This window comes from Antennarius striatus, chromosome 19 (assembly GCF_040054535.1).
Source record: "Antennarius striatus isolate MH-2024 chromosome 19, ASM4005453v1, whole genome shotgun sequence".
NCBI classification, from domain to species: Eukaryota; Metazoa; Chordata; class Actinopteri; order Lophiiformes; family Antennariidae; genus Antennarius; species Antennarius striatus.
The window spans coordinates 6,641,686-6,777,280 of record NC_090794.1 but is presented as its reverse complement, the minus strand read 5'-3'; the positions used below and the strand labels follow the sequence as shown (position 1 = coordinate 6,777,280).

General features: G+C 42.0%; 5 protein-coding genes across 15 annotated transcripts; 2 read left to right on the top strand and 3 right to left on the bottom strand.

The window, feature by feature from the left end:
- Positions 1-531: 531 nt before the first annotated feature.
- Positions 532-68,143, bottom strand: disp1 (dispatched homolog 1 (Drosophila)). Of its 3 annotated transcripts, none has more exons than XM_068342810.1 (11): positions 67,953-68,143; positions 66,336-66,422; positions 20,212-20,908; positions 8,603-8,632; positions 7,710-7,833; positions 7,453-7,580; positions 5,628-5,722; positions 5,235-5,332; positions 3,563-5,152; positions 3,142-3,405; positions 532-2,916 (listed from the first exon to the last, which is right to left on the bottom strand). In XM_068342810.1, exons 3-11 carry the CDS (start codon positions 20,865-20,867, stop codon positions 1,081-1,083), a joined length of 4,821 nt encoding a protein of 1,606 aa, XP_068198911.1. In that variant the 5' UTR covers positions 20,868-20,908; positions 66,336-66,422; positions 67,953-68,143; the 3' UTR covers positions 532-1,080. The 3 variants fall into 3 exon arrangements, with proteins under 3 accessions (XP_068198911.1, XP_068198912.1, XP_068198910.1); XM_068342811.1 differs by lacking the exons at positions 66,336-66,422; positions 67,953-68,143 and adding an exon at positions 25,862-26,065 and having other exon boundaries at positions 532-872; positions 1,260-2,916; XM_068342809.1 differs by lacking the exons at positions 66,336-66,422; positions 67,953-68,143 and adding an exon at positions 25,862-26,065.
- Positions 68,144-70,420: 2,277 nt separating this feature from the next.
- Positions 70,421-88,623, top strand: LOC137613285 (homeobox-containing protein 1-like). Of its 3 annotated transcripts, none has more exons than XM_068342371.1 (10): positions 70,421-70,598; positions 72,831-73,493; positions 76,467-76,552; positions 77,022-77,132; positions 78,729-78,882; positions 79,123-79,205; positions 79,752-79,847; positions 81,572-81,666; positions 82,404-82,487; positions 83,734-88,623. In XM_068342371.1, the coding sequence occupies exons 2-10, from the start codon at positions 72,835-72,837 to the stop codon at positions 83,875-83,877; spliced, it is 1,512 nt and encodes a 503-aa protein (XP_068198472.1). In that variant the 5' UTR covers positions 70,421-70,598; positions 72,831-72,834; the 3' UTR covers positions 83,878-88,623. The 3 variants fall into 3 exon arrangements, with proteins under 3 accessions (XP_068198472.1, XP_068198473.1, XP_068198471.1); XM_068342372.1 differs by having other exon boundaries at positions 72,828-73,493; positions 81,575-81,666; XM_068342370.1 differs by having other exon boundaries at positions 72,828-73,493.
- An 83-nt stretch (positions 88,624-88,706) lies between these two features.
- On the bottom strand, positions 88,707-114,937 carry LOC137613283 (kinesin-like protein KIF13B). Of its 5 annotated transcripts, none has more exons than XM_068342362.1 (42): positions 114,650-114,937; positions 114,444-114,520; positions 114,066-114,148; positions 113,249-113,342; positions 109,193-109,205; positions 109,021-109,081; positions 108,500-108,592; positions 107,486-107,666; positions 106,954-107,041; positions 106,698-106,832; positions 106,364-106,476; positions 106,133-106,244; positions 105,282-105,494; positions 105,088-105,198; positions 104,662-104,796; positions 104,437-104,567; positions 103,912-103,998; positions 103,555-103,745; positions 102,938-103,169; positions 102,702-102,864; positions 101,904-102,050; positions 101,544-101,693; positions 101,280-101,408; positions 100,312-100,485; positions 99,997-100,154; positions 99,699-99,831; positions 99,453-99,599; positions 99,283-99,312; positions 99,042-99,141; positions 98,542-98,668; positions 98,230-98,285; positions 98,030-98,148; positions 97,758-97,934; positions 97,558-97,650; positions 96,771-96,923; positions 96,017-96,094; positions 95,749-95,805; positions 95,009-95,102; positions 94,621-94,739; positions 92,056-92,121; positions 89,937-91,248; positions 88,707-89,830 (listed from the first exon to the last, which is right to left on the bottom strand). In XM_068342362.1, the coding sequence occupies exons 3-42, from the start codon at positions 114,133-114,135 to the stop codon at positions 89,586-89,588; spliced, it is 6,087 nt and encodes a 2,028-aa protein (XP_068198463.1). In that variant the 5' UTR covers positions 114,136-114,148; positions 114,444-114,520; positions 114,650-114,937; the 3' UTR covers positions 88,707-89,585. The 5 variants fall into 5 exon arrangements, with proteins under 5 accessions (XP_068198463.1, XP_068198464.1, XP_068198466.1 ...); XM_068342363.1 differs by having other exon boundaries at positions 114,066-114,143; XM_068342364.1 differs by having other exon boundaries at positions 88,717-89,830; positions 94,621-94,703.
- Positions 114,938-115,026: 89 nt separating this feature from the next.
- elp3 (elongator acetyltransferase complex subunit 3) lies at positions 115,027-128,990 on the top strand. Of its 2 annotated transcripts, none has more exons than XM_068342368.1 (15): positions 115,027-115,169; positions 115,402-115,501; positions 116,040-116,178; positions 116,280-116,350; positions 116,592-116,655; positions 116,860-116,928; positions 117,436-117,590; positions 120,205-120,366; positions 120,472-120,598; positions 123,616-123,809; positions 125,153-125,243; positions 126,085-126,150; positions 126,229-126,456; positions 126,607-126,688; positions 126,915-128,989. In XM_068342368.1, exons 1-15 carry the CDS (start codon positions 115,148-115,150, stop codon positions 127,004-127,006), a joined length of 1,662 nt encoding a protein of 553 aa, XP_068198469.1. In that variant the 5' UTR covers positions 115,027-115,147; the 3' UTR covers positions 127,007-128,989. The 2 variants fall into 2 exon arrangements, with proteins under 2 accessions (XP_068198469.1, XP_068198470.1); XM_068342369.1 differs by having other exon boundaries at positions 115,031-115,169; positions 115,364-115,501; positions 126,915-128,990.
- A 176-nt stretch (positions 128,991-129,166) lies between these two features.
- si:ch211-63o20.7 (Serine/threonine-protein kinase pdik1l-B-like) lies at positions 129,167-135,235 on the bottom strand. Of its 2 annotated transcripts, XM_068342374.1 has the most exons (4): positions 135,103-135,235; positions 133,939-134,709; positions 132,872-133,097; positions 129,167-130,184 (listed from the first exon to the last, which is right to left on the bottom strand). In XM_068342374.1, exons 2-4 carry the CDS (start codon positions 134,677-134,679, stop codon positions 129,940-129,942), a joined length of 1,212 nt encoding a protein of 403 aa, XP_068198475.1. In that variant the 5' UTR covers positions 134,680-134,709; positions 135,103-135,235; the 3' UTR covers positions 129,167-129,939. The 2 variants fall into 2 exon arrangements, with proteins under 2 accessions (XP_068198475.1, XP_068198474.1); XM_068342373.1 differs by lacking the exon at positions 135,103-135,235 and having other exon boundaries at positions 133,939-134,891.
- Positions 135,236-135,595: the final 360 nt, after the last annotated feature.

Here is a 135,595-nt window from a genome sequence, read left to right as displayed (position 1 = left end):
ATTTTCATCTCAAGTACAGCTCAAGTGCAGGACGTTACACAAGTCAGTATTACTAAATCCTGACTTTAACCTAGGTATTTCTAAGACAAATGTGATTTTCTTTGTGATCCTTTAGAAGCATTCCGGTTCCGGACATATTTTTGTTAGATTTGTGAATATATCAGCTAGCTTGATTTTTTAAATTTATTTATTTTTTGCTCCCTGACATTTACTGACCTTATATAAAGGAGAATTTAAGAGGCAGCAACAGATGGCACTCTTAAAATCTGTTTAGGTATTTAATACTCTGCATCTTTTCCAAATCAAATGAATGTGTGCCACTCACAACCGTCTGAAGCTGGAGTATAAATCTACAATCGTTTTATAAATGAGGCCCCAGATGTAACAGACGGCACTGAAGGCTCCAGCCGCTGAGACAATAAAACAGGTGTCCAGTTACGACTGAAAGATAAACCCTCTACTTTGAGCCACATCTCATTTCACAGCCAGAACATGTGTATGAAGACAAAAGAGAAGCAGACGGCAGGAAACTGCAGGACAATCATGATAAAAAAAACTTTAATCGTACAGTAAAACTGAGGGATGGGGCAGCTTGACCAGGAGAGCACATACAATTCAAACGTTGTGCCCACAAATAAAAATAAAAAAAAGCCAGACAACGGCATCAGGTGATAAAATGTGGCACTTTTTTTTAATGTTTGGTAAAGTATCTGAAAACAAATGACTACACACAATTTCAGATACTGTAAGATTTCAGGTCAGTGCAAATGGCTGCTGCGTAACACTTTCACGGCAAAACGTCATGGTGGCATCGTTGTGAAGGACTGTCCATCTCCATTAATAGCTGAATGTTAATTATAGTGAATGTGTCGCTGTAAAAAATCAAAAAAAATCAAACACAATCTGACACATGGAGACCTGGTGATAAACAAACATGTAAACAAATATATTTAATGAGTCTGTGCTGTTTTATGGAACACATTGAGGCACTTGGTCAACAACTACGACGCAATCCTTGTCTGATTGATCCACAGTACACCCCCCCCCCCTGCCTGTGTTATTATGAAAAGAACTGTGTCATCAGCATAAGCTTTCAGAAGAGTGATTGGCGTTTACTGTGATCGGAGGCACGCTGGTTTCAGATTTTGGCATGTTAAACTCAGAAGCTGAATTGCACTTCACTTTCAAAGTCCTGTTAAAACAGTAGAGTTTCTTTGGGGAGGCGGACGACGCCCGCTGTCTTTTGGAGTTCTGCTTACACGTTTTGATGTTTTCCTCCCGTGTGACGGGAACACATTCGGGATTCTCCTGGCTGCCAGGGATTTTACAACAAGAGCCCATTTGCATTGTTGCATCTGCAGTCATCACAGAGACGTGGTTCTCGCCACAGAAGTGGTCGCTGTTCTTTGCTCGCTGCCTGTCGTGACTGGTAGTGTGTGGTGAGCCTGGTGAGGGGGCGGGGTACCGAGTCTGGGGTTGCGTTGGGGATGGTGTGCTGATGTCTTGGCTGCTGTCGGGGGTCGCTGGCCTCGTTTCGTGGCTGTGATCGCCATCTTGGACTAAAGGCTGTGACCTGGCGAGCGAAGCGGGGGCTGGATCTTGGTTCAGGTCGGTGGTCGAGGGTCTCTGCTCTCTGGCTGACCCGGCCAGCAGGCTCGCAGTGTGGACACAATACTTCCTGAGATGGCAGTTGTGGGGGGGACCTTGTCTGGGGGCCACCACTCTTCCCTGGGGGCAGTGGTGGAAGTGGGCAGGGGGACAGTGGACATAGTGCATGTGGCACTCCATGTGTGTGTACATCGAGTCCAGGTTTGTGGGTAACAGGGCTGTGTTCTGCTTGCTTGGGCTGTTTCCTGAGTGGGGGAAGAGCTGAGGGATGGGAGGGCAGGACGGGGAGTCCTGGGGAGGCTGGGTACTGGAGTGGGGGGTCCACTGCTGATGCAGGTGAGGAGGAGGAGGGTCCCCACACGTGCAGGTAGCGTTCTGGCACCTGGATTGTGTGTTCAGTGTGGCTAAACGTCCATTCTCAGGACCGATTCTGCCAGAGTCTGCTTTGCTTTTATAATGGATGTGAGAGTACGAGGTGGGGTGGGGGTGTTGGTGGGGGGGAACCCCATTAAAAAGCTGAGCACAGACCTCTTGTTCCTCTTTGGGTTTATCTTCTGCTTTTTGAGCAGATGCCAGGGGCTCTAACTCGTAATGTTCCACCTCCCCGCCCCTGCTGTCCAACTGGTACTTCCCCAGGCCTGACCCTTTCCCTTGAGAGGGGGGGGCTGTGGCTGTGACCTCTGAGAACACCTGACACTGCAGCTTTTTGGGCAGGGGAATTTGGCCGCAAGTCCCCTGGGGTCCCAGGCAGCGACACATACACTGAAAGAAGAAGGTGGCGAAGGCCCAGCTGATGCACATGATCAGCATCATGAAGGTGCCCAGCTGGGTGTACGCCAACACGGTGGAGGGCATCATCATCGCCCCGGCAACAAAGGTGGTCAGTGCTGCCATGGCGATAGCAGAGCCCATACGACTGAGGGAGAAAATCACCTTTCCTTCGCGGTCGGGCTCCGGGGCCAGCCGATAGGCCACGCCGTAGTGGACGGCGAAGTCCACCGACAGGCCGACGGCGACCGAAATGGTGACGGACTCCAAAACGTTCAGCTCCCAGCCCAGAAGCACCAGGGAGCCCACCGTGACAAAGATGGTCCCGGCAATGGACAGGATGGCGTACAGACTGATGATGACGTTCCAGGTCGTCAGGAGCATGACGCTGAAAGCCACGGCGACCGACAGCGCCATGGCAACCAGGGTTCCGTCCGACAAACTGTCCTGCAGGTCGTAAAACTCCAGGTTGCTGATGAACCAGCCGTGGCTGAGACCCACCGGGGCGTAACGCAGCTCCTCGGTGATCCAGGCGTCCACCTGCAACCCAAACACAACTCGTGTCAGGAGAATCAAAGCAGAAACGAAGACGACTTCTATAAAGCCACACAAAAATTCACATCAAAACATTCCCGATGACAATAAAACATAAAAAAATCCAGAAACTTACAGTTCTAACTGTATCTATAAAAAGAATGATGCAAAAGTAAAAGCTGAATATTCATGAAGTATTTTATATTTGTAAGTGGATGTTAAGACACCTACCTCCCGGTAGAACTGGAACATCTTCTCATAGGCCAGCGTGAAGAGGTAGGTGCTCTGGAACTCTAAGACTATCGCTCTGATGGTGTCATTGATGTCAAATCGAGGTCCAGGCGTCTTGCTGTCTAAATAGTAGTTGGTGCTCCGGTCCAGCTCCATGATGGCTCTCTTGATACACAACTCAAAGACCTCCTGCTTGTAGGGGAAGGTGGACTGACTGCAGCAGGGGTAGACGGATGCCTCTTCACAGTCCTGGTTCTCCATCCACTGTTGAGATAAGGTGATGATTGAGGTTTGATTCCATTCATTGACGTTTTCACATATTTCTTGTATTGAATTGGGTAACACTCTCTTTGTTTTACACTCAGTGGCATCAGTAAGATACTATAAACACGCCATTAGTTTAGTGTTTAGAGGTTCTGACCTGTTTGAATGTCTCGATGAAGCAGCTGGTGAAGTCCTGCTCCTCCGACTGAAACACGAAGCTCTGATTTCTGAGCTTCTGGCAGAAGTTGAGGATCCACAGCTGAGATGCTGGACTAGCAATGTTGAAACTGCTGTCAAGAATCAGTTTCCCTTTGTTTTTAGGGTTGAGGGAGTCCCCATTATCCGCTGGCATCACCCCCCAGATGATAGTGATGGGCATGTGGAGTTCTTCGCCGTGATGCACCCTTTCAAACATGAACAGTTTTTTGTACTCGGAGTCGTAGCGCTCGAAAGGGTGGGACGATCGGAACACCTGAAACTCAGCCAGCTCCAGAGACGGCAGCTTCATCTTCGGGTTGATGCACACCACATAGGCTCCGCCCACTGTCATGGCAAGGAACCAAAAAAGCCAGAGGTATCTCAGTTTGATGACGATGCAGGGCAGCACCTTCTCAAAGAAGATCCTCGATGCTTCAGAGACGGTAAACAGGCATTTGTTGGCCTTCTGGCACAGACCTGCCCAGAATACTCGGCTGCAGAAACCTCCGTCCTGGTGTGGCGGCTTGGAGCAGGAGAACACGATTGGTAGGTAGCGTTCATGTAGCACCACCACAGCTGGAAGCCAAGTCACCATGAGAATGTAGTTCACCAATATGGCGGTGCCGGCGTAGACGCCGAAACAGCGTATGGCGGTGATGTTGCTGACGTAATTGGCGTAAAAGGCAGCGGCGGTGGTGAAGCTGGTGACAAACATCGACAGGGCGGCGTGTTGGAGGGTCACACTGACCGTCTCTGCCAGCTCGGCGTGGGGTTTATCAAACTTTGTGTAGTTCCACACGTCGCAAAGCACAAAGGCATCATCCGCGCCGATGCCGACTAGGATGATGAGGGCCGTCAGGTTCATGAAGGGGAAGAACTCAAAGTCGAAAACCATTCGGTAAAGAAAGTAGGACACGATCAGTGAGCTGATGATGGCAATTATGGTCATTAGAGTGATGAAAACTGAGCGGGTGTACACACACATGACCAGCAGGACAATCACTATGGCTATGGCGGGATACACAGTGTCTGTGAGCAGGTAGTCCTGAAAGAGGTCGTGTTTGATGCCAAACTCAATCCCTGTGACGGTGGTGACGCCGTCTGTGGAATTCCAGTTCTCAAAATTGTCCAAGTAAATGTTCATCATAGACTCTCCTTTCTCTGTGGGGGAGAACAGCATGCTGTATTTGAGCACAGGTGGAGGGAACTCTAAGCTCTTGGGACTAAGGAAGTCTTTGTCCACCAGGAAGTGAAGGATCTGGTAGACGGCGTTGTACTTGGTGCATTTCCGCGGAACACTGACGCACTTCAGTTGGTCCTTTCGCCGCAGGGCCATGTCCCAACAGTCGGGCCCCAGGGTGCCGTTATGGTAGTACTTGGCACACGAGCGTAGGACCTTTAGCGTGTGTGATACGTCACGCTCTGTGATCTTCTGGCAGGATGACCTGTTGGTGAGGACGGCAATGTAGTTACCAAGTGTCCAGCTGGGACAACAGGAGGCATCATTAGTACGCTGACAGAGACTCCAGTAGTCACGATGGGAACGCACCTGAGAACCGAGACAAACAGTCAGAAAGAGACACGAAAGGAACACGTGATGACAACAACTGCTGTGCGTCCCGTATACCTACCCTTGTGTTGTCCAGATTGCACATAGATTTGATGGCCTGAATGCTCCACAGGTTCTTTCCTTCAGCTGACGTAAACACAAGTCTAGAGTAACTTTCTCCTGCGTAAGGAAAAGGAGTTCATTACATGAAATGAAAACAACATCCATCCAGATGTCATGCTAGTTAAAAACAATTCTACCATCTGGCTGACGATACCCCTGGTTTAGAAAAGATCTCCATAAAAAATATGCAGCTATACCATCTGCTTATCTGGATAAACACGGTATACTGACTTGACTTTTAATTCTACTAGAAATAAATTCCTGTTTAAGTAAAACATTGCAGAATCTAAAAATAATCTTAAATTCTTTGAGGGCTTTTGTGAGTTTTAATTTCCATATTGTTCAATCTTACCAGGAACATCACAGAAAAACTCTTTACTGAAGTCCCACTCTGCTTGTCGCTTATCTCTATCGAAATGGTCCTCGGGCCACCTGGGCTCCTGGTGACTATAAAATGATAAATAAATGATTAGTCCAGCCTGTTAAGATGTTTTATTTCATCAGTCACAATGCCAACTTCCATATGATGATAGTGTATATCCTCCAAAAAGCTATAAGCTTCTCCTATAGGTTGATGTAACCTGTTCTCTGGTCTTATTTTCTTCCAGGTTTAGAGCACTCTAAGTTTGCTGGTGAACAATGACTGAATTCATGTTTAAAGGGAGTAGAGGGTACATTACTGTTCCTGGAAATGGAAAAAAAGGTCATCTTTGCTAATCAGTCCGATCCGAGAAACAACAAAAACAAAAATGGGTGACTGTTAGACTAATCTTTTAAATGTATAAATCAGTGAACAGTGGTCACAGATGCCGTTGTGTCTGAGGCTGCAAAGACAGCGTGATACAGAGTAAAGGAAGCAGATCTGATGCTTGGTAATGTTATAAGGAGCTGTAATTGCTATTTCCCGCAAAAAAAAATCAGACGGATGACTCACTATGGCACGAGCAGACTGGTGTCATTATTATAATAATCATAATGGTGGCTCTGATTGAAAGGGGGCCTGAGGGGGCTGACGTGCAAGCGTATGGATGGTGTGTTTTCTGTGCAGCGGTAAGTGAACAAGTAATCAGGTGGCTGTCAGAGACACGGGGGTTGACAGATAGAGGGGATGAGGCAAGCGAGCCTGTTGACAGCAGCGGAGGCCTCTCGCTACAACCATACGCATACAAGTACATAAATACGTCTGCAGACAGACGGATGGAGAGAGACAGACAGGAAGACAAAGGCGGCCACAGACGCAGCAGGAGACAGGAGGAAGAGACAGGATCCATTTTCTAATCAGCAGAGTGGAGCCGCAATTTGAACAAATTCTAATCTCAACCACATGGTCACAGGATACAAATGTGAGCCGGAATTGTTGTGACCTAACGGCAACGTCGATGACATTCATCAAAGACAATGGTCATCTGGTGTTCATCAACAATAGTACGTTTCCGGTTCAGCCGGCGCAGGAGCTTAAACCAGTCTAACTCCATCAGAACCTGCTGGTAGAATAAGGATATTAATCCAGAAGCCCCGATAGCCGATTGGCTCGGCTATAATTTGATGATTCCTAGGAAGCTCACATCATTTCCCTACACCAAAAGATATGGATGTTTTTGTGTAAATCAAAATAGGATTTACACATGTAAATAGGACTGTGACTCATGGGGAGGAGGGACATTTGGCATGGACTGATCAGCCTCGATGAAGGGTTTCAGCTTCTGATACTGATGGCTACAATCCCATTAATGACAGTGGTACAGGATTGACACCTTGTGGTAAAAGTCTGTACAGTGGGCTTATCCCAGTATCAGAGTAATAGAGGACGCCTGTTTAACTTCTAGAAATCATGGCTCTGCTCATAGAGACAGAGTAGGAGACCTTAACATTGAGTAGTCAGAGATATAGATGATTGATTAGTGAAAAGACTTACAATAACAGAACCCAATGGATGACCTTCAGTCTATTGAGAAGGTCATCCATTGGCTCTCCTTTTCTTTCAAGAGGGGATTCAGAGTTTTCAGCAGGTCTGTCAACAGTATCGTTCTCCCACCCACCTTAAGCCTCACAACACTACCACTCCCAAACCCCCCAATCACAGGAATAACAATTAGACAGCAAGCTGTATTTTTTAGCAATTTAACTGTTTTTCTTTGTTTTACGCTTCTTTAATGCTGCTAATAAGACTGACATACTTTTTGGCCTGCTCGTCGGCGTATTTGAAGGGGTAGTTGGCCAGCGTAGCTTTGTAGCCAGTGTTCTTCACCATGTTGTTCCATGTGACCAGGCGCTGGCCAATGGCAGTCCCCCGTGGCTCAAAACCCTTTAGTGAAAACAAAATGATATAATGAATATGTAATGAAGAAGAACACTTGTAAATGAACTGTTTTCTTTTTGTTGCGGTTGTTTGTTCTCCTTGACAGGAATCGGGGGGGGTACATGTGGGCCTTACCAGAAGTGGGTCGGAGAAATCAGGGAGGTCGGGCACCAGGATTCCCACCAGAGCACACACCACAATGAGCACAGTGCACACACCCAGCACCACTACCGGCCAATCAGCTATCAGCTCAGCATAGCTGCAAATAAGACGGATGATCGTTAGTTCACACGAGGATGACACGTTATCACACGTGACAAAACAACAAACTGGATCACTCATTCTTCACAAACCCCCCTTTGATCATTGAAAATGAGGTCAGGCCATCCTTCAGTGGACTCTGTTCTAAATTTGAAAAATATTCCTTAAAAGTCATTCTTGAAATATCAGATTTAAATTGGAGTCACTGACAGACATCCTAAAAGCATGAAGCCTCAGCATGAAGGAAGAAAGAAGAGACACGAGAATGTAGAATATGGGAATAAGAAAATACAAGTTGTAACCTACTCCACATTGGCTTTGCTTGAGGAATTTGCTTGATTAGCTTTAACAACTGTATTGGATCGTGCTTCACATCCTGAAAGAATCTATCCCTACACAAAGCAGAGAGCACTCCTGATTTTACCTCTAAACCTTTCTGAAAGCTCTGAAAAAGCCTTAATCCTCTATTAAACAGTCTTCTGGATTAAGGCTGAGACAGCAGAGTAATGGAGAGATGAGGAGATCCAAGCTGCTGGTTACAGAGGTCAGGTACAGAGAGAGAGACAGACAGACAGAGAAAGAGACAGGGAGAGAGAGAGAGAGAGAGACGCCCATCAATAATTCTCATGACTCACTCCTGAGGAATGACGGCTCCATGGGAGCAGTGATGGATGGATGACAGAAATAAAGGAGGAGGAAGAGGAGGAGGAGAAAGCGTTGCAATCCAAAGCATCAACTGTGTATAAACTGTTTTTGGCAGGTCTTACCTTTTGGGGAATCGAAAGGGCCTTACAGGGCTGAAAAACAGAAAGAGGGAGATAAATCAGGCTTACAATTTGAAGTCAAAGCAACAGTCAATCAAAAACAGATTTGCACAGACTTGAGAGCAAGAGTGGACATCTTTTCTTCATAATCCTCTGTCTTTTTTTTCTCCACACCTTTGGTCCTGGACCACTGCAAACATTACAACTGATGACGCTGTCAAAAGCACTTTCTAGTGAACTTTAATGTTCTTTGAAATATCTTTAAGATGTGACAGACATGCAGACATGATTGTCTTTATCACACACATGTGCCACACACAGACAACCCAGATTATTCAGAAGATACACACATCAAAGCAGAAGACAAGGATCTGAAACTCCTGTCAGGTTTAAACAGAGCCAGAAGGATTTCTACCTGAACAGTTTCAACCAAAATGAGGCCTAAATGTTCCTCATAACTGTTTAACAACCTCATAAAACCTGTTCAATCTGATCAGATCAATCAATAAAGGACTTTTACACACGCTAGCTACTAGTTATCTCTGCACACACACACACTAAACTTTATTTTCCCCATAATGCAGCACTCTATTATTGGGCTGTTTGACTCAAACACACACCAACAACACACACTCCCGAGTTGATCTGGACTTCTCGTCAGCTCCTCTTGGGAGCGGTGGGGAAACCTCCAGTTTGCTGGGAGCAGCGTGGAAGGGAAGAGGAGGAAGTGGAGCAATCAGATAGGGCCATCTGATCACAGCATGGCCACAGGAGATTAATGATATGGGCTGAAGGGTTGGGGGTTGGGGGGGTGGGGGTGGGGATGCAGGAACAATTGCATGGGAAGAGAACAGGAGGTAAGAGAGGGATAAGCTTCACACAGATACTCTCATGTTCTCACATCTGGGCAAAACTTGTAGCTCCATTTCTTTCCCAGATTAAAACTGGACACTGCATCTCAAAATGAATAAGTTTCCAAGTTGACAAGATACAGAAGTAGTTTTTATGTCATTAGTAACCATGACAACGACCCTCTCTCAGGTGAAGGCCAGAGACAGCAGAGAGACGGCTTGAATTCGACCCTTTTAGACAAACGCCGCCAAGAAAGACATTTGTAGGAGCAAATGGTCGACATTAATAGACTGAACTAATGGATCAGCACACCTCCCAGTGCATCAGATTGTAATCACCCCCCATTGGATAAAAAGCCCTTCTAATTCACTCCAAAAATGGAATGTAGAAACAGGAGAGTGTTCTAAACTTGCCCTTTAGAGTGGTCAGTCAGGTTATTGGCACTCAGGACATGAGGGCTGTGATTTAAGTCAACGGATCAAGGTTGTCGTACAGTTTTCTTTAAAATATTGTATTTAGTGGTAAACGACGTTATTGAAAAATATTTTTATTATGCAGGGACGGCTTATATTCTACAGAAAGCTTTACCCAACAAAGAATGAATTATTCTCAATAAAAATTCTGACTTCTTCCACGAGGTGGACTTCTCCTTCAAACGACAAAGTGACCCTTAACCTGGTTTAAACCGACAATGCATAATGCAAACCACATTTCCCTTCTTCCCTTCTTTGAACCACTAGCCAAAGGAAAGGTCTGTATTGCTAATGCGATTCCTTTCACTGTGCTTCATTTCTTAGCTCCCCATGTATGGCCTAGAACTGCAGACTTCAGGACACAAATATGGCCCAAAATGGAGGGGACATGTTATTGGAGATAGTTGGAATGGATTCATAAAAAGCTTTCAAGCATATCTATTTGTCTACTGAAGGTCTGTTTTGAATTTTGTTCTGCGGCGCTTCAAAACCGAATCCATTTCAGGCAATTTCAGGAAGGATGTGCATACTCCAGGCCGGCCATTTGGCTCAAAGAATTTGAAACGATGAAGATGAGATGGATCAGGAATCTATCAAGTAAACGGCAACGATATATCTTCTCTACAAAACACAGGTGTACTTCGCAGGAGACAAAGTCAGGATTTGGCAACTTTTTGGACTGTATTCTGGGTTCGACCCGTCTATGTTCCATAAAACAACTCAACCATCAGATGTAAAGACAGCACCTGAGGGGGTGGTTGGTTAGCAACAGTGAGTGTGCATTGATCAGGAGGATGGATCTGTGTCCTCTACAAATTGGATCAGAGACTCGTGGCACCTATGAAACAATCTCAACATGTGGACCCTGCCTCGTCTTCCACGATCCCATCTTCTATCCAATCATTCACTCTCCACTTCATGTCCTTGGCTTGTATTTTCATCCCTGATCCCCCCGGCCCAGAGAAACCTTCTAGTGTTACTCTATTGACCAGAGGGAGAGTGTTTCTGGATCACTGGTCTAATTAACACGGTAAACACAGACCGCTGGTCGCTCACTCAGCACAGCGCTGACAGAAAGGGGAAACAGAAGCAGACCGTGTGTGTGTGTGTGTGTGCGAAGGTAAGCTGAGGAAATGTGTGTGTGTGTTTTTATTCACCTGCAGGACTTACACACATCCCTAACTTAGGAGGACGATGGGGAGGGAAATGTAGCAAGGAGGTGATCCAAAATAGCAGTTCTAGATTGTACTTAAAGATACACACCGCTGTGACCGATTTACTGACCAGAGGTGGGACGGTTTGTGACCTCTCTGGAGCAAACTGAGAAAGACATAAAAACACTGATGTGGCTCTAAGTTTTATCACACTTTCAACACGACTCAGTTTCTACATCTCTGATTGGCTGATCTGTTAAACTGAACGGCGTCCAATTAGCTTCCTATTTGACAGTGATTCAGATTCTGTGACTACATTTGTTCTCTCGTTTTTGTATAACTACCTTGACTGGTGAATGAGACTAAATTGAAATTAAATAGATGCACAAATGTCACACCCTCTTTCTTTATTGATCGAATATTTTAATGAGATCTATATATTCTTTTGATTTGAGTAAAAATGACTATATATGTCCATGTGCATGAGGTGTGTCCGTGCCGGAGGCGGTTCGGGGAGGTTAACTGTCAACAGACGGCCAGTAAGTATTTCATGAACAAGGCCTTCGAGTCGGAGCAAGAGCAATTAGTGTCAACCGTCATGCTGCTGGGCCCGCCTCGCCCCGATTAGTGCCTCACTGGAACGCTGCACCCAATTAGAGACTCGACCTAGCCGTGTAATGGGTCCGGGCGACCAACGCTGCCATCTATGACATCATGAGACTAGTTAGGCAGAAAAACACTACACTGTTCCTGATAAGTAGGTCTGTGTGGGTATATTTACACGAAGACTCTCAGGACTGCGGCGGAATACTTAGGGGAATATTAACAATCCCATAAAGTGAGACTCAGTGTACGTTAGGATGATATTAATAAGACTCATAGGGAATAAAACTATCAGTGTTAATGGTTTGTGATGTAGAAACGCTTAAATAAACCACTCTGATTAACAGTTTGCCTATATTCACATCATGACAATGAGCTCTAGATGGAGCCTTTCAAGTAATAAATGACACGAGGGTTTAGTCAACACGAGCTGAAAATAACACAGAACCCTGTTTCTGCAAACAAGTAATAAAACCCTACAGTGTTTAAACACATTAACTCCATACATTAGAGAAATACCCAATGAAAAGGTCAGAGAAAGCATTAGAAGGGACGACACATGTCCAAATGTTTGCAATATTTCCTTTCACAGTTTGTAGACGTAACAACAAATTAGAAAAGAAATCATTAAAGTCTGATTTCATAGAGGAAACAGTTAAATGTTGGAGTTGTATGGAAGAAGCAGAGATGAAATGTTACAGGACAGCGAAAACAGTGTGACTCACAGGGCATCATATTTCTAAGCGGCTTCATGTAAACACTGGGACAGGCTGGCGCTGGTTGAACACAGTTTAAGTAAAGGTCAGCTGGGGACACTGCTCTAATGACCACAAAGACTAATCAGAACTAAATCATAAAGGGGTATAAAAAATAATAAGTCCAAGAAGAATCTTTGCATGTGTGTATGCTGTGATGCACTGAAAATGAAAGTTGCTGTGTTTTCAAGTGTGTGTATCCATCGATAGCATTCCGGCTCCACCTGCCATTCCCCGGAGCTCCTGGAGGTGAAATACAGCCGTGCACGCATTCCTGGCATATGAGAGGGATTTCAGCACTGTAGCCAATAGTTACAAGCTGCCAGTCAGTGTGACGTCTTTATTATGGCTGCCGCTCACTTCATCTTCATGAATTCTTAAGCTCACAAAGCCAATGTGGTGCAGCTGGTCTAAAATCGTCCTGAAAAGAGGAGCCTGTGTAATTAAAATTGTAGCCATTCATGTGATTTGTTTCCCTTCTACTACTGGGCAAAATGTAATCTATAATTAGTGAGGGAAAGTAGGGATGAATAAATGTCCCAGGAAGAAATCACTCTCAACCTGCAGTGCTGAGTCAAACTGCAACCAAGCTGGTGGTCAAGCGTTTCCTAGAAGACCTCTGGGGGTGGAACCCAATGAGACCGTTCCACTTCCTCCCACTGGCGTTGGCTAAAATGCCTTCTTAAAAACAGAATTGCTACAAACACATGGGGCTGGACTCAGGAATTATAGTTAAACACCAGAGGACATGACACAGGAGGGTTTGAACTCAGAACGCTTCCAGAGACGCACAAGGTGAGTCTTTAAAGCACCAAGCTGTATAACAAATAGTTTTGTACAAACACTATGTATTTAAAAGATATGCATGTCTCAACTGAGGCACAATTAAAAAATGTAATGATTATGATAGAGGTGTAGATCAAGATTTATTAGAAGGCACCGTGATGGTGAAATAGCAGAATAACAAGCAAAGTAACACTGCCTGTAGCCTGACCACGCCTGCTGCTGATCTCATTCATCAGCCTCAAAGGTAGAGGAGACCCGATGGGGAGATAATTCTGTAGAAAGGTAATGTTGCACTCCTTTTTGTCTGACTGGGACATCTGAGGACATGATAGCTGGGGGGTCATCACAATTGTTCCCCCTCCTTTTCAAAGGCAATTCCTCTCTCTGTTATCCTTTGGTGCAGGGGTGCTCAATACGTTGATGGTGTTTTGCTCACTATGACATTTTCAAAGTGCATTTGCGTCACGTGCAGAGCTACTATCTCAATACCAAAGAACAGAAATGTGGGGTGGCATTTTCAGAATGTTCATAGAAACTATGGCACCGATTTCCAACCAAAAAGTGAGCTGAGAAAGACAAAGGTGAAGGAAAGTTGTCCAGACAGCAGTCATTTTTCTCAAAAGCAAAAGCCGCAGATTGCAAATGTTTCTCACTGCACTGAGATGTAAAGACTGGTGATGTAAAGACACTCTGCTGAGCTGATGGTGATTGCAATTTAAAGGGAACAGCACAAAGATGTGGTAAGATACTGTTTTGACCAACGCAGATTTTAGAAGCCGGGCCCCAGCCGAGGCCCTGAGGCCAGAAGCCGTAATGATGATGGCTGAGTCAAAACCTGTCCTCCCTCCTCTCTCAGAGAGAAGCTGTCTGTGTCTGAGTGATAGGATGGGTGAGTGCTGGGGGTGGAGGCAGCTGGAAAATTCCAAGTCTAGGTTCAAAAAGTGCAGGAGAGGAAATTGAAAGAAGTGCTTCATAAGAAAAGAGTAGTTTATCTGAAAGAGGGCCTCTGGTCAGTTCACTGTAAACATGTCAAGATCTATTAATGACTCTAAAATACCACAAGTTATAGAAAATATTGATTGACTGCACACACTGTATTATTAATATTCATCAACATGTATGTGAAGCAGCCTGAAGGCAGCCCTTTCACACCTAGATGGAACATTACGTATGTCTTTACTGATTTTTACACCCATGACACATTTTAAAATCATTTTCTTATTTAGAACGTCAAACTTCAAAAAAATAATTGGTCTGTTGTCAAAATTTTGGTTTATATATTTGACTTCATCATATTTTATACACTCAATTAAATGTAAGGAATATAAAGAACATATAAATTAATGATTAAGTAAAACATTTCATACAATATGAATGAGAAGCAAAGAAAACCCAAAAAGCGTCATGTAATTTTTGGTCCAGGACAGTAGAAGTAGCAGCATGAATAAGACTAATATGAATATAGATGGAACATATTCAGAACTATGCACGCATTTCTTGTCGAATCAGCAAAATTGTTGCGTTTCATTAAAATGTTAAATCCCAATACAGTCAACACGATTACTAAATTAAACATACTAACGGTTTTGTTTGCACTTCCCCATCTCCTAAGTTTATATTAGATGTATTTATACCACAGAAAAATAAACAAATAAATGAATTACCTTAGAAGGACAAATCCATTTATCACCCTCAATTGGAGTAATTTACTGACTGACTGTAGGACTGTTGCTGTGACTCATGTGGTACAGCTGGTTAGCTTATTTTAGTCTAGTCGAATGCGGTCGGGTCATATGGATGGAGAGTAAAGGCTTGTTCAGTCACTTTATTAATCTTTACGAAGCCTTGCTGCCAAAACCTCCTGTTTTTGGAAAACCTCTGTCGGTTTTCGTGACTGCAAAGTTCTATTACCAAAGAAAAAAACTTTGGTTCTGTCGTTATAAGTCAGTCAACAGAACATTTATTTCACTGCGTCTATAAAGTAATCTCCAAGTGGATCAAAGAAAATAAAGCCAGGAACAATTTGCCTCAGTTTGGACCTGTGTAGTAGTCCACCACCCCTCCTCCAGCGCTAGGATAATCATAACCAGCCAGCAGCAGACAGTCGTCTTTATCCAGGCAAGGACCAGCGAGCTGCTCCCTCAACTTATGAAAAGTTATGACAGAATGGTGCTCACACATCAGGACTTCATCTGGCTTTATGGAACAGCGTGGGCCTTTGATCAGGAATAACTGGTTTTATGGGCTTTCCTTCGAAGCAGGAATCACACTGTAGGTCTGAGGGGGGGGTACGGGGGGGAAATGAGAACAGCTACAAGAACGAATGAGAGCAGGATCAGTACAATGACGAGAAGTGGAGCAGAGAGCTCCTCAAGTTTGGACTTAGAGACAGAGCGGTAAATAACACAGCACTGCATGATATTAGAAAAAAATGACATTAGAATATCGCCAGGATATAAAAAAAAAAGTCAAGGAATTTTTTCCAGATGGGAGAAAAAAAATACTCTCACAGGAAGGAATGCGTGACCGTGAGTCTTTTAAAAAAAAATTTTAGCAGGGTTATCAATTTTAAATAACAATGACTGCCCGTCTGAGTCATGTTGGATTATTCAAAATCATAAAGCATCAACAGTTCAATTCTAATCCAATCCATAAGGATAAGGAATACACTGAAGACAGAACGCCGGCAGAAAACTGGATCTCATCAATATTCAATGCGCAAAAAAGAGAACACAATCACACAGTACAGTACATTAAACACACACCGTACATTTATCCTTTGCTAACATCATGGATCCATGTGTTCTGATCCACAGAGGATTACACGTTTAGGATGATAGAAAATCTCATCCATCCACCACATAGCTCTCCCACAAACCCCAGGAGTCACAAAACACACACACATAAAACACACTTTGGATGCAAACGCTTCACTTTGGTTTGGTTAACATGTTGCATGGGTCATTACCTGCATGTCTTCAGTGTAGAAAAGAACAGAAACAACTGAACCTGCAGGATTTGAACTGACCCAGATTATTGAACACTCTTGTTGCAAACCAACTATGAAAATAAATGGCCCCTGAGGGCCACTTAACATTTAAAGTCAGTAGAGTTATCTATTAAAAATAACCACCTCCATGTCCAATCACATCTATTGAATCAGTGAAATAATACTTGCTCTTTCTCACCATCTTTTCTGCAGATACACACTGTCTCTGTCCTCTCACTGCACTTCAGAATTTGTTCTGACGCTGAGCTAAATGAGCTAAATGCTTACAATGCGAGTGTGAAAGGTATTTGTAGGTGTCAGAGCAGGTGATGAACTGTTTGTGCCTGAGGGAAGGAAAGCCCTTCTTTGACCTGCTTCTTGACAGTCCTGTGTGGAGGTATGCACGAGGCGAAAACACCGTTTGACACAGCCAGAGGGAGGCTTGGGTGTTTGACTCGGTCCCGGTGGTGGATGAGGTAGAAAAAAGGTCTTGTTTGTCAATTAGATCTGCAAATTTGGGTGTTCACATCATGATGGGAATTTAGTTTGATGGTAAATGGTTGTTGTTGATGATGGGTAAAGCCTTGTCAAGCAGATGCAGTAACAGACAGAGCACACAGATCCCTTTCAGACAAACCCTTACTGGTCGAGGCTTGCAGCTGTCTGACGGATAGCAAGAGAGAAGGAGAAAAAAGAAAGGAAGAAATAAAAAAAATACACAACTTGGCAGCTAAGCCACTTCTGACAAAGCTCAGAACTGTGAAGATGAGCACTTTATCGTCCACCAAAAAGATTTTCAGACTCTTGCTGCAGATAAAAAGCTGCAAAATTACCCCTTGATGAACCATCCTTCACTTTTAGTCATTGTGTTTTCATCCAGTTTTTCCACACATCCCCTAGCAACCAAACCACCCAGCGCCTACAAATACTACAAAATTCTACCCTGCGATATTATAAAAGGCTGACCTTTCATGAGCCGCTGATGGAGGGGAGGGAGAAACAGGAATTCTTGCCATCTGACAAGGCATGAATCTAAACCAAACTTGTGGTTGCCATAAACAACAAGAGCTGCTGCGAGAGGCATGTGTGGAGAGAGCAGAAACGTTTAGCCTGAAGTGAACAGAAGTGCGTTTGCGTGTGTGTGCGTGTGTGTGTGTGACCTCCAGATGGTTGAGTGTCAGGGAGGTGTTTGGTAACTGTTGAAGGGCTATCAGTTAGTGGTGAGCTGAACCATCATGTGCCCTGAAGCAACACCCTACTTTGTGTGACGTTCGTTCTCTCCTGACAGGGTCGTCCACCAGCGCTGCTTCCAGTGCACTCTTATGGTTTTCAAATTGCAGCTGTGGTTCACATCAACACTCCTGGGTTGTTCGCTTGGATAGTAAATTAACATTCTATCACAAAACAGATAAGATAAAATCCCTTCTTACTAACTCCACAGCAGCTGGGAAAATGAAGCGGGAAAACATTCATCAGAAAAAAAAGTCACGTCTTGAAGGTTGTCACCTGAAGCACTTTGCACTGACACACACACACACACACACACGCACACACATTATTGGGAATAAACAGGATCCTGTTTTGAGTTAATTTATGTGAAACCTAGAAAAACAACAGCAGCTTTAGGTTTGAAGAAGAAAAGGAAAAGCCTGGGTTTATGGTAATACTACATCTGAGGCAGGTATATGGCTTCCCATGTCTAATCTCAGGAACAGGGGGAGTCCTGTAATTCAAACCTGTCAACGCTGAGCAAGAGGGACCCGTTTGGTACATAACAGTGGTTTAACATTAACATTTAAATGCTTTGGCATTAGAGAGGAATACGTCCCATACCACATCTGCTCTTCATTCCAACATGGAACAAGAGACAGAAGGAGACCAAGAACAGGGAGATAAAGAAAGAGAGTGTTAATAGACTGAGAGGGGAAAAAATCATAGAATGAGTTCAAAGTCGTGGAGAGCAGGGTGGAGGAAATAAAACCGCAGATGTTGGTTTAAATGCATTGAAATGCCTGCAACACAATGGCCTCTGTGCCCACCCAGGGATTCGTTTGTTTACAGCGGGGTCCGTGTGTTTTCACCGCGTCTACACAAACGTCATCTTTCAACGCCACCCACAACGTCTCCCGCTTGAAAGAAAGTTATGAGGAAAGATCGAGCTTCATTTGGAAAATTCCACGTCGAGAGGTCCCATGCAAATCAGATTCCCGCTGCTGCAAACAGGAGCCGACATGAGTAAATAATTACTTGCGCAGAGTTTTCATCTCCTTCCTATCCTTCACAGCGGAGATGGTAAATATAGGATTATGCAAATGATCGTGTGAGGCATTAAATAGTTCCCGTCTCAAATGCGGTGGTAAGCCTTGTGGTTGTGGAGTGAAAGGGAAAGAACCCACTCACTATAAATGGACCAGTAGAGCAAAGAAAAAGGAGTTTGGCAACAAATTAGCTCAATGCTAACATTCTGTTTTGATTTGAGAAGGCATGGCCGCCATCCGTGTGCACGCACACACACATATGGTTGTGTGGATCTTTCATGGTAGCTGAAGAAAAAACTTTTCGCCAAACATCTTGTGGATAAACTTTGTTTTGGCTGTTTGCATCCTGACAGCCGGGAGGGTATAGCAACACCGGCCTTACAAAACAGTTTCAAAACAAAAAAAACTGCTACAGAAAGAAGAACATAAATACAGACGAACAGTCAGCTTCATTTAGCCTGTTTGCAGCTTTCATTTCACAGCTCATTATTGCACTTAATTACTCAAACAGGAAACTTTTTCTCTGAATTTTGTCAACATCTTCTGCCTGAACACGTGCCTGTGTGTTCCTCGTGCGCTACACCTGCTAAAGATTGTCTATTAGTAAAATAGTAGGGGTCAGAGCCGGGTACTAATTAAAGCTCCATGACACACAGACTGAAATGTTGGTACACACAGCTGGTAAACCTGCTTGGTTAGACTGTTTGTTTAGTTCCTGACAAAAATTAATACTTGACTGTATTTTATGAAAGCTAACAGTGATGCATTTGTGGACAGGAAAGCTGACGCACCATTGGGACCATTAACCCTGGAAAGATATCACTAATGGGGAGGGTTGTGTATTCACAAAACACTTCAGTGTTATGTTGGAATGGAAGAGTCAATTGGATTAAATCAATACAACACCATCAGTGTCAACGTATAATCACAACCACAAATGAACCACAGCCTAAAGGAAACTTAATTATAAATCAATACGGAGTTACTGAGATTCAATACGATGTCAAAGTAACTAATATCAGACTAAGTGAACTGTTCGCTCTGATGTCAGAGTTTTATTACTGACAGGGTTGTCCCCCATTACAAGCCAAATGATGTATTGGACAAGAATGAATGTTTGACAGGTTACGTTTCTGCCCGGAAGCATTAACCATTTTTTGTCCACTGACCTCAGAATGTTTTACTATTTGATGTTAACTGCTGATTTACTTAACTGAGAAACTTAATGGAAATAAAACAGAGTAATCAAGCATAAAGTGGCACTTTGGACTTTTGATCACCAGGAAGAGCATCAGCGCATCATTCACGTAAGTGCGGTGGAATACCTCAGTGGTTTAAAGCTTAGCCTCCACAACCCCAAAGATAAAATTAATTCAACAGAGGTAGAGATGTTAAAGTTACACTACTGTATTTTATTTCATTTATGCATTGCTTTTATGTCCTGTAATTGTTTCTTGTAAGTCTTAGGGAATACTCTTTTATATTTAGAGTAGTAATAGCATTTAGATGACCTCAACAACGATTATAAATTGAAATATAATAATAATGATTGAGGAACAATTCATCTTACAAACAGCCTCTCAGAACCAGTTGTGTCTGTAGGTTGAGGACTACCTGTACTTATGAATCCTTACCGACAAGAATTGCGTCTTAAACAAGACATAACATTTCAGACCAGGGCTATCACAGAATGCTAACATTCTAAACAGATACTGAATAATTCTTTTTAATAAATCTTTTACCTGATTCTGGGCGTCTGGTTCTGGAGGTGCTCTTGCCAGTGCTGGTGATGGTGGTGATGGAGACAGAGCGGGGAGGTCGGGTGAGGAGTGTGGGGATGTGGGTGAGCGTATGTGCAAGAGGAGAGGCAGCATGAGCAGGATGGAGCGGCCCCTGGATGCGGGACAGAGCTGAGCCCTGGGCCTGAGCCTTGGTTCTGTAGGAGGGGACATTCCTGTTGTCCACAGGGGCAAAACAGGGTGGACTGGAAGTGACAGTGCTGGCAGCAGAGTGGCATTGACTGGGGAGGGGGCGAGGCAGAAGATTGTGACAGGGCTGGAGGGAGGTGGCGTTTGGATGGCCTCTGGGAGTCTGCGACGGCTGGGGAGGAGGACGCCGTGGAGGTTGGGAGAAGGTTCCTCAGGGAGCCGTTCTGTTTGACCACACTGCCGTTTTGGCCCAGCCTGTCCGATCTCTGGCGAGATCTCTGCAGCTTTTGCTGAACTATACACTCCGCATCCTTCACTGTGACATCATCATCTCCATCTGTTGGAGAGCAGTCACCACTAGAGGCAGCAGTGAGCGGATCCTGACAATCGCAGACTGGTGTGCTGGTGTTTGAAGAGACGGCTCCGTTGCTGAGGGCCAGGGTGTCTCCGCTCGCATCACTCAGGGCCATGGTCCTCTTCCAGGGGTCCTGGCAAGGACACCGTCACTCCTCTGAAGACAAGCGATACAAAAGGCGATGTTTAGTCTTTAAAGAACTCAAACAGTTGCTTAAAGAAACAATTAACATAGCTCGCTTTAGCTTACGAGACAGGCTGGGTGTAGTGGAAACGGCTAACCTTTCCCTGCATCAAGGTAAAAGACAACCCTCTTATTTATTTCAGTCACAGAGTAAAAGGTTTCTTGCTGCACAAGTGGCGTTATGAGCTGGCTTATGGCTTGGCAGCAAGCATCAACTTTCTGGAGTCTCTTCGTCACGGTGAGGTCGCCAGGCTACCGTCAGAAACTCCAGGAAATTACTGCTTCTGGGCTCCAAACAGTCCGCAAATAACAACCACATACTGTTGTTTCTTGGACAGAATGAGCAAAGTAGATATAATATGTAAATGAAGAGGTTTTTGTGCTGTACTTGGATTTTATTGACCTTAGAAGAGAACCAGGCCTGCTGCTGAGCTGAGTAAAGCATCCTCTGGCTCCTTCTTTGTATTGATGTGATTCTGATCCTTTAATCATAATGTGAATAAACACAATTCTTAAACTGTTCTAGCATTCCTTCAAAAATGTGACTGAACATTTTCACAGTACACAATCTATTTTTTTTTCAGCTCTGTGGGTTGTCAGAACAAATAAGGCCTGATCCTCTCCCCACAGAGTTGGACAGGACTCTGGGAGGATGACTGGACTGCATCCAGGTACAATGTTGGGAAGCTGCTGTGTGTGTGCATGTGTGTTCTGTTCATTTAGTATCCGAGTTAAATAAACAGCGGAGATTCAATCCAATACTGCAGGGACGTCTGGTCTTTCAGACTGGACAGTCTCAGAAAAGCCCCAAACAAAACGTCCTCAGAAACAGAGCAGGAGTAGCGATTCCATTCAGGGCAGCGACGGGGAAAGACAAATGATGAGAACAAGCAGCACACCAAACATTACAGATGCAAAGTCTGTATACACAGAACACAGCCTTCTTAAATTCAACAACAACTCTTTGTTCGATTTGAAATTTTGATTTGAAGGGTCCACCTGACACAAGGATTTAAAGTACGCTAACAAAAATTCCAAAATTCATCTGTCAACTAAGGTTAACATGTTTTCCTTTTTAGGTTTTAATACAAATTTTAACAGGTTTAATGTTAAGGACGGGTATGTGATTTAAATGTAAACACAATCCAAAGCAGACAAAGAAAAAAAAAAGTCTAGCTTGTCATTCAAAAACCAAGAAAACCCTACAAAACCAAGTGAAGTCAGACGGGCAGGGATTTGTTTCTGCAATGATGAACTGAATCACCACTGAAATATTTGGCAAACTGAACCAATGTTCTGTCATCGAGTCAAACATTATTATTATACATTATTAAATAAGGGCAGTTTCAGATCAATACGATCCCCGGAGCATGAAAGCAGCCTGGAATCAATCTTCATTGATTGCGTAGATTACAAAGCATGAGAAACTACTGTATAATAAGGCTGGAAATACTGTATGTTTCCAACCAAGTGAGAAACCATAACAGAAGACACCAGCTATGCTACAGTTTGACCCCCCTATAAATGCTTTATCTTAAATTACAAAACACACAGGAGAAGACAATGTGAAAACGGGCCTCTGATTTCTTAGCCAAGAGAAGAAGCACACATCTGATTGGCTTGAACAGACTTCAAAAGCATCCGACTTGTGTTTCACAGGTGAGGTGGGCGATACACTATGTATGTGTTTATTTTATTATTCCTAAATTATTAATTATTCCTAAATTATTAATTATTATTATAATTATTCCTAAATTATTCCTAAATTTCCCAGTTTGGGATAAATGAAGTATATCTATCTATCTATATATCTATCCATCTATCCATCTATCTATTTGGCAAAACAAACGAAGTGATGTATCTGAAAGGCCAAATAACTAAACTAAGTATTAATTTTGATGATTAATGTAAACTTTATTGAAGACGTGCAAAAAATGTCCACTCAATATTTTCAGATTGAATTATGTCTTATTTTTTATCTCAATTCTTAACTTTGCTTTCAAAATAGCCTCAAAAAAACTCAAAAATAATTTCATACGGGCAGAACGATAGCGGTTCCAGGTTCAAGTCCCGCTCTGTGTGGAGTTTACATGTACTCCCAGTGTCTGCCTGGGTTCTCCGGCTTCCTCACAGTGTCCGTACGTATGAGTGTGTGCGTGTGTCTTTGTCTGTGTATATAGCTACAAAAGAAATACAATAAAATAGATATTTTGATGTTTCACATTTATGACAATAACGACCATCTTACTGTATCAGCATCGCTTTGAATTTAAATGTGTGTTTGGGCAGCACACACTGTGACTATGAACTGAAACAAAGACGTTGCACAAACTAAAATGATGACGGAAGGCTTTTAATAATGCATCTTTTTCATTTGAAATATGATTCTTTTTTACTGTCGTAACACACGGCTACAGAAGTAACCTTCAAAATGACCTCAGAAAAGTCACTTTAAAGCAAAAGCTTTCTAAAATCCAAGCCTTAACATTTTATCTACCCTCCAGAGAAATAAACCAATGCGCACAGGTTTTCATCCCACCCAAACCACGATGATAGAAACATATTTTACCACAGAACGGACGGGTTTGTATTTGAGAACCATGCGATTCATCACGCCTGATTTTCCCGTCCGACGCCCAGCCAAAGACTCGGAGCGTATTTGACCATGGCGCTCTGTTCCACCTCAACATGAGGGAGCGGTGAATGAAACCTGAGCACGACAAACCCGCTGGGTCAGGGGTGGCTGGGAGGACAGGGTTGAGAGGAGGGGAGGGAGAGGAAGAATAACTTGGAAGCCTGAAGAGCTCAGAATAACAGAGTAGTGAGGGAAACCCAAATGAAGTCATTAGTCTGGCTCCCACAGCTGTCAGGAGCCGCCACGGCTTCAAGGAGGCGAGATGGAAATGCCGACATTTAATGGAAATCAAGTATGAAATAAACACACGACGAATAGAGGATATAATGTGACCGAGTGTGCCTTCTGTTTGCGTCTGGAGGAATTTAGGGTGAGCTTTGTGTATGTGTGTGTGTATGTGTGTGTAACGGTGTGTTGACAGGCAGGTGAGACATCTAGGGCAGGCTGAGCAGACAAAAGCAGGGTCTTGTGTCTCTCTTCAAAATAAAAGCTGACAGCTGGACCAGGCTGTAGCACAAACCGCTGCAGATAAGGCTTAAAAAAAGGCTTCCATCTGTTTAAGAAAAACATTTAGCTGGCGCTCCTATCACAGCCCCTACAGGACTACTGGGTTAAAGTATGTTAGCACTGTAGCAGTTAGCAACAAAGTGGGGGATACTGAAGTACAAGTTAGGACTTACTCCTAATTTTTTTTTCCATGCCTCACCTGCTTGTGTCAAAAGAATTATCTCTGGTTTTACCTTCAGTAAGCGGATACGATCAGAAAAGGCGTGAGGGAAAGGGGAAGTTATATCAGTGGTTTAAAACCACCACAGAAAAAAGACCCAACGTCAGAATTTAACCTCACATTATAATGAAAGTGACTGTATAGTCTTTAATTTACTTTTTGATCAACAAACGCAAAAACAAAGACAAAATTCAAACCTATTTCAACAGGTCAAACGAAGCAAATTGATGGCGTGTCATTTCACCCAATAACACCTACAGTTTAAGGGAATGTCTGCCCTCCCACCCCCTCCCCAAAATGCTGCAGGTCATCGTAAAAAAACAACAACAACTATTTGGTGTGATTAGCTTTTAAATAACCCAGAAGGTCCTGAGTCTGAAAGTCGAGTAGAAACCAACAAAAACCACGATTCCCAGGGCAAGTGGTTTGGAATAACGCAGGTGATGACGAAGCGCTTCGTCTGCCATCTTTCATGTGAAGATCCTAATTATGGGGTGTGAGAGAAATGGGCGACAGACAGCTACACAACACAAGGCAAGGCATCCTGCATCCCTTTCATTAAAGCTAATAGGCAGCAATTACCAGGAATCAGTCAAGAGACAGTTAATAGCCACATTGCTTCTAATAATAATAATGCCATCAACAGGCAGGTCTGTCTCTGTTGGGTGCCTGCATGCTACATGTGGCTTTCAGACACATTCTGACAGGTTTCTGGTTGTCAGGAGAGATTTGGGACATATTTGAAGCCCTCAGGCTACTTTTCACAGCTGGGCTGTTAAACATACCCGTCTGACAGTGCTGGCTCCAGGCTGCAGCGCTGGTTCTCAAGGTAAATCTAGGTGAAAACAGCGAGTCGACCTGCCATTTTTAATCATTCCATCCATTCAGGTGTCCAAGGCAATCAATCCGCCTAAAATGTACTTTACATTAAATATACCTCTGAATGAAAAAGATTGTCTCTGTCATAGCAAGGTCGGTGAACTGATGAAAAACACAAGTCAACATCTAAGGAGTTGACATGATGAAGGGATGTAGAGGAGAGCAACATCAAATAGTTTGGCTGCTCTTTAAGGCTGCTATAAACCTCAATGATCACACCTAACAGTATGTAAACTAAAGTAAGTTATGCTGGAGTTGGACCGATATGAAGTGTTTAATGAAGGGAGATGGTCAGGAAAAAAAAGCTAAGAATAATTATGCGAATAATATATATTATAAAATGAATTTTTTTTTCTTGGTGCAGCTGATCCAAATCACGGTTTAACACATTCACCAGTTTAAAAGTGGTGGCTGAAACATTAATGGTTCTTTGCAGGAAAGCAGCATCTGATGAGTCCAGATTTCATCCACAAATCGTTTTGACCTCCGTGTGCCCAGCTTTCAGCCGCTCGGACAGACACTCAACCCGCAGACGCGTGGACTCCAACTACCCACAACTCCCTCACCCGAGTTTTCTCCTCTCTGCGACTCTAACTCACACTTTCTCGCCAGAAAGGCCACCGTAGTTCAAAAAAGACACTACAACCAACAGTGTGGAGGGCTGCGATCGTTCGTAGCGTCTTACCGTGTTTTGGGTGTCCCCGTGCTTTGCGCTCCTTATCGCCGGTGGGATCTGCGGCACACGGCGCTTCGTAACCAGCGACAAAAACAAAGAGTCCTCCGGTCCGGGCTGAAACAGTCGCGACCACTCTCACGTACCGAGAAGGCAGCGCGGCTGAGGGGGAGCGGGGTGTTTCTCGTGGGAGTGGGTCCTGCCAGAATGACAAACAGCCACACATTCACAAGCCCCGGCTCTCCGCTTTCTCCGGAGGGACGGCGGGAGGAGGCCGGAGCGAGTGGGCTGGGACCGCGCCGGAGAGCACTGATAGGACGGTCGCGCTGTCGGCTTTAACCCGCTCGCTGCCGCAAAGGCAGAGCGCGTCAAGAATTAAAAAGTAGATGTCCGACCTGAGAAGAAGCGACTTCCGGCTATAGCAATATTACATTTATTACAAGAAATACACCGGATCCCAATAGAGGAACACATTAAAAATAAAAATAATAAAATGAAGCGTAGAATTCTAATAATGTGAAGCGCACCTTGGAGTTTACATAAAGTTTACTTAGTTATTCTCCAAAAAACATCTCGAAATCAGATGAGACAAATCCAATTCACAGAATAAGGATAAGTCTATTTTCTTTCAATAGACATGTAAAAACCAAACTAAAAATCTCTCTAAAAACTGCACTTCTGTACTTGGTTACTTTATCCCATTAAATTTACTACAGACATGACTGATGGATGTAACCAGCTCCAATCACTCCTCACTTAATAATTATAGTTAACCACATCATGTAGATTCCTACATGTAGTAATCATGTGTAGTACATTAAAACATGTAGATTAAAATATGTAGTAGATTAAAACAGATACCCCCCCCCCCCCCAAAAAAAAAGAGTACTGAAAACATTCCGCAGCAGTAAAACTTCCTCCGTTCCTTTCCTGAGCTGAGAGTAGAAGATAGTTTGGGATATCATCAAAACATAAAAAATGAAATGTCTAACAATGTAATGAGTTTAACTGACATGTGACAGTGAAACAAGATTGTGAGATATGCTCCAAACAAAGGAGGATTACGGATAGATGACGACTGTCCACCTCTGTCATGTCAAGGGGATTAAATGAAAGACAAAACAACCATTTAAGAAGTTATTTTTGCCACCCTTCTATCAGTCTGAATTTCTACATAATCCTATAACAAGACAGTTTATTTAAATGATAGATTACTCATCAAATGTGCTGACTGCTATTATGGGTTTAGTTTAGTAACTACTTTTCTTCATGCACCTCCCCACCAGCAGAAACAAAAGCCCTGTGGTTTCATTCATACCTCAGTGGGGGTAGATCTGTCCAAACCAATACATCCTCAACTCAGTATTTTCATTTTAGAGCTTATTACTACAACTCCTATCCAGACCAGGAAGGCAGTGTACGTCAAACATGTTAAATCTCATTACTAATTAAAAAAAAGTTTCAGAGAATTAGTTTAACCCATCAGTCAAAAGGAAAAAAATTTTTTTTTTGCTTGTTTCATGATTCTTGGTGTCTTAAGGACAAAAATGGGTAACTAAAAAAGCCACTATTTTATATTGGATATATTGTATATTAAATTTACCCATTATATAAATAGTAGTTTATAGAATTAGGGTTTAATGACTAATAAATAGATGTAGGGGTGTCTGCAAGTCAAAAAACAAGTTTCTGATTTGAATCACTATTAAATACAAAAATAGTTACATCATACTAGGCAGAGCTGAGATCATTCACAATGAATCACAGAATGTCATTTAGTTTGTAAAATTTCACATGTTTGGTGAACTTGCTATTAGAAATGTGCAATCTTTACAGACTGGAGACTTGGATGTACAAACAACTGATTCTTCTCAGCAGGGGAGGAAGTTTATCACAGGGAATGCTGGGAAGGCAGTACCTGGCTTTAATTTCAGCTGTCCACTAAGATTAGGACACAGTTCATATAGCAAGCTGTAATCATCTGCAGTAGAGAGGCACTCTTTCACAGCTGGCCCCCGGGGCCACGCAAAGCCTTAGCTTTGTAGTTGTCTCTAATAATAATAACCTGGTACTAATAAGTTGTATAGCATTCATTCTCTTCTACTTGCTTCTCAGTTTTTTTTTCTGATAAGCAATCAGTTTCAGTTTATATTTGCTCATTTTACCTTGCAACATGTACATTTCCTCACATGTATTCATACATGCTGTTTCATGTCAATACCATTGTTCCATAATTGTTCAACAAACAAAGGACATTTGTCTTCTGACTTCATCTCTTGCTGCTATTGTTTTAAGGACCCAAACCATGTTGATGACATGCTACTGGGGTTCTGGGGCCAGTTCTCTGTTGGTGCAGCAGTACTAAAGATGCCTGTGAGTCATTACATGAGCCTGTTGGCAGACTTCTGGTTGATGTTATGTAGCCCATTCTGCTCAGGACAATCATGTCTTCCACTGAAATGATGACACAAAGGGCTCACAGCAGTAGCACAACTGCCCGGCTTCTCACCTCAACCGAGATCAACATATGGTGTTAAAATAGAATCGAGACGTGGAGATTTAGCTAGAGCCAGAATCAGGGTCTGCCCGCATGGAGCTGAAGGAGGAACCACATCAAAGGCCACTGTGTACCAGAGAGGACGGAAGCCCTGGTGGAACCCAAAAGGCCCCTGGGATGACTGCACACAACTCATCAAACTGACAGGTTTAGTGAATAACAAAAAAAAAGGAAAAAAAGGATGGAATAGTCAAGAAGGAAGGAGAAGAAGCAGACAGACGGGGAAAATGTTTTTAAACCATTTAAGGCTTTTGCATGAAATGTCAAAAATAATGTTTAATGAGTCTTTTTAAATCATTCTTCCCAGGCTAATTCCAAATGTTGGGTTTCGAATAACCATTATGCCCTTTGATTCTGGATTTCTCCACTGAAGCAAATATGGCACACAGAGTAGAAAAAACAGCAAATTGTTGTTTTCTCTTCATGTCCAAAAAGCACACAAAACCTCAAACAGCTGCAAAAAAATACAGAGAGAGAGAGAGAGAGAGACAGAGAGAGAGGGAGAGAGAGAATAAAAACAGGCAGGGGGAAAAAATCCACAAAAAGCTCCATCGTAGAAGTTTAAACTTGACCCGACTCGTTGTGTGATTTGAAAGCGCATTAACGGTGATCTAATAGCAGAGCGTTCACATGCCGGATCGTAATGTGCTCCGACGTAAATGTAGGAAGGCAGCAGGTAATCCTAGAAGCCCTCGGAGCATTGCAGCCACCCCTGCATGTGATAATGTCTGGCTAACAAGAAGGAAACATAGGGGAACTTGAAAGAAAAAGGGAGAGAACTGAATGAGTGACTAAAAAAAGGTGGAACCAGAGTGCTGGACTACATGTTGACAATGAACAAAGAGAAAAAAAAGTGTGACTGTAATTGACTGAGAAAAGGAGAAGAAAAAGAATACGGCGCCCTCAGGCAGCGCTGCTCACGTTGCTCCCTGGCTTCTGTAGGTCTGAGATGTGGAACCCTATCCTTTCGACACCTTGACCGTGAGGACGGACATCTCCCACCCGACTAGCACCGAGACATTCACCCAGAATTAGCAGAGTGGGCTGACTATTAACTGGAACTCAACGAGCCAACATTCACTCAGGAAAGGGACACCTTGTAAATGGTTCAGTCTCATTTCTCTCCTTGTAAACCTGAACAAAAACTGTATTAAATGAGAATGCATGAGGAAAGCTAGATGTAACTCTCATGAGGAACCATGTGCCCGACACATGTGAGCTGCATTTTCCCTCTTATGTTTCCAAGTGAAGCAGGCTGTAGGCGCAACTGTGCTTTTTTGTGTGCGTATACATAGCACGATGTCTTGTGGTTAGATCAAGATTGAGATTGTGTTTGATTGTGTGATTGAGTCTTATAGTTTAGACATGTGTTAATGAGAACACCTGTGGTTCTTTTTTTTTTTTTTCTAAGGTTGTGATACAAAGTCAGGCTTCAACATGTCAATTCAAGTCTGAACACTCGATTAAAACTGTCCCGTGTCTGAAACAAAATCAGCATCAAGAGCAGCATCGAAACAGAAAACTTCAAGCGTTGTGAGTGTCACTTACACAGGTGGAGTAAATCTCCACTATTGTTTTTTAGAGCTAATTTACTTTGATGAAATGTAACATTTCAATTTTCAGTTCTGTTTTATTAGATTATTAGCTGTGTTGTACAATTTAATTCCAAGTCAACCACGTATTTCACATGAGCGTGCTTCAAAAATGCTCATTTGACCCAGACCTTATACTGTAGTTTGATGCTGGGTTTCATAATGTAGCCATCATTACAGTAAAGTCTGACATTTAACTGGGGACACATGGAAGACATATAGGCCACATAATGTCTGTATTCCTTCTGCAGAATACAAAATGAATAGAGCTGCAGCCATTGTGCTGTGGTTGTGCAGCGACATGCTGCATCCAGATGCACAACACAAAGATGCAATAGAATCTGGAGTGGGGTGGGGGTGGGGGGTGAAGAAGTGAAATAGCTTGGCTGGAACTATATAAGATTGGCAGAGTTTATTTGCACGTCTTGTTAGCGTTCTTCTCTTGAGATTTTGACTGGCAGCTCAAAAGTGTGAAGAACGTCACGCGCACATGTTCGAAACACTACGGCTGGCAGGTGAAAAACATGGAGGCAAGGGATGATTTGTGGACGATGGAATGATTTTAATGGGCTACGACTTTTAAAACAATTTGACAGAATAAACACAAGCAGAGCCAAAAGGCTGTCATCATTAGAACTGGCTTTCATCTGAGTTTCACCAGAATGCAAAAATACAGATGTTTAGCAGATATCATGTTCCCTTGGTCTTTGTACTGGCTGATCTGTTAGCATGCTAACACCTACTTTTTACAGAGGGGAATGGGGAACTGGGGGGACCTATACTTGTGACATTCACAAAGCGGTTTATGGCACATTTCCATAAAAACCACAACAATAAATAATCCATTTCAGTTCTCAACCTATATGTAACTTGTTGTCAGGTAGCAGATGAGATGCCACTTTTCCTTCTGGGTAAAGTCATTTCTTGCTTTGGATTAAACCCCTTCACCTTTATAGCGGTTGAAAAACAACAAGCAGGTCTTAACTTGAAAATCTGCAGCCTTCATTACAGTAAACTGTAACCTGCACTGTACATTTACCGCCAGACCGAACACTTACTCCATTCCTCCTGCTATGCTCCACTTACTGCTCCTCCGCTCTCAGCATGGAGCAGCAGCGTCTGCACCCCAACCACCTGCAGACCGCACGAATACCCTCATCATGAGCTTGTTTATAGCCATTTGTCTGTACCATGAACTGCCAGGAAAGAATCCCTTCTCTGCCAGAGACCATACATTACACACTGTCCAGCTCTTCAAACGTTGCTCCTCTAACATTTCACTAACACTAATAACAATGCTAACTGTATAACTTCATTCATTAAAAATGAATCACGTGTATTTGCTTGGCTCTCTCACTTTTACTTTGATGAGTCACTCTAATCAAATTAAGGTTTTGGTTGTGTAGAATATTTTTAACAATTCAAATTTAATTTAAAGACAAATTTCAAATGTAAAACCAAGGCTTTCTGTGCAGACACAGATGATTTAGCTGTTAGAATTCATCCGACCTGACGTGTCCCACCAGCTTAGACAGAAGAGATAGTCCTCCAAAAACCACAAAGGAGACCATTGTGGTATCAAAAAGGGAAAGAACACACAATCTAAAGTCATTCATCTTGGCACCATTGAGGTTTGTATCATTCCTACAACACACAAATACAGTAGAGGAGACTGTGTTACCTACTCTAGGCTAGTCTATGGATTTTTCTTCTTCTTCGGCCAAACTGGCCTGACCACAGAGCAGAATTCGGTCGCTAGATGAAAACAGATTATGTTTGTTTCCAGGATCGGTTTTACTCTAATTGTTCAACAATGAGCCAAAGACTGAAGCATATCATCAGGTTTTCAAATTGAATTCAGAATCAATACTTGCCAACTGTAATTATTTGGTAGAGAGACAAGACATTGTATGAGAATAGGCCTGTTGTTTCCCTGCTTGGCCTACTGATTACGACTGCTTTTCCTCAGGATCTCAGATGGTGCCAGGACATTAACAGCGGCCTTTGACATTTTCCGACAGATCACCCCTTTGTTTCTCATCCCCTCCACTTCATCTCTCCATTTTTTCCTTTTCTCAAGTGCCTGAGTAACTTCCAGTCTGGGAAGAGATGCAGTTCAATCAAAACTACTCTTTATGAGGCAAAAGAGTGGGGAGGGGAGGGATGGACTAAGCGGCGAGAAAGTTAAAGAGGGAGAGTGTTGGTATGTAAATGCAACGGTCTAATCCAGAAGAAAGAGAGGGTGTGGCGGAAAACGCGGATTACGTCTGAAAAGCACAGAGAAAGAGAGATGTTGAATTCTTAGAATTGAGTATGGGTTCAATCTCAGATACCAAAAAGGCAACAGGGAAATTATGCAAAGCAGAAAGAAAGATATGAGGCTGATGGATGGACATGCATAAAAGAGACAGAAGCAATTAGGGGTTGTTTCAAAGAAATTTAGTGGACAGATGTTTGTGAATTAGTGGAGGGGAGTTTCTCTTTGAGGACAGTAAAGTTAGCGTTTGCTCATCAGGAGGACAGCCTTTGAGGAACCGCCCTGACACACACAAAGGCAGAAGTCCTTTACACTCAGAAGCCCCCAACTCAACAAACACACACATACACACACGCATGCACGGTGTGCGTGCGTGTGCGCGTGTGTGTGTGTGTGTGTGTGTGAGAACAATTTCTGCCAACCAAACACATTTTTCAACAAGATCCTCAGAAAGAAGAAGAGACGAGAACTTTCTAATAGGATGGAAAGATAAGGAATAAGTATCACATGTAAAGAAACAACCTAAAGTATCATCACATTCCGGACAATCAGGGATGAAAACGTTTTTTAGCCCAAACATGCAAAAAATGCCATGGCGTCATTTTGTCATGTGCATGTCAGTCAAGTCAATGTTTTCACCTGTATCCTTTCCTTGCTTTGTTTGCAAGGAAGATTCTGAACAAAACTTACACACAATGAACAGATGGCTCAGGGTATAGATATGATGCTTTAAAATTTCAGTGCAGATCCTGAAAGAGGGATACACCCAAAACCTGCACATATACTGCATCATTCAGCATCAATGGTGCCTTCACTAACGTGCAGATTACCCATACCATTTGCACTAATGGACCCCCATACCTTCATGGATGCTGGGTTTTGGACTGTGCTGATAACAAGGGGAACATTCCTTTGAAAAGTTGGCTAACTTAGAGACACAATAAATATTTTCATCAAGTATTTTTAGTCCCCAAGTTCTGTGAGGAATTATTTGAGGAATCATTTCAGCCCTAATTAAAACATTCTACTGTATACTCCCCCAGAACAAGAAAGAACAATATGGAGAGAGAAGTCAAGAGGTACAGAAAGCATCCTGAATGAGGATGGATGTGTAAACCTGACACAATCCTTCTCCGTCATAGGTCCACACTGTCTGTCTTCTTCTTATGAATGGCTGAATCCTCACTATGCTGCCTTTAATAAACTATGATGGTTTTATTCATGGGTCACCAGTCCCGTCTCTCACTTTCCCCTTACTCTCCTCACAGACTTGCTAAGTTTCAGTTGAACCAGTGTAATGAATGACATAGGTACAGTTGCACTTTGCAGATTTTATTGGGATATACAATCACATTCTGGAGCGCTGTATTTAAATATCAAAATTTTCTGAATAAAAGCAGTACAGAAACAGAATTTGTTTAACTGAATGCAGTAAAGACTACCAGAGCACATGATGCCCGACAGTAAGCACTGAGAGCAGAAATGGGTCTGGAGAAAAACTGTGATAAACTTGAAAGATCGCATCTGTGTGTCAAATTTCTCCGGAGGCATCTGAGGGCCTCTGAGGGTGGGGGAATAGATAGCCTTGGGGAGAAAAAAGGGGAAAGGAAAAAAAAAATCATGAGATTTTTTTTTGTGTGGTGAAAATGTTGGAGGAGGTGTGAGATCACATCCTGCTGCCATAAAGTTTTAACAGTCAGAAATACTGATAGAGGTATGAGAGGAGCAAGCTGTGAGAGGGAAAGATGGAAAGGCTGTTGGGGTGGGACGGAGTGGTGAAGAGGAAAACAGGGAGAGAATAGATTAGATTCAATGCCTTTCTGTTTCCAGCCACGGAGTCCAGACATGAGGGAAATACTGGAGCTGACGTGTCACTGAAATGTCACCACATGGTGCAGCTGCAGCGCAGACAAGGCCAGTTTGGAGACTCCATGGGACTTCCGGGACATTTCAAGGTCCTCTCATTTCAGTCCTCTCCTCTTCAAGGATTTTAGAGTGGTTAACCTTAAGGTAGAGCTTTTGTTTTACAATTTTGAACTTGAGGGGATATTCATCCAATGCTGTTTGAGAGTTTTTACACATTGTGGTGGAGTTTCAATTCCTTAAAAGAAAAATCACAGTGCTTGACCACCAGTTATTCAATTCATGCTCCCTCTACCTACAAAAATGGATCCTTCTGTCTGTTATCAATCTATCCATCAGTGTATTCATCACTTGTAGAAACGGCAGTTTTCCAAAAGTTTTGAAAAGAGCAAATGTTGCAATGATAGAAGGGAGACGTGGCCATTACATTAGAAAATACAAAACAGAAAAAATGGTGGTTAGTCAGCAGTAGTCTGTTAGGCAATTCTGTGTAGCAAGACTTTTAATATTTCACTTCAGTTGATTTCTTCTTCATTGTGTCTTTGCACATTTCTGTTGCCGTCTTCGATCTGCAGCTACACTGCCCCCAACCCTTACCAGTGGTATTGCTTCTTTTTGACCGTCATGCCGGGATCCATAAGGTCTATGAAAATATGGCCAAATACAGGCGAAAAGTAAGAGTAAGAAGAGGTTACATCAGGGTATGTACCTGTATATGTCTTTAACGTATAACATTAACGGACCTTCATCACTAGGGTCGGTGATATTCAGGAAGGTTTCTTTTTTAACAGCACTGACTACTGCTGTGATTATTATTAATTACCATCATGAGATGTGAAGAGAATCAGACAGATGCTGGCACATCACATCTCCTTCAGTATTTCCAATCACCTCCCTCATTGACTCTGCCAGCAGAAGTAATGAGGTCACAGATGTTTGTCTGTTACTGTACAAGAGATGTCAAAAGAAAATACGGAGGTATTTTGATGAAACCTTGTGGAGGGATGGGCCTGTGGTTAAAGAAGCTTTCATAATTTTTTTTAGCCAAATCTGGATGCTGACGTAGGATTTTGGGAGTATATTTTCACAATTTAATTTTAAAAAACTCGATAAATAAGCTACAAGAGATGGAAACAGGGAACATTTCAACTGATGTCAATTATTATGTTATTTAATTTTCCCATTCACTTGAATGGAAAGACGTGTCCAAACTTGTACTGTATGTTTAAGTGGGTCACTAGGTATTTAACTGGTATGATTCACAGTATTCTGGTGATACAAATTTCTCTGGATATTTCATAAAGTCTTTAAATGTGGACTGGTCTAGACACCATTTCCTGATATAACAAGAGGACTGTCTGCTGCATGCTCTCTCTGGGTGCTTTAAAATTAAATAGCCTTTGCCATGTTGAACATCAATAAATCCTTGAAGAACAAAACACTATATATTTTGCTTTTACCCTTTCCTTACAAAAAAAAGAGAAGATTCATCAGCAGATAGATCTAGCTATTTGAATTAAACTCTTCAGCCGCCAAATGCTGAAGATCGTATCACTGCCGCCCTGTCGTCAGTTGCCAGTCATACTCTATTTAGTTCAGTCGGAGCCTGGTGAAATACTAATACAATTCAACCGTGGATGACAGATCCCAAAAAGTTTCCTGTCCCCTTTTACTTTTGCATGCTATGCCATGCACCATAATTTGCAATGCTTCACAGAGGACACTTGAGTTTTTACGACCACGTTGTGAGAGCAGCCTTTGGCGCGTCACTGCAGTTCCTGAAACAAAAAGAGTTTGGTGCCAAGGCAAATGGAGTGACTTCATCCTGTGTCGTCTCACCGAAGGACAAGAGGGTCTATCAGAGGGCCCTCTGAGGATTGGGGATGGGGGGGGGGGGGCAGAGCTGGGTAGGAAGGAGTTCAGATCAGAGACTCACTAAAAAGGTTTTCTGGCTCCAGAGAGCTGATCTGCATTTATTTCAGATAAACTGATATAATTTAACCAGCGTGTGTTATTTTCCAACAAGTTCCTGAAAAAACAGTAGAGATGCCTGAATGTAAAAAAAAAATGTATAAAACAAATGTTAATTTTTATATGTAATTCACAATGACATGAGTAATTTTATTCCAATTATATACCGATGCACAATGAACATCAACTTAAAGTGCTTTAGTAGAGTTCAGGCAGTACAGTTGTGTGATACGTTGCTGCCTCTTTAACAATTTTCTTCTATTGTTATAAGGTGATTAATGTGCTTGTTTATTTATGTATTAATCAGCTAAAAAGCCCGGAGTTCATTCCATTTAGTGGAGAGTTTATATTTTATTCCCACAGTCAGCACAAATGTAATGTTTTTCTTTTTCTCTATTGCAGGAAATTATAACTTTTTCTCATATAAGAAAAAAATATTAGCGGTACGATTCCTGCTCCTGCCCAGTCAGGAGGATGTGTCAGCTCACCTCCCGAACACTGCCGAGGTGCCCTTGAGCAAGGTGCCCTTGAGCAAGTTTTTACAAGAAAGAGAATGGGAACTTGGTTTTCAGTTGTAATTAGGCCCTCAGGAAACAACTGCACTGCAAAATGACAAATCAATTATCTGATCTCAAACTGATCGAGCATGTATTTTACTTTACAGAGCAGAAAAATTAAGCTATAAAGCCCCAGAAATAAACATCAATGAAAGACAGCTGCAGTCGAGGCCTGGCAGGCACCACAGAGGAAGAAGAGCTTTCATTTGGAGACGTTCATGGGTTCTAGATATCTGACAGCCATTGCTCATGAAGGATTCTCAACAATCAATAAATAACATTGGGCATTTTAATTATGATTATATTTATGTCTGTGTAAACCTTGAAGTTAGCAACAATGTTTAATTAACAATGTTGCAGTTCTCAAATGTGAGAGAGACTTCTGCTGGATGTCCATGGCTTCATTCCATACCATTATGGTGGCATATAGAGCCGAAAATATGAAAACTGTGCCACTGACCAAACATTACTGATGCTGACTGTATGCATGCAATGTAAAATATGTTTGTGTGTGTGTGTGTGTGTGTGTGTGTGTGTGTGTGTGTGTGTGTGTGAGTGTGTGTGTGTGTGTGTGTGTGTGTGTGTGTGTGTGTGTGTGTGTGTGTGTGTGTGTGTGTGTGTGTGTGTGTGTGTGTGTGTGTGTGTGTGTGTGTGTAGGCTCTTGGAGTTTTTCCCACTCCCTGTGGAGAGGTTTATGCCAGCAAGACAGGAACCAGGGCCTCTGCAGCTGCTCTCCACACACACGCATGCACGCACGCACGCACGCAGGCACACACACACACACACACACACACACACACACACACACACACACGCACGACTGTCTAACACAATGTTCATTTCACATCTCTCTAATAACCTCTCCCTCCTATCTCTCCCTCCATCTCACACTTTCTGCATAAAATTCCCTCTCGCATTTTCCACAGTCTGAGCCGGTGAGACAAAACAGAGCAGAGAGGCTCCGCTACAGGTTGTGAGACGAAATAAGAATCAAAACAAGTGTAGCATGGATAAAGGAATATGCACAACAAAGACTTCATCGCTGATAATTAAGTGTCAACCTTGTTCTCTCATTTCATTCCCTAGCCGGATCCAAATTGGTAAACCAGTGTTGGATCTATTCGAGAGCTGAAATGGTTCATCATTTAGTCGACCAGCAGCAGGTCTGATCATTAAAATTCCTAATTTTAGTGGGACTCATGCGGATGAACAGGACTTGGATGGTGCAGGTAGAATAAGACAAGACAAAGTAAAAGAGAGACAAGAAAGATGGTTTGACAGAAGAAGGATGATGAGGATAAAGCTCCCGGCAAAAGAGGAAGGCCCAAGAGAAGGTTCACAGAGCTTTTTGCCTGATCACAAGGCCACAAGAAAATAACACCTAAAGGGCTGAGGGAAACCAACATTTACCTCTATTCACTCAAATTTTATAGAGTACATAAAAATACAGTTTCATGTCAAGGTTTTCATTCTTGAATGTAATTCTCCTCTTCAGTGTACTAGTGTCACCCAGTTTGCTTAAGTCATGTGAAAGAACAGTTAATTACTTATTTTAGCAATGATCACTCATTATTTAAAAGAATCAATACAGTTTGAAATGTATTGACTTACGATAAAGAAATTAATGTAAAAATGAAATGAAAAATAAAGTGAGCAAGTTCTAATGGATGGATACAAAATATTTCTGCAGGTAGGTCAGAGTGTAGCTGGTGGGGTTAAGGTGCAGCAGAAAGACACTTCCTGACATCATAATCCTAGTTCACGATCATTTAAAAGAATGTGGAAAATAAGCACAAGGGAATCTAGTCTCATTACCAAATCAGATCACAGGAACCAAACGGGAACTTGACTGCTCTACATTTAGGGTCCAGAGATCCACAGATAGTTCGCTAAGGCAACCCAAAATAAATCACAGCCAAAAAGAAAAAAAAAAAGACAGAGAGAAAGAGAAAATGAAGAGGCCAACGCGATTTAAAAAAAGAACGTCTCGAATTCCTCTCAACTTTTAGAACTCTGGTTCTTTATCTGAATCGTTTTACCCTTTGTGTCTGGTTCTCACAGAAAGTCTGCAAATTTGTGTGTTTGTGTGTGTGTGTGTGTGTGTGTGTGTGTGTGTGTGTCTGTGTGTGTGTGTGTGTGTGTGTAGGTGGGGTGTCAGGTGTTGCATGTCAAAGTGAATACCACCGCAGTGTAATAGAGACGTTATGGGAAAGCAGCAGGTCTGACACCAGTGGGCTCCATGATAAATGTGAACTGTGACAAATGGAACCTAGAAATAATCCCATATAAGTACTCCTGTCTATCTCACAGACACACACGTGCACACACACACACTTGATGCATTATATGAGAAAATGAGAGTGGCGGGTGTTTTCTCATTCTTAATGGAGGGATTCTTTCTGATCAAACAAGCTGTATTTACGGATGATAAACAAACGGTGATGAAACAACACAACCCTACACCTAACCCTCCTGACAGCTCCTCCACTTCATCTAACATCCGACACCTTGGCAGCCACTGAGCCTCGACCACCAAAAACAATCTTCACACCAGAACAGATACAGTACCAGGACGAGGAGGAGGCGAAGGACTGGCAGGTGTGTGTGTGTGTGGGTATGTGTGTTTACAGGTGTGTGAGACGCACCATGAACGGGTAAAGCTGCCTGAGAAGGTGTGGGGGTCCGTCTGCTCCACACATCCCCCAGCATGCCACCACTTGCACATCAGACGTTCACCGCGGACGTGTCACCTCCTCTAATGAGACACGGACACGCAATGCCTTCTTCGGACCAGAGATCTGTTTGCAATTTGACTTTTCTGTCTAATGTGAAAAAAACATATTATCATTATGAGTCATATGGTGGGTACAGCTTTTTGGCACCAGGAGGCGGGCGGCACAGAGGAGCGGTCATGTTCAAAATATGAAAATGAGTGGAAAGTTGTACAGTTTCCTTTGGCCAAAGCGGACTTTATTAGCTGTCTGTATATGTCTATAAATATTTATAAACAGCATAAAATTGCTGTAAAAGCAGACTACAGGGGGCTTCGCACTCAGGAAAAGATGGGGGGAGGACCGGAATTAGTCTGGCATTAATCTCTGGGTCATTAAAAATGAAGGGGAAATTATTAGTGACAGGCTTATGGAATTACGTCATGTTTTAGGTCAATAGCTCCCCCCCAAAAAGGAATAATAATGGAATGACCTGAGGTACCGAGGCCTTCAAAAAAAATATCCAGTCAAAGGTAATTTCTGGTGTCGTATCTTGTGTCTTTGGGATATTCTTACATTGACACACCTTGAATGCGTGAGACCGATCAGTTCGAGGAGGAAAAAGTTAAAGGTAAGGTTCTATGTCTATTTTGGACGGTTAAACATTTAGCAATCCACATAGATTTATTTTGCGTAAGTATTATTCTTTTATTTATATGACTCATACCTTCTGTTCAACAGCTGAAATTCTGTTTCACATGGGACGCAGAGTGTGTTGTAGTATCAGTCTATTAATCAGCCATAGTTATTTTTTCTCTTCCAAACTACCACTAATACATCAGTCTTTGAAAAATGATCGCCCACCTCAGCTCCAGGCTAGCGAGCAGCGTTGGCCTCTGCACCCAGGACTGTTTGACAGGCATTGGAAAGAACCCACAGTTAATATCACAATGACTGCACTGGAACCCATCCATTCATTTTCTTCCACTTATCTGGTGTAGGGTTATGGTGACAGCAGACTGATCAGCCCTGGAGCCCCTGCTTCTATTTTCCTATGCAGCCTTTCTAGTGTAAATTTTTTTTTTTTTTAAAAACGCATACGCATCATGTCAAAAAGTCTCTCAAGAGCTTCAGCTTTGTATGATAAAAAGTTTCTGCTTTATCATCAATCCCTCTGCTGATATGAATATTGCTGCAATTCTACTTTTGCAGTTAGACTTTTCCATAAATATGTGGACTCTGCACGAACAGGATAATTCCACTGATAACCTAAGCTATTAGGGTCTCTTTGAGTTTTTGCCAAAACCAGGCCTACAGCGTTGCAAAGCATGCCAAAAAACATTTGATTCGATTTCCTCGCTGCCTTTTTTAAAGACATTCTTTCCCCACATGGTGTGTGTGCTCTCATTAGGATAGAAAATATGAACTTGTTTATGAAACCGGACCATCACAGATAAGGGGTAACAGCCAAGGGAAAGATAATGGGCTCATATCTCATACAAAAGGAATGGCGTGATTCTGCGGCGCAGCCTCACACAAGCTTGCGATTCGTGTGTCAATCTCCGTCGGTTTTCTCTCATCATTCATCAAAACTCCGCTGCAGCCTTCCCTCGTGAAAATAGCATTCTTTACTGTGCTAAATTGATTATGCACTGTGGATAAAACTTCCGCTCCATCAATTAGACTTCCCCCCTGACTGTGAATGGATTAGTCTCCAACGTTAGATGATCGGGGAGCAAATCTTTCAAAATATTTAGTGCCGAGCCTCTCAGACATTTCGATACATGATCATAAGGAATGTTTAACTGCCCAATTAGCCCTCAAACTCAACATGTGTGGAAGCACCTGCTTGTAATATTCAGTGTTGGTCACCAGCAGGTGTTTCCTTGATCGTGTATTACATGACATTTTGTGCTAAATTTATTTGAGGTATTTCTGCTTCATCACCGCACAGCTGCAACAACACTGCTGCCGAGACACATGTACAGAGATATAATCTGTTCTCCATTGTAAAAGTTAACATGGCTCTTTGCAGTGAGTCTACTTTTTTTCTATGTCCAAATTTATCTCAAACTTATCTTTCTGAATCCATGCACACCATACGTTCCTTGATCTGGCCTGATGTTTATTTTGGCATTTATGGTACAAACTGCAGAGAAATTTGGCGATTAAGTAGTATACTGTATGTTTTCATAGCTAATTAACAAATCCCTCTGTTTTCACCCTTATACAATCAGAACAGAGGTGTAGTAATGTGTTTCCTCTCAAGCTCTGCACTTGATACAATTATAGTGACCTCCGCTTCCAAAAATCACGATGGCGAAGCAGTAACGACTGAGGCGAGGCTTTAAACGTGTGGCCAATAAAGTGAAGGGTGACGTCATAGTGGTTTTAAACTGGGCTTAACCAGGGTGGTGCACTGGCCATCTATCAGTACCTCCAAATTTAGAACCAGTAGAGTGACTTAAAAGATTATGGGTTCAAATGCTAAATCAAATTTGAGGTCATTGAGATGCAAATTCACATTTTTGTCCCAACAAAAACTGGACAAGCCCAAGTTAGAGAATCTACTTTGCCTCAGATATTCGGCAGTTCCATCTTAATCTCCTGTCGCCCATCTTTAGGCCCCAACCACCAGAAGCCTTGCTTACAGGACTTTCATGAGCTCAGGTCAAAGTCTTTTTCTCCTCTGAGCGGACCATTGTTGTGGGGGCTGATAAATATTTACTCTTCCCAGCTTGGCAGGGAAATGAGTGGGAGGGACGGGGACCTATTGTGACAGAGGGGTCAGAGACACTGACAAGCCAGCAGGGTCCTTCCTTCCCCACTGGTACCTAAACCTCCAATACACCATTGAGCAGTGGGGCAGAACCATTGCCAGCACTGGTCTGACTTTGGATGCTTGTGTGTGTGGGTGTGTGATGGAAGCAAAGAAACAGAGAGAGAGTGATAGACAAAAAAAGGAAGAAACAGATGCAGGCCCAGAAAATAAAGAGACTGCTGTTGAAAAGGAGAGTGAAGAAGGAGCCCCCTTTAGAGCTGTTTACATGACAGACCACCAGCGGAACTCGCAGGACAATAGAGCAAAGAGGATCCACAACACCAGACAATGCAGACTAAAAGAAGAGGTGCCGGTGTTATGAATACACACATGGCTACAGGGTATACCTCCCGACTTACTCGTGTGTTCACAATGCAATGCTGAAATAGTCAGGGGTGATCAATTTTATCTGTTTCAAAAGGGATTTTTTCTTTTTGTTACTACTCTTCAAGGAACGAAAAAAGGACTCGCTGCTCGTTTGTGGGAAATCTAGTGAGAAAGAAAATGAGTAAACTCTCACCAGTTGGAGCCTCAGGGTCAAACTTCTTGACCTCAATCGGAACTTCCAACGCCTCAAAGTGTCCTCATTGTCTTCAACAAAACGCCATTAAAATTCCTAAACAGTAAGTGAGGAAGAAGAGGAAACTCAAATCATGTGTTTGGGTATCTGTTACTGAAAAAATAAGTTTCATGTACGCACTCACACATACATGTAAATGGCATAAGCCAGGTGTCAAACACAGATGTATCTGTTGGCTTTCCTACTACAGTGATCAAAGCCAAACTCACTTGTAACAATAAACAGAACTCAAATCTACATTAATCTGAAGCGCTGCATCCGTGCCTTTCCTTAATTTATCGTTTCCTCTCTGGTTCCCCTGGTTGTGAGATCAGTTCCCCGATGGGAAAAAGCCTGGAAATGAAAAGTGTTGATGATTTCAAAGCAAAAGTTTCTCATGCTTTGGTCTGAATGATGCGTGATACTGGTATACCCATATGTCCATTAACGAATCTATGGAATAATACACTGCAGCAGAAGAGTTTTTGGAAAGTAGATACTTCTACCTAAAATACCTCCCGTGCTGCAAAGTCCAGTTAATGAATTATAATTATATATCTATATATTTAGACTTAGAAAAAAAACTTTAGAGGAATAGATTTCTTACACTGAAAGAGAAAGTGGCTCAAATCTATTTTCCTCTTATACGTATATCGTCCATATTAAGGTTCTGTCTATGCTGGTGAAGCTTCCTTCTCCTCTTTTCCTCCTTTTCATTCAATTCTAAGAATATCAAAACAATGCACCATCAACATGAATATTAGCTAGTTAAAAAAAAAAAAAAACCCCGCCTGAGCCCTGAGGGACAGCAACAGAGTTAAAGAATAAACATTTGCTCGTCCCCAAGATGAAAAATTCCAACATGCTGATTGGCTGCTGTAAAACGGGAAGTGGCTGTTGTACAGTTCCTGGAACATTTGGTGGTCTTCACTGAAATCCAAGCTCATGTGGAAGATGTTGTGTACCCAAACCTGACAATGCAGCACATGTAAGACTTATTGTAAGACAATATCAGACATGGAGGAACAACAAAAAGAACAACATTGTTTTCCCAAGGCGGGAAATCCCGGGAAATTCCAGGTATCTCTTAAATGACATCATCAATTCAAAAAAGTAAATCAGTTCAATTAGGCCACAGTGAGCGATATGGAGGGAAATTGCTGAGGCACCAGGTGACAGCCCCCCAAAAAAAGTGTGGTGTGAAAGCCTTAGATCACTACTTTACACTGACAATTACAGTAACACTCAAACACAGCTGAAACCAAGGCGTCAAATCAGGTGACAGCGATCCTGGGAATATTTTTGAACACCACACCAGCATTGGTATGTTACTAAAAAAAAAAAATACATGTATCAAATATAACCATAACTTGCCAAAAACTCTCCCCAACAACTTGGCTGGATAAAAAAGCTAGGATGAGTCCAATATCAAATAGTATGGGAGTATTTCCACTAATAATTCACTTCTTTAAACTTCTATTCATTTAACAATTTGTGGTTTTCCTGGCTCACAAAAGTCACACCAGCTGTGTCACCAACTTATTTCATTAAGCAACGTGCAGTTAATACGACGGTGCTTGAAATTCTGTGACAGTCTCTTAAGTTAAAGAGGAACAATCTGACCAGTGCAAAGTCTGCAAAGGATAACTACTGATGTTCCATATTGTGCTTTACACACTGATAGGTAATAACTTTCTTATTTTGGTGATATAAGTTGGTGAAATGAACTGTCCCCTGACATTCATAAGGCATTCCATAATGCAATGCCAGGCTAATCATAAATGAAGATGTGGATTTAAATAAAATGTAATCATATTTTGGCTGTGGATATGTCGCAAACACAGCATATGGACTGATGTCATTTCGCTACACCTGTGTCTTGTTATATTGAGGAGTTGTGGTTGACTCATGCCTCACTATGACATTATTAAAATCAACAAATCATAAACTTTAATGATGGCTTCGTCCTGAGCCATTGCAGCTGAAGCTTTTAATGAAGCAAAAAAAAAAACAAACCATAAAAAACCCGACAACAAAAAAACAAGTTATTGTCTGCCAACATGAGGTTATTGGACATGAAAAGGTTGCCAGAGGCATCTTCAGATAGACATACTGTAGTATAGATAAACATCCCCAAACCATTCATTAGCTTAATAAAACCTGCTGGATAGCCTGAGGCACTGGATGATGGAAAAGCAGTCATTTACAACTCAGCACGATCAAAGTTGAGCAGTACGCCAGTTGTGTGTTGGAGGGGGAGGCGGGATGAGCTGGAAGCCAAGCTCAACCCAAATGTACAGTCAACCTAGTAATCAAGGGTTCCTATGCACCAGACAGTCAACACAGCTGACAAGAGGGAGGGAACATCAGCACCCTGAGATCTGATAGAATTTTTTTTTTAAAATCATTGTTAAGCTGATGCCTAGTAGGGTATATTTTGTCTTACCTATTATGTGACAACTGAACGTAAAAGAAAAACATTTTAATTTACCAAGATGTTTGAAGATGTTTGGGGTCATGCATTCAAAGAAATTGAGGGTTGTCCATGAGGAATGGGATAAGATTCTTCAGGAGCTCTGTTCACCAGGAGTACTAAGTAAAATGTGAAATATGTCACAGAAAATCTGGTTCAACCAAAAATCTGACTCTCAGAGGCTTGTCTGAGGCTGGAACACTGCAAAGAGATTTCTGATAGCCTGACGGGGTTTTAATAGACTGGAAATAGGGGCCTGTATCGATGTGATTAATGCAATAAGTCGCTGCCAGCAACCAACACTGAAATGTTGATGAACGTACTGTATGGTCCAACCACCTCACTGAATAAGTCACTGTGACTTACAGACCCTTTCAAAATGCATTGAGTTACATGAATAAATCTTTTTCACTCTGGAGGAAATGTTAACCTTGTCCATTATATCACTGTAATTTGTTGATCACGTTATTCTGGGTTCACTCCAGATACCGCAAATTACTTCCCTAAAGCAACTGTCGCTATGTTAATCACAGCAATTTTGGTCTACTTTATTATGACCATAATTTTCTGTAGGAAGTGATGACACTCCAAAGGAAGTACACATGCAGAGGACAGTTATCCAAGTTTTCCTTCTAATGGTTTGAGAGCCAAAAATCTGACAATCCCATCACCGGAATGTTAAAAATAACTGCTTATTTGCTGATTTCCACTGTCTGACCCGTCTTCAGGGAAGTTAGCCCTGGACTGAGGTCAATGTTTACTTCCTCTCAGGCTCTAAAAGCTTTAAAGGCTGTGAAGTCTATTAGCAGGAGACTAAGCAGCTGCGAGCGAAAGAAGCTGGGCAGCGCGGAGGCCTCCGGACCCGCACAATCAACAACAGACGCTGTCCATGTCACAAAGCGGCCTGCCACAGCTGCTCCTTTGTAGACGGTCTCCAAATTCACCCGTGATTATTCACACACACACACACACACACACAATGATCATATACAGTTATAAATTAATTCCGACACACACGTTATGTCGTCAAGCTTCTACAGATGAAAAGGTGTACAAACTAGAAACAAAGCCACAAACATACACTCGAAACTGAATACAGCTATTTCATGAGTCACACACACACACACACAAACACACACACACACACACACACACACACACACACACACACACACACACACACACACACACACACACACACACACAACACACACACACACACACACACAGACACACGCACATACTGCTGTGTTTTAACGTGATGAGGCAGCAATGGGAAGGAATGAGGAGGAAGGACAGTTTGGCATCCTACTCCAACCTTCTGAAAGTCTATAAGCAGGTCAGAGCAGAGAGGACCACAATGACGGTTTGAGTGAGTGTGGGTGAAAAATGTGTGTTTGTGTGTGTGTTTGCGTGCGTGTCTAGGTATGTGTATGCTGGTGACTACCTGGGAATTCAAGTCTTAAATGCAGCTTAAGTTTAGATTTATACTTCAACATCAAGTCATGTGAAAGGACAAAGGGTTCCAGTTCACCCAACTCAGTTGACGCCGGTTTTCTAGGTGTACACATCACACACCTAAAACACACTTTGTGATCATTTAACAAGCATGTTGTTAGCATAAGATCACAGTCAATTCACACTTCATAAAGACCATCAAAATATCTCAAACACACAGTCATTAAAAGGAATGGCTGCACAATAATTGAAAAAAACTGATGTTGAAGTATTTTGTTTTGAAAAACTAAGATATTGTTGAAATCATATTGCATCTTTCATGTACATATTTGTAATTCATCATAATTCTAATTATTCAGGGGCTACACCTCTTTAAGTACATGTATGCAATTAATGAAACTTGATAAAAATCAATTTTGCAAATGCATTTGTGTGAAGATATTTCTTGCAAGTAAGTCCTGAATAATTTGAACAATGCAGGTTTTCATTGTCTACCGCGCTACCAGCAGTGTGTTTGGCAAAGGAATTGCCCGACTCAACAGTGCCTGCCCCTAAATGTGATGCAGGACATGCACTGTGACCCAGTTGGAACCAGGTGAAGAAAAAATATCCTCACCTTTTACCAGAGGCTTGTCTGGACTTGCCACATAGAAGCATGGAAGGAGAACGTTCAGGGAGAGCAGCTATACTTCCTCTCTCCTGGATGTCTTATTTATTAAAAGTTATTGCATGTAATAAAGGCAGGCTGATTAAAGTATACTGACTTCTGTATTGCTGCATAGCAGTAATCTCCTACCTTTTACTTGCAGGGGTGGTTTGCCCCCTCATCGTGACCTACCACTATTGAGTTAGTCCACAACAGGAAATAGATACCGGTACATCTGAATCTTAGGGCAGGATCTGTATGACATTTTTGACCTTGAAAAATAAATAATTGATAATTTTCCATGAAAACAATTTTGAAATAATCATTTCAAAACTTTCCACTTTCAGAAACAACTCTGGAAAAGCAATGGAGGACAAACTGTTTTACTTTGGAAAATCGGAAGACAAACTGAGAATACGTTCAGAAAGTGCTCCCAGAAACTGTCCCTGGTGCAGAACATTCAATTGTCAGCCAGTGGGCCTTATAATTGCTGCAGCTCCTTGATCATTAATAGATATGGAAAGAATTCAGTTTTATTCTCATTCAACCTGACTCCAGCCACTCAAACTGCCTCAGAGAGTTTATGTTAGTACAAGTGGTTGGCTGTGAATGCAAACAAAAATCTTGGAAAAGTTTAGACTAGTAGCTAATCAGTTTATTTTGTTAGCGGTATCAAATGTCAAAACAAGAAATCTTTCTCAACATTTAACAAAGAAGTTTAGATTTTGAACACTGACAGTATAAGTGTCTTCCCACTGATTTCCACCACATTTTAAATCTTAGCCTAATAAATCAGAAAAAAAATTGAGTGTCACGGCTCTGGCGCTTGCAACTGAATCTGTTTGTCCTTGTGGCTACAATGCACATGATTAAGAGATCAGGAAAACCCATCCTTAAACACAGAAATATGGACTAAACTTACAAGTGCCTTTACTCTACCCTTCAACTGTCATCACTGAACCTACTGCTGAAAGGTCAGCATACTTCCGGATCCCCTCAGTCGGAAATCATGTTTCAAGAAGTCCCGTAATAATGTAGGCTACACCCTTGACAGAGCAACACTTCAACAGAATAGAGAGACATATTTTGTAATCCAATGAGAAGCTATAGGTAATTGTTTGGGGATTATAAACCCCTGTTTGTGATGCAAGATATGTTCAGGTAGGCTAAAAACAGGGTTATAATATATCCTTAATCATGTCTAATGGTGCTACAGAACAGAAGGCCATTCAACTTCAACATATGGTCCACATCACCAATTACCAAGGTGTGTGTCGATTGGGGCGAGACGGAAGTGGCCGGACCAGAAGAAGTTGAAATATGGACATATGATGAGAGAAGGAACTTTTAAGGGTAACAACCATTCCCAGTCTCCTGTGCAGACAACTAAATTATTCAAACTAGACAAAGATACAACACACTACTGAGCGCTTCCTATCCAAATGCTCAAATCCTCAGCATACAAGAGAAATGCAGTGCAAACTGGTAATAAAATTACCATTTAATCAAGAACATGTTCCCTGCACTTTTCCCCCTGACTCTGATATGAAATGGTTTTCCATGCATATTAAGCATTTACAATGTGTCCCATGTGGTCTGTATTACAAGGAAATAACGCTGGTTTTACTTCACTGACGCAGATACACTAATGTAAAAGAAAATAATACACTCAAGAGCAAACTTTACAAAAAAAAAAAAAGTTTCATAGCCCTCCAGTCAACCGCAAGGAAAACATCCCAGTCATCCAAGACAGTTATGGGAGTTTCATTTTAAAATAAATAACGGTTTCTTACAGGAAAGAAAACATCAGCATGTTGGCTAGAGTAGATTTGATGGAAGTGGTGCTTGTAATGATGGGCAGCAAAAAAGGAACTCTTCACATTCTAAGTACAGTATATACTGTATAGGTATGAATAGTAAGATGCTAGGTGAGACAAGAAATATCAAAAGATCATCTTTTCTAACTTCTTGCTTGGGAGAATTCATATTTAAGTTTGATGGAGAGGAAAGAATAACGCCTCCATACTGATTCAGTCTCCAACTGACCCCAATTAATTCTCACAAAACCATATCAGGGATATTTCCCATCTACCCCAAGCCCCTGATAGGCCTGGGTCAAGCATGCATGCACCAATTAAACCAATGGCTCGGGTCACAGTCTGTTCTCATTTCCAAAAAAGTCAATCAGATTCTTGGGTTTCAGAAGCAGAATTCTCTTTTTTGATAAAGCACATCTGAGGCAGAGACATAAAACTTTAATAACAGCACGACTACACTGAACAGGCTTCTTGATAGGAAGGGGGGGGGGGACTCATGTCATTGATCTCACAATAATAGGCTTATGGAGGGAAAAGAAAGTACTAAACTCCAAATTCCTACCTTTTCAGAATTTGAAAATGCTCCCTTTGAGCCCGTGAAGACACAATCTGTTGATTTAGCGGCCGAATCCTTTCCCTTAAGCTGCTATTTGCTTTAGCTGCGATGACACAAGGGGAGGAATTTGAGCAATGCCTGTGCAACATAGACTCATTTCCTCCAAGCGAGAGCCATCTCCAGACACAAGACGACTCTGGAGTCCGGCCTTTTCCTGCGCCTCTGGCGCAAATGTTAGACACGGGCATTCCTGTGTCAAGGGCTTTCACACCTATACACACTATTTCAAGACCATCCATACATTGTACGTGGCAAACATGTAATGGAATGAAACCTTCAGAAATGAGAACACTGCTGACGCTATATTTTCATATGACCACATCAGACCCAACATCAATAAAAGCCTCAATCATCACTTGTTTTGTCTGAATGACGAGCGGCGACTAATCATTGGCTATCAAGAGGAAAATCATCTGAAGAGAGAGGACACCACTATCTTTGAACATGCCTTAATCTCTTCTCCTTTACTATTTTCAAAGATTATTTTATGGCCATAGAATTCCACAGAGCTTACCGTCTCACTCTGCATACATGGAAGTCGCTCCCAATTGTAAGGGATCAAAGTAGCTTCATAACTGTGCCGCTCTCAAGTAGAAAATGAAAAGCGTCTAAAGCCAAAACATGCCTTCTCTCCTATGGGATCAACTAGAACTCAAGCAGCCTTGAGAAAACTTTGCTTGTTCAATAAGGGATCAATGCCAAGAGTTATTGTGCTGTTTTGCCATTTCTGCTTTGACTCTCTTTTCTCTTTGGCCCATCCCAATGTTTTCCACTGGCAGGTCAATAGTATGTCATGAATTTATAAGCCAGTAAAACATGTGTACTTCTAAAAGGACTTTCTCTTACACACTGAAAAGTCTAGGGGAGAAAAAGAATATAAAATAAGATGCGTAAACAGATTAGCAATCTTTATACTTTATGGATACCAGCCAGGAAGCATCTCCCATTCCCCTTGACCTGCATTTTCTTCTGCTGTATGATTTAATGCCAGATATTTAAATTGCTTTTGAGAGTCACACAGGAGCTCATAAAGGATCAGTCAGTTTCTGAAAGGTTAAAAAAAAAAAAAAAGAAGTCACAGTATTAGATGGCATAGGAATATCAACATGGGAGATCTGCAGTGATGAAAGCAGCAGCGTAATGGAGAGAGAGTCGCAAAAGGGAACAGCAAGACCAAAAGGAGTCATGGTAATATAGACTTAACAAATTAAGTAACAACAGGAGAAGGTTAATAAGGTTAAAAGGGATAAATGAACTTTTGAATCACGTCAGCCAACGATTTTAATCCCATTACAAACTGTAAAAAAGAAAGAAAAAAAACCTCCTGACTGAACCTGTCTACACAGAGTTCTGGAGTGTGTTGTCAGAAGTGTTCCTGGTAAAAAACACAGATGAATACCCACATGCACAGGCAAGGGCACATCCACCCACATCCACACCTGTCATCTCATTGTTCTATGGCTAGATCACTCACCCTAGAGCTGCTAAAACATCTTGCCCAGATAAGAAAAGAGGGTTTATGCAGCATTTCAGCGATTACAAAGATCACTCCTTGGAAATTAGGCAGTAGGTTTGCCCCGAAGGTCATAGAAAATGGAGAAATGACCAAAGTCACAAGAAAAAGTCTCACTGGATATCAATTAATAAATGATTGACAGTGAAACTAATTGCAAAGCTGACATTAAATCTCAGATTTCAGAGAATAATTTCTCAAAGGCCATATAGAATCTACAGAAAGGTGGCGTCCTGACACCTGAGGACAGTCAGTCAAGGGGACTTGTCCTTGATTTATTTCTGTGATTTGTTTCCAGTTAAGTGACAAATGACTGTCGGTGCACCCATGCAGCTGTTCCTGTGTGTCTTCGTAACACCACTGTTTGTGTTCCCAGGAGAGGCGGACAAAGCGTTTCCAGGTCGCTCACTAACCTGCCTTCTAATTAACAAAGGTCATTCTGCTGGAACAAAGTGTTGACCTCTCATTCCAAGGGTCACTCAGGGAAGGGGAGGATGGGAAATAGGACATAGACCAGCAAGAAAAAAACACAATGGTGAAGGTTAGCAAGAGATAAGCCTAAACAGACTTTGATTTGACCTAATCATCCATCTTGGTACTAATCCCTCCTGGATTGGCACAATTGTGTCACGAATGATTGTGCCTTCTTTGAGGCTCCCTTTAAGGACAAACGCAGAAAGCAGCCAAAGTTAGACTCTCAAAATAAGACCCAACATGTATATTTGTCACTTGTTCATTTCCAAATAAGGTCTTTTACATTTGGAATGGGGTGAAGCGATCCTCTAAGTGTGCTGTCAGATCACATTAACATAGGTAGTTCAAGTCCACTCAAAACAAACAAAACAAGTTATTTGGCAGAAATTCAAAGAGGGCGGGAAGAGAGAATGATGTTTGGAAACAGATACATTTCCTAAGACAAGGCAGCGTTTAATAATGACTTCCTGTATTTCACCTGGAGACAGCAGCACCATGAACAATGGCACGAACACAAGTCCAAGGAGTTCTGTAATCCCTCTGATGCAATCCAATCTGTGTCTCAGTCTTGTACCATAGACGTGTATGTTGGAGGTTACAACATCTGGATCTCGTCATGCATGACTCTGGAGTTTCTGACATTCTCTCTACATGTATGTAGCTCCCTCCCCATTATGTTCCCTTCCTCCAACCCCCCAACCCCCCCCCCCCCCCCCCCATCACCATGTTCTTCATTTTTTACCCCTCTCCATTAGGGCCATGTGAAAACTCCCAATTACCAGAAACATGAGAAGTACTAATGGTTGGACATGAACTTGAATATGCAAAACACAAAAGCTCTTAACAAGGGCCATGCTGAAATGTGACTGAATGCGTCAGCAGGTCATAAAAGGCACCCTCAAGATCAATGTAATTATGAGAGCTTTCCGTGAAGGACTTTCCAGACTGGGGGAGTGCCCAGTGACAGGAGGGTGCAGCCAGCATTATGTTCCACCAACAGAAACCCCTTTTAACCTAACAAGAGGAGAACAAACAAGGTCTTCCAGCTGCCTTCCATCAGCAACTATAGTAGACCAGAGGAAGGAGGGACAGGACGAAAGAAACAAAGTTCTGTCACACCTGCAGGAGGGTGCCGCAAACATTCCTTGGTCCTCTGGCCTCTTGGTGATGCACTCCATAAATCCTTCTGATTAGCTACAGTAGTGGCTTAAGTGGCACTTAAATCAAACCCCGAAGGGGAAGTTGTTGTGACCTTCTAGCTTTGGAAATGTGACTTAAGCACAAGTGAATATTATAAAAACAAAGACAGCTCTGTTTCACTAACAAGAGAGGATGGAAGGAGGAAAGAGTGTGAAGGAGGCGTATGAGGAGACGGGGGTATGACAGCAGGTCTGCAATAATGAGCTCTTATTCTCTCAGGCCACTACGCTTCTGGAAAGATTACACACTCAAAGAGGAGGGGTTGTAAAGTTTGCCACTGAACAATAACAGTTTTAGAAAAAATAATTTCAGTGTATTATTATGATTATTATCATTATCATCATCATCATTATTATTGTTATTATTATTACATCCCGCTTCAAAGCGTCGATGTATTGTGATTGTAAGTGTTGGTGTGGTGTTGGTGTTCATTCATCCGTCCGTCCGTCCATTCATCTATCCGTTTGTCAGTCTGTTAGTCCACCAAATACTGAATCTTTGCAACTGTTGCAGATAGAAAGATGAAACAAAAAGCACATTACTCAGGCGGCAAAGGGGATGAAAAATGGGAAGATGACCTTGACCTTGAGAAAACTAGGTCAGGGTCAAATTTAAACTTTTGTACACTCAGGAACCGAATAAGATAGAAAGAAAGGGGAGAAGGCCAGTGTGAGTAAGACCATAGATCAATGATCGTGCTTTGATCTGTGAAAGTAGTGTTGCGGGATACTGCAATCTGTGACTGCCTTGGTTCTAGTTATTATTATTATTATTATTATTATTATTATTATTAAAAGAATAATTATTGTAATTATTTAGAATGACACATGCAGGAGTAGAAACAAACAATTGCAGTGGATACATAGAATTACTTCCTATGTGGAAGTATGATTTTTAAAGTCTGAATTTTAAAGTAGATTTTAAAAAGATCTCCTTCTTTAACTTTAAAAAAATGTTTCAAAAAAGATCTCTTCAGTCTTTGAAATAAATAAATAAATCAGTGAATGGGAGAGAAAGAGCCATTTTTTTAATACTTATTAATATCCAATGATCTTGGCAATATGCATTTATGGAGTTTTCAGGCAGGTGTTATAACACTTAACAGAATAACTATGATTAATGATCATATAGCATGTCTATAATGATGCATCAGTCAGAAAGTGTCAATCTTTATTGTAAAGCTGAATTTAAGTTGAGGTGAGGCTCAGATAATGAACAGAACTCATGTATGTCATTGCAGGGGTGAGAATAATTATTTCAATAATGTCCTTCAAGGATGGACATTAAATTTAAACTACAGACCTGAGTTGTATATTTCCAGCTTTAAGTTTTTCAAATGAAAAGAAATGATATTTAAACGGTGCAGTGAGAACCTTAAAACAGATAACAGCAATGCAATTGAATTCTATGGGGAAGGAACACACATAAATTTAAACCACTTGTTTTCCGGATCATCATGCTATTAATTGTCTGAAAGTATGGAAAGAATCCCTCCATGCTGTGCCAAAGTAATCACAGCATTAACTTGAAATGCTGCTATTCAATAAATAAATGAGTATGAGGATGACCCCAGACAAAAAAAAACTTCCACTAATCACAATTCAGTCTACTAAATGAAGAACAGGACTGATGCAGTAAAGACTCTCCAGAGGTCCATAAACCTGCTGTGCTTATATAAATGAAGGGATGGCACAGCTCCGGACCGACCTGCCAGAGGATTGCCGACAAGTGACATAGACCAGACCCAACTGCACTCTGACTCATAGGAGACCAAACAGTATTTCTACATACAATCTGTCAGTAGGATTAAACTCCATCAGTAACATTATACTGCTACTTTGTGGCTCTTGTGCAGAATAATTAGCCTTTGATTACATGTAACCCTCCTGAATTTTGAAGTATGAGATTTCCCTATGTGTTCCGCATTAATAAACAAATATCTTCTAATATAATGAGAATACTTTCATATCACCCCAACCATATTGTAGGTGTTAGGCCAAGTTACCCATGGAATGATTCCAGCCATCACAGTTTGGCAATTTTGGACACACTGGTCTACAGCGTCTATGAAATCCTTCAAATAAGGATCTTATTCCATGTTTTGACCCCGCCCATCATGTCAGTGTCATGGCGACAGCGAACCAACTTTCTACACAGACTCTGCATGTCAAAGCATTAGCAGTAATGGAGCAAATAAACACGGCTTTCACATGTGTGAGTATTCTTGGTCTCTTTTTCCATCAACACAGATGCATGTGATTGTGTTACAAGATGAGTGTGGGTTGTAGTGGATGTGTGGTTGATCAAAAGAGTGCCTGCGGTTATGCTCAGACCAGACGGATTATGATGGAAGTAGAAGGAAAGGTTGGCAAAGAAGATGTCCAAATGCATTAAATGTACAGTGCAGACTACAGTTTGCCCGTGAATAAACACCACAGCTCCTCGATACGAGCGTGTTTCCATGTCTTGCTTCCAAGATACAAGGCAAAAGTGATGGCTGATTACAAACAGCAGCAGAGTCTGCTCCACCAGGCTGAAAAATGGAGACAAATATAATAATTCAGTGTTTAATTGAGGTTTTATACCTAACAAGCAAATAGTCAATCAAAAAGACTTGAAGTGTTATAAGCTCTACAGGTTATGCCATGAGACGTAAAAGCGACTAAAGCTTGCATCGATCCAGTGCAGACCGCAGCAAGGATAGAAATATATAGTTTTCATTTATTACAATACTGGGTGATATTACAGATAAATCGAAACAATTTAAATTAAATCTGTAGTTCAGAAATATTAAATGTGAGATCATTTCAGAATCATGTGTTACATGTAGTTTATCTAATTAGAGTTTTACACTGGTTTATTAATTAAAAAATACACTGTGTTGAACACAAATGTTTGTTTAATGTGGGAAACAATTAAAGACAAAATTCAAGCCTATATTTTCAATAAATGCTAATTATACTTAATTAAGTTGAATAATTACACTTTGTAGAGTTTAGTATTTAGAAGCATGAATATTACACAAGAATAGCATCCAGCCAAGGTCTACCAGTTCCTTTTAATTCAATAAATTTCCAAATTAAAATTTCAGAAAGATATGTATGTAATTAAAATCACAACCTCTGGGTTCTTTCGAATTGGAAAAAAGAAAAATAATAATTCATATATAAATCATGGATCTGTGAAATTTGACTGATTCCATTTTTGCCCCACTCTTTCAACAAGTTTAAAGAAACTCTATCAGTTAGGTTCACTCACAGAATTTACTGGATCCTTCCCCATCACATGCCCAACCCTCCCACCCAGTTTCATGAAATTCAATGAAACATTTTTAGTGTGATCCTGCTAACTGGGAAACCAATGCCAACAAAAGCATTACCTCATTGGCAGGGGTAATACTACATTTTATACATCCTGTAAGTTATGATCTGTTTGGTTTTTCTTTTAGAAAAAAAAAAAAGCCAAATTGTAAGCTGTTCAGAAACGCACACTGGTCTAAACAGACAAAGTGTGTAACAACGGACAATGTGTAACACATAGAACTGACAGAACATAGAGTATGTGTTTGCATACAAAAACTACAAGGACAGGAACACAAGGACAACTACACAATTATGCATTCTTCGACACACACATGCTACAGAGTGTTGAGTTGGCCTTGACAGTGGAGGACATCTTGTGAGAGGACTCGTGTTTGCTGGAAGCCAAGGATGATCAAGAGTGGAGGCCTACAGGCTGACGTACGACTTGCCAAGAAGTTGTGTGCATCCTTCTGTACATGTATGGACTCTGATGCCCTCAGAGACGGAGCCGTCTGGCTGCCAGCCACATGTCCTAATAGACTAGAGTCTCTTGATACTACTGGAACAACTAACTGCTCTTAAGCTAAGAACACACAAAGGCCTTTTCATGAAAGCAAGACTGGTTAAATCAACCTGAAACTGACATCACTACCACCGGCTTCCATATTTTATTCATCTTGTGTGTGTCTTTTAAAAATATACATGTCATATTTATATTAACTTCACACTAATGAAGCTATGAGCAGCTGACACAGGAAACTTGAACTGCAGATAAATGCTAGAATAGACCAAGACCATCTTGTTTGATACAATTAGTGGTTCAAGTGATCAACTGATTTATTGGAAATTAACTATTATCTGTTGTTTTGACAATCTCTTAAGTCTTCATTACTATAGTGTCTTCTTTTCTTCTACATAAATTTAATGAGATGATCTCTGATTTTGGACTGTGGGTCACACAAACAACAAGATCATCAATTGAGGAAGTAATTTGTAAAGGTAATCAATAAAGTTGCTGCTGAACACCCATTTCAATAAAGGATAGAGAGAGGTGGGAGTTGCACTTTAACAAAGAACTAAACAGCAATGTCACCCTGCCTCTGCAAAACAACATCACGCAGTAAAGTGCATGTCAAGCATGTAGTGGGGGGTTAGTGGCATTGTGAATATACCCAAACACAGGAATCAGGCAGCAAGCGCTCCAGATCCCTCACTACCCACAGCCCCTCGACTGAGAACAGCCAATCAGCCAATCAGAGTGCTGCTCTGTCTATACAGCTGCCATGTCCATAAGGACTGCGGAACAAAATGAGCATTAATAAAATGCTGTTTAAATACTGGTTCCATTCCATCTACTCGAAAGACACTGCCAAGAAAATGCAAGCCAAATTTGGCTGTAGCTCTGCAACCTTGGCATTTAGTATACGTAAAGCACTTCTTTTTGCACGCAGGTGCACACAATTAACTTTATCAAAATGAAATCCAGTGCAATGAACACAATTTTCATCAGTTTTCATTCTCATGGCACATGTAAACTTGTAGGATGACAATGAACAAGGAGTACCAGACTAAAAACTAAAAAGAAAGTAACACTATAAAACATAAAGAAAATGAGCAAAGAACAGACAAATAAAGCAAAGATGCTAAATAACAAGTGAAATCCTGACTGCAAAATATCTTATCAACTAAAAGGTATGGAGAGGCATAGAGGATATAGTGGGAAAAAGGAGAGAAATTAAATAAGGATAGAAGAGATGAAGAGACAAATGGCGGGAGGAAATGCTTGGCAGCAGCTCTATAGGCAGACAGCCTTTTAGTCCAATTTATGGATGGGTTCAGGCTACACAAAGGTCTCCATCAAGTGAATAAAAAGAAATGGATTGGGCTGACCCTCTGCCACAGTCTGCCTCCATCTATCACTCTGTACGTACAAATCAAGTTCTGCATCGTGACCCCGACAACAGTCCCAGGGTCAGTGGCTTGGGCCAGGGCCAAGACTGCTCTGTTTCTCCCTTCCTTCTCCCCTCACTGGGAGCCCCTTCTCACCCTCATATGCTCGCTCTGGTTTGTGTCAGTCTAATGAAGAGTCCTTTAACTGTTCTACGGCAAGAAAGCAGATGGATCCCGGAGACGATTTACAGCGCACAGAGGGAGAACATTATGGAAGGAAGAGGCCAAGTTGAAGAAGGGAACACAAAATACTCTCAGAAGCCAAAAGTATGCCTTACAATTGCATATTTTTCCAATTTCCCTCTTAGTGAATTAAGACTTCAGACTCCGGATGTCTTTCAGAAGCGTATAGCAGAGGAAGTAGCGGAAGACGGGGTGAGAGAGACTTCTACATACGAGCCAAAAGTTTGGACACATAGCCAAACTTTGGTAACGTCCAGTTCAGATAGTTTAAATCTTTACTACAGAGTAGAGTAGAGTAGAGTAGGACTTTATTCATCCCTTCAGGAGGTTCCATCAGGGAAATTAATTTCTCCGTCACATTACACACAGGGCGGCACGGTGGCGCAGTGGTTAGCGCTGCTGCCTCACAACACGGCGGACCCGGGTTCGAGTCCCGCCCTGTGCGGAGTTCGCATGCTCTCCCCGTGTCTGCGTGGGTTCTCTCCGGGCTCTCCGGCTTCCTCCCACCTCCAAAAGCATGCGCCTCAGGTAGATTGGCCGGTCCCAAATTGACCATAGGAGTGAGTGTGTGAGTGAATGATTTGTTTGTTTCTATGTGGCTCCGCGGTGCACTGGCGTCGTGCCCGGAGTGTCCCCCGCCTCACGCCCTGAGACTGCCAGGATAGGCACTGGCTACCCCGCGACCTGCGTTAGCGGATTAAGCGGGTTGGACGATGACATGACTGACATTACACACAGCGCAGCAAGTACACAGAAAGAAAAGACACACAGAAAATAATGCCAACACCAAATAGAAAGAGTAATAAATAATAACCTACCAGACAGAGAGAATAAAAATAATAAATAACCCACTAAATAAAAGGAATATACAAATACAGAGATGTAATTGGGCTTAGGAATAAAGGGCATGAATAAATAAATAAACCTGGATAGGCATGGACTGAATATTATATTATATTAGTGTGTATATTTTTTACATCGTTTACATTGTTTGGTCTTGAGAGGATGGCGGTTCACCCCATCCGAAGCTTCCTGAGTTCTCCTCTATACTTACAATTGCTACACTTCATAAAACATTGAGCTAACTGAAGCTAAAAACACAGCTGGCTTTGAATGGAGACAGGGGGAAGCATTGCCAGCTCAGGCTTTTTCTATTCTTTTAAGCTTATTACGTCAAGAAGTTGTTTGATAAAGCGACATAAATATATATGTTTTACAACTAAATATATTTAAATACTTTTAATTACGAGGCCATTTTTAATTGGGGAGCTGTGGCAATTGCCTGGGTTGCCAGTAGTAAATAAGTGCAGGAGAAGTAAACCTACAGCTTGTTGAATTCACCAACGTTTTGGCAGCGACGAAAGACGCCAAAAGAGGAAAACGTTTAGTAGGGATTTCAACAAGCCAGCTTTCCATCTGTGATTATTTTGGTCCAGTTTTCCATCCATAGTGCTGCTCTGTTATGTCTCAGGACACTTTCTCAGGTATAATGGGTCTCTATATGTTCTGAGAGTTGAACTACAGCGATGAGAACAAAGGGCTGTCTCATTTCACATAGATAGTGTGTGACGAAGAAGCAAAGGCAACGGTTTCATATAGGCAGTCTGGAAGTGCTATTGTTTTCACAGAAATAAACAAAAAATTCAGTTCCGCCTGTCTTGGAGCATGGAGGCGGATGGGTTGGGGGGGGCTCTTTATCACACATTTATTTCCTCAGTCTTTGCCAACATGGGTGGTAACATGGGATGATCTTCAGATTAGTCACACATACTTTTCTTTTCATTCACCTCTGATGGTTTGATATCTTGGTTACTTGCCATGGGATGAGCTAGATCTGCCCACGGGAAGATTGGTAATCAGTGGTTTGTCTGTAATGATTAAGCTGTGTGGGGAAGTTTGGTGTGTGTGTGTGTGTGTGGGGGGGGGGTATTAACGGAAATTCAACTGGTCTGTCCATCAGATTAAGAGGAGATCAGGAGTGCATAATGTGAGAGTCTGTACAGTATGAGGCAGTGGATAGTTATCAAAGTACAAAAGCAGAGCCAAGAAGATTTTGGTGAAAAATAAACTCAAAAGAAATCAAAAGATAATGATTTACGTGGCATAAAGTAACGTGTAAAATAAAATCCAAATACAGCTAGTTTTTATCCTTTATTTCCATCTTCAAACAATTATTTAGCAAAACTGTCAAATAATTGCTGGATTCAGCTTCTGAATTTTACTATGACTTCATTTTTGACAAATTTATTGATGGAATGATTAAAAGAGTCATCAGATCAAAAGATGCATCAATGATGAATATAATATTTCTACTTAAGAAACTGCCCAATTTTTTGTCCTGGTTCTGTATTTGGGGCCAAAATCTGTATGTATTCATTAACTAACAAAATCAAATGAGACAACATAACAGGATCTGCTTTTTCAACTATTTATTCAATTTAAAACTTATTTCAAAGTTTAACTTCAACCTCTTTGGAGGGAAGAACCTTATCCCCTGAGATTGGGTGGCTAACTATATATTCCATATGTCCATTATTGCTTAACTCTGGCTTGCATGGATTCCTATGGGGAAGAGCCATTTCAACACTAATGGGCTGACAGAGAGCATGATTCCAGAAAACTCTTATTTTCTCTGCAGAAACAGGGTGTGGTAGAAGTTAAAGTGAGAGAAAGACATATGAAAGGACAAAAGACAGAAAAACTGAACTTGATTCAACAATCTGAAACACAGCTCCAGATCTCTGTTCCAAAGTTGTGATGTGTGTCTAATCAACAACAATTGAATCATTTTTATGATGTTGTTGTTAATGATAAACCTCGGACAATACAAGGTGAAGGTGACACTACGGTCTGCCAATTCACTCCATTCAAGCGTCCACCCCTTTTAATCAGGCTGGACTGTCAATGCCAAGCATGACAATGGTGTTACATCAGACTTAGTCGGCTGGGAGAAGAAATTATGAACAGAATGATGCAAATAAAGCAGACTGAGACCGGGCCTGTTGGAGTAATGACTAGTTTCAACTCTGACTTATAAAGGCACTAAATCATGTGATTTACATGGTTGCACATTTGATTTTGATTTTGAATTTTGACCTGTCAAATTTGGAGATAAGTTTTTATTTGTAAATAAACACATAAAAAAGAAAAAGCAAATGACCCTGCTATTGAATGAAGTTAAGGTGTATAGATGTCGACAGACCATAATTATGCATCATTGTCAAAAAAAAAGGCAGTATGTTCTGAACGCCAAATCACTCTCCAAAGCATCAGGGGATTTCACAGAGTATTAAGATATATTAGATAAAATTCAAGATTGTGTGGAGCTTAAAGGGAGCTGTGACCTATAGTTATCAATGTCTATGTTTTTAATTTCCAGTAAGTGAAGTTAATTAATCCCTAAAATGTACTCAGGTGCAGTTTGTGTTCTAAACTTGTTTCACAAAGTCAGGCTGGGAGCAGCAGCTCAAGCAGCAATATTCAGTAAGCCCGATACTGATACATCAGCCCTTTATGTTGCCTGAACAAGCCATCCATCTATTAAATCCTTAGAGTCCATGTGTGTGCAGATTCCAGTGAGACAGCAGAAGGTTAGACCAGAGGTAACTGAACCCCCAGCTGAGCCAAATACAATTCGACAAGGCTCAGAAACCAGTGAGGAACATGTGTCCCGAGGAGGGAGCGCCCTGTTGCTCCCTCAGCCAGGCAACATTCTCCAGTTTGTGCAACAAATCCTAATGATGCTGTTCTCTGTGGGGGAACTGAGGCCTGTCTGTGGGGATTTGTCTGAATAGCTAGACTTCCAAAGAAAGATGGCACAAAGCAACAATCTTGCTTATATCCTGACACACACACACACACACACACACACACACACATACAAACCAAAAACAATGCAACAGAGGAGTCATATTTTTTATATTGCACAAACAACCCAGGCTGATGCATGAGTGATGGCCCATGACCAAATATCTTTTTGGTTGTGCTAATGGAGGAAAAGCACAAAACAAATTTTAAAAAGAAAGTTGAAGTTTGGAGTCACAGCTTGAGATCTCTATGTAGTCTATTTAATTTCACCGCTGCGATGACAAACAGGAAAATAATGGATGTTTCAAAAGCAGAATCACATTGAGTTGTGGAATAATATCCATTTCTTACAAAATCAGGGAACAATGATGTCAAAACCCAACAATCAGAGGATTCCACTTGCGGTTGCTATTCTTACAAACTCAACACAGACTCCTCAAACTCCCTGAGAAGAGACAGCAGAGCAGGAAACGGTTAATGTTCAAAGTTGTCTGCATGTTTCTAATCTATTGTTGGTGTCAGCCCACCTGACCCACAGTAACTCCTTCTCTCTTTCCTTTTCCTAAGACTAATCGAAGGTAATAGTTTGTAGCAAAGCTCTGTTTAAAAAAAATTGCAATAATTTACAGTGATGCAGTCTGACAACTCTGTGGAGCGCTTTTGTCACAAAACGGGTGGAATAAAATAGTGACACTAATACACAACACCTGTTCCTTTTTGGCATTCGTCAGTATATCAGGTATACAAACAGTGACAGCTGTGAGTGGCAGCGATATGGCGAGGCTGCAGGCAAGTGATGCAGAAGACGGAGACGGGATTTGTCGCTCCAAGCGCCCCCCTCTCCAGGTCCAGATAGCTGGAAGATCATTGTATTGCCTGGAGACTATAATAAATCACATGTGCTTTTTAAGGAGCACCAGGCCCAAATGATTTCACGTCCAGGAAACAAAAGGAAGAGTCGACTGGCCGGGCTGCTTTCAATTATGAGGTCCGTAAAGGCCAAGAGATAAGCGCTGATGAGATGGATGGTTTGTCAGATACATTGATAAGATCCATGCGTCTGTCTGCTGAGACTAACGTAATGATCCACATGCCAGAGGCGCACCCAGGACTAAAGCCTAGGAGCCATCAGAGAAGCAGCGCAATCAAGAAGCTATGAGAAGGATCTGCTTTGAACATTAAAAGTGTTTGCCGGCAAATCTCTTCATTCCTTGGTGGCTTTGAAACGTGCTCTCTTATAAATATATATAAGCAAACACACACACAAACCACAGACACACAACCACAGCTACACTAATTCCTTTTCTGCAGCTCTGTTGCCTCTTATCTGTGTGAAATGAACACGGGAAGCAAAACTACACACATTTTCGTTACGATCGCTCTGGTAGATATTGAGACATCTCACACAGTGAGTGAGAACCCATCTGTAAGCGGCAGTGGAGGCACAAGAAGAGGATGACTACGACCTAAAGCAGCACGTCAATCTATTACAGCCAGAAATGTAAAACTGCTGGTTGAAAATAAAATATGTATAACTCAGTCATCCATTAATGTTATGACTGAAAGCAGATTAACTGGAAGGCATTCTGATAATTGTAATATTTACTAAGAACCATCCTATCACGGAGGTGAGGCTCTCATCAGGGCTTTTCAGTGCTTTCTGGTGACCTTCAGTTCATTTACAACCCCCCAGCTGCTACTGTAGAGGTTCAGTTCATTATAATCGCTGATTCAGCTGCAACAAGAGTCTGTTTTAAGAGTAATACCTACTCAGCAGCACAAAAGAGCTGATACTGGCTGGTGAACATGCTGGAATATTTAACAGCTAATGATGATGCTGGTTGAGAGTTAAAGAAAGAAAGAGGTAAAGGATGGTAGCAAAATGGGAGATTTGTGTAGGAGAAATCTTTGGAGTTAAACAGCAAACAAAGGATTATCTCACAGACCTATTCAGACTGTTCCCAAATGGAAAGAACAGGACTTTGAAATTTGAGTGCCACCTTGAATTTCATCCTGAATGAAAGACAAAATATCTATCCCAGACTAATCTGAATCCATGTCCCTGACAGGCTCGATAGCCAATGGCTTTGTCTCCACAGAATTAGAAAAAAAAGTCTAAGAAAGTTTCCAGGAGACCCCTGTCAGCACCAAAAAGACGCAAATTATCCATATTGTGAAACAGTTTGAAGTCAGAGACAGACGGAGATTAGGCCTGCTGGTGCCACGGGGGTTTGAGAGATCCACCAGTTTCTCCATCCTTCAGCACAACATCAAACGGAGAGCAGCAGTTTGAATTATAGACAGCAAGTGTGCAGCAGTCAGGCCTCTGGTGGAAACCAACTCCTGGCCCGATTACCCTCTACGCTACCCCGAGGAGGAAGAAAAAAACACAGGGCAGGGCTCACGGAAAGGCTAGATGAATGACGGCACCAACAACTGCACATCATCAACGTGACACAAGGTCACGCAGGTCAGCCTCGCATTTGATGGCTCAATCTCTAAACTACAGTGGGTATAATTTGTCAATCATACAGATTAGTATTATTTTACATTATCCTGTACCAGTCAAGATATTTTAGTTAAAATGTACAGTATATAAGGTCCACGATGTTCGTACCTGATGTGGTGAGAGAGAAAACACAAACAAAAAACATCCACCACTTATCGGCTCTTCTTCTCAATCCAACTAAAAATCTTTTCAAATTGTATACGCATTACCTCACTTCCCTTCACGGCCATTACTGAGAGAAGATTTCCATCAACTAAATGCCAACAAGCACAATCAGGAAAGATTACAGCATATTATCAGCAGATGGACAAAAGGCAGTTCACACCAGTCTATTTCAGCGTAGATGACACATGGGATTCATTCTGAGGGGATGCAGATGGACACGGGTGTCATCAGCAACAGATAATAGTGGTAAACAGAGGAGAGGAATCAAAACACGTTATATCAGATGCTGATACAGAAAAGAGCATTTTCACAACTCAAAACTATATATATAAGCCTTTTCCTCAGAGGATACACTCTACTGTTGACGGCAGACAAACTATAGCGATAAGAATAATGCTCAAAAATGCTACTGGTGTAAAAAAGATTCCACAGATATTTGAGTTTCAATGCATTTTTGGTTTTGAATGGTGACACAAAGATAACACCAAAGACTAATTTAGAAACAGGAATGCTGGCTTATGAAAAGACAACAGTATGGAAAACCCAGCCTAGATGGAGATGAGCCAAAAAATGAGATAGCGAGCAGCTGTTGAAGTCAGCTGTCTGGGCCAGTTGTTCGTGAGGGCTGGGAGGCCAGGATGGAGGGATTCACAGACATTAAGGAAAGCGGGGATGGTGGGGGTGGAGATATAACAAGCTGGCAGGGATGACGAGGGAGGAAAGCTGAAGGAGCGGACAGGATTGTGTTAAAAGTAAATGAATGTGTTCACTATGGTTGACTTGAAGGAGTGGGAAACATTTATGTAATCAGTAGGCCAGACTTGGCTCAGTCCTTGATTGCATTCTCTTTAAAATGCAGAAACAGAGCAGATAAATGCTCTGAAAGTAGCTTTCACTCCTTATGTGGAGCGAAAAAAACATCAAATCACAATGAATGATAGTTAGCGATAAAACCGAACACAGCTGAGATTATCATTACAAAAATGCTTTATTTGAGCATCACTGGTGTACAGTATATATAGATGTATACAGTGTATGTAAAACACTGGATTAAGAGAAAAACATGTTAACTATATTACTATTAGTGTTATGTTGCGCAATGTACATTTATACTTCATAAGACTACAGTATCAATGACGAGAACAAGCCTTTATACATTAACCATAAAATAAGACTAACAGAGGTCCTTTGCACCAAAGAATAGAAATAAGACACTGCCCTCTAGTGAGTTTATTTATGGATGCAGCTCCAAGTGGATTGCAGTTTGTTCTGCACAGATTCGGGAAAAACAGAGCAAATTAAATGATGCCAAATAAAATATGCACACGAGGATCCACTTTTAAATAAATTGACAAATGTCTGAAGTGTTTTTCTAATGTAAACTAGTCTGAGGCGTACACTCGAGTTTGAAAACTGGGTGTATAGAACATTTCAGATTTAGGTATTTATAGAAGTGTGAGAGGTTAAAATACCCCAGACACTTACTTTAATCTTCTAGGTGAACTCCCTGGTTGAATGTCCTTGTTTCTGACACGGGTGTGCTGCTGGTCTCGCCTGGCAGCCTCTAAAAACCTGACAAGAGTAAGAAAGAAATCACTGAAAACATCTGAGTAATACTTTCAAACATCTCTCACACAATGTAGATCAACAGAGTGGGAAACATTAAACATCTTCAATTCCTTGTCAGAGTCCAGCACTGGAAACAAGGCAACAAGGTATTTCCTGAAAATTTAAAAAATCTGGCTAGTTTGAGAATCTCTATGTGTTGATAGAGCCAAGCAAGTGTGGTGTCAACTAAGGAAAAGAAAAAATACAATATATAGTTTGAGAGATTTTATCATTTGTTTCAAATAGAGTATACGCATTAGTGACAGTTACAAAGTCGTAAAACGTACAAAATATTTGTTATGAAGTGTTTAAATTTTTAGTCTGATACTGTATCAGCACCAGGAGGACTGCTTGCCCCAAGATCTTTCAGTTTTCCATAATTAGCTCACTCTTTCTCAAGATGGACTGAACAAAGCCTTCCCTAGGGAAGAAACAACATTTTGTTATCAGGATACATTTAGTGGGAAAAGCACGAAAGGCAGCTGCCAGTGGGCTCTGGCCTTGGAGACTAGTTCTGGGCAGTTTGGGTGAGATAAAAATATAAAACATTTACACAGTAGTTCTATTGTGGAGACAGTAGTTGAATTGTTTCCATTACAGCCTCCAGCTCTCGATATATACAGTATTATTTTTTTTGCACACACACACACACACACACACACACACACACGCACACACACACACACACATATTGGACTAGAAGTCAATGTGGTGTGACGTCATCAGCACAAAACTGATGTTCAAACGCCTGACAAGACGAATCGCCCAGTCAGATGGAGCTGATGGACAGTGAACAAGGACCTGCCTGCATCCATCACTCCTTGAGTTGCTCAACTCATTTATTCGAAGCAGGTGTTCGAATAAATGAGTTGAGCAACTTCTGGTCCAGAACAGCGAACCTGGACCAGGCCCTGTTTCCAGTCAGACGGACTCTAACAGAGCACAGCACAAATAGTTTCCACACTTCCGAGCAAACTAATTAGAATGTGACCTCCATGAGATGCAGTATTAGTCTATAAGCAAAAATAAAAATGTGTATATGACACTTAAAATATTGTTTTTTTGCACTTTCCAGTCGTTTAACACTTACTAAGCGTTCATGTGAGTGTTATAACTACTAGTTGTGGTTAGCTTTGCATCTTTAGCCTGTTTTGGTGTCCATTATGACGTGATCAATGTAGCTCTGGCCTGAACGTTGTGTCAAATCACAACAGACCCCACCAGCACGGCTAGCCTTTCCTGTTTCTACAAAAGCTCCGCTGTTTAAAATGATTTTGTCCACTATAACAGTGTGATCCGAAATCTTAATAATTAGCTCCATTTTTTAGCACCAAAACAACCCGACGCTGATGTTTGATGCCAAAAGCTAGCTAGAGTCGTGTTAGCTGAGTGGAGCTGCTAGCCAGTGGCGGCTAACGCTCCCCTCGCTGACCGGAACAGCTGGCTAAACATCAGCGGTGTGTCTGTGGGTTCTTCCCCGGGCTACATACTCACATGGGCCGCGCAGGACGGACACACACTCGCGGAGGACTATTTGGCAAAAGAGAAAGTAGTCTTGGTCCTCTAGGGTTGTTTTTTATTTTATTTTTGTCAGATGCTGATGTATCCACTATCCAAGCATCTAACCATGTTGAGTGGGCAGCTGCGCACTAAGTTCTTTTTTGCACTCGAAAGCCATTTGCGAGGCTTCCAGAAAAATGTTTTTAGGGAACTTCGAAGTGTCCTTGCTTCTAACCTGCCAGCAGCCAGCGTGGTGGTCGTCCCCTCGGGATTTTAAAAACAGCCTGAAACTGAACTAAAATACTATCACATGATATCCTACATGATGTCACATTTGTTTTCAGCTTATGCTTAGATATATACCAAAATGCTCTATAAACTAATATGAGATGACAAAATGTATTTAATGAGTGATGGTTTACTTTACTCCTGAATGCATCTCATTGAGCCATCATGAATAAATAAATAAATATCCTGAAAATGTCAAACTAAATGCTAAATGTATCCTAATGATTTACTGTAATGATTACACCAGGGTTTGGGGGGCAGTACATTAATTTTGAGTTTTTATGTCAAAATTATATATATATATATATATATATATATATATATATATATATATATATATATATATATATATATATATATATATATATATATATATATATATATATATATATATATATATATAATTATCCTTAACTGAAATTTTGGTTTCTTTTGTGAGCTGTGATTATTGTAGAAAAAACACAACTTTATCGTGTTGAAAAGACTTTCAAAAATACAAAAAAGTGTTGTTTTTTTTCTACTTAATTTTGGTCACTGTAGTTGTCACTTGGGGGCAGTATGACCACCACACACCACACATATCACATTTACTGTAGCATTCTAAGTAAGAGATGCGCCATAAATCTCATATTAGTCATTAATATTATTGTTATTATTCTTTAATGTTCATTTTTCAAAAATTCTCATGATGAGTTTACATTTATGCCCAGAGTAAGACAGATTAAGCACCTTGACAGTCATTACAGGAGAACAGAGTGCTTATTATTCAATCAAGCCTGCTCTGGTGTTCTCAGCATCAACTCTGTAAAACATGCAACCAACAGATTTCCGCACATAGAATTTTACAATATACTCCATACATTAATTTGTCTTTTTTTAAAGACCATTCCCGTCAAATGTACTCAACCCATTGCTTGAAAAGTAATTTCACTTGCTGAGTTCAATTCAATAAATGAGCGGAGATTTGAAGGATAACATATAAAACAAAATGCTTTTCTTCAGTGTTAAAAGTATGATGAGAGGGTAACTATACAGTACTGCAACTTTATACCAAAGTAAACCAGGTTGAGGCTAAAATGAAGCAGAAATGACATACTTAATAATATTACTGTATTACATTCATTTCTATTTTATGGTAAAAATTGATCCGATTGATGACACGCTAACTTAGCTGTCTAATCCATGTTGCTTCCAGAACTAGGACCGTTCAGTCTCATACATATCTAAAACACTAGGCTTCTAAAATACATAAGTACATACGTCTGTATGTTTTCAAGGTTTGAAACTGTCTTTGCTTTTTTTTTTTTTTTTTAGAATAAACGTCAATTGATCTGCTTTTGTAGATGATGCTACGTGTCATTGCTCACCTAATAGATTATTAACATGCAGGGCTGGAGTGAGCCGGTGAGGGTCTGGTGCCCGTGGTAATTATCCGCCTCACACAGTTGGTAATCCTTCTTTTTTAATTTCCATGACTTTCATTTCACTTTCTTATATTAATTGAAATATACGATTGTATTGAGCAATAATTCTGACTGTTTTAGGAAGGGTTTCTACAACCCAGAAAGTCTGTGGAGTTATGGGAGAATACCTTACTGGTGGTATTACCATTACTCTACTCATATAATTATAGATAGCCATCAGTATATTAGAAAATAGGTATTATTCAGTCCACGTTACCATTTTTGTTTTCAAGTCAACCGCACATTACTTCCTCTGTCTTCTCTGGTGGCACTGAGAAGAGTAGCTTTCCAATCTCCTCAGACCTTCAGGCCTTTGTGTTTCCATGTCATGTAGTCATCTCATGATATTATTTTAAAATATAAAGAATATATAAAGAATTGAATTGAAAGCAACTTCATTAATCCCCTGTAGGATAAATTATTTGTCCACTCTAGCACACATTAGTTGTTGTTAATCACACGCATATACTGTACTGTATATGTTGGTACAGAACGACGGACCTCAGCAGCAGCACTGAGGGGGACAGCCACAGTGGTCACATTAAAAACTGCATCACCTCATATGACAACTGGAGATCCACGAGCCACCCGCTCTCCTCCGCGTTCGTGTCAGGGACTTGTAGTCTTTAATGTAAAGAACGTCGTGGCTTTACAGAGGGAGCGGAACTACATTTCCCTCTGAGCTACTAGGAGGTGTTAGTTGTCAATATGGCTGTTGTCAGACAGACAAAGCAGAGAGGCAAATTATTCGCCTCTGATTAGAAATCCTTGGAAAGGGGTCGGACAGGGCACCATATCGGAATTGCTTTATTGTTCGGCTGCTCATGCGGACCGCGGCTCTTTGCTGTAGTTCTTAACTTAAATGGTTACGTGGGCGATTGGAACGGAGGTAAGTCATGTAATTAGCCATTTATAACATTAAAAGTGATCTTATATCAGAGGCTTGTTAGCGATAGAGCGGCTAACGTCAGCTTATGACAGTAAGGTTTTCGGCATTGGCATGGCTAGCATGTTATGCTAATCGTTCGAAAACCCCAAATGCTGCCAAAATAGCCCATGTTAAGTTGCAAGACGTCCTCTGTGATGCTCATGGACTGTTGTCATTGTCAATTCAGCGGGAGTAGCGTTGGAAAAGATTGAAGTGGTTGCGAAAGGTTTGCCAGCGGACTGTTACAACATTAAAGTCGGCATTTTCCGTGTGCCACATAAACATTTGCTAGCGTTAGCTCCTGGGCAAAGGGCGTGAAGGCTGGCATCATCAGTCGTTCGCCTGCAGTGTTGAAACGAGCGACAGATTTGTGCTCTCACTGCGGGACACATAGTCAGCAAAACAAAAACACATGGAGAGAAAAGAGGGATTCCTCAAACTATCACTAAATAATTTGAGTCTTTTTTTCTTCTTTTTTTAAACTTTACCACCAGAGTAACTAGTTTGATCAAACGTACCTCAGGAGTGTCACTTGAATGCAAGCCTCTATTTGGGATGGGAAGTTTTTTTGCTCACATAACATTGTAACCATTGTGTTGTTATCTTTGTCAATCTGCCTTTTCACCTCTCTGGGCTGAGGAGTTGTTGAACTTGTTCTTCTTTTTCTTTTTTATCGTCAATCAAGTAATCCACGAGGTTAATCCTTCTGTGGTCTGTCAAATACAGACTAACCTCAATTATCCCAGGTTAACAATTAGTTAACCTAGTCAAGAGGAACTTGGAACAATCGAGAAATGTTTTCTTTGTTTTCCCCTGCATTACACACATGATTGTTACTAATGATTATATCAGGTTGAATTTTCACTGTCCTGTAATGTCCGAAATCTGCTTAATATCTTAATATGTTTCAGCCAGTTAAACTAACCATCCATCCATTTTGTTTTAGAAGAGACTAACTTGAGCCAAAGTAAATTGGTAACCCTGTAAATAGTTGACCAGGGTGGGTAATGATTCAGAGTGTTCAAGCACAACGAGCCACTGTGAAAGATCACACAGTGTAAGTGGTATTTAGTGCATCCTCTTACATGTTGAAAGTGCTTACGTTCTCATCTTTTCGGTAAGAGATGGGTTTTGCAGTATGGTGCTTTATGGTGATTTACAGCTTTAGTAACCTTCCTTATGAATTGTTAATGAAAACTAAAGAGATTAGTTAATATTCACCAGTGCTACAAAGCTTCCCTGTGGTACAGACATAATGTAAGTCAGTATTCATCCCAAGTGATTTTCCCCTGCATTAGTCTGAAATGCTGGCAGTTTATCTTCTCTTTTTTTATTTTTCAATAGCTTGGCCCTCAAAACATGTCAAGATCTGTTTTAATTTTCTTCACAATAACTTCATTACACTTTATATATGTTGTGGTATTTTTTTTTTCTTTCATCTCTTCGGTTTGGACTTACATTTGAGAAAATTCCTGTGACCTCTTTTAATCCATTTATAATATCTGCATAGGTCGGGCTGGCACAGAAGATGGAAAATCTGCCGCAGTCTGATTCCAGTTGCATTGATTTTGAGCATAGCAAATTGCTTATGAAAAACATACAGCGTGGGTGGTGTGCAGAGCCAAGGATGTATTGTAGCTCTTAAAGAATGGCAGTCAGAATGTTAAGATAGCATCAGCTGTCAAGGTGACTCTGGTACTCTGCGTGTGTTGCCTGCTGGCTCCCAAAAATAGCTGATTTTTATGCCCTGCCCCTCCCTTCCTCCTCCTTTCACACGTCTCTCACGCTTGTCTTCCTTTTCTTACTTGCTGTCTCTTTTTTTTCTTGCAGCTCTTTATCGTTTCCCATCCCTCTCTTTCTACTTCACCCCTCTAAAGCTCCTTCACTGCCTTCCTCTGCCTCACTCCCACGTTCTTATCATTTAAAATGTTTTCCCCCATCTGCAACTGCATTTATCTTTCCACTCATTCCTCCTAAATTCTCTCATTTCTTGCCGTCTCATTTTTTGCATGACTTTCACCTTCACCACTCCTGTTCATCTCTTTTTCCAGTTTCCCCCTGGATCTTGAATACCCACTTAGTTGGCTTTTCTCAACTTCCTCCTTCATTTCCTCTTTCCTTTGCCCTAATTTTTTTTTTTACTCCTCTCTTCTCCTCTTTCATAATCTGCCTGTCTTGTGTCTTGTCCAGCAGCAGGATGTCTGAGTTCAACGAAGAGCCGCGTTTCACAATTGAGCAAATAGATCTGCTGCAGCGGCTGCGTCGCTCCGGCATGACCAAGCAGGAGATCCTGCACGCGCTTGACACTCTGGACCGGCTGGACCGGGAGCACGGCGACAAGTTTGGCCGTCGCACCTCTTCCTCCTCCTCCTCCTCCTCCTGCTATGGAGTAGGCGGGGCAAACAACAACAACTCTGCCTCCAACACTACTACATCATTCAACAATAACAACACTGCCTCGGCAACCACCACCTCTTCAGTGTCATGCAACGGCAACAACAGGGCTGAGGGCAGCATCAGTGATCACACTGCGGCTGCCGCGTCTTCCACAACCTCCAAAATCTCCACTGCCACACAGACACAGTTCGGCAGCGGAGGGGGTCTCTCACCCTCACCTAGCAACAACTATGACACCTCCCCGCCTCCCGGCCCGCCACCGCCTTCTGCCATCTTGCCATCACCGGTATCGCTTGTGGCTCTGTCACAGAATGGTCGGGATAGCCTGGCTGCTACACCCAATGGGAAGCTGTCTCCTCCAAGATACCCGGTGAACAGCGCGGCTGCGGCGCGAGCATTCGGGTTCGAAGCTACAGAAGAAGACCTGGACATCGACGATAAAGTGGAGGAGCTGATGAGGTCAGTAGAAGTGGGTTCTAAAAGTGAGAATTACTTCCTGGCAACCACTTTTTTGTTTGATGTCTTTAAACACAGACATAATATTATTGAAGTAACCCTAGTTACCAATGAGAATGCAGATTTTCATCATAGCTACAGTACAAATGATCCTTGCATAAGAAAAGCAAACAAACACCAGGCTGCTTCCAAAAGCAGCCTTGAAGATTCTAATCAATGTTTTCTGAGTGACTCATTTTTGTTTTGAATGGCTAGAGTTATGGTGGTAACTTGGTTGGAATCTTAATTTGCAGTGATGCCTGAAAATATGAGGCAAGAATGATGGGGTGAAAGAAATTGCACCTTTTGGAAGCCAGTTAAGCGCCATTGTGTGCAGCCGTTGGAATACATCCATGATGAAAAAGAAAAAGCTGGGGTGTTCAGGCCGTGCTTGACCTTGGAAACAGGAACTGAGAAAACAACTTCACTCTAAAGTTATTCAAGTACTGGAGTTTTTCATCAGGTCACGCCATCTTTATCAGGAGTATGAGTCTGTCAGTAAATAGTTGATGTCAGAATAATTTTTTCTAGATAATATAAAGATTTCTTGTCCATGCTGACATAAAAGCAGAGTTCCAAGTTTTTGACCTCAGAAGTTTTTAATCAAACAAGGAAATCATCGTGGTTGCTTAAGATACCAAATCTACATCAAGGAATTTAATTGTGGGTGTGGATTTGTTTTCCATCAAGTTTTGCCTGTTATCTTGAAATTGTTTTTAATCTTTGGATTTCTTTCAAGCTTTCTTCTGTTCTGTCTTTGTGCTGGTTGACAAAGAAATTAAGTGATCGTTGTATCCCATGACAAGTTTTTTTTTTGTTGCACCAGCACCACAAATAGAAAGGCCTTCTGTCATTATCTGGAGAGACCAAGATGCTTATTCTTTGCTTGACAAGCTGATACTTTATTTTCTGGCAGTATTGTCCTTTTTTTCTATATCATTGTTATCACACTCCATTCAATCCCTGACCTAGTCACTATTTAGGGAAGTGTTTTCCACTTGTAAAAGTACGAGTATGTGTCATCAGGTTATTGTACAGTATTATTACCTGCTTAACCATTCTTTCGACTACTAGTGGTTGAGTGTCAACATAGTAATAACAGCTGGCTCTGAAAGTAGACAATTATCACACCTACAACATTCACTGCTTGTAAAGATTACACCCTCTTAAAAATACTGGTAACCTGTTCATCTAGAAACAAGCTGGCCTTCAGTGATGCATTATCTTTGTTATATTTCAAAAACATGGCCTTGTCTTGTCTTTCATTCTACCACGTTTTTCTTGTTGTCAGTGGCTAAGGTTAGCGCTGCGCTCAAACAAATTAATGCTTGACTTAGCACCAGCAGTGTGATTTTATTTTCAAATATGGAGATAATTCATAAGATGATTGTTAACTAAGTCCCTTTTACAATTTTTCACAACCAGGCGGATTACTTGGAATCGCATAGAGTAACAGGACATGTCATACTCTATGTAATCGTGGCCCAGGTGGAGAGATGTTCTCACATCAGGCTTTGCCTCCTGCTCCTGCATCAGTAAAGTAGAGACAGACGTTTAGAGCTCAGGCTGTAGATGTCCTGTTGCTCATTCAGGATGCCTCCGCATTCGATCAAACGTCCTCCTTAGACAGCCTGACGAGTTAAGAAGTGTTCAAAAGCCCTCATCCTCTCTGCCCGTAGGACTCCCTTAGCATTTCTCTTGTTGGGTCTGCGGGGGCCCGACACGGTTTCAGCTCGTCAACAGTCCCACGGTGCCCTTCTAATTTTTCTCTTTCTAAGTGCACATTTTCGCCTCTGCAGGATTTTGGCCTTCGAGTTGGCATTTAACACATAACCCACTGCTCCCTCCTCCTCCTCCTCTTCATCCTCCTCTCTTTTCCATTTCCAACTGTTCCTAAGACTTGTACAGCAGTTTGTGCTACATTGATTCACTGGTGTCGATACAAGCAGCGTTTTTGAGCTCTAATTTTAGCTGCGCCACAAGAGGCTGGTGTGGAGGATATTGATGTTGGATGTCAAGAGTGTGACGCATTTTTATTTCTGTCTGAAATATGCTAACAGAGACTTTGATGTGCTCTCCGTTCTGACTGTGTCTGGTGACTGGTTCAAAGGATGCTGTGATTGCAAGGTCTGAGCACCAGAGCTGTTTAAGTTGGGTGGGGGGGTGGGGGGGTAGACATGCAAAGTAAATACATTCAAAGTTAAAAACAAAACAAAAACTGAACTATCAATGTTCATGATCTTCATCAGGGTGAGGGATTAGACCAAGACAGTCACAAGCTTTCTAGTGTGTATGTCATTGTAAGGGAGGGATTGGGCTCCATGCCAAAAAGCAGGGTGGGTTTGCTGTGACTGCACATGTTCACTCGCCACCCTCCAATCCTTCAAGTCTCTGCATGTTAGCAATTTTTTTTTCCCTGCTGAGGACAGAGATAGTAGAAACATGCCTGCCAAATATATTATTAGTTGGCTGCGGCTGGATTTAAATTCATGCAGCCCTTGCCTTTTGTGTCTCCTCTGAAATGCAACATCGAGTGGGAGCCATTAAAAAGGGAACAATACATCCATAATGCAGTCAAAATGGAACTGGTATTAAAATGGAGCCTCGCTTTTTGTTTTTTTTTCTTCTTCCAGGTCTTACATGAGTAGGTACAAAGCAAGAACTCAGATTTGATTATCCAACATAATAGGAAGCAGCGCAATTTACAAAATGCATGAGTTTGAGCACAGCGGCGACAACAGAAGCATGTAGGCTTTATCAGCGATGCTGTGATTGTGATGATACTGACGCTGCAGTAAACATATATAAATTTAAAAGGTTAAAAAAATACAAGCTGAAATTCTAGCTTAGGCAAGTTGCGGTATTTGCGATTCTGCTGTTGACAGTGCCTTCAGAGTTGTTTCTATATTCTTAGTTGCGTTGTGTGTGTTTTTGCAGGAGGGACAGCAGCATGGTAAAAGAGGAGATCAAGGCGTTCCTGGGGAACAGGAGGATCTCTCAGGCAGTGGTGGCACAAGTTACCGGTGAGTAGACACATGGACACCGGCTCCTTTGTTTATACTGTTTATGCTGTCATGTTTCTTCACGTACATATTAATCAGCGTCTGTCATTTATATCTCAGATGTTAGAGAAATACAAAGATCCACTTAAAAAGTCAAGATAAGATGGATTCTTGATCCCGATGAGGGAGAAAATGTTGCTATAAACCTTCACAAACCTACTTTACATCAGTCAAAACCATTCCTGATTCCAGTTCAGCAAACAGCCAGTAGAAACTAATTCAATTTAATAGAAGTATTTCTGTGCCTTACAGCTTGTGTGAGAGATGAGAGATTGGAGAACAACTAGATTCAGTGCTAAAGTGAGAGAAAAACCTTCTCTGCCCTGTGTTCCCCTCCGTCTCTCATGAATTCTTCCAAAGGGTTGTCTACAAATTGTGCAGGGGCTCGGTGCAAAACACTCTTGTAATTCGATGTCTGGCCGCTTTCCAGGCATCAGCCAGAGCAGGATCTCCCATTGGCTGCTGCAGCACGGCTCCGACCTAAGTGAGCAGAAGAAGAGGGCTTTTTACCGCTGGTACACGCTGGAGAAAACCACACCAGGTACACTGTTCCACCCTCGCACCGCCTCTCCTTTTCACCCATGTTCATTTTTGCAGCTTAGAGAAGGGCTCTGGTTTAAAATGGGAAAAGAAGAGAGGGAGAAATGTGTAGAATAAACAGAATACAGTATGGGTTAATAATACCACTGCAATCACTGCAGGCATAAAGCATTTATGAATACCTGTAGACTTTAGTTAACCACATGAAGAGTTGGATTTAAAGACAGAAGAAGAGTTTGCCTCACTAATTAAAACAGGATGGCAGCTACTGGACAACAGTCTGCAGTTTCCTCTCATTTAATGAGATAAGTAGAAATAGATGCTGTGTATCTCATAATGAGAACCAACATAAATAATTTAAATCTTTTTCTTCACAATAATAAATTTCTGTTCTGCATTGTGACCTTTTTCACAGTGTTGTGAAAGAAAAGCCGTCCGAGCAGCATTTGGGTTTGAACAACACCCATTTCTACATTAATGTAACTGATGCTTTCTTATCAGTCATAAACACACATCCTGATTCGCTCATTGTCCACATCAGCTCCCATCCTGCTATTCAGCTACCAGAGACGACTAGTTACGTACAGACTCAGACAAAACTCCAAACTCAAATGTACTCCTGTACAATAACAGCAGTTTCTAATGATGCCAGTTTTTTGTTTTTGTTTTCCATTCAGGTCAAGCTGAGGCAGGTCGCTGTTATTTTGTACGTTGGCTTACTGGAAAGGCTCTATATCACTAAATTAAAAAAAAAAAATCATGAATTAAAGCTGTTATTTCATGTCATCTTTGTTTGAAAGGGCCATAATTGAAATCTGCAACGGGACTTGTCAAGTAAGTTGTCAAATATGATGATTGAAAATGGCAACTTTTGCATTTGAAAGTATAAAGTAGTAGAAAATTCAAATACTATGCTGGAATACATTTATTCATAAATCTTGAGAAATAATAAATTAATATGTGTGGGGACCAAAACGATCCTCTGTTATTAGTCAGATTTAGCCTCCTGCTGGCTGTGCATACATCTACACACGGCATTTCGACCCAGAGCCAGGCGGCAGACATCCCACGTCTTGTCCTCTGCAGCATGTGCCTCTGTGGAGTCCTGCCAACACTGACAGCGGTGCAAACACCACTCTATGCTATTTATGGGCAGGCTGAGTCCGGCCCGGTTCAGCCAAGCCCCACTCATCCCACCATCGCTGCTGCAGAGAAAACTGATTCCCCAGTCATGCCAGTCTCATAGCCTGGATTGCTGGTGACTCAGTTCGACCTTGTTTGGATTAGGTGGTACTTGACGTGAGCGTCTGATCCTGTAATACATCTAAGCGTTAAATGTAGGGGGTTTTATGGGTTTGAGTGCCAGTGAAAGCCGTTGTTTGGTTTCCTGTTCTGCTGTGTACATGATTGGAGATGAGGCAGCACAGACTCTGTCAGCACTCTTGCTGAACTCAGTTCGTCTGTTAAAACAATTTCAGTGTATTTTATTGCTGCTTATTTTTAGACTTCTTTTCCCACACAGAAATCTTCAACACTTTACTATCCAATGGGTGATCCTTTGTTCTGAAACAAACCGTTGATTCTCCAAATCCCTTAGGTGCCACCCTAAACATGAGGCCCGCTCCACTGTCCATGGAGGAGATGGAGTGGAGACAAACCCCGCCTCCTATCACCACTGCCCCCGGAACCTTCCGTCTGCGCAGAGGAAGTCGCTTCACTTGGAGGAAAGAGTGTCTGGCTGTGATGGAGAGGTGGGCAGGCAAGGGGAAGCAGTAGCGATCATAAAGTGGAGGTTGTTTCATAACTCGTTTTTTATTTCCACGTGGAGTTGAAGAAGCATTGCAGTCTTTCCAGGAACATTGCTGGGCAGCAACCCTGTGAGACCTATCATGTAGTCTCAGTACCAGCAAACAGCAGTAACTCTGCTTTGTTGACATCGTCCTTGCGCAGTGAAATTAATTTAATCAGTGTGACTTTTGTGCTATTTATAGCTACTTCAATGACAACCAGTACCCAGATGAGGCCAAACGGGAGGAGATTGCAAATGCCTGCAATGCTGTTATTCAGAAACCAGGTAAACACTTGAAACCGGCAACATCTGGTCCGCATACTTTCAGAAAATATTTATGTGTAATGAGCAACAGCTTAGTCTGCTGATGCCATATCTTGATTATGTTGTTAATAAAACCAAGCAAATTGTGCCTTATCTGCACAGCCTCTGTATGTATTTGTTGATGAACTGAATGTTTTATTACAGAGCTCAAACAAGCAGGAGAAATTGTATCTACAGCCGTTCCTTTCATTGGATTTTCTCAAGTGTAAATAATTTTTTGTTGTCTCTGTATTGGACACGTTGTTTTTCGAACCAAACACCTGCGTCACATTTACTGTGTGATCTCGTCAAAGTGATCAAGTTATTTCTGTGCAGCACAAATTTAAACACCTTCAGTTATTAGACACTTTGTAAAAAAGCAATAAAAGGCGAGAATGGCTCAAAAAAGAAAAAATTCTCACAACGTCACAATCGTTGTGACAGTAGATGAGATTCAGGTGCGATTGTGAGAAGATGAGTGTAAGCAATGCCTGACGAGTAATCAGACTGTCATGTGATTTGTTTCAGGGAAGAAGCTGTCAGATCTAGAGAGGGTTACCTCCCTGAAAGTTTACAACTGGTTTGCCAACCGTCGCAAAGAGATCAAGAGACGGGCTAACATTGGTAATGTGGACCTCAAATATGTTATTATATTGTGTTATTATGCAATACCTCATTAATCAAATGTACCATTGTAATTACAATTCAGAGAGACTTATTACATATTTGATAAGTAGATTGAAGATTGAGAGGGCATCTGCCCTTAGAAAGGTAGCTCCTGGTTTTTCTCCAAAAATGCGTGGTCTCCTGGCCAAATGAAGATTACTGTACTTGAAAAATAAATACAGTAATCCCTCGTGCACTCGTGCATCAACACACGCGACTTCACCTCATAGTGGATTTTTAGTAGGTAGTCACGTGATACAGTACGCACATTGTATTGGCTGACGGCATTCGGAATTGCGCTGTGTTCCGTGAGTCTCAGAACGCAGCGCACTTCCATGAGACACAAAAGTGCTTTAAACAGTCTATAAGAGTGTTGGAAAAGGTAATACAGATAGAAGGTGGTTTAATATCAGCATGGGGAGGGTCCATAAACGTTTAAATTACCATAAATAATAAACAAAGAGGAGCTTTATGGATGCAGTGAAAGAGGACATAAAGGTAGTAGGTGTGAGAGAAGAGGATTCAGAAGACAGGGTTAGATGGAGGCAACTGGTTCGCTCTGGTGATCCCTGAAGGGGAAAGCCGAAAGGAGAAGAAGAAGAGCACTTCAGTTACTTGTGATTAGGCAAATATGAATTCAGCAAAGAATTGAATTGCCGAAGAGGTCAGAATTGACAGGAGAATAGCAGTTATTAAGGAGTTTTGATGAAAACAGGTAACCCTGGGCAACAACCACCAGAAACCACTTATATGCATTTGATTACCTTGACATGTTAAGCCCTGAGAGCTCTTTAAGCTTGGTAAGCGCTGCTGCACCAGGACGCTCAAAGAAGGTATAACCGCTGGATAAATTTACATTAGACAGAAGGGGATTTCGGTGATGAGGTACTCAGGACCAGGAGAACAGTGCAATTCAAAAGTGTGAATGATGATGCAAGAGCCGTAAGCCTGCAGCAATTACCATAATGGGACGACCGTTAGAGAAATCCGCAGATGCAATGATAATGAAGAGATTGTTGAAAGCAGTAAAGTTTAATTAATTAATGATGTGTTAAAATGTGGCTAGTGCCGGTAACAGAATAAACTGTCACCAATTAGTTGCTGCTAAATGAAACAACCTACACGGCTTCATTGGCTGAAGTGTTTCTGTTGACGTCTGGATCTGAACGGATGAGGTGTATATACTTTTTAAATCATTTATTTATTTCAACCATGAATCTATTGTTTATTTCACTGTTAACTTTTCTGTTTGATTACTGATTAGAACGCAATTACAACACGTCCTTTAGGTATTACTGTTGGTGCAGTATTCAGTTTTCCCTCCCGTTTTCCCACATCAGAGAGTATGTCATGTCAGCCGCCTGGAAGTACACAAAAATATCTGCGTTTTTTTAAACCTTCCCAGAGTGATGAAGACAGAAAAGATAGCTCTCCTAAATGTAGAAGCCGGACCAGCGCTCTGGTTAAGGGTCCAGTGCAGAAAAGACATTTTTCATTGGAGTGCGTAATCAGAGGTGTTTCTGAAAATCTGTCCCCATTTATTTAAAGTATATCACCGTCTTAACCTAAGACGTTGGTCCTTTTATCTGCAGTTTGGGGGGGTGTCATTGCTCTACTGTATGAAGTGAGGAATGCTAGTAGTGACCCATCATAAATCTAACAATCTATCCTCTTTCTCTAAGAAGCAACAATCCTAGAGAGTCATGGGATAGATGTCCAGAGTCCAGGAGGACACTCCAACAGTGATGACATCGATGGGAACGACTTCTCAGAGCAGGTACGGACAGATTAAGGATCCCAAATGACACATAAAGCCAGATTTATGTTCCAGACAGTGCTGCGAGTGACTGGTCTGATTAAAGAGAAAGAGGTCACTCCTCTGTGCCGCACCGCCTCATTTTCTATTGTCTTTGCTTTCACCCAGATTGGCTTCTTACCAAGCATTCACATCTAAACGACTGATTTTAGAGAGCGATCAGCATTTCAGTCATTAGTCAGATGTGATCATGCTTTTAACATGTCTTTCATGCCACCTAAACAGTACATCACTTCACTTTGCCAATTATTTTCCTCCATTTGGTTCCAGTTGTGTTAATAATTGAAATCAGCAGGCTGTTTGGAACTCAACCCTGTGGCCTCACTGGCACAAATTCACACAGAACTGGAAATATATTAAAAAAAAGCATTTGAAGTGCCTTCAAATGAACTCTCCCCAAATACAGAATGCAAATGAAAACTAAATTTTACGAAGAACCGCTGCTGCAAGCTGAAAGCGAAATCCCTACCAGCTCAAGGCACATTCATTAATAAATGCTGTCTTTCTTCTGCCTTTCCCCGTAACCAATAGAAACTGAGGCAGCAGCAGTGGGAACCCGTGGTTTTCTGTTTTACTATTAAAACCAACAGATGGAGATTGAGTCTCAGTTCAGCTCCTTCAGCTTTATGGTTTGGGCTCATTCAAACTATAGTGTCTAGTCAAATGTGGAGCTAAATGTCCATTGTTTTTTTCTCCAGGCATGTGACCTACCATATTTTGACAAGAGACCCCTCAGCCGACCTTTTGGCCTTTACCGACTGGAGCCCACCTCGCCAACACAGGTGTGTCCACACTGAGACAGTGCAGTATGTTTACCACAGCGCAGCGTATTCATATTCAGATGAATAGCATCAGTGCTTTCAACTATTATATTGCTCCTTAGTAGTGGTCTCCTGTTCAGTCAGAAAAAAGCCAAGACGTTTTCAGACATCCCTTTGCCAGAATTATCCTTCATGTCTTTAAGTGGCTGTTTGAAGTTGGACGACACTCAGAAGTGGATGCTGTGGTTGATGGATGTGCTAATTATAAAAGCTCACATCAGTGCTGATAAACACTGTTTATTCATTACACATCCATTAGCCACCACAGATCTGTACACGTTGACTGGGCTAGTGTAAGAGTGCTCAAACTGATCTGACATAGAGTCAAACACTGATTGGATCAAATTTTGCCGCTAGGTGCTGCCATTGGCTGATCGTTGCCGCCCTCCCATCGAGCCTCGAGATAAAGGTTAGAGAGGAGAGGGAAGAGCTCTGAGAGGACAGGCGATGGCAGATTAGCAATGCTAATGTTCGCAGTTTTGACAGCAAACGATCAATCAAACGTACATCTTAGTACAACAGACGTGACAAGTGGATTATCTACTTTGTTTCAGTCGGCAAGAGAGGAAGAGCAAATGAAAATCTCTTTTGATGTTTCTGTGAAGAAGATGGATTGTATTTGTTACAGCCTGGTACAGAGGTGAAGAACAGCAACCTTACTGCGTTCAAACGCAAACTTTTGGTTTGACAACTTAAACTAACATGACTTTATTGAGAGCAAAGAGTTGTGAAATCAGTGCCAGTTGGATCTATGTCTTTCTTGATTCGGCAGGCGCTGATCTTGACCTTTTCATGTCTGGATACGGGAAGTCCCGTCTTCTTTGAACAAAGTGTTTCAGCAACATTAATGGGGCATTGAAGAGGATCTAAATGAGGCATCTTAGTGAATATAGTAGAATTAAACTTTATAATCTCTACCACCTTTGTGAACAACTCTCTGCTCTAGTAGATAGTACAGCAAAGCAGGGAGTTTGCATCAAATTAAAGCCATTTGATCCTGTGTCCTGGACTAAAGTGGTGAATTTGGAAACCCACTCCGTCTTACACAATAGTTCACAAATCTGCGCTGCACAGTTAGAGTTGCTAAACCCTCATTTTAACAATTAACATCAGGGGTAGACGATGTCTACAGACGTCTTTTCTTAAGATGCTTTCCAAGCATTTCCTGTTTGCTTTTTTGATTTCCTCCTTTCCCTCCCCGTGTCAGGATGACAGCGCAGCACACAGCGAGCACCAGGACCCCATCTCTTTAGCGGTGGAGATGGCTGCCGTCAATCACACCATCTTGGCCCTGTCCAGAACTGGAGGGGTCCCCAATGACATCAAGACGGAGTCCCTGGAGGATGAATGAACTGCCCGGAAACTGGAATGGGGGGGAAGCAAACCAGAGTCGAGGAGAAAGGGAAGGTGAAGTGAAAAAGGTGGGAAACGAGGTGCGAAGAATAAAGAGACCAAAATAATTTTACTTAGTAAACCTCCTGAATCTGTTCCTGAGTCGACCTCCCTGCCAGCCGTTCCTTCTTTCTCAGCTTCCCTTCTTCCACCGGGTCCATGTAAACAGCAATTACCCCCACCCCCTACCCCTTTCTATACAATATATTGACAGATGCGGTGGAATTGAGTCACTGTACATCCACTGATCTTCTTAAAAATGTTGCACGGAAAGAAGAAAAGGGGTCCGTTCATCTTTTAAAGGGTGGTCCTCACCTGGGAACTCCTTTGTTTTCTCCAAACAGTCCCTCCTCACACAATACCTCTTCTCTTTCCTCATCCCGACTCCCCCTATCCTTCCTTCTCCAGCCTGGATGTCTGAGCCAATCCTCAGTCTATCTCACCTCAGTGTCAACCTCAGAAAAATAACTTGTACTGTATATATAATATATGGTTCTTATGGTTCTCAGTCACACCTACCTACCTACATACCTACATACCTACCTACATACTCTTCAGAATTAAAACTCTCCATTGTGCGATCCATCAGAAGAGCAACCTCAGCCATTATCTGCGGGAAGATGGATTCTCTTCCTCTCTGGCATCAAGATGGCGAGGAATGGATTAAGTCCGCAGATGGAGCAGTCCAGTCACTGTCTGTAGTTATCATTCCTCAGTGGAGCGCCTTTTTGTTTTCCTCAGTAGACCTGCTGTTGGATGAAAACCTCAAAAAAAAGTCAGCCTTAACTTGACACAGGACTGAACTACACCTTTAGTTCCTCTAGTACACAGCAGGTCTGACAACAAGGATGAACACAACTTTTTAGTAGAAACACCAGAATTAAATCCAACAGCAGCAGTGATTTTAGCCCCAAATGTTGACTTCATATACAATTATTTTGCTTTGGTATTTAGCTTTCCAGTGCCACTATCGTTAAGTACTCGAGGCTCTGAGAGAATCGGTTTAGGTTTGATACGGTAATCGAGCTAACCTTAAGCTAAAGAGGGCAGTCGTGCTTTGTTTTAAACGTCATCGATGCCAAAGGAAAAGCTGTTTGGTGCAAAAAGTTATCAGAAGCTAAGCTTACACTAATCTCAATGCAGTGTTTGTGTTCATCCAAAGTCATTTCTACTAACTCCTTTGGCGTACGTAGGGTGTTGTGAGCCAGACTTGCGTCATTTGTTGGCGTGACACTAAAGCAAGCCTGTGTCAGTAATGATGGGTGTTAGCAGCCAGATATATAATGAGAAAAATACCCCTCAGCTGCTGTTTACTATTTGATCTGCCTCTTCGCAATAGCCTAAAGAATGTGCTTTGAAAGGATTTTTTAATACCAATGGTCACAAATTAGATGAAGTCTATTATGGAAATGGTTTGGCGTGTCGGAACGTCTGGGGCCATTTTCATTTTATTTCTTCCATATAGCCTCAACAGTAGAAGCACCACTTTGGAGGGAAAAGGACATTTAAAGTGGTCATTTTAGAAATTTTTTTTTTTTTTTTTGCCCAGGGTGGAAGTTTTCCAAAACCATCTTTATATGATCAACTCCATGATGTCACAAGCAAGAGGCAAAATGATGTGTCTGCTAATCCGTCTTAGACCGATGTCTTAAAATCCTGAGGAAGTTAAAATAATAATAGTTTGGGTTGTTTGAAAAAAAATCTTATTTTATGTCTGCTCAGAGTTTCAGTCTAGAGACTGTTAGCATAGCATGGTCGTATTCATTGCATAAAACCTGCTAGCATACACCTCAAAAGTTTATTGATTAATATAATGTCTAGTTTTTATTAATACATTTTAAAAAAAGAAAGTTCAAATCAAATTGACTGTGCTCTATTTTCAGGGCAGCACATGTTTGTTCATTTGTGAGCTGTTGAAGTGCAGATAGCAGATATTTTTGTCATTTTAACAGTCAGGCTGTTGTCTTCCCAATCTTCAGTCTTTGTATAAACAAAACTAACTTTCTATAACTTTCGGCGTGCAGCACATTAACACCTATCGCCATGTGTGAAACCACGAACTTGCATCTTTACCGTAAAGTTTTCTTCTGTGGATTTAAAGTAAAATTCAGTTAAGGTGCTGTAAAAATGTTCTTAGGCAATGCTAAGCTAACAGTTTCCTTGCCTTAGCTTTCTACTGAATTTGGTGGATAGACATGACAGAATGAAAAAAAAAAAATGTAGCAATTAGTTGACCAATTAGAAATGTTCAGTTCTGCAAGCCCCGCCCTAAATGACACGGCCCTCCTTAGCAGTGGATTGACACCCAAGTCACTGAGGGAAATTCCTGTACTGGAAACGCAGATTAAATGTGATCAGAACGCCTGTGAGCATACAGTATTTTCACAAATGTCGAACCTCTGCCTTCCTGATGGTTTCGGAAAACTGGGGAAATATTCTGAAGAGCAGGTAACCAGAACCACTGGGACAGAAATCTAACATAATTCCTCAGTTTTAATTGATGTAGACAGTGATGATTAATCTGATAATCTGGTATTGGGTTCCTGTTGTCAGAAAATCTCCCTGCCCTGGGCTCTGTTCTAGTAAAGCTCTATTAAATCTATTGCTTCTGTGTGCACGAAGCTGCAAATACAGTGACTCAGTACTGGGACCTAGAAAAAGAAAGGGTTTAAAGATTTAAAAAAAACAAAAACCAAGATGTATTTATACTCATTTTTATGGCAATGTACAAAATGACTGACATGTTTGACCTGAAACATGCTTTTATTGTTAAATTAATCATGCTTTTGATTGTTCTGACTTCATTTAAGCTTTCTTTTCTTTGTGTCACCCCTTGTTTGAATGAACAACAGTCTCCCCCTGTTTGTACCTCGGGCAGTAAGCTAATTTGTGAAAGCTTAATGATGATGCACCTTATTTAAAATTACTGTAATCTCTGTCTCTATTGACCTGAAAGGTAGCCTTCCTTCCCCTTAGCCATTTCTAAAATGGCAGATTTTTTTATATTCTAACAGGGTTGGTGTGGTGAAGATATACAACTGCTTCTCTCACACACCATACAATGTTAAAGTAGTAAAATAACGCCAAACCAAACTCCACAAACAAGTCTCAGAGAAATAGTTCAATGTGGTGTGATGACTATCATGTTATTTATGACCACGCAGCGACTCCATTTAGGTTTATACGAAACTATCAGTGGCGGGCCGTGCATTTTACACCTAGGTCTTCAGTGATGTTCTATTAGTCAAAATTGCATAAATACATCCCATAATATTGTAAGTGGCTCCCACCAATGTGGGTTCAGGACTGAGGCGTTTATAACATCCCTCAAATAGGACAAAAGCCATCACTTCTGAAGAGGCGTCACTCGCACAGAAGAACCCGCGGCCACACCTTTACAGAACAACTCACCGCTGCGCCATCATAAACACAGCGCCATAACCCTGTCCAGATGACGTTTCTTTAATCCTCAAGAAAAGAACAAATAAGAGCAGTATTGTCATCAGCCCGCCGGCCCCTAGATACATCCTCATATTTGACAAAACGCTCCTTGACACCTGATTTGGTTTACGTGGCGTAAGACAAGAGCGAGCTGTGCGGCGTTGCCCACGTCTGTTGTCTCATCCACCATTACAGCGACAAAAAGCGCCTTTTTTGATTTCTGTTTTGATCTCTTTTCTGAAACTGCCAGCAGAAAAGGCCTTGCTGGCCCGGACGGCCCACCACTGGAAACTATAACACCAAGATCCATACTATTGGAGTGAGCAGAAAAACAATAGACTGTAGTAATGCACAAGAAATGTGTTCCATATGTGGAACTGTAAACAAACGCCTCAAACAAGTTTTTAATTATAGAGACCTACACTGCTGGACCTTTAAACATGATTAGAATTCACATACTGCTCAGTTGCCAAGCACAGAGTGTGTGTCGAGAAAACTATTTTTATATGGAGAAACAATCCCCCTCCCTCCTTCTTTTTGGCATTTTTCAGTACGTTCTTCTGTGGAGTTCGGTGTGATGTTATCCCCCCTTACAAAGATTAATGTCTTTTTAATGTGGTGAAGAAATTGCAGAGGGAAGGAAGGAAACTATGAGTGCACTTAAAGATTATTCTCTCACTATAAGACACTTTCAAAGGAGGTGTCTTGAGATGCCATTGCCCAACATGTAAGTGCAAGTTTTAATCCAGCAGTATTTAATGTGCGTTCCAGCTTGACAGAAGGGTTTTTTGTTTTGTTTGTTTTTTGGGATGACAAAACCCTCAGGTGAACTAAAGAGCCTGTGATTTTCCAAGAGAACACTGGAAATTGTCGTCTGAATAACCGATTGAAACCTGAAAAGGGTCTCCCCACCCATTGTCGTGTGCTGCAGTGGTAATTCTTACTCAAAAGGGGTGTCCTCTCGTGGTGTCAGGGTCAACATGTCCTTCTGTGTCCCAGTGAAAAAAACACACCACCCACTTCGTCCCAGTAGAGCTCAGAAAAGAGGACTAAATGCTGTTGTGTCAATCTCCAATATAGTTCTGTTTGAATTACTGTATTACCCATTTCAGAATTTAGTGCCTTTTTTGGACAGTAGACTGTTCTGTAATTAAGATGTAGTATATATACATTTTTTGTACAGTTTCTTTGTTCATTTTTTAACTTGTGTTTATTTTAGTATGATATATATAATGTACAAGAGAATAAAGCTATATCAATGAGACGATCTCTGGCTTTACTATATTGTCCTATATAAAAATTAATTTATGACACAAATGTTGACCACAGGATGCAATTTATTTAATATAAAAGTGGATTTTGTAATTCATTCTTAATGTTTTATTTCAAAATAAATAAGTCAGGCAGTCAAAAGATCGATGTCAATGCGCATGTATAAAATCATACAGTTACAATCCTTTAAATATCCTTATTACACACAACACCAACTGATTTACACACACACACACACACACACAGTACATTTCAAAATGTACAAATGAGGAAAAATACAAAAACTTACAAACAGCAAAAAAATAATTTCCAATCTTGACACACTTGCTTGGGCACAAAGCTGATTAAAAAAAAAAAGTTTGCCAGAAAAGGAAGTGCAAATTTTTTATGTCTACAACAGCAGGAAGAAACATTTAAGAGCTCAAATAAAGCTCCCGTGAAACAGCTTTCAACCTGCCAGCAGCACAGAATCTGGTGGTATATTAGTAAGGCACATCTGCTGAGTAGAAGTCACAATATTTCATGTCAAGAATAAAAAATTATCTGCATCCAACAAAACAATACTGCTGACTACAAACAAACGATGTTACGTGAAGTCTTTCTCAGCATGTTGCTGGATTGCATCTTTTAAACAGTAGAAATTAGCACAAGGAAATGTTTTGATTTAAAATCAAATTTGTTATTTTCATGTAAATACCATAAAGCCATTCACATTGTTAGATATAGCATTGAATATTCTGAGTGTGGTGTTCGACTATTAAAGTACATTCGGTAGAGATGCAGTCCTTGAACATGATGTCCACCTGATAGGTGAGATAATTTGATGAATCGACTCGTCTACTCAAGCTTACAGTGAAAGGTCCAGATAGTGACATCTGAAGTAGATCTGCACAAATAAAATACTATCTCTTACTGTTGACTGCTAAAACCAGCAACACGCCGTTAAGGAGCAATTTAAGTGTTCCACGACTTTCTGTTTTCGCCGCTCCCAACTGAAGCCCCGCCAGAGTCGCCTTTGGCCAGAGCGGTCAGGGCTGCCAGGTTCGGGCTGGATCCAGACAGGTTGGCACTGCGGCGCTTTTGCTGTTGGCGACGGCGCTTGGTGCCGCCCCGACTCACCCTGTCCGGTTTCACCAGGACACCGTAACCAGGATTGCAATGGAAGTAGTGTTTACCCCCCACTGAGCCGTCATTCTTCCCTGAAAAGGTGGAAAAGTTTGGTGATGGAATGAACTGAACAGGATGAAAAACTTGTTGAGGTCATGTGCTTATAGCAGAAACAGGACCGGGTTTCGTTCTACTCACCTGCTGGTACCTCCAGTTCAACTCCGACCCATGTACCCTCTGCAAAATCTGTGGGTCCAACATACTGCACGGTACCGCTCTTATTAGACCCCACAGTCACAAACTGTCCTACTATCAACCAGTCAGGAAGGACGGCGGTAGTAGTTCCTTCCCCTTCCTCAGTGTCAGAAATAATCTCCAGGCTTTCCGTGGACAGAGAGTCCACCTGTGAAGGACTGTCCTCTTTACCCAGAATACGCTGAAAGGACTTGAGGTCTGAAGACTTTACTTTCTGGATCTTGAAGGGACTCGCCAATGAGGCATCAGGTTTGGAAGCCTGAACACCGACCGGAGAAGGATCTGGATCTTCATCGGCCTCTGCAGATGTACTGACAGAAGCTTGAACTTTGGTGGTGGAAGACGAAGTTGGGATCAGGGAGTCATTTGAGTTTGAGACCTCAGCAGGTTGTTGCTCAAATGAAGCTGAAAGAAGCACATCTCCAGATGAAGTGGGCTTTGGAACTGAGACTTCTGACACAACTGGGATCAGGACTGAAGCCGGATCTTGGGCATTGCTGAAACTTGTCTGGTCTTTCCTTGGCTCTTGTGGCTCCTGTGGTTTAGGGACAGTTTCAGATGAACCTTCTTCTGCCTGCGGCGGTGTGTTGTCGTAGAATGACGGGTCAGCTTCTGCCTTCTCTGTGGCATGTAGCTCCAGTTCTTTCAGAGGTGTTTCTGCTTTGGGCTGGTCTGCTGGTGAAACTTCTGTCTGACTGGTTCCATTCTGTTCTACTAACAATGGATCTTCAAGAGGCTCTAAATTGTCCAGTTCTGTTCCAGCAGGATTGGTTGTGTTTAGTTCCCGTTTGTCCTGTGATGCTTCATCTGGTGGAGCGACTGAGTCAGTCTCTCCTGGTTTTGGTTCTTGATGACTCAGGTTTGGGTCTGTTGGGGTGTTATCTGGTTTATACGGTGGTAAGTCAGTCTGCTCTTCAACTATCTGATCCTCCAGAACCAGCAATTCCTCCCCAGGTTCTGATTGGTCCACAGGAAAAGATTCAGGATCATTCAAGTTGTTGTTCTCTTCTTCTTCATCAGGCACCGTTTGAAAGCCATCCGCTCTGCTGCCAGACGAAGGAGGCAGGTCCCAGCTCAGAGTGTACACGTCTGACAGCGTTGCTGTAGATAAGCTAGTAGAGATGTATCCGCTTGACACTTCACTGACTGGGCTGGAGGTAGATTCCTCTGTTTCTGGGATGATTGGGGGTGGGATGGGCACAGATCTGGGGCTCTCCCTCTGGGGGTCAGGAGGAAGGATTGCTTCAATCGGAACCTAAAATGGAAAACATGGCAATGAAGATCTGAACTTTTTGTTCCCGCTAATGCTGACATTAATTTGAGAGAAATTCGTGACACCGTTCACTGTCAGCAGGTAACAACTGGCCAATAAGCTAGTTGTTACCTGCTGTCTGTAAAGCTGTTGGTTCATCAGAGCTCAGTTGCTGAAAGACGCTGCTTCCTGCTGCTGGAAACCTCACCATTGAGACAGAAACCAACATAGTTGTATTGTTGGAAGTGAAGCTAAACCAATTAGATGCTGAAAGCTTCTCACCAAAGTTGGGAGATATTTTTTGAGGGATGACTTCTAGAAGCCTCTTTCATATCACATGCCATGATTTCATTAATTGTTACTGACAGAAATACTGATTGGGGAAACTTTAAAGAGAGCTCTACAGCAGAATGTGAAGCGAAATCTAATTAAAGCACTTTGTGGTTGCTCTAAGTGTGTCCTCCCAGTTCTCACATCACAGGAAAAACATGAACACGAGAAAAGATGTACAGAAACACGAAAGTGCAAAACTGCCTGAGCAGCCCCCCCATCCACCCACTAATTATACCACCCCCCCCCCTTCCATGAAACTGGAAACTTGTCTAGACATAATATTTCAATTAAAAACAGATTAAAGCAGTGTAATTGTGGTGTAATAATCCTACGGCTTTTATATTATTATTTTTAAATATTTTAGCACCATCCTTTTTACATCACACACACGCTCACTTACATAATAGAAAACGCACCATCCATCAAACTTCCCAGTACATTTATATTTGTATCACCATCTGTGGTTGCAGAACCTACCGGCTGCTGCTGTTTGCTCATCCCCTCTTCCACACTGGCCGACTGCACCATGATGCGAGGCAAACTCTAAGACCGGAAGATAATTTTAAAGTTAACGACGTTTTAAATGACGGTGAAAACTGGAAACTAGCGTTGAACGCTTCTCTAGTTAGTTTCAAAGATGCATTGTGGGTCATTTCAGTTCAGGATTAGCCTGTCCATTTCTAACGCCGTTCTATAGAGACGTGCAGGAAGTGTGATGGAACTCAGCCGTCTAAAAAACACTTTCTTGCGGCCTTGCACAGTCCTTAACTAGGAAAACTAACCAGGTCTCATAACTAACTAATGATTTTTTTCACATAAATTGAATCAATACGTCAAAATGCTAAAAAAAGAACAAAGAATGATTTATTGCATTCATCAAGATGTTGATAGGAGATGCAGAATGTGCAATAAAAATATTTGTTCATCAGATGGCTTCAGTGAAAACAATCAGGATAATCGCACCCGAACTCTTTTATTCAGTATTCCAGTTCTCTCTTCAACATTTGATAAGATCAGATGATTAAAGAGTGTTTGATTTGCTTCATTTGTGAAGAGGTTGATAAAAAAACAAATCAACATGTTAACGTTGAGATCATTTAAGATGTTGACTAAATTAGGATAATTGTTAACTGTGCTTCTTCCCAGTCACAGTCACAGGATGTTAATCAGGATGATTGTTAGACTCGTATGCATCCCCGACACCACATTCAGAGGGAATTAAGGCTTCATCCTTTAAACCCCGCTGATCAAAATGAAGTGGTTTGATTTGGGTCTTGGTGTTTTTGCTCTGAGCAGACTGACGACCTACATGAACGATGTGTTTGTCACCGCAGAGCAGGTCAAACACATGAATCCTGTCCCTTTCTGGCTCAGGACAGTAAACCTGTGGGTTGACACGGTAGGTCAGATACTTCCTTTAATGTCCAAAGGCACCTGCTGTCCTTTCATTAGAGTCGAACAACGCCAACACATCAAAATCAGACTTTATTTGTGTGGATTCAAAGAGATCTGAGGAGAGAATGTCTGAATCCATCAGGTCCTGTCTGCGAGGATCAAGATTTAAGACTTCAAGGTGTATGGAAATTAGCTCGAATTATGTTTCCATTTCAAATCTCTTTATCGTACGAACGATCATTTTGTTAATTGCAGAAGTCTGCTCCGGATGAATCCCCTGAGCTGGAAACAATACTATTTCCTGTTGGAGATAAATCAACATGAAAACCATTCCCAGCTGATTTTATAAACTACTCAGCCTGTAAAAATGAGGCTACTGTAGGTCCAATGCTAATCTGTTCACACCAACAATGCTAACAAGCAGGTTTACCATGTTAGCATATTCATCATTTTTAGCATTTTAGCAAAACAAACAGGTTCCTGATGTTGCAGGATTTTGATCCCATAGGTTTCAGGCTTTATGTGTACATTTTTAGACACAACATTCACCTACAATAAAGGTGATGGTGTGATATTAGTGTGTGTTAGGGGAAAAGTCATCCTCCCAATGCCAACTACAACCAAGGCAGTCAGAGAGTGAAGATATTTGGTGGACTAACGGACGGACGAATACACAAACACTGACAATTACAATACATCACCACTTTGAAGCGGGATGTAAAAATATCCGTACAAAGTTTTACAGGGTTTCATTAATGGATGCAGAGGTATTTTGCTTTGGAATGAAATTTAAAACCTGCTTCTGTTGACGTATAATGAAAAGTCAGTTCAAATGAGTTCCTGTTGGACGTGAATATCTCAATTAAATGTCATAGCAAACATTGAAAAAAGTAAAGCATGTGGTGTCGAGCTACCTTGGAACTGATGCCACAGAATTTGGAAAGACTAATAAAGAAGAGCCACCAGCTTCATGCCATTCAGTAAATAGTCAAGTATTTCAGGATTTTACAAAGTCAGAGATGCTTTTGTGTTAATAATGTAACCAAAAATTCATAAATTGAATTGAATCAATTGACTGAATATAATTGAGCTATGTGTTGAGCTCTGCGCTGCGATCAGTCATCATCCTGTTGATTTGCAGCCTGTTAAAGCTTTGGTTTCTTAACGTCTGTGGCAGGGATATCAGCGAAGCGCTAATTGGGGCGATGGACTCAAACGAGACACCAAAAAGCCGCAGCAGGTTCCGACCAAAACAAACGTCACTGCATGTGACTTCCCAGATTAGCTTCCCCGCGCGGCTCTCAGCGCTAATCAGTCAAATCAGATGCTGTGGTGTTCGGCTCCCGTGAAAAAGCTGCAGGGTCTTGGTGGTAAAAGATCACAGATCAGTGGATTGGAGGTGGTGAGACAGTGCAACCATGTTCACCCACTACCTTCTTTTTCACTGCATTGTAAACTCTCTACTTATTACTTGTGTCTTCTGTGTACATTAGCCCCGTTTCCATGGCAACAGAGGGACTAGGACTGCTGATTAGAGGGGATATTTAGATTCAGGCTGCAGTGAGGCATATAAACTTTAAATCCCTGATAAAACAGGAAGCGGTATACAGGCTTAAATCCAGAGAGCGGTGTGCTGACTGAGTTTACCTGCTGATGGACAGCTGTCTGCGTTTGACTGTCCTCCTTCCCACCAGGAAGTAGTGACTTCAGCAGCTTGGGCACAGCCTTCACTGAGGGGAGATAAGACGTAGCAAAGCCTGAATGCACTGATGGAGAGGATGAAGAGAAAGAGGAGGAAGAGAGGAGGAAAAGGATGGTGCAGGAGCATTGCAGAGATGGAGGAGGGAAATTGAGAAGTATGTTAGCAAGGAAGTAAACAAGTGCCAAATTTAGATGGAGAGTAAAAGGACAGATTGTGGTTATTCACTGCCTAAAGCAAATTTCAGAGCAGATGACATGAAAGGCAGGAAATAGGGAAAGATAATTCAAAGCCAGAGAAAGAATCCATTAGCAGATAAAGATTTATCAGTCGTACCTGTCTCTGTGTTCAGGCTCTGGGACACGGAGCTGGGCAGTGTGCGTCTGGACAAAGGCGCCACCAGAGAAAGGTCGTGGTGGCTCTCCCAGCCCTGCAAACACAGACATGTTTACAATGAGCGCGTCTGATTGTTAGCACCCTCTGTTGGTGACCGACAAGAACTGCAATTGCAGATGTCTTTTTAAAGACTTTAATGAAAGCGACGACTATTAATTCCACAGATGGGGAAATTCTTTGAGAGATAGTGGGCTGTTTGGCAGCCATCTGGCAGCGTTCTGTGGGTAGTTTGGAGTGGTGTGCCTGGCTCAAGGGCAGTGCCCACGAGGTGAACCGGCAGCTCTCCAGTTACTAGTCCACAATCTATACTCCATACTGGCCTCCCCGTTTATCTTTGAACATTTTTTTAACGTACTTTAATCATTCTTATGAGAAAATTATTTTATATACAGGCCACACACACACACACACGCACACACACACACAGACACACACCCATATTGGGCCTGTATCCATGCATGAAGGGAAGTCACACTGTGCTCTACATGCAGCTTGTGATTTGGTGCCTTGCTAAAGGGCACCTCGGCAGTGCTCAGAAGGTGAACTATCCAACCATCTATCTATTACCTATATTAATTTGATTTAGCTTTGGTCTTCATGTGATGATATGATATGATATGATATGATATGATATGATATATGATATGATATGACTTGAGGTCATGACGTTCATGTCTCACCTTGAAATCATTGAGTTTGTGAGTGGTGGAGTCGAGCTCCAGACTGCTGGCTGACAGCTGGTTAAAGGGTTAGAGTCAGTGTTAGTGAGACAAGTCAGCAGCAGTGGGACAGGTCAACAGCAGTGAGACAGGTCAACAGCAGTGAGACAGGTCAACAGCAGTGAGACTGGTTACTAGCAGGGAAGGAGAAACTAGACTAAATGAAGCAGCAAACAAAAAAGTTAACAAGGAATAAATAAACACACAGAGCACCAATCTTCCTCCTCACCTGGTTGATGTGTGGAGAGCTCAGACTGCATCGAGCAGCTTTCCCTTTCAGAGCCAGTTGTTCCTTCACCGCCACTTCCTGCATACAGACAAGGAAGTGTTTCTAATTTAGTGATTCACTGAAACACTATGACTGTCCTGAATGCTATTTTTAGGGCTTCAGTGAGAGGATTCTGTGTTCTTTAACACCAAGAGTGTTTCTGGGTGTCGACGAGTTCTGAGCCTACAACGAATCCATCAGAGGCCGCGTCCGAGCAGACGGTTTATTTTTGGATTGTTCCAGTTGCTTATGTTTGGTGTGCTTTGTTGAATCATACTTTGGCAAACATGACTAAATTAACGAAAGTCATTTTCTCCCAGTCCAGGTTCATACAGTGAAATTATAACTCTGCAGAGACGTTTCTCAGTCTTGTTGTTTATATTCATCTTTTTCCTTTGATATTTAAATATCCAATTATAACTGCTTCAGTATCATTGACATTTGAAAAACTAATTCACAATATTTGAAACAGCCTATGCAATACATCTAATAAATAAAAGTAACATTTCCACGTAATAAAAAACCACCACTCCACATGACTGTTAAGGCTATTGACGATGGAGCCAGGTGATCAGTGGCTTGTGTTCATTATTCACTCACACACACATAATAGTATTATAAAAAATAAAAGACAGTGGAGCTGATTCAGTTTCCTTCCTTTCGGGAAAAGAGTATTTGATTTGTGTTTTTTCAGGTGTGAACTACTCGTCCTAACCTGTCTAAGTCTGTCCAGAGTGAGGATGTTCTCCACAGCCAGGACACTGCGCAGATATTTCTCTATGGCTGCCTCGCTATCCGCTGATTGGTCGTCCTCGGTGCTGGCAGCCAGCCTGGCCAACATCTCCCTGTCCTCTGGACCATGGATGTCCTGCAGGAGAAGGGGGACAGAATATTAAGGGATAGGCTGCTAATTACTGTGCGGTGTGTCAGCTCTTGTTTCAGCCTGCCGGTGTCTGATGGGGTGTCACATGACCCTGTCTCCCACAAACCTTAGCTTCCCACACAAAGAGCTGAAGTTTTTATTACAAAGTCTGTTCCGAGCTTCCACTGCGGACATGATTTCAGTTTAAATCCATGAGCTGAGCTGAAGTAGAAACGCAATTACAGATCAATAATAAACACAGAGCAGAGATTACTCCAAACACCACACAAAGCAACCAATCACCATGAATTATTCAATAATAGTGAGTAGAAATGAAACACGAAGGCCCACATACATAAAACATGTAAGTGTGACTTTAACCACCATCTCTGGTTGTTTACACATCTGATGCCTCTGGTTCATAGCATTTCCATCTTATTAAGGATTTATCTACTTGTTTCTGCTTATTTTCCCTCTCTAAATACCTTCAATAGTTGATTCTTCTTATAAAAATGAGGAAAAATCAGTCTGTCATGTACATTTAATGTTCACTATTCTACTGGTCAGAAATAATGTCACCAATGAAGGATGTGATGTTTGTTTTACTGTCCAACAAATACCCTCATGATGAGGAACTCACCCCTGGGATGTTAGAAACTATTTCAAAGGTGACTCCACAGCCAGGGATGGTGCTGCGCTGAGACATCCTCTTCAGCAGACTCTGAGCGAAGCCCTGCCGCATAACCACATGTCCTCACATCAACTCGTTACCTCATGGGATTTAAAAAAAAAAAAAAACGGAGCAGAAAAGCGTCTGCTTGCTTCTCGAGGACCACCAACCTGTCTCCCAACAACGCTGACGCAGATGCGCTTCCTGAGCACCAGCTGCATGTGGGCCGGGTGGCTCAGCTGGACCACGGCGGTGACCGTCAGGTAGATCCTCTGGTCAGCTGACATCACGCGACTCAGCTGGGGGCACTCGTGGACCGTAGAATCCCAGGAAGCCTCCACCTTCACCTGGACCACATGAGAAAACACACAGCTAAAATTCATCCACCCGTACGTTTGGGCAAAGGGAGGCTCAACACACTGAATACCAATCTCCACCTCACCTCTGGACTGTAGTGTTTCACAATGTGAAGGTCAAAGAAGTCGCCGTGCTCCTCCCCACCGAGCAATGCATCTAGCCCCCCAGCCAGAGGGGCTGTAAGGCTGGACTGGAAATCATCAGCTGGAGGGCAACAAAATCATTATTACAAAGTCAGTGTTGCGAACACAAGGGATGTTGGGTGGTAACATGATGATAACATACCACTGAGGTCCAGGAAGAGGACGGGGACGTGTGTTTCCATCCCAGGAACAGGAACCCTGTGGAGAAGCAAGAATTATGTTAGAAATCCTGTAAATCTAATTTAACTTGAACTACTTCACTGCTATTTTTTGCCTTTTAATCCACACGATGCGTCTTTGGCTCATCAGTTTTACAAATATTTTGGGATGTTTAACATTAACTGTGACTTTCACGTGAGTGTGGTGGAGTAAAAAGAAAGAAATGGAAACTCATCAGTTAACATCACAGTGTATTTCCCAACAGGCCAAGACACACACACACACACACACTCACCTCTCCACTGGCGCCCCCGGGATGCCGCTGCCAGCCGATGGCACCAGGACGGCGTTGCGTTCCTCAGTGAGCGTCAGTCGACATTCCAGCAACTGGGACTCCCTTTCGAGATCATCCTCGGATTTATCTACAGGCGTGTACACAAGACGACACAAAGAGACAAACAACAGATCAGCTGATGCATCCTCTTCTCTCGCTAGCGGTGAACGGTTCTGAATATAATGGAATCAGGCATGGATTACCTACACAGTAAATGTTGGATATATTTTTTTACAGTGTAAAACTCTAAAGTTTTATAGGGTAATAATTAGATAATTACAGTATTACTGAGTGCTGAGAATTTTTTTTCACCGTGCTTAACATTAAAGTGGACTGCAAATGAACGTCCCAGTGAATGAATGAAGCGCCAGGTGGGTTTTCAAAGCTCCATTACACAGAGTAGCCTGACAAGAAAGGAGATGAGTGCAGATATTTCTGCCATCAATCATTTGTGACTCTACCTGCTTTGCTAACTATCTTCTGCAGCTGCTGGTCCAGATACTCCTGCCTCTGGGTGAGGATGTCCAGCCACTGCTCCCTCATCCTCTCCAGGTCCACCTCCTACTCAGATCAGACGTAAAGTAGTAAGTAGTTTTATGACAGGCTTTACTACAGAGAAGCACTTCCAGAGTTGAGCACAAAGCAATTTCTTTTCATTATCAGAGAGCATTGAAGGATCCTTATGGTTGATCGTCTACTTACATGGTAACTGTCCATTTCCTCATCTCCACCCTGTCAGTGTCATTAAGAAAGAAACAGTTTAGATCAAACAAAACCATAAAAACGGTGCCGTTAGAATGGAAAGGTAGGTCATTTCATTTTTAGACAATATCCCTCGTTCAGTATATTCAGTGACCTGATGGTCTCCTCACCCATTGAGACTCGTTGCCTTTGGAGAGACGTGCCTGTCGGACCTTGACGTCTCCAATGGATACGGAGAGGATGGAGGTGGCGATGAGGGGCATGGTGCCCGAGTCTGGAACGGAACGCACCTCCATCCGGACCCGACGGGACTGACCCTGATTCACACGAGAGGAGCACATGGTCATGAAAGGTGGCGAGTGGAATAATCTTAAATCACAAAGAGGTAGTGAAAAGATGGAATAAATTCATGATACCTGTCTGAGCTGGAAGATTCCTCCTGTGCACACATCTTTAGCAGGAAGAACCTCTACGGCTGTGAACTCTCCTGCTTCGTTCAGCTCCATCAGCTGCACCCACAGCTCCAGCCGGCGGGTCACCTCGCTCCACCTACGGGTACAGGTCAGTGCTCACGTAGCGTCTTCACTGGGAAACACCCAATGAAGCCTCATTTTGTTCTTTTCTAAAATACAGACTACCGCACACAAAAAAGCTTGAAGCATCCTCTCCACTCATTTTGATGACTGTACAGTCATGTGATGGTTGGTCTCGCACCTTTCTCTGAGGGACCTGGTCTTGGCTTGAATCACTCCCAGGTCCCACAGTGCCAGGTTCCTGCGATGGTTGGCCTGCTTGTGTCCGTACACTTCGATGGCCACTGCTCCCTCCGATGAAAACTCCACAAAATCTTCCGTCACTGACACCGACAGCTCCTAAATGTGATTCAAGGAGGACACAAATGCATAAATAGAGGCTGATTTTCTCTATGACTTTAAAAATGTGAAAAAAAAGGAGGAATATAACTGAAGGAGTGACAAAAGTGCATTTTGATAGTGTGTTTCTGTGGAATGGGATAAATATTGGTGTTACCTTGGCATTGTCGAAGACCACAGTACACTGAGGGTCTCTGGAGGTGGAGGGTGAGCTGGAAGCCTCCACCTCCGGAGCGATGAACACCGGCTCTTCCAGCCCCCAGAAGTGGTACTGACAGAAGACGAAGTTGGACAGGTGGCGAGGAAGACCACTTGCCTGGAGGATTTTCACCTGAGAGAGAGAGAGGAGGCGAGGAAATTCACTCACCTGCGTGGTTAATGGTAAACATCATGTTTTGATCACCAGACATGAAATCACAGGAAGATTTCTTTAGAAGTGTCTGAACTTCATTAGAATTAACTGGAAATTCCTTCAGACAGACAGAAAAAACAGCTGTGAGATACGACCAGGACAGAAAGCCGAGCCAGACTTCATTAAACTGGTGACATTTCACAGCACAGCGAGCTCCAACAACCTCACAATGGAGGGACGCATTGACGATCTGACTGCCTGCCAGATACAATATTAATCTGGACCTGTTCTCCCACCGGCATCACTGAGGGTACCTCACTGATCCACAGCAGCTACTGCATCATAAAGGAACTCGGGGCCTAAACACAGAAGCGTATTAACACACAGATCTGAGCTGTTTGGTAGCTGTGTTAATTATGATTCAAATCTGATTTAGAACAGAAGATGAAAGAAACGTTACACCAGCTTCCTGACTTGTGAAAGCCTTGAATGACCTCTTAACTTTCACTTCTCCAGTAGTTACTAACATCATTATTTTAGAATAAGAATTAGTGAAACCCTTGATTAACTTGACAAAACACTCCCTGATACATACAAACTATGATCCATACAGATAAATCTAAGATTCCTCCTATCTTATGTTGAGAATTAAAATAATACGTTTCTGTAATTATGTACTAGGACATTAAAAAGGGTTTTCCATCCTTCTTTCTTTGTGGATGTAGTCTCATTCAGATTAAATCACGTGATAATCCGCTAGATTAACTTCTTACCACACAGTCCAGTCTGCGCTCCTGTGGGTCTCCGTCTGTGACGTTCTGCTGAGCGACAGACTGACTTGGATCTTCTTCCTCTGAGCCCTCCGTACCCCGCCACACCTCCACATGCAGTCGACCAGCCACCTGACACACACACACACACACACACACACACACACACACACACACACACACACACACACACACAGAATGAGAAGTTTCTTCCACTCGTCTTTTAGCTCTGTTTTGGTCTTTGTGTTTCAGGCGGCGGGCCCTTACCTCTCCCTTCTGGTTGATGATGGGTACGGCGTACTGCAGCTTGACATCGTAGAACAGACAGGCTAGGAAGACGTTGGCCACACCGATCAAACTGTGGTTCTCCTGTTCGTCGAAGAACGGGTCGGCGCGCTTGAAATAGGACCCCATCACCTGACAGACAGAACGAGTTTGGATGACAGGGGAACACAGCACTGAATGAGTTTAGCTTCATCCTGATCTAAACCTCAAGATGAACCAGGAAGTGAGCAGAAAATGAGTGAATTCTCATTTTTGTGTAAACTGCTCCTTCAGACAACCAGTGATGTGAAATCTGACTGATTTGTCTTTGCACCAAACACAGTCTGATCTCTGTTCACTCACTGGGTTGTCTTCATCGTAGTCCTTCCACTCCTGGTAGAGCTCCCTCATGTCCACCAGCCTGTTCTCCATCTTTTCCAGGGCCCAGATCTGCTTCCCTTTACCTTTACGCCGAACCTGGATGGCCGGTTCGCTCAGCACGACATCACGCTGTGAGGGGGGGGGGGGGAGAAACCTACTGATTGCTTTTATTCACACTGGCATAAAAATCCAACAGATCACAAAACACATTTTTGCCGTCCGTGCTCTGGGAGGTACTTTCTTACCAGATTCCCTTTAGAGGAGATGCAACGGTTGATTTAAGAAGGCAATTAAAGTACTTTAAAAACCTTCAACGCCCGCAGCATTTCACATCAAAATTCAGACCTCCTCTCCGGGTCAAAATCTGAACGCGCTGACAGAGAACGCGCATTTCCGTTGGACTCATTAAGAATTCCTTCCTGCTCTCACTTCCTGAGGACCTTATTACCTCCTCATTATCTCTGATGTCCACCGTAAGTAAACATCCGTGAGTCCACTTAAAATGATGACAATAAAACTGTATCAACGCAGTCTAGCACCAGCTGACACACTGCAAACAGGACTGGTTCATTTCAAATTCAGAATAAATTTCATGACCACATTGTGCGGCAGCTCCCACACGCCTGTGAGAATCAAATCAGAAAGAGTTAAAACTCATAAATCTAATCCGTCAATCAAAAAGAGTGCTGGAACTTTGACATTTCATTCCTTGATTGTTCCGTTGCTTAAGTTTTCGATTCTAAAAGCAACTTTTTGTGCGATCTTTATCTCCTATCTTACCTTCCTGTTGGCGTCCAGGTTGGCAGCAGGTATCTGTAGAGTGACCAGGTACTCTGTCCTCTTGTTTAGCTCCTCGGCTATGAAGCCCGCCTCCTGCGCCAGCAGGTTGGCCCGAACTATCTGCTCCTTCAGGCGCCGCAGGCTGCGAGTCATCATCGCTTCCCTGAACCGAGCAAACACAGTTTTATAAAAGCTTTGACCAACAGAAATCCATCAGCCGTCCAGTAGAATCTCACCTGTCCTCGCTCCAGCGCCTCTTGCGCTTGCTGGAGCTGGGTGACGTTGCAGCAGCCGTGGCGTTAGGCGACAGGCCCGTCGGTTCCAACAGGAGGGGGGGTTTCTCCGGGGTCAGCCTCTGGCGGAGCTGCTGCAGCTCCTGTTCGTACATCAGCCTCTGTCGCTCCAGGGCGCAGCGCTTCTCCTCCTCGTGCTGCCTCTCCAGGGTCTGCAACACTGACTGCAAGGGGTCTGAGGCGTAGGAGGAGCCGATTACATGACGGGTGGGGGGGAAGAGGAGGTTATGATGAACATGAAAATACTGATGGAGCCATTTGAGTTATTCACATGTCGAGGAGAGGTCAGCGGTCAGAAAAACACGGGTTTGCAGATTTCCACTCCCATGTCCAGGATTTTTAGATCACACGGAGTAAATCTACGCATGAACCCATTTAGCATTCATCAAATCCTTCAACCTGGACGGGCGAGCTTATTGGCGACTACACGTTAAAATTTTCTAAAATCTAACAGTTTCATAGATTTTAAAATGCCTTTTTTTCCCCGAAATTTAATTAATTTCACAATAAGTGCTTCACTTTCTAGATGGAGGACACCTTCATCTTCACCGCTGACTCACCGTTGTTCCCCATCCCTTTCATCATGACTTCAGCCTGGGCAAACTCATAGCCAAAGCTCAGCTCACTCGACACGTCGCTAGACGTATCGAAGTCCACCTCCAGCCGGTCGGCGCTCAGACACGTCTTTATCGCAGCAATGCCATCCTCTTCCTCACCTCCCGCGCGGACCATATGCTTCGGCAGGCTGATCCTGTGTGTGTGTGTGTGTGTGTGTGTGTGTGTTATGTGAAAGATTTAGCAAAAGTTAGAGGAAGTGTGATGTGACCAAAAATAGGAGGAGACATATTGATGGGTTTTGGGAAATGTGTGAGCGTCAGAAACAGGGTGAGAGTTAGCACTCTGCAGGAGAAACAGACCTGAAGAAGTGATTGTTTCCCCACAGGATTCGGTCGCCGTGGTGAATCTGGACTGGACTGGTGACGACGGCTCCGTTCACACACGTTCTAGAGGTGAGGAAAAAAGATTCACACAACACGAGACAACGTTTTACAAGAGAGAACATGATGCTGTGGTCACTTCTAACTGTAAAATTGATTCTATCGGTAATCACACATCAAACTATACAAGTGAATAAAGGGAAATGACATCAAACACAAGTTAAGACATTAACTTTGTTCAAAACATTTTTGTCAGTGTTAAAATGGGCTGCATTACTGCATTGTGGGAAATTTATTTTTTGGTCAAAGTACGTACACTTTTGACCAATTTATTTTTAGACACTATTAGACACTATGACCTATTATTCTCTCGTGGGCCACATAAAACGATGTGGCGGGCCACATTTGGCCCCTGGGCCTTGATTTTGAAAAATATGACCTAAACAAAAACAACTAAACACAAAAAACAAGTCAGCAGCTGACTGGGACATGTTTGCCACACACCGTGCGTTGCGATGGGGACTGAGCACCACGCCGTTGCTGTCGGTGATGTCGATGACGCAGTGCTCAGCCTGGATGGCCATCCCACACAACTGGATGTCTTGCGAGTTGGCCGAGCCCACACGGGTGTGGTCCTGAAGCGAGAGGAGAAGCGCTTCAGAAAACGCACTGCTGCAGAATATATTCACATGCTAGAGTAAACAGCGCTGGGCTGGGGGTGGGCGGTACCTTCAGGTAGTAGACCAGCAGCTCATTGAGGGCGGGGTCGGCGTTAAGGTTGACCAGGAAGCACTTATCGTCCACTACGCGGATTCCAGACGACTGCAGGGAGATGCCCAGACTCTCCAGCTGCCTCTGACGCTCCTGCCGTTCACACAGGTCACATCTAATCAATAGACTGATGGGATGAAAAACCTTTAGCTGCTCACTGACAGAAATGCAAGAGTTTAAAGAGGGAAGCTGTGATGAGAAAACTGTGAAAAACCTCCATATTCAATTGAATCCAGTGCTTCATTGATAATGCTCAAGCTTTAATTTGACTTCCTTAACCCCTGTCTACCAACTGCGCTTGTTTCGCTTGAGGAAATCTGTTAGGTTTAGGCTTTTACTGTTGATCTAAAGGGTTCAACGTGTGCTCATCATCCAGGATGTTACCTGAGCGATCGCTTCAGTCTTCCTGAGTTTCTCCTCCCAGGTGACAGTCATTTCCTGGATCAGTTTCTCAGACTCCTCCAGCCGCTCCTTCAGCTCGGGGGCCTTCATGGACTGAGGGTGACAGAAACTGCATGACACTCTCCACATGTTACACGGTCATTAGCAACGCTCGCTCAGGCTGAAGTCATCCGTACCTCGGCCTCGGTGAGCTGCTCCCTCAGCTTCTCTACTTCCTCCCTGAGCTCTCGTATGATCCTGGCGTTGGGGTCTTCGTTGACAATGGCGTGGTTGACGATGCTCTTGGCTCTGTCGGCATAACGCAGCGTGGACAACGTCTCGTCATAGTTGTCCGCCGCCGGACTGATGGTGGCAACCATGGCTGTACGGCTGTTCCCTCCCAGGCTGTCCTGCAAGACGAAAACACAGCCCCAATCGGAAACTGAAACATCTGACCTCAGTTCCTGATTGTTTGGACCTTTATTAACAAACTGGATCTCCAGTGAAATGAAGTAAATCAGATACTTTCTCAGCGATCTCAGAAGATATAGGGACGGACAGAATAGAGTTTCTGTCCATCTCTAATAAATGTGTTAAGTCATGATTTGTGAGAATGCAAAGCTAGATTCTTAACTAATTCACTAAACAAAATTTAAATACAATTTATAAAACCAAAAATGGAATTTTCAAAGCTGGTAAAATGAACTTTAACACAACACAGCAGAGGTAACAGAAATTATCAGCAGAGCTTTAACGTAATAAGAAAAACCCCAGAGAAAAATAATTACTCTTCATCTTTGAATGTTACTTTGTGTGTGTGTGTGTGTGTGTGTGTGTGTGTGTGTGTGTGTGTGTGTGTGTGTGTGTGTGTGTGTGTGTGTGTGTGTGTGTGTGTGTGTGTGTGTGTGTGTGTGTGTGTGTGTGTGTGTGTGTGTGTGTGTGTGTGTGTGTGTGTGTGTGTGTGTGAGGACACTGTTGTGCAGACAAAGCATCCCGTTTGTCTGTCCTGGAGTGTGATTGACCAGAGTCTAGATGTTTCTCTGCATACCTTGAGCAGCCAGGTGAGGACAGAGTCTCTGTAGGGAACAAACTTGTTCTTGTTCTTGCCGGCTCCCTGGTCCGCCAAGGCCGAGATAACTAAACCGAGGGTGCTGAGAGACCTGGAGGGAGAGCATGTAGGGGGGACGATTGGGGGGAGGAGAGAAGGAGGGATGTAACAGAGCGATACATAAGAAAACAATTAAACATATATGATATGTATGTAGTCTAACTGACTAACTTGTTGATGTTGCTCCCTTCTTTCAGCCGTTCGCCAGCCGCGCCGGTCTTCGCCGCCCTCTCGCTGCCAGCCAGATCCACCAAACTGAGCTTGCTCACCTTCTCCCCACACGTCTGGTGCAACCAAAGAATAGTCAGTAACATACTGTACATTGAAGACATGAAACCTTTCTCTCTAAATATCATTTCTGGTCACTTCATGAAGAAACCGATCTCCACAAATCTCCACAAAACTGAAAATTGTAGAGATTTGCTTTGAGGAAGACGGGCTTCGCTTTGATCAGGCTGATCTCAGGTAGGAGGACCACCGGAGTCCGGTTCGGTGTGTGTCTCACCCCAGATTGAAGGTCCATGAGTGTGTGTGTGAGAATGATGTTGAACACGGCGTGGGATCTGCTGCTCTCCTCATTCATATTTGTGGCCGCCACTGTGCGAGACTTATTTCCCTCTGACATCAGAGACTCGATGTCCTGTCAAAGAAGCAGATGCCTCAAACAAACACGTCTGGTATCCACACTTCATCAAATAACTTGTTTCCCTTGGAGGCACAAAGTGATGAGAGCATAAAACAGACAGACTTCATGTATTTACCTTACAGCTGGCCACCGCCAGACGAGACAAACCATCAACATAAGGCCCGAAAACATTGTGCTCCCTCACTCTCAGTGTTTGTCGATTGCTGCAGAGAGAAGGAGATTAATCTTGTTATTAATCCCTTGACCTTCAGACTTATTCTTGTTCTTACCGGCTACTGCAAACATGAGAAAATAAACTGGACTTCCCAGCCTTTCCAAACAAACAAATATAAAAATACAACCTTCAGATCAAGATTTAGTAGTATTTAGAAGTTAGGGATCATGATAAATATTTAAACAATACATTATCAAGATGAACATGCTGAAGTCCAAAGAAGCAGAGGAAGAGGAAGAAGAAGAAGAAACTGGTACAGAAATACCATTAAATACAATTAGTAATTAATTCTATGTGGGATTAAGGGTTACGAAAAAAGCATCCAACACAGCTTCCTGAGTGCGTTGCCATTTCCTTCAAGAATGTAGGATACCACAGATGTTCTTTATGCGGCCCGCTGTTTTACAGTCAACCAGACCAAATTGTTCCTCACCCTTTAGGGTCAAGCAGATCTCGGACCTTCTCGTTGTAAATCTCCATGTAGGAGACCTCCACAGTGAAGCTCTCTCCCTCCCGGGCCTCCTTCACTGTCCTGTTGAACAAGGAGCTGCAAAGACGAGGGATGAGACCCGGCTGCTCCTCTGAGCCCATCATGGTGTACGACTTACCGGAGCCTGGAGACAGATTTATAGTTTACAGATCCAAATATCAGGCAGGAAAACAAACGAGCAACAATAAAGAAGGAAGTCTGTGTAGGTTCTCAATTCTCCAGGTCATGGTTATTCGAAGTGTTTAAATCAATCCACTGGACTTTAAGAAAGTTTCTTGAAAACGTTTCGCCTCTCATTCAGAGGCTTCTTCAGTTCTGAAGAATAACTGAAGAAGCCTCTTGGACAATGCTTTAAAGGACAATGCTTCCTAAGACGTTGCCAATTCATGTAGAATAAAGAATAAAAGGTATAACATAGAAATATTGACTTATTACGTCAAGACGTGACGACAAACCTCAAAAGCTGTAGCGAATTCAGTGAGTATAATTTTTTTTAAAATTTTTAAAATATGATGGAGAGACAAGTGAGTGAAAGGCAGAAATAGAGATACCGATCAGCAGACACGCTCAATTAAAAAGCAAATTAAACTGTCTGTGTGTCTCTGAGTGAATAGCAGGATGGTTTGTTAGATAATAAAGGTGATTCTAGGAGAAATTGTTCACTGATAGAAAAGATAGAGGAGTCAAAGTCAACCCAGAGAAGGAGACTGTTTGTATGCGGATTGGAGTCTGACTTTACACGTTATATTTAAGCATCGAACCCAGACCAGGATTGTCTTCCTAACTATTTATGCTGTCAAAAATCACACTGATAGTTTCACTTTAATACTGGATTATCGTTGAGCACAGACAAAACTGACACAGATGCAAAAATAGCCTTAGATTATCTAATGATATTTAAGCAGTAATAAGTTAGGTTAAATATTACCAGGAGGTTATAATTCTGGCTTTTCTTACCTGTCTGTCCGTAAGCAAAGATGCAGGCATTGTATCCCATGAAGGCGTTGTCCAGCAGACTCTCCCCTAAACACTGGAACACAACATCCTGACCTGCACAGACAATCAGAAAACACATTTCCAACGATGCGACAGAAGTATTACTTTCAAAAATGGCTTCAGAAGTACACCTCTCTCAGGTTTCATTTACAGATTTAGACTTTTTGTCCTTCATTGTTTCACAAAACTGATTTTGTTCAGATTATATACCCCTTACACCATTTGCTCAATCCTTCATACCACAATCACACATACAGCACCACAAAACCAATCTGGAGGTTAAAAAAGGGCATCTGTTCAACACTTCCTTTCTTTAAATCCATAAATAGTTCAGAATATCAGGAAACACTCCATCAGGAGATAAGTTTAAAAAAATGAGTCACCAACAGTTGAGGTTACATGACTCTAAAAACAGCACGAGAATCATCTAGACGACAAAACACAAGAGGAAAGAAACTGCAGCAACAGTTTCTGCAGCTAACCTGCAAACTTTTCTGTCTGAGACTCATCCATCGACCAGAAGCAGTAGTCATAAGCAAAAACCTGCAGGGAACACACAAGTTTCAAGAGACTCAAATCATCACGACCAATGTATGGAGGATAACTGGTATAATAAACGTAACTTGTGACTTGAGTATTGAATTCACTACTCACCTTCGGCTGACTCCTGAGGACAAACAGAGAAGAGACGCACAAACATTACTAAACAAACACTGATAAAATGAACACCAACATGTAAATAATCTTCATTTATCTCAGGTAATTTATCTGACTGTAAATGTTACCTATAAAAACAACAGCCTCAAGAAAATGAAGAAATCACAGACAAATATCCATCATATTGTCCTCGATGCAGACATGACGTTGCTATGTCAACCACCGACCAGCTAATGTCATTCCAGTATTCCTATTTTTGGTGCCAATGTAAACAGAAAGGCCCATCGACCCTTAGCTGATCTAACCCGAAGGCCCCTGGTTCCCAGGCCCGGGGCCACCCGCTGATTTTAGCTGGCAGGTAGTTTGCTCTGAGATATAAAGGCATGAAAGTCTATGACACATATTTACCATGATTTTACCTTGTGACTTATCCATTTGTTGGTGTGATTTTCTAGGAAATACAGTTTTCTGAATGAGCAGTTACTCATTCAAATGAATAACACATCAATGCTGTGACACATGACGTCTTAACATATACTTGTCACTCGCTAAATGTTCTGTGACAATTCAGAAAACAATACCAAAACTGACTGCAGCACAAACAAAAAAACAAAAAAAACAGCAGAGCCAGGAGATGCTGAATATCTGATGTGACTCTAGGTCAAAGTCAGTGGAGTAAGAAATGAGAATTTCAAGGATACGGAGTCAAAAGTTGCTTTAATTGGAGAAAAGCTTTAAAACCTGTCAAGGTGACTAATCCTATTTGCGAATGTGGAGGGGGAATGTGACCTTCAGCGAGAATCTGAGAGCCCTCCAGCGTTCCTGAGACTCAGGCTGAGCCCTAATCTCCACATTCTTACCAAAGAGTCGTCACTGCGCTTATGTGACCGTCAGTCATCAAACATATCATCCCATTCCAGCTAACAAATGTCAAACGTAATTATCAAAAACATGCTCAGTGCTCCGGTGTAGATTCAAGGTGTTGTCATTCATGTTGGTGCTGCTGATCGAGTTTAACTTGAATGTTTAGGGTTTTTTTTAATGTGGCTTAATAAGCGTTAATGCCCATTGTCATGGTGACAATGGACATTAAGGCTCATAGTGACCATGTAGGACAGATATCATGCACCAAAACCATGAACAAATGATGTTATATGCAGTTATACTTCATCTGTAAAAGTAAAGGTGAAGTTTTATTTTATGACAATTAAAATGGCAAGTATCCTTGTTCCCATTTTAACTGTGATCACAGCAATACTTGTTTGAGGAAAGAGCCCCATCTGGTGATGAGTTCACATACATTTATCTCCTGACTGCAGTTTCTTTCAACTCTGATTTGATTTTCCAGCTCCGACCACTCTCACCACTTCGTTTCAGATGAATCCAGGGCTTGTTCCAGTAAAAAGACGCCCCTATGTTTCCTCCCTGTCCAGCACCAGACATTATACAGATGACGTTAGCATTTAGCTACATTGGTTTAACGACCGGGTGGAAAAATTAGCATCTCAATAAACACATTTACATCATTATTATCATTATATCATGTCAGACACAACTGAAAGTGAATGTGAGAGATTAATCGATTAGTTGATCATTTTAAAATAACAATATAGGTGGCCTATATTTTTTAGTGTTTTTTTGTGTCTACAACTACTTGCGATGCGTTTTTACTTGTTGATGTCTTACTGGACTTTGTTAACCTGAATGGAGGAGTCACAAAGTTTGGACGAACCGTTTTAATCAAATTTGATAGGTAGTTTTGTCAAGAGTCACAACAGAATCACAAAATGTATTTTTTTTCCTTCTCAAACCATGTGCAAACAGGTCAGTGTTTGCTAACAACTAAACTCCATGTGTATTATTTTCCCATTGTCATTGTAAGGATTGTTCCAGCTCCCTCCAATTGACCGGAAAATCTGTTACAGCAGTGCCGAATCTGCATCTCGCCATTCACCGCCTTCCTTTTAGCTCATTAAATCAATAATTGTGCTGCAATCTTAAAGTCTGCTGCAGAAATAATCGAGCACTGAGGCTGATATTGGTTCTAACATCCCACAAGTTGAAAAGGTATGAACAGCAGCGCTTAATCGACACATGCGTAATCTCAGTGTTTCATCTTTAAAGGTGAAAGTTCTTTGGGTTTCAGGTTGGAAGTGGAGGAGGAGGAGGAGGTGATGATGCTCAGAAGTCTCATAGCAACTGTATGTCTTGAAAAGAAAAATACTTGATTCATATATTTTAACATGAACCAACCACTACTGTAAGGTGAAAATGGGAGATGGTTTTACACATTATGATAAAAAAAACCAACCACATTTAGTTTTAGGTTCCCTTATTGCAGGGTTTCCTCTGAAGCGTGGTACCACACATAACTCCAAACACAGTCTCCACTCGGGCAGAAAAAAAGGCTGCAAATTTAGTGAAGACCGCACACATGGGGAGTAATAAAACAAGTCCTCCCTATGTGAGACTCTGCTGGTCCATGAAAGAGTAACATTAAGTTCTGTCCTCTCCTGGGCTGGCGAGGAAATTCCTAAGATAACTGGCAAAGCGTTGCAGCTCCGAGGAGAGGGAGGAGGACTTTAGGTCAGTAAGTCTGTGACCAACACCACGCAGAGCTACACAAGAACGCTGTTCCTGATTAGAGAAATCTGATAACACACAGTCGTCTGGATGGTTGATCACACATTACAGATCCTGCACCCACAAAATTCAGACATTTGTTACACCATAAAGATTCAGTAAAGGGTTTTTATCAGAGTCACATTCAGATAAGAGAAGTGGCTTCTTTTCTGGGCTGATAAATAATCGTCCAACTATTCAAGGTCACTTTGCAGCATGTACAGTCAAATGTTAGGTGGCATAGTTATAAAAGCAGATCCTGAGGCCTAGTTCATCAAACCATCTTAAGGGTCTGTCTGCTGCTACCAAAGCTGGCGTAACATACCGACCTCCTGAGAGGCATGCAGCAACAGAAACCTATCACGCAGTGAGCTGACGAAGCAGAAAGCTGGTGGAGTCGGCCGGTGAATGATTTCCCATACACATTATACTTTTCTGTAATATTGATTATGTTCACAATTAAATCAGATCAAGGAAGGTAAGCAAGAATGCCGTTCTGTAGTAAGGAATGATATCCGTTTCTATATACTTTCTGCTCAAAAATCAGTTTACTTCTTCCACTGTGCTTGTTTGTGCTGATCCCAGCCTGTAAAACCTGTTCACAGCCAGAGGGAAGGCATACTGCAGCTGAAGCATGTCAAGGCAGAAGTCACACATGTGGACACACACACACACACACTAAAAAAATCATAGGATAAATCTGAAATGTGACAATCTGTCTGCAAAGAGAGGAGTTCATGCTCTAGTGTCAAGAGGGGGTTGCCCGGAGGCGTATTTTCTGATAAAAGAGTAACCTGAGAAGGATCTAAATCCTCAGGGAGCATCTGACTCACTGCTCGGTTTGGCCGACTATGAGGAGGAGAGATAACCAGACTGACATGACAACAGCAAATAACAAGGAGACATCCAACATGATCATTTGCAAAGCCAAACAGAAATCCATGCAGTGGCTGGATGCAGTGATTAGAACTTCTATTCTGAGCTTTTGAAAGTGAATCTTGATCTCTTCCTCTGCTGTGTTTTTATTGTTTTTGCTGCTGGCTTGACTACCTGAGCAGGACTGAGCTGGAACAGACACACCCTTTGTAAAGAGAGGAATGATGTGGAGAAGACATAGAAATAGGTGTAACAGAAGGACGATGGGTGGGGGGAGGGTGATAGTTCATTCAGAGAACTGGCTGATAACCAGACTGTCTGGTTAGAGCCAGAGAAATATTCAAGTCGTTAAAACCACAAGTGGTCAAACCCCTATACTGAAGTATATGTGTGCACAATTTATAGGTGAAAACATAATGTTCTAATATCATCAGTAGACTCAAGTCAACTGTCAGGTCAAAACTAAAAAATCCAGACTGGACGTCAGTAAATTCCCCAGCACGTCCAGGAAAAACATTAAAAATAATCTAATTAATGCAACTCTTTCCAGCTTACCGTGGGTCTCCTTTGTTGATGCTGGTGATGGCTGGATGCAGAACTGTCTGGTTCCCCTCCATCTCCACCACACATTTTGACTTAAGATCTTTTTCTGCATTGAAACAAAAATAAATGAAAAAAAAAATTGGATGTTTTACTGAAAACATAAAAATTGTTTTTTTTTTACCAGAATTGACAGCTCAGCCAGACAAAATGTAGCTCATGTCATTTTTGATAGTAGTTGCAGTTTATGCAGCATGTATGCACTGGTAATCCTAACTGTCCTAATGGATCCTGACACAACTGTCATCACAAGACAACAGGTGGCACACATTGAGTGTGTGTGTATGCGTGTGTGTGAGTGTGTGTGCACAAGTCTCCTGTGTTCATTACACAAACAACCCAACATGGAGTGTCAGGAAATACTTTTATTGCTGGTTATTTATGCACAATTGCCCTGTGCAAACTTTACAGCCAATTCACTGCTCCCTTAGCAGAAAGCAAGGACACGATTCTCTTCCTCATTCCTGCACATGCTGGGTTTTTAAGGTGGAGACAGCCTGATTCTGCAAAAGCAAGAATTAGGACGTGTGTGCATTCTCTGTTATTTGTTTGGAAAGGAAAATTAGTCATTTAATCTTTTTTTTATTTCTCCTCTCACATACGAAAATCTTTACCGTGGATTGTCTTATAAACAGAAGGAGCTGCACTGATGACAAGTCCCCACGGAATGTGACGCGTTATAAGGAACGCTTTATTCACGTGTGATAAACATACATTTAATGGTCCGACTATGACGGCTTTAAGTGACTGTCACAAGGTCCGACATACTCACCCCTCCTGTTCATCGGCCGCACTCGAACAGCGACCTTTACATTTGAGTCATTCAGGCTGTTGTCATCCATGGTGCCACCTGATCTGGGGTAAATGAATGGATTGACAGGAACAAAACTATTAATGCTCAATTTGTAGTCAAAATAAAATCTTAGAATTAATCGCCATTAAAACTAATCTGATTTTCCCAATTACACCTGAACGCCTCCTTGTTATTTTTACGCTTCATGGCGTGAGACACAAGTATAAATAAACACTAAGCTCCCCACTCCTGCTTCGGATGACAATACCTGTTATCAAACCTAACTTCATATAAAAATTTAAATGAAGATATGCAAAGTTAAAAAAATAGTTTTATGGTTAAGAGTAGTTGACAAACCGTGTGGAAGAGTACGCAGTCGCTTCCCTGTCCGACGCCCACAGACACCTTCTGGTTAGCTTGGACGCTAACAAGAGCTGAAGAACAGCAAACGTGTGGAGAGGTTACATATCTTCAAATGCGTGACCCCATTGTGTTCCACTGTCTGGCATTGTTTTGTATTTGTAAGTTGTAAAAAAAAAACAACAACAGCAAAAAACACTCACAGCAGCACACAGTTCATTCCTTCAGCTCCTCCACCTGTTGCATTTCCTGAAACTTCCCACAGAGATCAGTCGAGCCATGTCAACTCGCAGCTAAAGGGATTTGCTGTGAGATTTACTCAGCTCCCAAGTTCAGCGGTACACTTGCTCCGGGGGTTTGAGAGGGGATTCAGCGCCACGCTGTGGACCCACCAGCATCGAAAACTCTGCCTGTTCAGTATCCTCAGCGAACTGGACTAAACTGATAGAAAAGCATCAGAGAGACAGTACTTCATTCTATCCACAGAGGTGTTGACTAATTTTCAATGACCGGTGGTTAATTCGGGGAAAGGGCGCGTTTACGGCGTTTTACGACAGTTTCGATTTCGTTACGACAAATGCCGTATTTGGACTAAACGTGGAGTTGTTTACTATCGGATAAATTGAGGGGTCGAAAATTGATATAGCGCCTTTACCCTGCTTCCAAACGAAGGACACCGGGCCGTGTAAGAAAATAAAGAAATGGGAAAGCCAAAGAAAAAAAGTGAGTGTGTGTAACAAGTTGTTAAAATCGATTAAAATGCTTTCTAAACTGCTCGAACTCGTAGCTTGTTGCTAAAGCTAATTTCAGGTGTGCCTCTCACCCGACCTCCAGAGAGACAAGTTTAACTGCGTCATATACTTTTTAAATATAGACTTGTAAACTTAAAGCGTCTGTGTTGATGTGCTAAATTCAAGGTAGACATGTCACTATGTCGACGATCGGTGTTTATCAGGTGATCACAGCCGAGCTGAGCTGATGATGATGACCATCGCTGATGTCATCAAGCAGCTGGTCGAGGCCCATGAAGAAGGCAAAGACATCAATCTCAACAAGTAAGATTTGACCAGTACTCACCACAACGAAACTCACATTACAGCTTGTACTGAAGCCACATGTAAGTTGAATGAATGGGAAATGCTGCACACGGATTGCGTCAGGCAGTCGCTCTGAAATGTGTTACGTGTTTCTTATATCACACACATTGTTATGTAGTTTAACACAATGTCGGAGAATTATAAACAGCCATTCATGCAGAAAATATCTCTTAAATCTAATAAATATTTACAGAAACTCAGCACAGCCCATTTAAGGTTTCATAGAAACAGCTATAATTTCTATTGTTCATTGTGAGGTGAAATGTGTGGAAATTGTTATTCAGCCAGTGTTATAATGTCATCAGAATTAATTTTGATTGTTTGGGAAAGACCCCACAAAAGTATTAGAACATTGCCTTTGCCTATTGCCTTTGAAAAATTTATTCTTATTTTATTGTTTATTTTATCATTATCAGGTATTCCATTTTTATATATTTTAACACAGATCCATGTACAGTGATGATTATATTTTACCTTTGATCCTTATGTTTTTAAGAGTGAAGACTAAGACTTCAGCTAAATATGGACTTGAAGCCCAGCCTAGATTGGTAGATATTATTGCAGCAGTCCCACCACAATACCGTCGCGCCCTTGTGCCAAAACTAAAGGCTAAACCCATCCGAACAGCCAGTGGGGTAGGTAGCCTACAGCCTCCTTTCTGATTTGAGGTGATCGGTTTAACTTTGACCTCTGTAAGACTGTAAGCAATCAATAATTTCTTCTGTTTCTGTCTCAGATCGCAGTTGTGGCTGTGATGTGTAAGCCTCATCGATGTCCTCACATCAACTTCACTGGAAACATCTGTGTGTACGTGTTGCTTTATTTTCTTTTCATTCTGATTTAGTTATTCTGTAAGTCATCATATTTATTTAAATCTGACTCAGGTATTAGCCATTATAGATGTGAGAAATATATCATTGTGGTAATTTATGTAATGATGTAAAAACTGCCAGTGATTAAGATGGAAACTCTCAGGAGGTGACTTGTTTTGTGAAATATGTGTCGAACTATTATTTAATGTCATTCACCCATCAACTTCTCCTGTCAGCTACTGTCCCGGGGGGCCGGACTCAGACTTTGAATACTCCACACAGTCTTACACTGGCTATGAGGTGAGCGGCATTCATTCTGCCTCCTTATCACCAACCTGTTGCCTCTGTGAATTTCATCTTCTGTTTTACCTTTATCATCAGGAGATTCTTGACTATTGTGAATGTCCACTTTCAGTCATGTCAAAATAAAAGAAAAAGTTTTTGTGTGCACTTAAACGTATTTGATAGTTTGGTTGCTTTGTATAATTTTTGTTTTTCGGACAGCCAACATCCATGAGAGCGATCCGAGCACGTTATGATCCGTACCTTCAGACCAGGCATCGGGTGGAGCAGGTCAGTGCAACCCTGCAGCACAGACACCAACTTTATTTGTTCTATTAGTGAACCCTGTAATTTAGACCTAGCTTCCATTTACTCAGAATCATTTTAATCTGATTGCTTGTTACATCTGCCTCTGCATAATACCTGTGCAGATCAACTGCAATTTCTCAGTCAGCTTCTCGGTCGTCCGCCACTGATGATAAACATTAAGTATAGAGTAATGAGTTTCACAGCTTTTATGCCATTGCCAGACCTGATCTCATTTGAGCCATTATTTGAAAATATAATCACATTAGTCTAACGTTCAGCACATTTCATTTTTGTAATCTAAAGATCTGAATTTCAATTTGATGCCGCCCTCATCCTCTTCATTGTGTTTTGACTGATAGAATATAATATGATCAATAATAATTATTACTGTTGAACTTTATTGTACTTCCATGCTGATAAAATGTGTCTGTGTTGACAAACTGCTCTCATGGGTCTGAGAACCTTACATGTGATTGGTGTGATGTGCAGCTGAAGCAGCTGGGTCACAGCGTGGACAAAGTGGAGTTCATCGTGATGGGCGGGACCTTCATGGCTCTGGCGGAGGAGTACAGAGACTACTTCATCAGGAATCTACACGACGCCTTGTCTGGACACACGTCCAACAATGTGGCCGAGGCTGTCAGGTAGTCAGCGGCTCCAGGTCTCACCTCCTGGCCTCCCCTGTGTCTCTACTTCAGTCACTTCTAAGTAGTTTTATTCATAGTAATTTATGAGTATGAAGTACAGCAATCCCTCATTACTCGCGATTAATGCGTTCCAGTACCACCCGCGCTGAAGGGTATCTTGACCAAGGAATGTTTTTAACTCTTTTATTTTCAGATGAATCATTTGACATAGCCTGGAAACTGTTGTCTGGTAATACAGGTTGATGTTTGAGTTATTCCCGCTCTCTACTAAACTGATGCTTCTATCTGGTTCAAACAAAATGTCATTTCTCAAAGCGACAATCCTTAGAAACATTAAAAGAAAAGTAAGCCCCGCATTTTAATGAGCCACAGTCCATTTGAAGTTCTCGGACATCTGGCAGGTTATGCATGGAAAGCTTGTAGTATAGAGACTTTGCTCTGTCTTGAATGCTGGCACTGTTCACTGGAAGTCAAAGATTTTTTTGTGGACCACTCTTCATATAGAGGTGAGACGGTGGATCTGAGATGTGTGACGGTTGTACCACTAGATGGCGCTATTCTATTACCTGTAAGAAGTCATTCATCTTTTCAGCTTTATTTGAGTGGTGGATGTTTCTCAGTGCCAGAGGAGAATACAGTGTGATGGAAAGTACCATCATCCAGATTTACGTACATCAGCTTAAAGTTAGACATATGGCTGAAGGTGATAGATGAGGTCTGATTGTGGTAGACAGTTATCTTTTCTATAAATCTCTACGGCTTTTTGCATTTTTTTTTATTTTCAGGGTTTTTTTATACAGTTAAAAGAAATTTTTAATTTCCCTATTTCTTCAACAAATGTTGAAAAAGTAGCGGAAACAGAAAATAAACTGTCCAATTCTCAGGCTGTCCGAGTAAGCCCTGACGTGAGCTATGATAATAATTGTCAAACACAAATTAAATCAGCTGAAAGCTCCTCCGCAGTGACTCTGTTCTGATGTCTGACTCCCTGAGTTCAACCCGCTCTGACTCAAATCGCTGCTGCGTCTGCTCGGTATGCGTGAGTGGCAACTTTTCAGATGACTTCAACAAGATTTAAAGTTATAGAAGTGCCCATTTTGCCGAAGACCTCACACAGACAATTTGACAGAATAATGGCTTTTCCACAGAGCCGAAGCCATCTGTTTGTCAGCGGGGGCTATTTATTTCTCTAAAGTCCGATAAGACCTGTGGATGATCTGTGTGTGTTTGCTTGACATTGACCCGCTCTGCCGTAGGCGTTCTTCATTAAGACGTCGTGTTTGGCGTAATTGTGGCGGCTGCTGCTCAGTTTGTGAAAGAAGGAGGCCCTTGAAGTGCTCATCACTGCCTCTGACTGTGATATTTCTGATGTGTGTTTGCGTCTCAACGGAACGTGCGCAGGCATGATGCTCACCACTCGACTTCACACCGTGCTCACTCCACTCCTGATCAGATCACAGCGGTGAGACGACTCCAGATAATCGCCTGAGATAATAGACTTTTTATTGATTCATCTCTTACAATCTGATCATCTTCTCTGGAGCATAAACTCGTGTAATTGGTGTAAATCAGCCAACAGACTGTAAAAGATGGACATTTATTGCTGGCAGATACAAAATCAGAAAGAATATTAGCTGGCATGGGGGGGTGGGGGGGTAATGGTCATTGGAGCAGCTGGAGAGGAGAAAGTGGCAGCTGGCTAGTGAGCCGGGATGAGCCGTGTGTTCTTTCACTTCTTTGTTTTATTTTGTAAGTTTTTTCATCAGCAACTCAAATAAGTTTAGACGTGGCAGTGGAGTCATGTTCAGGCTGGCTGACTCATTCTGGTAATGTAATAATTCACTAATGCTTATTCTGAATTTAATGTCAGCAACACAACTCAAAAAATGTTTGGACAGAGACCAACATAGACTTGGTAAAGTTTATTCCAGCAACAAAACCACTTCCTGATATACAATAGTGATAGAGTCCAGGGAATAAACTGCTAGAAGGAAAGGTGACGAACGTGTCTAAATATTTATAATAAATAATAGTCTATCAATTTGAACATTAAATGTCTTGTTTTTGTATTTCACTCCGTTGCACTTAGTTTAAAAAAATATTTCCAGATCATTCTATTCGTTTTATTTTTTTTGTGTGTGGAATTGTTATCCTTCAACACAACTTTTTAAAATTGGGGTTGTGTCATTTAGTTACGTGTTTATAACAGTATTTGTTATCATGTAAAAAAAACTCCACTTGGGGGCAGTGCAACGAGCCGTAAACACAACATGAACTTATTATCTCCATTAAAAAACTAATAAACGAATCATTTAATTGTTTAACCTGCTCCTGACACAAAGGAAACTCTCATTAATTTTTCATTGAATATGTTTTGCACGACAAACATTTTCCTTTGCCGTCATCTGTTTCCTTTATTGCATGAGTGTGTCCTTAATGTGAGGTTAGTGTTGGCTGTTTGGATAATGAGCCGTGCAGACTTTCAGCGAGTAAATTGATGTTGTTAAATGATCCCCGTGCGTTGAGCAGTTCACCATAGTCAACAAGTCCACTAAACAAGTCCTGTATGAAGTCAGAAAGAGGATAATCAGGGACTGTTTTTTTTCTGCAGGTACTCCGAGCGCAGTAACACAAAGTGTGTGGGGATCACCATCGAGACGCGGCCCGACTACTGCCTGAAGCGACACCTCAGCGACATGCTGGGCTACGGCTGCACGCGGCTGGAGATTGGCGTCCAGAGTGTGTATGAAGATGTGGCCCGGGACACCAACAGGTCAGGAGACTGATTTCATGTCTGATGGGTAAATTGTGGGGTCCTTTTTTTTTTTTTTTCTTTTACCCTCAAGCTCTTCACATTTATTGAATGTATTTTTTCCAGAGGACACACGGTGCGAGCTGTTTGTGAGTCGTTCCACCTCTCGAAGGACGCCGGCTTCAAAGTGGTCGCACACATGATGCCAGATCTGCCTAACATGGGCATGGAGAGGGATGTGGAGCAATTCATTGTAAGCACTGGTATAACTACGAATCTGTGCAGACCCAGAGCTTTAGAGTTTTTCACACTAATGTATATCAATCACCATCTTATTCACATCTCTGGCTGTCTCACCAGTGTCCCACTGCTGAGAGTATTATTTTTGTTATTATTTATTATAGGTGAGGGTCCATTCATTTTCCTGCCATGATATTTCATAGATTGAATACACTTACTGTATGAATGCTCATAGCGATACTCTATTTAAGATTTATCCATTATCGGTCCAAGAAAAATGGTTGAACGTGTGGGGGAAAAAAAGCTGTGTTTGTTTTAAGTTTTATCTGGATCACCCAAAATTAATCTTTTTGTGTTCTGGCGCTTGGCCCATCTTTTCAAGTTTAGTCTGCAAATACTGATAAGAAGCCGACCAACGATATTTGAGCCTCATACACAAGAATTGCCTTTATATTAACCGTCTGATGATGATTGATAGACCTGTATGAAAATCACTTTACCTGTGACGGATTCCAGTAGATAAATTTTGTAATTCACGGTCTTTTAACTGAGTGGTTAAACTGGATTTGACACGCTGTGTAAAATTAGAAGTGTTTGTTACCTGAAGCAGATGGAGGGGAATTTTTTTTTTTTCTTCATCGCGAACTGACAGAAGGAAGCTACGACATGACGAGTGCAGTTTGTGGTTCATATGAAGTAATTATTGTAAACAGATTTAGTAGTTATTATTATCTTGAAATTAGGTGATTGCAGTGGAGAAAAAAAGTTTCATTAAGTTATGTATGAGGCTTTGAGCAGCAAAGAGATGCTATAAGTTGATCATGAAGTTATTGCGTTTGACATGAGCAATTATGTCCTCTTCTCTTGCTCGGCATCTGGGTCGCTACTTATCTCGCAGTGGGATAGCAACAAGTGAGACCTTCACGCAGCATCTCAAAATAGAAATGAAAAAGCTGTGACAGTCGCAGTCCCAGCTGTGACGTGACTCCACAGACAATCCTGACAGATGTCTCTCAGCAGCAGGCTCACAACACAGCCCTGATTGGATGCACCGCCTTTTGCATCGACTCGGTTTGAGGCTCTATTAGGTTTGGGGGTTTTTTTTCACCATCAGGAGCTTTTAAAGATACAACAAAGGGAAAGAAGAGATGTTACTTATTGGTGACTCTTGTAGAACTAGGTCACTCGTCACCTCAGAACAAGCAACAAATAGTCAGAAAAAAATGTAAATAAATAAATATGGGATTCTAGAATTGAGAATCAAACCCAACTTTACAAAAACATCTATGTCAAAGTCTCTACAATAATGTTGGACGATCGATACCGGGGTTGTATTTGTACTTGGGGGGGGGGGGGGGGGGGATCGTGATGAGAAGGAAAAGGATAAAAAATCTGGGTTTATTTATTTCAACGTAAAACTTTAGACAAACAAAATTGTAGTTTAGTGTGTTTCACTCAGATCCAACCATACAAAGTAGGAATGGTGCTCAACCCCCTCTGGGTACCAGCAGCTACTGGTGTTACCTGATCCATGCCAAATGAAAGAGAAAGTTAGCAACAAGCTCATGAAATTGGTCGGTTAATGAGATGTCTATTGTATGTGACTTGTTGCACTGCCCCCTGGTGTAGAAATTCAGATACATGTATTGTAGGTTTATTTTAAGAAGGTGAGCACATCTCGCTTGTTTCCTGAATTATTTATAAATGGAAAGTGACTGCTTGTCAGGGTGAAAACATTTAAAATCCATATTTGTAGGAAGTGATCATTTAGAAAATGAATAGCACGACAAAGAATACATTTTTTCACTGAACTATCTGTGTCCCTCTACAATTAAATAATCACTTTCATTGTGTAGGTGATATAATCAGATGAAAATTTGACCTTTTTAAAGGATGAAGCCTAAATTTTTAAATTTCAGCCCACAGAAATGATTTGATGGAACTAATATGATCTGGATGCTGCATGATGCAAATGGTAGCAGAGGTTTCAGAGAGGGGGGGGGGGGTGCATTTATAAATATAAAACAGCATCCAAAAAACAAAAGGTAATAATAATCGTTCTAATCAGGCCGTGCTGTAAGGAGCTCGTCGTCTGGTCGCCAGCTGAAGGAGGCGGCGATACTCTGATGTTCATTTCAGTTTGCATGAATCTCATCCACACACATGTCGTCCTTCTCATCCATTATCTGTAGGTTGTATGTAATATTCCTGGTCAGCTTGGATGACAGACCAGTTTAGGAGCTGCAGAAGGCGGCGGCAGGAGAATGTTGCTTCTATCTTGGCTTTCCTGATAATGAAATTCGATTACAACTTCCTCCCGGCCTGAGATCCTCTCTCACTTATCTCTCCCGTACAGATGCTCCCTGTCCCGGGGGAGGCATCCTTAACAGGGTTCCTCTCCATCGACCAACAGGAGCCCTGATATGTGGTCCAAAATAGTAGCAGGGGCAGAATACTATCTAGGCTCTTATTTTTGGTAAGGATGCGTTGCTGTTTGTCAGATCCCCCCCCCCCCCCTTCTGCCGGTAGGTTTAGTGCAGAGCTATGTGGGACATGTCCTCGTGTGATTATGAGCTGTGACGAAAAGGAAGATGATGAGATACTGATAAAGGAGAATGCTCCTCCATTCCAGACCTTTACGGTTCTGGTTGGGGGGGGGGGGGGTGACTGGAAATAACACGGATTCCCCTCACTGCACGAAAGCAGACTCTGAAATATGTTTCAATTCAATAAGAGCACTTTTATGTTGAAATCTGCTTTGTGCAATCTCATGTCTGCTTATAAGTTTAGGAGTCATTGTACTTGTAAATGGACCCACTGTTATGGAATGTTCCGACACGTCTCATTGATGCTGTCTGTTCGTATAAGAAAGTTGATATGAATGGAATCATCTCTGCAGGTTTTTCTCCATGAGCTCTTTTATTTCTTCTCTGTTCATTCAGTTTATTTCCTTCAACTTATTGCTTTTAAACACAGCTGCCCAGCAAACAGAACTGATTCATACTCTGTGTTCTGTCGGGTTTCCTCCAGGAGTTTTTTGAGAATCCAGCATTCAGGCCTGACGGTTTGAAGCTGTACCCAACGCTGGTGATCCGAGGTACAGGTCTGTATGAGCTGTGGAAGACGGGCCGGTACAAGAGCTACACACCCAGTGCCCTGGTGGACCTGGTGGCCAGAATCTTGGCGCTGGTGCCGCCTTGGACCCGAGTCTACCGCGTGCAGAGGTGAGACATTAACTTACTGATTTTAATCCTGGGTTATGGTAACATGAAAACTACATTGTGCATTAATTCCACGAGCCAATAAGACACAACTGTTAAATGTCATTCGATGCAGCTTAGCTGACCTTCAGTGGGTGTAGGCGGCCGGAGCGAGTTTGATCCGTGGGTTCTGTTGTGATGTACTTGAGTTAAGAGCTGCCGCTCCGCTCTGAACAACGTCCTCAAGGCTGAACTCATTTCACTGTTGAAAGAAATCAAAAGCTCCGTCTGGTTTCTTCAGTTAAACGAGTCTTGTTGAAATTTGACGCGATACAACGCAGCGGTAAACATGACCCCATGGCAACCTTTGGGAAACTTGTCGCTGACATAAAATCCTTCTGAATAAAGATACCATTTTCAAAAACTTTTTAAAAAATCATTTCCTGTTTCAACAGTCAGTAGGAATGACTATTGAATCATTGTTCGCTCCCATTCAAGACGATGGCCTCAGTAGCGCCCTCTAGGTGAATTACAGCCCTTTTGAATACAAACGCTTCAATGGAGGAACTGATCCCTCATTACTCGTGGTTAACGCGTTCCGGGAACCACTTGCGAGAACAAAATTCCGCGATATAGCGATGAACTATTAATCTTATTATTTACATCAATTTAAACGTTTATGAATACTGATATTAAACCACCTTCTATCTGTATTACCTTTTCCTGTACTGTATTTTTAAGTCGTTATGCCCCCCCAGTGGCCAAAAAGATTTTGCTGCAGCTTTAAAGAGTGAGCACTAAACATGTTCAGTTAATGGTTTGAATTGAAGTTTCCATAATATGAATAAAATAACTAAAATAAATGTTTATGAGGGCTTTAGAATATAACTACATACAGTTTACAGTCAATTGACCGCTGGAATATTTGTCGCTGCTTCTTGAGTTTTGTCTTGATACTTGAGTCATGTAGCTCTGCCTCCATTTGGGGAAGACTCTGGGGCCACATTCAGAGAGGATCTCATCTCAGCATGAGAAGCCCTCTTATGTAGCACCACCAGTCCCTTTGTAAGAGTTCCCTCTTTCACAGAGCTGCTGAGAGACATTTTGAGTTTGGAACAAACAGAACTCTTAAGATGAAGTTCACACGCTGCTGTGAACACACCGCGTGTCATGACTTAAATTGATCACAAGGTACACAGTTATTAATGCTCAGCAGGTAACTGGTGTGTGTCAAACATTACTGCTCATCAATACAGAACAAATTGAACATTGGAAATTGAATATGTTGCTTTATTTTCACGCTATAGAATCTAATAAATCTTTGAAAGAAAATTCCTCTCTTTTCTGCGCTCCCTACCACCAATCAGAGACATTCCCATGCCATTGGTGAGCTCTGGAGTGGAACACGGAAACCTGAGAGAGCTCGCCCTGGCCAGGATGAAGGATTTGGGCACTGAGGTGAGCCTTTTCTATTACTAAAACACACTATGTCAGCTTATTACGAGCGCAGAAGCTAATAGACTTTTCCGGCTGGGATTCGATCCAGACTCTGCTGCCAACAGCCTGAAGCACTTACACACACTCCTCTGTTAGGGAAGGGGACAGATTAAAGAACCTGTCATGCATAGATTAAAACTGTTAGGGGTGAAGTATTGGAGGAGCCCACCCCCCTCAACAGCCTCAACATGTCCAGTGCAGAAAGATCACTCGACACAGAAGACCCCCCCCCCCAACCTCTGCTCTTTTCCCACCAACAAACTTTTCACTAGTTTGTCCTTCCTATATTTTTATGGCGTCAGTCATTACTGGAGGCATCGCTGACGATTTGTTTGAAAAATTGACATTCAGTCTGAGCGTCTGTTTTTCTACGGCGTGAGGGGAGCCGCCTCGGAGATGTGTTACACTTCATTTCCACCAAATTTCATCTTTTACGGAGATCAAATCCTTCAACATCGTTTCCCCACTGAGTTTTCAAAACTTTTCCTGGCGGTGTCGCGCCTTAATGGAACTCTGAAAACATTTTAGTATCTTATTCTAAAATCCTCCATAACCCTGAAATCTTTTTAAGGGACCGATCCTGATGATTTCAGCCTTGATTTGGAGACGTGCCTGATTACACCTGTGGTAACATGGAGCGATGGTGCAGACAGACTAACCGGGATGAAAGTCAGTCAAGTGGATCCAGTTTGTGGATCACAATGGCGCCGGTTACCTCGCTGAGGTCCCAGCTCACTGTGGCCTCGTCTGGTCCATTTCACACTGACCAGTTTCTAAAGATTCTGTCGTTCTGTGTGAGCAGTGTCGAGACGTGAGGACCAGAGAAGTGGGCATTCAGGAGATCCACCATAAAGTCCGGCCTTACCAGGTAACAGATGGCCTCAGGTGTCAGTTTGTTTATTCTGTGACCATACACTAACAACGACGTGTGTGTGTGTGTGTTCAGGTGGAGCTGGTGCGGAGGGACTACGTGGCAAATGGCGGGTGGGAGACTTTCCTCTCGTACGAGGACCCAGAGCAGGACATCCTTATTGGCCTGCTCAGACTACGTCGGTGCTCGCCGCAGTCCTTCCGTCCGGAGCTGAAAGGGGGCGTGTCCATCGTCCGCGAGCTGCACGTTTACGGCAGCGTGGTCCCCGTCAGCTGCCGGGACCCCAGCAAGTTCCAGCATCAGGTGGTTATACACGCACACACTGCTGTTCTTACGTCACTCCTGGATTTTAATTTAGGACAAGAAACATTTTACAACAGAGATTAGCATGAAAACACAAGAGAGAAGTCACTCAGTGGGAAACAATGTCCCCTCCCCTTCTTGTTTGATCAGGGGTTCGGCATGATGCTGATGGAGGAGGCGGAGAGAATCGCCAGAGATGAGCACGGCTCAAACCGATTGGCCGTCATCTCAGGTGAGGCATCATTTATTCCTGACTCTATAGTTTAACGGTAGTTAAAATCATTATATAACCACAATAATATGGAGCCATGTTTTCTGCAATTATTGTAAAATTTATCAGTCAAGACATAAAAATCTCATCAAACTGGTGGTTATCAGATAGTTATCAATGAAGTACAGTTCATTTTCACCACCCATGTCTACACTGAGCATGTTTCTGTTCTGTTGTGCTTTTGCAGGTGTAGGAACAAGGAACTACTACAGAAAGTTAGGCTATGACTTGGAGGGACCGTATATGGTGAAGGACCTGTATGGACCCGGAACAGACTGAACTTGGACACACAAGCTCATCTTTATTTTTGTTTCACCCTTTCTGCAGTGTCTTTAGTGACCGTTTTTCTTTCGTTCCATGCAGTTTGTTTCACACACACACAAAAATAGAGCTAATTGGGACAGTTTTAAACATTCTTAACAATTTTTTTTTTTTAGCTACAGCATGTTGTTTTAAGCTTTCCACATTAAAACAACTAGGTGCCTTTACAAGTGAAGAGTTGCTTTAAATTCTACTCAAATACATCTGGAAAAGAAAGATCTGAAAGTCTATCCGTCCCCTGAATAGTTTTTATATATTCTTCTAAGATGAGGAACCTGTTTGGCATCAGACTTAATCATTTCTCTGCTGCAAATAGGAAACTCTTCATGAGGCGAGCATTCAGTAATGGTTGGCAATGGATGAGCGAGCAGCGTTAAGCGTCCTCGCTGGGCAGCTGTTGTGTAACTGCTCAATTTTAATTTGTAGGACAGGAAATTGAATATTAGCGTTACATAAATTGCTTTTTAAAGCCTGGAAGTTAATCCTATTTCTTGTTTTTCTGTCATGCTTACTCGGGCTTTGTGTTTCCTGGTAAATTACAGACGCTCACATCACTTGATTGGTTTTCAAGGAATGAAGTGTATTTCTGTTTGTTTGTTTCCTGCTGGCTGGAGGAAGTTGTTACTGCAGGAGACTTCTCAATGATGAAAACTAAATGAGAGAATAGCCAAAAAGATTTCAAAATGAAAGGTCATATTGCCTGATTGGCTCCTATAATGTATTCCTCAGTGTCAAAGGTGCTGGTTCTCGCTGGAGACCCCTGGTGATTGCCCTCTGAGGGCGTTTTACTGGCTCATTCCAGTTCCATCTCCGTCATTTACCTGTCAATTGATCATTAAGCGGGTGCCGTCTTCTGCTTCGCTGTTACTGGAAATGGTTCGTCATACGAGAAACGGCAGGCGATAAAGTGAATAAAGCTCCTGTAAATGCTGATGTCTCATAGATCCAAGTTGCATGAGACACACTGAGCTGAACAGCCGTGCGTAATTTCCTGTATGCGGTCCTGGTGTCGTGACTCTGCTGGGCTGTGTCAGTGTTGCAGTCCTGACACATCGGGGAATAGGCCGGGCTTTCTCTCCACGCTTGTTCACTCTTCCTATCAGTTGTGAAATCTGAAAGGACTTTCCCTCCCCTCAAACTCGCTGAGTTCGTGCTGAGCTGATTTGTGCGGAGGAGGAAGAGGAGGAGGAGGAGGCAGGGTTTTGTCTAATCTTTGCTGCAACATGAGCTGAAATGTAGCAGGACCAGTTAAACTCCAGTGATGGTTTTTAAAGGACCCGTCTGCAGCAAACACCAGAGGAAAAGATGGGGAAAGGGTCCGGGTGTGTACCTTCATTGGTGTAGAGACATTCTGCTATCATTGTAGAGAATCACCCATCAGTCACTTTTTTTTAATCAAAAGTTTTGAAAGTTCTGTCCTTCACAAAAATGTGGAAAAAACTTTCAGAACTCTGGATGTTTTGGTGCATCGTGCCAACAGACAGATGCAAACAACATCATTGTCAAAGGTAAAAAATATATAAACGCTAATTCTGTTATAGGAACAACACATTGAGTGTTAAATTTGTGATGTCAAGAACTCAGTCTACTTCAGGAAGGTCAAAGGTCATCTGAGTGAGCCACTGGTGATAGGCAGGAGGATGACTGTATGCTATTGCTGTGTTACCCTAAAAAATATTAAAAAGCCTATTCATAAAAATTTTTAAAAAGCCTTTAGACCGGTCGTCTCCTTCATATAAATCCATATTTAAAATCATGATAAAGACATTCTGAAATATGTTATCTGGCGTATTGATATGAACGTCACTAAGACAGATGACCAGTAATAAATGCTGTGGATATGATCAGCGACGTTTCGAATGCCTGGCTTTAATATCCTCTTCATGAGGGACTGGAGTATTAGTGATCATTAGTCACCATGAAGCCAAAGACCTTCGGGTTCAGTAGAGAGGTCACAAAAGACTCAAGTTTTACAACCTGACATGTTTTTGTCACAAAATAAACTACATTTTCTGATGTATTAATTTAATAAAATAATTTCAAAATACATTTTGACACGTTTCAAGTCAGGAACAGTCATGACCAACATCAGTAGATATTGCAGTCGTATGAACCAAGGAAAAACGTCAGCCTTGAAGGCAACAGTTTGAAATGTTCCTCTTGTCAGTGCAAAAATAAAAAGGTGAAGGTATTTAACTCTGGGAATACCCCAGTGGAGAGAGACTGGTGGGATTTTAGCAACTTAACACAAACAACTAAGACGTTCCCCCTGCAGTGAATGCTGTCGTACTCATCCAGACTGCTGCTCTGGATTTCCTTACAATAAACAAAATATTTTTTTGGTCACCATTTAAAGAGAATAAACTGTTAGGTGTATGCTGTTTGGATGCCTGGAAATTCAAAACACTGTTACACAGGTAAAATGATAAACATCCACAAACCACAATGAACCCGGATGACTAAATGACAGAAGATCAAACAAAGCAGTAGCAGCAAACCCTTGCATTTCATGTTAGCCGTACATACACGCCAAAATTGATTTTCTATGTCGAGCACTCAAGATCTGATCAACAGCGTGGTGCTTCCATCAAATCCAGCTTCAGTCCCAGAGGATCCCTTTATGGACCTCTGGCGCTTCATTCATTCATTCTCCTTGTTTCATTCATTCTACATGGATTGCTCCAAACGATTCAAGTTTCTGTTTCTGTGACAGAAATAGCACCTACAATCCCACGTAATCATACGTATCGCTTATCCCCACTTCCCTGTGGCAGGAAAGTGGCTATTGCTTACACATGTGGGAAGCACTGCAGTTGGAGGGGGGCAGTCAATATTTTCCTGTAGTGGTTATAGTGGTTATATGGCCATTATGATCTCTTAAGCCCACTCTGTCAGTGGGAATCCTCTTTCAGAGCCGAGTGCATTCTGACCTCCAGCTGGTCTGCTGGCGGCCGGGCATCAGGGTTCGAGGCAAGCATGTCTAAAAGCAGGGTGCACATGGCCGGACTGGGAGGTGGCGGCAGCGGGGGGGCCCTCTTAAACTTCATAGGTATGCACAGCTGGAGGTCGGCATTCTCCCATAACGCTTCCCCCAGTGGCATTAGCCAACCTGAGCGACTCTTGCATACGTAGGCGCCTGATGAGGAAACACAAGGGGAGAAATTGTGAGTCGTACTGCTGGAGGTTCCTGACGGACACCAGCATCAAACACCACAGGGAGCCACTTGATCCCAGTGACGCACACACACACAGACACAGACACAGACACACACACGCCTGAGGCTGCTGGTGTGATGTCTTCCCAGTAATCAGCGGAGCCCGAGTGGCCCATGTTTAGAAGGTCATCAGAATACACTGTTATTTAACAGGAGCAGCACGACCAACAACTGAACACACACATGGTATGAGCAGCATGAAAATATCAATACAATACTCAAAAAATACTCAGTTTTAAATGCGTTTTTACAATTCTTCCAAGACTAAACTTCCATGTCAGAGCCAACGTAATGAAATACGTGTTCAACCCAAAGGGGAAAGGCCAGTAAAACGTTCAAACAGGAAGCATGACTGGTAAAGCATCTCTGAAAAAAATATTTACTTTTCTTTCATAACATTAAAGACAGTACTTTCCAATTTTGGCTACTGATAAGAATGGTTAAGACAGATAAAAAGCTGAATTGATCATTTATCTTTGACATCTTCTTGACTTAATGATTGATCTAAAAAAATTAGCGGCTTAATGAAGAGAAAAGAATCATTAGCTGCATCCCTAAAATGTAACAATCTAAAAAAAAAAATAGCAGGGGACTGTAAAAGTAATTAAAATGCATCAATTGCTGCTTAATCAAGAAGTTTCTTTTTGCACTTTTTTTCAAATTTTAAATTTATTTTAATGGAGTGCTATTGGCTTCACATTTATCAGGTGATAACAATCCCTCTACACCTGACTGACACAGGACCCCCAGGTCGATTGTAACTCTGTCTAAGGCTGAATCGACAACCAGCGCTGGGCCCCAACGGGGACACGAGTAAGAATCCGTGACCATATTCTTTCTACCCCTACCATCCCACCACATAACTGTGTAGGTGTGTGGGTCTTCAGAGTGGATAAAGTAAAATAATGGAGCATTTTATCTCTCGGTGAAAAGCCTCCAGCTGCCTCTGCCCCTTCTCTCACTGACAAAGAGGATTGTGATCAGAGCTTCTAAATTCCATTTTGCCCTTTTTTTAAATTTGAATTCACTAAAACTGCTCTGTCTCTCCAATCATAAGCATTTCCATTCAGCCTAATGGAGTATCAGTGACTCAGAGAGGTCCTCACGCACTAAACTTGGGGATAATGGTTCATATCCTCCTGCCTCCAGGTCGTCTTTGGCCGGACCCATCTTTTGTGAATAAAATGAGACATTTTGTATTACAGCCATTTCATTAGTCTCTGACAGCGGAGTGCAGAGCAGAGCTGAGCCCCACGTCCATTAAGACGCTCCCTCATCCTGTGGCCACATGGGGTTTGTGACAGGAAATAGGACGTTAAAAAAAAACAAGAGATTAAAATCTAAATGCTGCTCTGCAGTGCTATACCAGAATGCATAGCAAAGTGCTTTTCTTTTCTTGTGTTCGATTAGCCGAGGCTTTGCACTCATCGCACACAAAAAAAAGACTAATTATTAAATGAAATAACAAAAATAGGACAATGTTTGTTCTTTCGTCAGACCCAAACGAGACGAAGAAGAAAAAAGCTATTCATCACATTACACTGACGTTTATTATCGTGTTAGCATCCCTGTCCTATCCTCTGTGTGGCTGATCAAGGGTGGGGCTCAATTTCTTTGCACACGCAGACGATTCACAACAGAACAGATGACAGATTTCCTCATGTTTACAACATCTAACAGAAAAGATAAAAAAATTGATATTTCCACCAGCATCGACCACGGTTGTTGTCATTTAACACAACCAGAGTCCACTTGGTAAGGTAGTAGGACCTTGCTTCAAACAAGCTATAGCTAGCAGACTGTGTATAGAAAATACAATGTAAAATGAATGTAAGAAGTTTTCATGAATAAACTTTTAATAACCGTATAAAATAGTGTGTGTAAAACTGTTGAATGACACATTTTCATGGAGGTGGCCTCCACACTAAACTCCACCACAACTCCAGCATCTAAAACCCTCCACCCAGGGAAAACCCGAACACCAACACATCTGTGTCTTCTCATTACCATCAAAATGCAGTTGATCTTCTTCATTGAAACAGGCTGATGCTATTAAATGCACTGAGACGGCAAACAAAGGTGAGTAAGAAGATAAAAAAAGAAAGCTGTTGCCAGATTATAACTGAGACGCCGATGCCAGCCACACATACACACTCACACACACACCAGCACGATGGAGACAAGCCTGAATTGCACACTGTCAGATTAAATTATAGAAACAGAGTTTCTGTCATTTATATCCAAATGTGCAAAGCATAAATCTTTCATCTCTTTGCCATTTAGATTTATGATTGTACCCTCACTGGTTGATGAATGCTTGATGTATAATATGTGACATTTTTAATATGTGCCAGTTAATTAAGTCAAGCTAGATTCAGTGTGACACATCATTAACCTGCCTGACCACACACACTCAACCTTTCGGTGCGGAGGATACCACATGCTGGAAATGTACTGTTATCGGACTGGTGTTAACACCGTCCCATATGCAGGGGAAAAAATCCCTCTTCACATATTTTCATATTAGGATGTACTGGAGGAGTGGTACAGAGTTTTCCCATTCAGGAAGAGAAGGATCAGGTATTTGCTGACTCCAACGGACACTTACCCAATTGTTCCTGTGTGGTCCCTTCTTCCACTACGATGATTCTCTCCAGTACGGCCCAGAACATCACACCCAGTGAGAAGATGTCTGCCTGGGCTGAGTATGTCAGTCCACCCCACACCTCTGGAGCCATGAAGAAGTCAGAACCACAGGTGGAGGAGAATTGCTGCCTGCTGAGGTCACCTTCCGCCACACCTTCAATCACCTTGCTCAGACCAAAGTCTGCTACCTAGAGGCCAGACACAGAGTTACAATAATAAAGCGCACTTGGGGTTGGTGTACTGTACACTTTCTTGTGCAATGGCGCAACTCTTATTATTTTTTTATACTTTTTTTTAGGCCAATACTTTATATAATAAATAACAAGAAATAAAATTAAGTCCTAATATCTAATATTTTTACTCTCTGTTGGAAAAAAACTGACATTGTGGAGTTTTTTATGCAATGTTGGAACATGTCAAATGTTAACAATATAGCAGAAACGATTGTTTGATTAATAATAAGAAACCAACAGGAAATGAATCGTAACTATTTTAACAGTAAGTAAAAACTTGTCCACAGTAACAACGAAGTGAATGTCTTTGGACCGTTGGACACGGACCAACACATTTGACTGTTTTCAGGTATATTATAAGCCCAAGTGATTAATGACGAAATTAACTAACAGATTAATTAATGACAAAAAGAACTCTTCAATGTAGTTCAGCAACACACTTTGCAGGTTTGTTCTGCACAGCCGCCAGCATAATTTGTTTCTCCAAAAGCAGCAAAGATTAATCAATTAAAAGGAAATCAAGTGCCAACTATTTTGAAAATAATGATTATTCAAGCAGTGACGCCAAAAAACTGGTGATTCCAGCTTCTCAATGTAATAAATTCCTGCTTTTCTTTGTTAGTTATTAATTTTAAATTTTAAATTAAATTAAGTCTGTGACAATTTGAGTGTTGCTTAAAGACAGAAGCAATCTGAAGATTGAACTAAAAGATTGTAATGAACAAAAATATTCAACATAAAATTCATACTCTTGTGAAATTTAGATTTGGATAACCATTACCATTTATATGCATACCTTGACTACAGGGCCTTTAGACGTCACACACACCAGGACATTATCTGGCTTCAGGTCTCGATGGATGATACCCAGACTATGAAGGAAATCCATGGCACTGCAGAGCTGTCGGACCACGCTATGGTTGTCTTCGGTGTCTGGTGGCCTGGAAAGCAGATACTGGTTCAAGTTGCCCCCATTACAGAACTCCATGACCAGCCACAGGGCCATGTAGTGCAGGGATCCCGGTTGCTCCTCCTGCCTCTGTGCAGGTCTCTTCCTGGCTCTGTTCTGAGGTCTTTGTTTGATTTTGGTATCAGACAAATTTGATGTAATCCTTCCTTGGAGTGCATCCCTGTTATGGATGGTGTTGGTTCTGTCCTGAAGTATGGAGTCACAGATGTTCCTCCTCTGGGTATCAGATTTGGAGTTACTCCTTTCCTGAATGTGTGGTGCTTTGACCACACAACCTTTCAGCACACTCTCAACTAGACGTAGAGGCAGTGTCCCTGCCTTCAAGGGCATCAGGGCCCTTGGCCCCGTCTGCTGAAAGCAGCTGTGCAGTGCAATGACATTGACGTGGCTCTTGGCTGTGGATCTCATGGCCCACAGCTCTTGCAGGTAGAGCTCGATGCATTCTGGGTTGTTGCATGGAAGTCGCTTTATGGCCACGCTCTGCCCTGTTTTGACCACACGGCCCTCAAAGACCACACCATAGCTGCCCCGTCCAACTTCCCTCTCCAAAGTGTAGAGTTCCTCCATCCGTCAGAGTAGCCGGGGCCTGATGTGATGCTAACGAATGAAAACAGCTAAGGCTAGCAGCGTAACCTCAGTGGCGTTCAAGTACAACACGGATAAATGTGGCTGTCACGTGACGGTCGTTTCAATGTCACTCAAAACATTTGAAATGCGGACATACGGAACTGAACTTATTTTCAGAGATAACTATCGTCCTGAGCTATGGTCCAAGGCTATCCAATTTCTCGTATTTATTCATTTGGAGTTAAAGATATACATCCACGCATTAATGTACGCTGTTATGTTTTCAAATTGGCCACTGGTCCATATGACGTTAGCTAACTCAGAATCAAGCTAATATGACGTAATGTGTGGCCACAGTCGTGTCAGTACAGCGCGCAAAGGTGCACTGCCATTTCAAATGGATTTTGTTGCGAGTTCACTTACCCACGAAAATTCTGATTATATTGCCGTTTGAATCATCAAAACGCTCTCATCAAATACAGTAGTTACTCCTGATAAACGACAAAAACGAATACGGAAAAACGCAATGACAAACGCGACAGACTTCCGTGTCTAGATTCGGATCCTCCCGCTCCGAGAGGATGTTCATCATGATTGGCTAGGGAAATCCAGACGCGTGTTGTGATTGGTTATTAATAAAGCGGTAGAGAGGACAGCGCTCTAATTCGAATTGAAGGCGGTGCCACTGATGCGTTCATGGATCATTTTAGAGGCCATTACCACAAATAGTCTGGGCTACACCAGGGGAACTGTCCCGTCCTGTCAGTAGGCTTCATTATTTTTAAAGTATGGAAAAGTTCTATTGATTTCAGATGAAAACTGCCAATTAAGCACGCATTTCTAAGACAACAATACCCCCAAACAAAATAGTATTTGCAAACACTAGATAATTGATAATAATAACACGCAGTTTAGC

Bases quoted from the DNA above. Each gene is read 5' to 3' on its own strand.
- si:ch211-63o20.7 (XM_068342374.1), bottom strand. From the start codon at position 134,679: ATGGAGGAACTCTACACTTTGGAGAGGGAAGTTGGACGGGGCAGCTAT. The intron at 133,098-133,938 runs GTATGCATATAA...TCTGGCCTCTAG, and splicing joins CTAAAGGCCCTGTAGTCAAG to GTAGCAGACTTTGGTCTGAG. The intron at 130,185-132,871 runs GTAAGTGTCCGT...TTTCCTCATCAG, and splicing joins GACCACACAGGAACAATTGG to GCGCCTACGTATGCAAGAGT.
- disp1 (XM_068342810.1), bottom strand. From the start codon at position 20,867: ATGGCCCTGAGTGATGCGAGCGGAGACACCCTGGCCCTCAGCAACGGA. The intron at 7,834-8,602 runs GTAAGACCTGCC...TCTTATTTGCAG, and splicing joins CCCTTTCGATTCCCCAAAAG to CTATGCTGAGCTGATAGCTG. The intron at 3,406-3,562 runs GTCAGAACCTCT...TTATCTCAACAG, and splicing joins TCATCGAGACATTCAAACAG to TGGATGGAGAACCAGGACTG.
- LOC137613283 (XM_068342362.1), bottom strand. From the start codon at position 114,135: ATGGATGACAACAGCCTGAATGACTCAAATGTAAAGGTCGCTGTTCGA. The intron at 105,495-106,132 runs GTATGCAGAGAA...TTCGTCTTGCAG, and splicing joins TCCTCACCTGGCTGCTCAAG to GACAGCCTGGGAGGGAACAG. The intron at 99,142-99,282 runs GTAAGTAGACGA...TGATCTGAGTAG, and splicing joins AGGAAATGGACAGTTACCAT to GAGGTGGACCTGGAGAGGAT.
- LOC137613285 (XM_068342371.1), top strand. From the start codon at position 72,835: ATGTCTGAGTTCAACGAAGAGCCGCGTTTCACAATTGAGCAAATAGAT. The intron at 78,883-79,122 runs GTGGGCAGGCAA...TGCTATTTATAG, and splicing joins TGTCTGGCTGTGATGGAGAG to CTACTTCAATGACAACCAGT. The intron at 79,206-79,751 runs GTAAACACTTGA...GATTTGTTTCAG, and splicing joins TGCTGTTATTCAGAAACCAG to GGAAGAAGCTGTCAGATCTA.
- elp3 (XM_068342368.1), top strand. From the start codon at position 115,148: ATGGGAAAGCCAAAGAAAAAAA. The intron at 120,599-123,615 runs GTAAGCACTGGT...GGTTTCCTCCAG, and splicing joins GGGATGTGGAGCAATTCATT to GAGTTTTTTGAGAATCCAGC. The intron at 126,151-126,228 runs GTAACAGATGGC...GTGTGTGTTCAG, and splicing joins ATAAAGTCCGGCCTTACCAG to GTGGAGCTGGTGCGGAGGGA.